The sequence below is a fragment of the Ursus maritimus genome, unplaced genomic scaffold (assembly GCF_017311325.1).
Source record: "Ursus maritimus isolate PB19 unplaced genomic scaffold, ASM1731132v1 scaffold_5, whole genome shotgun sequence".
Lineage (NCBI taxonomy): Eukaryota > Metazoa > Chordata > Mammalia > Carnivora > Ursidae > Ursus > Ursus maritimus.
Genome location: NW_024426663.1, coordinates 85137714 through 85260317, shown reverse-complemented (window position 1 = coordinate 85260317; position 122604 = coordinate 85137714). Strand labels below are relative to the sequence as shown.

At 36.3% G+C, this 122604-nt stretch overlaps 1 protein-coding gene across 1 annotated transcript; it reads left to right on the top strand.

Annotated features, from left to right (window-relative positions):
* The first annotated feature begins 12626 nt into the window (after positions 1–12626).
* Positions 12627–76108, top strand: LOC121100815 (butyrophilin subfamily 1 member A1-like). The gene is made up of 6 exons (XM_040622728.1): positions 12627–13074; positions 17555–17836; positions 19964–20077; positions 72645–72710; positions 74814–74840; positions 75537–76108. Exons 1-6 carry the CDS (start codon positions 12627–12629, stop codon positions 76106–76108), a joined length of 1509 nt encoding a protein of 502 aa, XP_040478662.1.
* The last annotated feature ends 46496 nt before the right edge of the window (positions 76109–122604 follow it).

Below are 122604 nucleotides of genomic sequence, written 5' to 3'. Positions count from 1 at the left end.
TTTTATTTATTTATTTATCTGAGAGAGGGAGACAGTCAGCAAGAACGGGAACAGAAGCAGGGGAGTGGGAGAGGAAGAAGCAGGCTCCCAGTGGAGGAGCCCAATGAGGGACTCCTTTCTGGAACGCTGGGATCACACCCTAAGCCAGAGACAGGCGCTCAATGACTGCGCCACCCAGGCGCCCGGGTTGTGGGCTTCTTGATTTTTCAGCCTGCCTTCTGTGTTCTGGGGGAGGGGCCTGCCGCGCTGATACTCAGGCAACCCTGTTTGGGTAGAGTCTCCTCCGTGTCCCCTGCGAGGGGGGATGGGGATGGGCACTCTCTGAGCCGGTATTTCCAGGCTTTTGTTCTCTGGTGGCTTTCCCTGGTGGTCGGCTGTGCCTCTTCTGAGAGTCAGAGTAGCAGCGGCCGAATTTCAGTCTCTGTCACAGAACAGAGGGATTGCGGCCCGTTCTCCACTGATGTTCTGGCGTCTTTAATTCCGTTACTGTTGGTGCTGCTCAACCCTGCAGCGTTCCGGAATGTGCGCCCCCCACACCCGGCGTCCCTGCCCTCACTTCCAGGGCAAGCGCGTCTCTGTCCTTTGTGTTTCTAATGCCGCCAGCCAACGGCCGCCCCGAGCTCCGGGGTCTCCTGGTCTCAGTCTATGCCCGGTGAGCACACCGGGATTCCGGAGTTCCTTGAGAAGACTGGTGGCGCGCGCACCCGGTTCAGGGTCTCAGTGTGCTGTTTCGCGGGTGCCGACCGCGAGTCCGCCCGCTCCCCCGTGCAGGTGGCCGGCCAGCCGCCAGCCGCCCCGTGCACGCTCCGGGAGCTCCAGGTCTCAGTCTGGATCCCGTGAGCACACTGGGATTCCGGTGTTCTGGGAGATGCCTGGTGGTGCACGTTCATGGCTCACCAGTCTCAGTCCGCTCTCTCGAGGGTGCCCTCCGTGAGTCCGCCCGCTCCCCCGTGCAGGTGGCTGCCGCTTCCCAGCGCCCAAACGCGGCAGCTCCCTCCCCCTTCCGTTTATCTTCCGATATATGTGCGCGGTTTTAGGGCTCCCCTCTTGGTACCTCAATACTCAGCGCTGTAGATGTTCATTTGTAGAGATCCAGATGTATCTTCCTGCGTCTCAGGCTGATTCCATGGTTATTTAGGCTGGTCTGTTACCTATCCAGCTCGACTCAGGGGACCGGCTGAAAAAGGGGTCCCCTACTCCTCCGCCATCTTAACTCCTCTCCCCGCCATCTTAACTCCTCTCCACCAAACAGGTCTTAACCGATACCAAAAGACTGAGATTATTCCCTGCCTATTCTCAGACCACGATGATTTGAAATTGGAACTCAATCACAAGGAAAATTTTGAAATAAACTTGAACACTTGGAAACTAAGAACCATCCTGCCCAAGAATGATTGGGTAAACCAGGAAATTAAAAACCAGTTTAAACAATTTCTGGAGACCAATGAGAATGAAAACACATTGGTCCAAAACCTCAGGGACACTGCAAAGGCGGTCCTAAGCAGAAAATAGATAACCATCCAAGCCTCACTCAAAAGAGTAGAAAAATCTAAAGTGCAGTTTTTATATTCTCACCTCAAGAAGCTGGAGCTAGAACAGAAGAATGAGCCTAACCCATGCACAAAAAGGCAGATGATCAAGATTAGAGGAGAGATCAATGAATTGGAAACCAGGAGCTCAGTAGAGCAGATCAACCGAACTAGAAGCTGGTTCTTTGATAGAATAAATATGATCAATAAGCCACTAGCCAGACTTATTCAAAAGAATAGAGATAGGACCCAAATTAATAAAATTATGAAGGAAAGGGGAGAGATCACAACCAACACCAATGAAATAGGAATGATCATTAGAAACGTTTATCAACAGCTTTATGCCAATAAATTAAACAACGTGGAAGAAATGGATTCCTTCCTTGAAACCTACAAACTACCAAGACTGAAACAGGAAGAAATTGATTATTTAAACAGACCGATTAATTATGAAGAGATTGAAGCAGTGATCAAAAACCTCCCGAAAAACAAGAGTCCAGGACCTGAGGGATTCCCCAGGAATTCTACCAAACATTCAAAGAAGAAATAATACCTATTGTCCTGAAGCTGTTTCAAAAAATATAAACAGAAGGAATACTACCTAACACATTTTATGAGGCCAGAAATACCTTGATCCCCAAACCAGGCAAAGACCCTTCAAAAAGGAGAATTACAGACCAGTATCCCTGATGAATATGGACGCCAAAATCCTCAATAAAATCCTAGCTAATAGAATCCAACAATACATTAAAAGGATTACCCGTCTTCCCCAAGTGGGATTCATCCTTGGGATGCAAGGGTGGTTCAACATTCACAAATTGATCAGTGTGATAGATCGTATCAAGAAGAAAAGAGTCAAGAACTATATGACCCCTCAATAGATTCAGAAAAAGCATTTGACAAAATACAGCATCCTTTCCTGATTAAAACCCTTCAGAGTATAGGGATAGAGGGTACATTCCTCAATCTCATAAAAACCATCTATGAAAATATGGTATCATTCTTAATGGGGAAAAGCTGAAAGCCTTTCCCTTATGATCAGGAACACGACAAGGATGCCCACTCTTGCCATTATTATTCAACATAGTACTAGAAGTCCTTGCAACAGCAATCAGACAACAAAAATGGATAGAAGGTATCCAAATCAGCAAAGAAGAAGTCAAACTGTCTCTCTTCGCAGATGACATGATACTCTATATGGGAGACCCAAAAGACTCCACCGCAAAATACTAGAAGTTATAGAGCAATTCAGTAATGTGGCGAGACACAAAATCAATACTCAGAAATCAGTTGCATTTTTATACATGAAAAAAGAGACTGAAGAATGAGAAATTGGGGAATCCATTGCATTTACAATAGCACCAAAAAACATACGTTATCTTGGAATTAACTTAAACAGAGACGTAAAGGAACTATATTCAAGAAAGTACAAATCACTCTTGAAAGACATTGAAGAAGACACAAAAAGATGGAAAAATATTCCTTGCTCATAGACATGGATTGGAAGAATTAACATAGTTAAAATGTCCATGCTACCCAGAGTGATCTACACTTTCAATGCCATCCTGATTAAAATACCAATGATATTTTTCAAGGAACAAACTGCCCTTAAATTTGTGTGGAACCAGAAAAGACCCCATATCGCCAAGGAATTGTTGAAAAGGAAAAACAAAGCTGGGGGCATCATGTTACTGGATTTCAAGCTTGCTACAAAGCAGTGATCCCAAAGACAGCATGGTACTGGCACAAAAACAGATACATAGACCAATGGAACAGAATAGAGAACCCAGAAATGGACCCTCGGCTCTTTGGGCACCTAATCTTTGATAAAGCAGGAAAAAACATCCAGTGGAAAAAAGACAGTCTCTTCAATAAATGGTCTGGGAAAATTGGACAGCTGCATGCAAAAGAATGAACCTTGACCACTCTCTCACATCATACACAAAGATAAACTCCAGATAAATGAAAGACCTCAATGTGAGACAGGAATCTATCAAAATCCGAGAGAAGAACACAGGCAGCAACCTCTACAACATCGGCCACAGCAACGTTTTTCATGATACATCTCCAAAGGCAAATGAAACAAAAGAAAAAATGAACATGTGGGACATCATCAAGATAAAAGCTTCTGCACAGCCAAGGACACAGTAAAAAAAACTAAGAGGCACCCCCGGAATGGGAGAAGGTATTTGCAAATGACACTTCATATAAAAGAGTAGCATCCAAGATCTATAAGGAACTTCTCAAACTCAATACACAGGAAAAAAATAATCAGATGAACAAATGTGCAGAAGATATGAACAGACACTTTTCCAATGAAGCCATACAAATGGCTACAAGACATATAAAAAAATTTGCAAAATCATTACCCATCCAGGAAATTCAAATCAAAACCACCTTGAGATACCACCTTACACCAGTTAGAATGGTAAAAAATTGACAAGGCAAGAAACAACAAATTTTGGAGAGGATGTGGAGAAAGGGGTTCCCTCTTACATTGTTGGTGGGAATGGACGTTGCTACAGCCACGTTGGAAATCAGTGTGGAAGTCACTTAAAAAGTTAAAAATTGAGCTACCCTATGATCCAGCAATTGCACTGCTGGGTCTTTACCCCAAAGATACAGATGTAGTGAAGAGAACGGCCATATGCCCCCCAATGTTCATAGCAGCATTGTGCACAATAGGTAAATCGTGGAATGTACCGAGATGCCTTTCAAGAGATGACTGGATTAAGAAGATGTGTTCCATATATACAGTGGAATATTATTCAGCCGGTAGAAAGAACGATAACACAGCATTTGCACCAACATGGATGGGACTGGAAGAGATTATGCTAAGTGAAATAAGTCAAGCAGAGAAAGACCATTATCATATGGTTTCACTCATTTATGGAACATAAATAGGGAGATCGGTAGGAGAAGGCAGGGGAGAATGAAGGTGGGGTAAATAGAAGGGGTTATGATCCATGAGAGACTGTGGACTCTGGGAAACAAACTGAGTGCTTCGGAGGGGAGGGAGTGGGGAATTGGGATAGGCTGCTGATGGGTATTAAGGAGGCACATATTGCATGTGCACTGGGTGTTATAGGGAAATAATGAATCATGGAACATTGCATCAAAAACTGGTGATGTACTGTGTGGTGACTAATATAATAGAATAAAAATTATTTTTAAAATAAAGTGGCCAAATAAAAAAAGAAGGCAGAACTCAGAAAAATAAAAATAAAACTGTGCCTCATTCCTCTATTTCAGAACATAATGTCTACAAAAACATGAGAAATTGATTGAGTAGAAATTTGTAAATTGAAAAAGAATGTAACAAAATTTTAAAAATAACATATGAAAAGTAAGTTTTTAATAGAAAGTTCAATTAAAATGTTTTTAAAGAATTAGACATAATTTTCCATAAAAATGAAGCATTCAAGTAGCATCAGAAGAATGAAAATATTCGTCTTCATTAGTCAAATGTATGTTTTCAAATTGTTTGTCTGTTTCTGTCAGAGAACTTGGTAAAAAGGCCTTAGTGTTAAAAAGAGACAAGCAAACAGAAAGCAAAATATTTCCAGATACATTGGTCTGGTAATTCTTCTTTTTTTTAACATTATTTTAAAAAGATTAACTTTATTTATTTGACAGAGAGAGAGAGACAGAGACAGAGAGAGCATGACCAGGGGGAGGGGCAGAGGGAGAAGAAGAAGCTGACTCCCCATCGAGCAGGGAGCCTGATGCAGGACTTGATCCCATGACCCCAGGATCATGACCTGAGTTGAAGTCAGATGCTTCACTGAGCCACCCAGGCATCCTGGCCTAGTAATTTGTTTTTGATAAAGTTTTTCTGAGAAAATATTCAGAAAGACATAGATAAAATCAATTTTAAAATTTACCAAAAGATAAATTTAAAAGATAAGTAAAAGCAATCAATGAAAGAAACAAATTATCAATGTTTCCTACTGTAATAAATAGCTAAGTCTGAATAATTTCTCAGTGTTGTAAAAACTGAATTAGTGAATATAAAATCTGAGTCCACTAAGTATTTATTATTAGTTTATTAATTCTTCTAAAAATGTTAATTCCAAAATACTATGCCTTCAATTAATTTTTATCTACATCTACTAGATGGTGGTCCCAGGATCCATAATCATTTCTGACATCCTAACAATATGGAAAGTGTTATAATTTCATTTAATTTCCCTTTTATTTATTATTTTTAATAACTAAATTTTTAAAATCATTATTATTTTCTTTTTTGAGAGAGAGAGACCACAAGCAAAGGGGAAGGGGTGGAAAGAGAGAGAGAGAGAGAGAGTCTTAAGTGGGCTCCATGCTCACCTTCAAGCTAAATTCAGGGCTCAATCTCAGGACCTTGAGATCATGACCTGAGCCAAAACCAAGAGTTGGACAATTAACTAACTGAGCCACCAAGGCACCCCAAGTTCCCCTTTCTGCCTAAATTCTGGAACTAATCACTGTCAACTTTTCTGGATTGTTACCTCCGATGTTACTGTGTTCTTAAATATGTAATCTCTTGTTTTGTAATTTATCATTTTCCAGGTTGATCTTTTGAGCATGAAAGATAAATACTTAATTATCCCACACTGTGCTCTTCTCACCTCATTTCTTCACAGTGTTAATAGAGTCATATTAAATTTTTAGAGGTCAAACCCAAATTAAGTTATTGTGTCACCTTGACAATGCAAGTGTGCTTTACTGCTAATTCAGTAGTACATCCTGTCATGCATGTATTATCTTTCATTTTTCCTGAAGTTGGCATTAACCTCCATTTACTCTTGTCTATGTTTTTAATCATCTGTTCTTCTAGAAGTCTCCTCTATGTTACATTTTTACATAATGTGTTTTCCATATACTTAAAATCAATAATTTTGTTGTATTCAAAGAGGTCTGCTTCGGTTATATCTTCATCCCAGGCATGAACCTGGAAGTTCTGTTTCTTGGTCTTTGTGTTTAATTCCCTATACTCTATGTCTTTCTCTTGGTTTTCTATGGTGTTTTAGTCAATCACATCTCCTTATAACTTTCAAAAATGCATATAGCTGAGTAATATTCCATTGTATCTATGAACAGAGATGTCCTTGAACAGATGAATGGATAAAGATGTTGTGGTTCATATATGCAGTGGAGGATCAGTCAGCCATCGGAGAGGATGAATACCCACCATTTGCATCAACGTGGATGGCACTGGAGGAGATAATGCTAAGTGAAATAAGTCAAGCAGATAAAGACAATTATCATATGGTTTTTCTCATCTATGGAATATAAGAAAAGCCCAGAGGACCATAGGGGAAAGGAGGGAAAACAGAATGGGAAGAAATCAGAGATGGAGACAAACTACAAGAGGCTCTGGATTCCAGAAAACAAACTGAGGGTTGTGGAAGAGGGTTTGTGGGGCAATGGGGTAACTCTGTGATGGGTATTAAGGAGGGCATGTGATTTGATGAGCACTGGGTGCTATACACAACTAGTGAATCATTGAACCTGCATCAAAAACTAATGTTGTACTACATATTGGCTAATTGAACTTAAAAATAATAAACATAAAAAATGCATATGCAATGGCCCATTTTTTTCTAATTTTTTGATTGAGGCTTGGATTGCTATGGACTTCCCTCTTGGATCACCTTTGCAGTATGCCAGATGCTTGTACTGATGTGTTTTCATTTTCATTAGTCTGCATAAAATTTTAAGTTCATCTTTAACTTGCTGGTTGACCAATTCATTTTTAGCAGGATGCTCTTTAACCGCAAAGTGTTTGAGCTCCTTCCAATTTTTTTCTTGTGATTGAGTTCCAGGTTCAAAACATCATGGTCTGAAAATATGCAGGGAATAATCTCAATCTTTGGGTATAGGTTGAGACCTGATTTGTGACCCAGTATGTGATCTATTCTGGAGGAAGTTCCACATGCACTCAAGAAGAATGAGTATTCTGTTGTTTTATGGTGGAATGTTCTGTAGATATCTGTGAAGTCCATCTGGTCCAGTGTATCATTCAAAGCACTTGTTTCTTCATTGATGTGCTTAGATGATCTGTCCATTGCTGTGAGGGTGCTGTTAAAATCCCCTACTATTCATGTATAATTATCAATATGTTTCTTCACTTTACTTCTTAATTGGTTTATATAATTGGCTGCTCCGACGCTGGGGGCATAGATATTTACAATTGTTAGATCTTCTTGTTGGATATACCCTTTAAGTATAATACAGTGTCCTTCTACATCTTTGACTACAATCTTTGGTTTAAAATCTAGTATCTCTGATATGAGGATGGCTCCCCTACCTATTTTGAGCTCCATTAGAATGGTAAATGATTTTCCACCCCTTCACTTTCAGTTTGGAGGTGTCTTCAGGTCTAAAATAAGTCTCAATTAGACAACATATGAGTGTTTCTTGCTTTTTTAAAAGATATCATTTATTTATTTGTGAGAGAGAGCACAAGTAGCAGAGCAGCAGGCAAAGGGATAGGGAGAAGCAGGCTCCCTTCTGAGGAGAGAGCCCAATGCCTACATTCAATCCCAGGACCCCTGGATCATGACCTGAGCTGAAGGGAGATGGTTAACTCACTGAGCCACCCAGGTGCCCCTGGTTCTTGCTTTTTTATCCAATCCGATACACTGTGTCTTTGGTTGGAGCATTCAGTCCATTTACTCTCAGAATAACTATTGAAAGATATGAATTTAGTGTGAATGTATTGCCTGTTAAATCCGTGTTTCTGTAGATTGTCTCTGTTTCTTCCTGTCTATGTCATTCTTGTGGTCTCTCTTCACTTACAGAATCCCGTTTAATATTTCTTGCAGGGCTGGCTTAGAGGTCACATATTCTCTCAGTTTCCATCTGTCCTGTAAGCTCTTTTTCTTTCCATTCATTCTGAATGACAACCTTGCTAGATAAAGTATTTTTGGCTGCATGTTATTCTCATTTAGTATCCTGAATATATCTTGCCAGCCCTTTCTGGCCTTCTGGGTTTCTGTGGATAGGTCTGACATTATTCTGATGTTCCTCCCTCCATACATAAGGAATCCCCTCTCCCTAGCTTCTCTCAGGATCATTTCTTTGGCTCTAAGCTTTGCATGCTTCACTATTATGTCAGTGTGTTGATCTTTTTTTATCAATTTTGGGAGGGATCCTCTCTTCCTCTTAGATATGAATGACTGTTTCCTTCCCCAGATTAGGGACATTCTCAGCCATGATTAACTGAAATATACCTCACAGCCCTCTCTCTTCATCCCCTTGGGAATTCCAATAATTCTGACTTTGGTTCGTTTCAAGGCATTGTTAAATTATCAAAGCCTTCTTCAGGGGCTAGTAGTTGTCTTTCTCCTTTTTCCTCAAGTTCCTTTCCATCAGCCTGTCCTCTAGATCACTTATTCTTTGTTCTGCCTCATTGACCCTAGTGTTAGAGCATCCAAGTTAGACTGCATCTCATTCCTAGCATTTTTAATTTGGATCTGATTAGATTTCTTTTCCTCCCTTAGTGATTCTGTACTGTCATTTAGGCTTTTTAAAGCCTTGCTATAAACTTTATAATTGCTATCCTGAATTCCAACTCTGACAACTTACGTATATCCATACCTATTAGCTCTGTGGCAGAGAATATTGCCTCTGGTTCTTTTCTTTGTTGTGAGTTCCTTCTTCCAGTCATTCAGCCTATGGAAGAATGGGTAAGTGAATGAACACAATCCAAAATATCAACCACAACCCAAGCAAAATACAGCCTTCAAAAAATCCAAAGTGGTTAGAAGCCACCTCATAGAAGCACACAAAGTCCAAATACAAGAAAACTACAACAAAAATATGAAAAGTTTGGGTAAGAGAGACTATAATCTCACATGGTGGACAAAACAGGGTGGTCCACTTGTTCTTGATTGAATTTTGGTCTCTGTGTTAGAAGACACTACATCCCAAAATTGCAAAGAAAATATTTATATTTATGTAAAACATAAATGAAATAAGAGAGAAAAAAAGACTAGACTGAAGCATGTATCTTTAAAATGTAGATGTGAAAAAATAAAATTTAAAAAATGATTTAAACATAAGCTTGTAAAATAAGAATCTAATTGAAATGGGTATCATACCAGGGTATGATAAACGGCCCACACATTCCAGTCTCTTTCTGGGTCCTCAGGCAAAGAGCAGTGTCCCTCCCAGTATGGCACAGTTTGTGGTAATCCAAGCTGAGAGTCCCTCCTCGGAACACTAACTGTAACCAGATTCAACACTCCACCATTTGTGCACTTTATCAGTTCAGGCACCTCAGTTCTTTCTGTGTGACCCACCTACAATTCTGCCTTTTCCATCCTCTGAGCCCTTTTCAGAAAGGGACGTCTCTCGCTGGAGCATATTTCTAAGGGTTCTGATTTAGCTATCCAGTGTTATATCACTTGTCAGTACCCAGCTTATGAAAGCTCCCTCATCCCTCCATTTATCTTCCGATATTCTCCTGCAGATTCATGAATCCACACCTCCCAACTTGCAAAAGGCAGTTATTTTTCTGCTTGTAGATATCTACATATATTTTCTTACATCTCGGTCTAAATTTGTGGGTTTTCAGAATGGTTTCATAGCTATTCAGCTAAATTCCAGGGACCTGATGAAGTGAGGTCCCTTACTCTTCTGCTTTCTTGCCCCCCTCCCCGGTGATATCATTCTTAATCACATATTTGGATGCATCTACTTTACCTAGCATAACAAATCAGAAATAAATAAATAAATAAACAAATAAATAAATAAATAAATAGCACTGGGTGCTATACTCAACTAATTAATGTTGAACACTACATCAAAAACTAATGTTGTATTATATGGTGGCTAAATGAACATAATAAAATAAATAAATAAATAAATAAATAAATAAATAAATAAGACCACACTATATTAAAAAGTTTTTGCACAGTAAAAGAAACATCTAATACTACAAAGAGGCAACCTATTGAACTGGAGAAGATATCCTCAAATGATAGATCTAATGATGGACTCAAACACATACAAATATATGAGAAACTCATACTACTCAAAACATAGAAAATATATGAATCAAAAAATGTGCTGAGAACCTAGATAGACATTTTCCAAAAAAGACATACAGATGTCCCACAGGCACATGAAAAGATGTTAAGTTTCACTAAGTATCAGGGAAATGCAAATCAAAACCATAATGACACACCACCTCATACCTGTCAGAATAGGTAGTATCAAAAAGACAAGTAATAACTAGTGTTGGTGAGGATATGGAGTAAAGGAAATCCATATGCACTGTAGTTAGAAATGCAAATTGCTGCATATTATATGGAAAATAGTATGGATGTTTCTCATAAAAAAAAAAAGAAATAGAACTACCATATATATGATTCAGGGTCTACTTTTAAGTATTTGAAAAACAAAAACACTAATTTGAAAAGACACACGCATACCTAATTAATTGCAGTATTTTTTTTTAATTGCCAGGATATGGAGAAAACCTAATCTGTGAATAGGTTAATAGGTAAAGAAAGAAGTTATACACACACTCACACACACACAATGGTATGATACTCATTCATAAGAAAGAATAAAATCTTGCCATTTGTGAAACCATGAATAGACTTAGATGGTAGTGTGTTAAAAGATATAAGTGGGACAGTAAAACACAAATACCATATAATTTCACTTATATGTGGAATCTAAAATCTGAACAAATCAAATGAACAAATGACCCAGAAGAAGAATCATAGATACAGAGAACAAACTGATGGTTGGCAGAGGTCAGGAGATGGGTGGATGGATGACAAATGAAGGCGATTAGGAGGTACCATCTTCCAGTTATAAAATAGAACATGGGGATGTAATATACAGCATAGGGAATATAGTCAAAAATATTTTAACAACTTTGCATGGTGATGGTAACTATAGATCTTGATGAACATTTTTAAATGTATCACTATAGTGTACATCTGGAATTAATACAATATGATATGTCTATTATTCTTCAATAAAAAAATTAATTGTATCATGAATAATAAGCACAGGCCAGACTGCAATGCCCATTGTAAGCAATCTGCTAATGAAATTGATCAAGTAACACTCAATCAGTGAGATTACAAGAGAGAAAGAAATCTCACCCACTTCTCCAGACAAGCTGATTCAACCCATTCCATGCATGTCTCAAAATATACAACAAAAAAATGTGTCCTTAAATAAAACAATTTGACAGTACTTTTTGCTACACATGATTTTAAGTTCATCTAGTAATTGAGGGGTTATCTGTGTTAATTATTTGCTTCTATCCGAAAGAAAAATAGAACTTTCCTGACATGCATGACAAGCAAGCAGTTAGAACGTGGAGTCATGTGAGTCTAGGTTAAATATGTACAGTGACAGAGACAGAATGCTACCATTCTTGTTGTTTACATTTCAAACTGATATCCCTAGATCCTTAAGAAAGAAATAGTTGAATGTCAATACTGGAACAAAAGATTATGTAGCCCTTTAAAAGTTATAAACCAAGCAGAATTTATTTATTTATTTTTAAAGATTTGTATTTAACCAATGGTTACTCATTACACGTATACTATTTTAATACTCTAGAAAATTTATGTGGTATACAGGATCTTACACTTATTTTCTAAAATGGGAAATATATAAATAGTGTTGTATTTTTTCTTAACACAAAAACTTTATTTTTAAAACTTTACATTATATTTCATAATAAGTTATATAATATTAGGTAATATATATTTTAAAACAAGGAAATATTTGGTTGCTGCTATTAGAATTCTCCATTTGTGCCTTTGTCATTAAGTATTTAGGGGGAATTTATCATTCACTGAATTCATTAATCACTGACCCCATAATTAGTTATTGACTGACTCAATATTCCCATATCTTAAATGATAATATTTTATAACAAATAGAATGCATATACAGCATAAAGAATGAGATTTATATAATTTGAATTCCAATTGTAGGCAAAGGGAAAATCCAATTAAATTTTTGTTAAGACCATATGACTTTTGCACATTGGCATCATATCTTCTACTATCTCTTTCATCAACAGTGTATTTGTGTATTCGTTCTTTAGATCTGTTCATTAATTGACCACATGTCACTATGCCAGTTAGCCTGGTCTACTTATTTACTGATCAGATGGTCACAGTCATGCCTGTCACAGTCTCAGTGATGATTCCCTTGATTTCAAAATTACTTCCAGGACAATTCCATGTGATAGGACCTAGAGAACCGGTCATTGCCTTGGTTGGGGAAGAGGCTGTGTTGTCCTGCCAGCTCAGCCCATCAATGGATGCTCAGAACATGGAAGTTAGATGGTACCGGAATGTTCCTTTGGACCTGGTGCATCGTTATAGTACTTCCCAGGATGATACGGAGGAGCAGATGCTAGAGTACCAAGGGAGGACAGAGTTCCTGAAAGATAATATTACCAAAGGGCATGTTGCCCTAAGGATCCATCAAATCCAACTTTCAGATGGAGGGGAGTATGCATGCTACTTTGAAAGCTCCACATACTACAATGAGGCAAAATTCCAAGTGTTGGTCACAGGTGAGTCTCTGCAATGAAAACTCCTAAAAACAAATTGTATTAGTTTTACTTTTTCTTTTGTTTGTCTGTTTATTTGTTTGCTTTTTTTTTTTTAATCAGGAGTCTAAAGTACCCCTGCAGATGGATTAAGGTGGCTAAATCTATACAAACAACATGATGGAATGCCAAGAAAAGTAAATATGTAAAATTAATCTAATCAGTCTTTCCCAACATTCTCTGGCTGTAGTAAAAATAAATTTGCATCTGTTTTATGCCAACATTACTTTGAAGGAAAGAAAGAACAGGGGTTATAGTAGGTATTACTCAGAAAAGTCCCAGAAATGTATCTTAGTCTCTATTTAGAAACACAGAAGGAACTAAGCAGAGGCAGAAAGAATCTACCAGTCTGCTATCAGGCTGAGTTTTCTACACCTTGCTGCTGCCCATTCTGGCAATAGTCCAGTCAGATGTGGCATTGCTGACTCTTGGTATGACATCCTTGTTTATTCAGATCCCTGCATAATTTGTCCCCTTAAATCTCACTCCCTGTTAGATATTTTCCACAAAAACAAAAAACAAACAAAACAAAACAACACAACTGTACTGCCAGGATGTTAGGTAAGAATTCTAATTCAACCATCCACTGAACCATAATCAGCATTTTCTCTATAAACACTGTAGGGCCTTATATTGAGCCCAGAGATGAGTTTCTCTATCACAGCCTTTATAATGGACATTACGAGAAACTAACCCAGTTCATCAGATGGGGCCAACAATATTGACCTTCCTCCCAAGGGCAGGAAAATCTTCTCCTCCAGAACTCCCTGACATGTCTGCAAATGCTCCTGCCTCCTATTTAGTGATAATTCTGCATATGCCCTAAGTAATTCTTAGTCCACAATTACATAATAAAGGGCGGGTACTTATATAATTCTTCATAAATTAAAGGGGGCTATTGCAAAGGGACTTGCATGCAAATTTTAAATACGTTTGTGAGTCAATGTTTTTGTTACCAGACACTTTGATCCATACATCCCCTAATAGTTCTGCAGCATCAGGGAGAGAATAGTTGCCTCCTTCTGAGATTCCTTCCTGGGTTTAAAGAAAATCTGCATCTTTAGGCAAGTATACTGGGATTCCTCGCTGCATGCTGCATGTCTCCATTGTATGCAAACGAGTGTCACTCCTATGGAGGCATTTAACCAGGCACTAACAGGGATGAATGAGAAATTATGTCCATCTATTCACTGAGTTTTGCCTTTAGAGCAGGGATCATTCACTTCACTGTGGTAACTTCTGAATCAATCCAGGTGTTAGACATCCACTTCTAGAAGTCCTACAGCCATTTCCTACACCTTAGGTAAACCCTTATCAAGGCTTTGAATTTTAGATCCAGTTGCTAGGGTTGCTTCTTCAATGAATAATATGTCTTTATCAGGGTCATCTCAATTTTCTTTATCTTAGACTTACTTGTGCTTTGTACAATTATCCTATCACTAAATAGAAAATAACTTTCCACTATTCTTCCATTTTACCCCAGTTTCTTTAGAAGAATGCATTTCCTATCTTGAAGTTATTGCCACTTAACTCTAACACTGTGTTTCAGCATGAGTTTGTTATCAGCTCCAACAATGGTTACTTGACACACTTTCTAGAATCTATTTTACAATCTCCTGTATCTTGTAGATGAGGTTATTTGATACATCACTTCATTGATTTTTCCAAATCATATGTGCAAGGGAAGTTGTATTTGCTACCAAAGCATAATGTTTTAAAATAAAACTAAGATAAAGCCTGTGGTGATCTTAATTTGCACTGTGGACATACATTACAAATAATAGTGATAAATTCCACCCAACTTTTTACTAGGCCCAGAATGTTCAAAGAAATTTTAACCAAACTTAACCAAAATATTTTCTAAGAGATAAATTGAAGGTTCTGATATTAGGTGACATAATTTTATAAGAATGGACAATATAGTTTTTCTCTCCTTGCCATGGTCATAAGACAATGAAAATCCCAGAGTTTCAAAATGGATGAAGAATGCATTTAACTCAGCCTGAGCTATGTCAGAAACCACCCAGGCCTCAAGTATGCTAATTAGAAACCCACAGTAGTAGGAGAATCATGGTGACCTGGTTTCTTCTCCTGCTAGCTATCTTTTCTCCACTTTGACCCCTCAGTCTTGATTCGATAATTCAAGTTACATAATTAATGACTAAGGCAACATTTGGACTACATGTTTCAATCCTTTAAAAATATCCATACCCACCCCTAATTCCCACTCCTATTTTTAATTGATGCTGGACCCACACAATGTATTTTACCCTTAGCCAAAACATTTAATAAGGTAAAGAGAATGGCATAACTTGAAGTGCCACATTACATTTCTCTCTCCAGAAAATCAGACAATAATGAAACATTTATTGTGTTTCTACAAAAACTGACTTATACAATTTTGTCTCAGAAAATACCCACTCCTAATTGCATGTCCCTTCAACTCTTAGAAAATAGTTTGGATACATGGAATGTAACGGGATGGCCTTTCAAATTGAAAGATCCCATAAAATGCAAATCATCTTTTCTTTGTATTCTTAATTGATCAACTCTTTAAGGTGAATAATATTTATTTATTATAACCCAATAAGCAGGTTATATAGAGTAATTTTTACACCCATGATATGGGTTGGGGCAATTTTCATCCTCATTTTATAAAAAGGGAATAGAGGTATAGAGAGACTGGGTCATTAGTTACACCGGGACACTGGTGCCAGGACAAATGCAACCATTGACTCTAGAGCTTATCCTCGTAACCATGATGCTCTACTGATTCTCAAAGGTATTGTATTCTGAGAGTAACATTTGTCAGTACCTGCACTGGAGGGCACGACTGTGCCAGCGAGGTCATAACTGGTGCAGTAAGCTATTGACTAGTCACCTCCTCCTGCTGTTTGTCAGAGTCTGGCCATCAGTGCAACATCATATGACGTTAGATAATTTTTCTTCATCAAGTTAATAGGACTGCCATAACAAATTACTACAAATGGGATGGCCTGAAAACAACAGAAATGTATCTTCTGACAGTTCTGGAGGCCACTGTCTACAATAAAGGTGTCATCAGAGTTATGGTCCAAGGGAAGCATCTGAGGAGAATGCCTCTCTGGCTTCTGGTAGCTCCAGGCATGCCGTGGTTTATGCTGGGATCTCTCCATTCTCTGCTTCCATCTTCACAGGGCCACTTTCCTGTGTATCTGTGTCCAAATTTCTTTTGGTTTATATAGACCACATTCACTTGGGATTAGGACCCACCTTAAACTAGTATAATTTCCTCTTTACTAATTACATGTACAAAATTGTATCCAAATAAGGGGACAGCTATTAAAGGTTAGGACTTGAACATATCTTTTCAGATAATTTGATCCCAGTAAATTTGATCTTTTTTGTTGTTGTTGTTGTTGTTATCGACTTTTTAGTTACTCTGCATAATACTGTGTGGAATGCTGCATTTCTCTCCACTGAACATCAAAAGACAGTGCCTTAAACCAAAGCTTTTTTTTTTTTTCTCTGAGTTAAAGGGAGAAGGAACCCAGAACTGGAAGAGTGGCTGCACACTGTGTGGTTCCACATTTCTTAATTTGATGTTTTGCCACATCCACATAATCCACTTTTGAAGATGACTCACAGACACTCTGTGTGCTCCAGACCTTGAGAAGGCAGAAAGAGTGAAGGGAAAGGTGTATCTCTTCACTTTGAGGGAAATACTCTAGAAGGCACCACACCATTTTCATTTCAAACACTACCATCAGCATATCAAAGCTACTCCTAATTATAAGTGGGAGAGTGGTGGAACATGAATTCTTAACCTGGGCTGACATATCCACAGTTAAAATACATATTGTTCCCCAAAGTGATCTATCCAAAATGGTAGTTACTAGCCACATGTTGCATTGAAATTTAAGTGTACTCGATATACAGTTAATTGATAAAAATATGAAATTCAGTTCCTAACAATATTTCAGGTGCTCAGTAGCAACCTGTACCTAGTTCATTTGGACCACATTGATATTGGTAGCATTCCCAATATCATAAGTTCTTATTAAAAATATCTCTAGAATTAGGCATTAAAAGATATTTGGAAAATGACTAGAAATGTGCCACAGAAAACCACCAATTGATGTGTGCCTTTAGCTTTAAAGGTTGCAAGTGGTTTTATGAATGTTTTTCTACCCAACTTCAAGAATCATCAGATAAAATAATCAGTAATGTTTCAAAGGGAAGAGAGGTAAAAAGAAAAAAATACAGATATTTTTGGCATTTGGGTACTTATTAAATGTTGATACAGCTGGTTTGCTTTCTCCAAAGTTCTTTTTAACTAGTTAATTTTCTAACCTCCACTTTTATAAATAAGAAAATTGAGTTTCACAGAAGTTAATTAAAATGTAAAACGGCAACCAAACACTTGGAGAAGTATAATTTCTCTGTCTCTCTTTGGTTATTGTAGTCTCAGGTATGGCTCCTCATATTTGCATTGAGACTGGTAATAGGAGAGAAATTAAGTTGACCTGCACATCCACGGGGTGGTATCCAAAGCCTGAGCTGCAATGGAGGGACCATCAAGGACTGCACTTGACGCCAGTCTCTGAGACAAAGACAATGGAAGAAAATGGACTGTTTCATGTGGAATCATCTGTCACAGTGGACAAAAGTTCAAGAGAAAAAGTGTCCTGTATTGTAAGGAACCTAATACTCAATGTGGAGAAAGATGTGCATGTTTCCATTGCAGGTAAGTTACCTTCACAGTCCGTATCTTGAGATATCCCTGCTAATTGAGAAGATCTTACTGACAAAGACCTATGACTGTTCTAGTTTACCCAGTTTTAATTCTTAATGTGGAGAACATGTAAAAATTCATATTTGGTCTTGTTTTGTATTTCTTTTTCTGATAGAAATGTCATTGTCCTACTTTATAAAAATGAATATATGAATGCACAAAAGCATTGAAAGGGCACTAAATAACTTTGAGAAATCTTTCAAAGTTCCTCCTAAACTTCTCCTGATCCCACTGCCTAGGGAAAGCGACTTTTCATAACTTGGTGTTTTCTCCCATCTAATTGAATTTGAATCCTGGCAGTGCTATTTCCCAGCTTCATGATTTTGGGTAACTATTGAGCTCTCTGTGCTCAGTTTCCCATCTGTTGCATATGGGTAATATTAGTGTCTATCTCACAAAATTGTTATGATTATTAACTAATGTAATTAATACACGCAGAGAAGAGTTTGACACTCCAATATACTCCTTATGCCTACCCAAAGTGATCTTTCAAAGAAAGTTTGCCCAAATTATCTCCTCCAACTCCATGTACATGCAAATGTCTTTATTTGAAGTATTTCACCCTGTCAACAAGATTCTCATTTCCTTTTTATCCAACTTCATTTTTTATCCCTCTATTCCTTGTCTCCAAATCCTCCTACACCACATTAATTCTCTAAACATATTCAACCATGCAATACCCCTTGTATGCTGTTATTGACACACTTGTTCTATTTTCCTGACATTAAGAGTTTCCTACTGGTCCCTTAATACTTCATCTTATCTTCGCAGGAAGCTGTCTTCAACCCATTCTGTGTTAAGTGCCCTCTTTACTCATGCATTACTGTGATTATATGTTTCACTATTTCCCCAGATAGAATAAACTTCTGAGGATACTATGTCTTATTTCTTAGCAATAAGATGTCCTTATTTCTTAGAAAAATACGGAGCCAAAAAATGCTTTCCTACAGTAGGTAAATATTTCTGTGACCTTTTATCAACAAGTAAAGTGTCACTTCTCTAATACTTTAGTTTGGAAAGTCACATTGTTTTAAGATAATTAGAAAGAGAACTTGAGTTTGGGAAATGTGACGGAAGCAGACACATACACCAGAATAGAGGATTTTTGTTTAATAACCTTAGTAAAACAAAGAATAGAGGAAATTAGCAGTCTCTTAATTGATATTTTTATACTGAAGAAATGAGTTGAAACATATAATAGGGTATCATGAGTTGGGGCAATATTATAAAGCTCTTGAAAATCTGAATGTAAGAGATAAAATACTTTTTTATATTTATGTATTTCAGATCACCAGTTAAAAATTCCATAGACATCTTGTTGAGATCTTAAATGAAGGTAGTCTTTGAATAAAAGTGTCCTTGATACCTCTTTTAAAATAGCAATATTAATCAGAAAGATATCAAAACAATAGTTAACTTTACTGATTTCAGTTTCTAGCTGACAGATATCTCATAAGAAACTTTGAATTGAAATAAAAGTTTGTCTCTAGAACCTAGAACATGAATCCCATTTGGCTTATTATCTAAGATGTCATAGTTTCTCCTTTAATCTTTAGAGAGGCTCCACATGTCTCTCACTCATTGGCATATTGTCAAGCTCACATATATGTTTATGTAGAAAATAATTGGATAGAAAGGACGCATGGCAAAGTCAGTTTGGGGAACCAAAGGTGAAACATTAGAAAAAAATATGAAAATAAATACTTTATTGCATTGTAGATTTTTATTTATTATGAGAGAATTATTTGTCACAAATATAGTAATATTAATGTTTGCTAAATCTTGATTGTGGGTACATGGATGTCTGATGCATTATTTGTATGTTTTCAGCATATTAAAGCATTGTGATAGTTTATAAAATAAACCTTGTGAGTCTCCATGCATTAGGAACAAGAAAGGAAACAGAAGCTTCTTTAGCATTCCTGAATTCCTTAGGATTGCAGGGAGGGGTGGGTGAGGCTTACAATCCATGCCAATCCTGGCAATGTCTCCTAAGAGAAAACATCTTGGGATTTGTTCCCAGCAGCCAAGTCACTGATGCCAAGCTGGATACTAAGTGAGATAATCTCTATTTTTCAGATGTCTTTCTCCTCGAGGACTTTACTTGGATAGTGTGGTTGATCATTATCCTATGTCTCCTGGCCATCGGAGCAACCATCTCTGTTCTACTTGTGCGTGCTAGAAAATCCAAAGGTAAATGAAAACAACAACAACAACAACAACAACAACAACAACAAAACACACCTGGGGGGTTGTTTTCATTTGTGGAAAAATTAGAGAATGATAGTAACACAAAATTAATAACTGGTTTGTAAGAGGTCTTTAGCTTTTAGTATTGGGAACAAGAAAAATTGAACAAAAAATAATTCTAAGTACAAACTCATGGCTCTGCATGTTTGTCAGAAAATAGAGGTTGTCTGGTCAAGGTCAATTATTTCTCAAGAAAAAAATACACTTGGTTTGTGATCTGGCACTTAAATTTGAGGGTTTAGAAACTAGCTTATTTCTCTGTTTATATGCTTGTTTCTGCACCCAGGGATAACCAAATTCTCTGTGGCATCATTTGTTAACTGAAGTCTTAGTTTAGCATTAGAATGGCATTTTCTGGTATCAGAATGCTGGTATTTGGTTTTTTGGGAGGAGGAGGGGATGCAGGCTAGAGCAATATTCAGAACATTTCTTCATGAGCATAAGCAAGAAGATATTAACAAATTAAGGTTTTTACCCAGGCCATGACTACCTTTGACTGCCTTTCTTCAGTCCATAGGGGGGAAAAATATCTCATAAGAGAGCCTGTTTCTCTGTTCTTTAACTTGATTACTTTTCTCTAAGCAGGACTGGCTACCCACAGCCTGTGGCACTTCTGTGCCTCACTTTTCAATGTGTCCAAGATCTTTAAGCAAATGCTCTCCTCAGAATCAATGTCAGTGCTGTAGACAGCCTTACGTAGCTATTCCTGTAGAACTAAGATGTATTTCTGGTTACTTTTGTTCTCCATTAATTGAGTTTCCACTTTCTTAAGGTCTACTTTCCTGCAACATGACTTATCTCAACTTATTTTGAAAAGAATCACTACAGTAATCAAAGGTAAAACTAAACAAGGAAATAAACAACAACTACTACTACAAAAAATCCCAGAGAGTGAGAGATGCATAGCATTGTGTTGAAGTTCTAGTCTCATCACCTACGAGTTCATGCGAATGATACACTTCATACCCCTAAATTCATGTACAACATAGACATTTCTCAAAATGCCCAATACTGTCTACTTGATCAATAGGAAAAAGATAGTTTTTCTAAAACTGTGGGAAATATGTTTTTCAAGGCAGAAAATTTATTTATCAGCTAGAGCATAGTATATCAAAACATAAGGACCTTATTGGGTATTGTTTAAAAAAATGGACTAGGTGGCTAATTATTTGGAAAATTTACCTAAATTTTCAACTCTGATGTCATTGCTTATTATCAATTCACCAGTTCAACCAATAATAGTTTACTTTAATTGAAAGATTAAAACAAGTAAATTTCAATTAAAAAAACGACTGTTGATTATACTGGCATTAAAATGAAAAACTTAATAAAAAGTATAGCTGGCAAACAATATTACATTACTTTCAGGTGTACAACATAGAGATTCAACAAACTCCATACATTATGCTTTTTTTCCAAAATGTAGCTACCACAATTCACTACACAAGTATTCTAATAGCAGAGACTATATTCCCTATTTTGTGCCTTTCATCCACATGATTTATTCATTTCATGACTGGAAATCTGTACTTCCCTCTCCCTTACACCTCTTTACCCCCACTCCTGCAACCACCAGTGTGTTCTCTGTGTTTATGGATCGGATTCTGTTTTATTTGTTTTCTTTTTGACATTCCATATACAAGTGCAACCATATGGTTTTTGTTTTTGTCTGACATCTCACTTACCATAATACCCTCCAGGTTCATCCATGTTGTTGCCAAAACCACGATCTCATTCTTTCTTTGGCTGAATAACAGTCCATTGTTTATCTGTGTATATATGCCACATATTATTTAGTCATCCATCCATGCAAGGACACTTAGGTTCCTTCCATATCTTGGATATTGTAAATAATACTGCAATAAACATAATGGAATACATATGTTTTTGAATTAATGTTTCCGTTTTTGGAGGGTAAACACCCAGTAGTGGAATTACTGGATTGTACAGTATTTCTCTTTTTAATTTCCTAAATAAATCCCTTGCTATTTTCCATAGTGGCTGCACTAATTTAGATTCCCACCACAGTTTGTGAGAGTTCTCTTTTCTCCACATCCTTGCTAACACTTAGTGTTTTTTGTCTTTCTGATACTAGCCATTGTGACAGGTGTCAGATGACACCTCTTGGTTTTGATTTGCGTTTCACTGGCGATAAACTATGTTGACCATCTGGCATGCTTCTGTTGGCCATCTGGATAACTTTTTTGAGAATTGTCTAATCAGGTCCTCTGCCCATTTTTAAATGAATTACTGTTTTGTTTTTCTTTTGGTTTTGGTTTTGAGTTGTATGTTGTATATATATTGGATATTAAGGTCTTACCAGATATCACTTACAGATATCTTCTCCCAGTAAGTAGTTCACTTTTTTGTTCTGTTGATAATTTCCTTTATTGTGCAAAGGCTTTTAAAAAAATATTTTTTAAAGATTTTATTTATTTATTTATTTATTTATTTATTTATTTATTTGAGAGAGAGAAAGAGACAGTGAGCAGGAGGCAGAGGGAGAGAATCTGAAGCAGACCCTGTGCTGAACACAGAGCCTCTCACAGGGATCAATCTCACTACTGTGAGATCATGAACTGAGCCCAAATCAAGAGCCTGATGCTTAACCGACTGAGCCTCCTAGCTACCCCAGGGCAAAGGTTTTTTATTTGGTGCAGTCTATAGTTCAGTTTTTGTATGTTTTTTTCCCCCTTGCCTCCACAGATAAACACATGAGTATGTTGTTGAGAATAATGTCAAAGAGGGGAACCTGGGTGGCTCAGTTGGTTTAGTGTCATACTCTATTTCACCTCAGGTCATAATATCAGGGTCAGGGATTGAGCCTTATGTCAGGCTCTGCGTTTAGCACAGAATCTGCTTGACATTCTCTCCATTTCTCTCCCTCTACTTCTTCCCTGTTCATGCTCTCTCCCTCTTTTTCTCTCTCTCAATGAACAAATAAAAATAACATTTATTATGAAGAAGAAGAAGAAGAAGAAGAAGAAGAAGAAGAAGAAGAAGAAGACGAAAAAAGAATGTCACAGAGATTGTTGCCTGTGTTTTCTTCCAGTAGCTTTACGGGTTCAGATCTCAGATTTAGGTCTTTAAACCATTTTTATTTCTGTGTATGATGTAAGGTAGTGGGTCAGTTTCATTCTTGTGCATGTAGTTATCTAGTTTACCAGGGACCTTTTACTGAAGAGGATTTATTCTCCCACTGTATATGCTTGCCTCCTTTGTCATTGATTAATTGACCATATAAGCATGGGTTTATATCTGGTGTATCTATTTAATTCCATTTTCTGTATGTCTATTTTCTGTGCCAGTAACATACTGTTTTAATTATTATGCCATTGTGGTATATTTTGAAACGTGGGATTGTGACATATCCAGCGTTATTTTTCTTTCTCAACATTGCTTTCGATATTCAAGGCCTTTTGTGGTTCCATATACATTTTGCAATTATTTGTTTTAGTTATGAGAAAACTGCTATTGGTATTTTGATAAGGTTTACATTGAATTTGTAGCTTGATTTGGGTAGTATGGATATTTTAACAGTATAAATTCTTCCAATCTAGCAGCATGGAGTAACTTTCTATTTGTTTTTGTCATCTAAATTCCTTTAATTGATATTTTATAATTTTCAGATTAGAGGTCATCTACTTCCTTGGTGAAGTTTAATCCCAGATATTTTATTTTTTGGTGCAATTTAAAAGGGATTTTTTATATCCTCCAGTCCCGCCCATGTATCATAATATAATAAAAAATATTATTATTTAAAAAAATAAATGTGATTTTTAATTTTATTTATTATTATTTTTAACTAATTTTTATTTTGTTATATTAGTCATCATACGTACATCTCCAGTTTTTGATGCCATGTTCCATGATTCATTATTTGTGTATAACACCCAGTGCACCATGCAATATGTGCCCTCCTTAGTACACATCACCAGCCATCCCAATCCCCCACTAAATGGGATTTTTTAAACTTAATTTTCTGCTACTTCATTATTAGTGTATAGAAAAGCAAATTATTCTTTATATTAATTTTGTATCATGCACCTTTACTGAATTCATTTATTACTTCTAAGAGTTTCTCACTGGGGTCTTTAGGGTTTTCTATGTATAGTATTACGTCTTCTGCAAAAAGTTAGTTTTATTTTGTCCTTACTGATTTGGATGCATTTGTTTCTTTGCATTGTCTGATTGGTATGGTTAGGATCTCCAGTACTATTTTGAATGAAAGTGACAGAGTGGACATCTTTCTCCTGTTCCTGTTCTTAGAGGAAAAGCTCTCAATTTTTCCCCATTAAGTATGATGTTAACTGCGGATTTGTCATATGACATTTATTACATTGGGGTATGTTCCCTCTAAATCGTTTTGTTGTGAGTTTTTATCATGAAAAATATAAAATTATGTCAACTGGTATTTTCTGCATCTATGGAGATGATTATATATTTTTTATCCTTTATTCTATTATTGTGGTGCATCATGTTGATTGATTTGTGGATCCCGAGCCATCCTTGCGTTCCCCAAAGAAACACACTTGATCATGATGAACGATCTTTTTAAAGTAGTGTTGAATGTGGTGTGCTAATATTTTCTTGCAAATTTGCATCTATGTTCATCAGGAATATTGACCTGTTTTTGTTTGGTTTGGTTTTGCTTTAGTGCCTGGTTTTAGTATCAAGGAAAAGCTGGCCTCAAGGAATGTATTTGGAAGGTTTCCTCCCTCATACTTTTTGGAATAGTTTGAGGAGAATCAGTATTAACTTAAAGTTTTGGTGGAATTCGTCAAGAGATTTTTGGTTACCAATTCACTATTGTTACCTGGAATTGGACTGGTCAGACTTCCTATTTCTGATTCAGTTTTGGAAAATTGCATATATCTAGGAATTTCACCATGTCTTCTAATTTGTTCAAATTGTTGATGTCTGTTTTTTCATCAGGGCCTATTAATCCCTTTTATTTCTGTGGCATTGGTTTCTACTTTTCCTCTTTCAATTTAGGTATCATTTATTTGGGTCCTCTTTCATATTATTTATGTGCCTAAAGTTTTATTCATATTGTTTAGATGTTCAAAGACACAGATTTCATTGGTTTCATTGATCTTTTCTATTTATCTGTCTCTATTTTATTTATTTCTACACTGAATTTTATTATTTTCTTCTTTCTAATAACTTTGGGCTTTGTTTATTCTCTTTCTAGTTCTTTAGGTGAAAGTTGGGTTTTTTTTGTTTTTTTAAGATTTTATTTATTTGAGAGAGAGAGAGATGGCCAGCAAGAGAGGGAACACAAGCAGGGGGAGCGGAAGAGGAAGAAGTAAGCTCCCAGCAGAGCAGGGAGCCCAATGCGGAGCTCGATCCCAGGACCCTGGGATCATGCCCTGAGCTGAAGGCAGACACTTAACAACTAAGCCACCCAGGTGCCCGTAGGTGAAAGTTTAGATTGTTTATTAGAGATTTCTTGATTCTTCATGCAGACATCTGTAACTATATATATACATTTTTTTTTTCTTAAAACTCCGTTTGCTGCATCCCAAATATTTTGGAGAGCTGTATTTTTATTTTCACTTGCCTCCGTCTATGTTCTTATTTCCTGTTTGATTTCTTTGGTGGCCCATTTGTTATATAGTAGCATGTTGATTAGCCTCCTCATGCTTGTGTTTTCTTCCAGTTTTTCTTACAATTGATTTTTAATTTCATACTGTTTTTGTGGGAAAAGATGCTTAATATAATCACAATATTCTGAAATTTATTGAGAGTTTGTTGTTTTGTTTTGCTTTGGTTTGGTTTGGTTAATTTTGTCTTTAAATGTAATCTATCCTGGAGAATGTTCTTTGTGCATTTGTAAAGAATATTTGCTCCATTATTTTGGGATAGAATGCCATGCATAAATCTCGTATCTGGTTTAAAGTGTCATTGAAAGACATTTATTCCTTATGGATTTTCTGTCTGGCTGGTCTACCCATTAAGGTAGGTGGAGTACTAATATTCCATACTATTATTGTATTACTATCAATGTCTTCTTTTACATTTGGTAGTATTTGGTTTATGTATTTAGGTGCTCCAATATTGAATGCATAGATATATATAATTCTTTTAATAATAATTCTTATTATGTTATGTTAGTCACCATACAGTATATCCCTAGTTTCTAATGCAGTGTTACATGATTCATGATTTGCGTATAACACCCAGTGCTCCATGCAATATGTGCCCTCCTTAATACCCATCCCTGGCTTATCCCATTCCTCCACCCACCTCCCCTCTGAAGCCTTCACTTTGTTTCCCAGAGTCCACAGTCTCTCATGGTTCATTCCGCCTACTGTTTAGCCCCCCTCTATTCTTCCCTTCCTTCTCCTACCAATCTTCCTATTTCTTATGTTCCATCAATGAGTGAAAGCATATGATGATTGTTTTTCTCTGCTTGACGTATTTCACTTAGCATAATCTCCTCCAGTCCCGTCCAAGTTGCTGCAAATGTTGAGAAATCGTTCTTTCTGATGGCTGAGTAACATTCCATTGTATAAATGGTCCACATCTTCTTAATCCAGTCATCTGTTGAAGGGCATCTTGTCTCCTTCCACAGTTGAGCTATTGTGGACAATGCTGCTATGAACATTGGGGTGCATATGACCCTTCTCTTCACTACGTCTGTCTCTTTGGGGTAGATACCCAAGAGTGCAATGGCTGGATCATAGGGTAGCTCAATTTTTAACTTTTTAAGGGACCTCCACACTGTTTTCCAAAGTGGCTGTACTAACTTGCATTCCCACCAACAGTGTAAGAGGGATCCCCTTTCTCCACATCCTCTCCAACATTGTTTTTTTTCTGCCTTATCTATTTTTGCTATTCTAACTGGCATAAGGTAGTATCTCAATGTGGTTTTGATTTGAATTTCCCTGATGGCTAATGATTTTGCACATTTTTTCATCTGTCTGTTAGCCATTTGTATGTCTTCATTGGAAAAGTGTCTGTTCTTATTTTCTGCCCACTTTTTGATTTGAATACTCGTGTATTGAGTTTAAGAAATTCTTTGTAGATCTTGGATACCAGTCTTATATCCTCTTGTTGGATTCATCCCTTTATCATTATGTAGTGCCCTTCTTTGGTTCTTACTTCTTTGTTTTAAAGTTCATTTTGTATGATATCAGTATTGCAACCCCATTTTTTCTCTTACTTCCATTTGCATGGTAAATTATTCTTCATTCCCTCACTTTTAATCTTTACCTGCCTTTAGGTCTAAAGTAAGTCTCGTGTAGCAGTATATAAAAGGTCTTTTTTTTAATCCATTCTATCATCTTACAACTTATGACTGAAACATTTTGAACATTTACATTTAAAATTTTTATTGATTGGGTACAAAATTATTGTAGTTTTTTTAATTTGTTTTCTGTTTGATTTATAATCCTTAGTTTCTTCTCTTGCTCTCTTTCTTCATTATTGACTACTTTCTTTAATGTTATTTTTGGCTATTTCTTTATATTTTTGTGTTTCTATCATAAGTTTTCAGTTATGGTTACCATGAGGTTAAAACATAGCATATTAAGTATATAGCAGTTTAAAATAAGTGGTGATCATTTAATTTCAAATACATTTTAAAATAACTTCATTTTTCTTTCATCTTCTACTTCTTATATCTATATGTTGTCATATTCTACATCTTTTTATTCTGTGATTCCCCTTATCAAATTTTCTTATTTAGATCTAAGAAATCAGAGTGGGAGACAAACCATGGGAGACTCTGGACTCCAATTACTAATGAGTTCCTTTATGTTTGTTTTTACTTATTTTATCTATTTGGGTGCTCCCATGTTATATGCATAAATAATTAAAATTATTAGATGTTGTTGCTGGATTATCCCATTCATTATGATATACATATAGATGGGTCTTCCTTTTTATCCTTTCTGACACCCTATGTCTTTTGATTGGAGCATTTGGTCTATTTACATTCAAAATAATTTTTGATAGATATGTATTTATTGCCATTTTATTATTTGATTTATCATTATTTCGAGTGATTTTCTCTGCTCCTTTTTGCCTTCGTCATGTTGATCTTTCCTTTCCACTCAAAGAGTCCTCTGTGGTATTTCTTTCAGGGCAGTTTTGTGTCATGAACTCCTTTAGTGTTTGTTTGTATGGGAAACTATTTACTTGTCTTTCTATTCTTAATGATAGCCTTGCTGGATAGAGTATTCTGGGCTTCAGATTTTTCCCATTCAGCATTTTGATTGTATCATACCCTATCTTCTGGTTTGCCAAGTTTCTGTGGAGAGATCTACAGCTAGCATACGGGTCTTCCCTTGTATATTAAGGTCTTTTTTGTCACTATACATGGCCAATTTAATTATAATATGTCTTGGTTTTGGCTTGACTTTGTTGATTTTGTTGAGAGTTGTCTGTGCCTCCTGGGTATGGATGTCTGTTTCCTTCCTCAGATTAGGGAATTTTACAGCTATTATTTTTTCAAATAAAATTTCTGCTCCTTTATCTCTCTCTTCATCTCTGGGATTTCTATAATACAAAGATTATTACATTTGATGAAGTCCCTGAGCTCCCTAATTCTGTTCTTGTGTTCCATATTTCTTCTCTCACTCCTTTTTTAAACTTCATTATTTTCCATAATTTTGTCTTCTTGGTCACTAATTCATTTCTCTGTTTCTTGCAGACTTTTCTTCTTTGCATCAAGCCTGTTTCCAATCTCATTTATTGCATTCATTTCTTTTTTTTTTCTTGATTATAAATTTACTTTATTAGGTTTTTTTTAATGTCTTTTTATTATATTATGTTAGTCACCATACAGTACATCCCTGGTTTCTGATGCAAAGTTCGATGATTCATTAGTTCTGTATAACATCCAGTTCACCAAAAACGTGCCCTCCTTACTACCCATCACCAGTCTATCCCATTCATTTCTGATTGATTCCTTTTTAACTCTTTTATCTCTGTGGTAAGGGTCTCTCAGATGTCTTCCATTCTTTTCTCAGGCTAAGTGAGTAGCCTTATGAATATTGCTTTAAATTTTGCTATTGACCATGTTATTTATATGTGTTTGGCTTATATCTCTGATCATGGCCTTATGTGTTCTTAATTTAGTATAATTCTTCCATCCTTGCATATTGTATAATTACCTGCCTTCTCCTTTGTGTTAGAAAACTCAGATATGTCTCCTGCTCTTGAAACTAATAGCGTTATGAAGAATTATTGGTGTACTGTTCTGGGCCTGGCATTTTAGGCAGTGTCTCTGATGTGTGTGCATGTGTTCTGCCATTGTGTTGTAGCTGGATTATCCTTCAGACCAATTATCTAAAGAGGCTCCCCTTGCCTGCTGGTAGCAGTATTTGCTTCCTGGCCTACATGGGGTGAGTTTTAACCAGATGTTCTCTGGACTGCTTGTGAAATGAGACCTGACATCACTTACATGAGAACTGAGGCCCTGCAGAACCCTGTGCTTGGGAGATATAGCAAAGGCAAGGATTTGTGCTTGTCTTCTGAGGGTGGGGACAACCACAGTGGGAATGAGGCAAGTTTGACTGAGAAAGGTAATCCCACCATAGTGCAGGGGTGTGGGGCTTGGTGTAAACAAGTTAGTAGCCAGTGCTGGCGCTGAGTTGCTTCCTGTAGGTGGTTCCGTGTTTATGATGAGGCATGGGTGAGGGAAATGGCATCAGCCAGCTCCTTGGTTCCTGGAGAGGGTCTCTGTGAATGCTACCTTTCAGGGATGCAGACTGAGGTGAGTGAATAATGTCCCCACTATGTGCTCCAGTTGTTCTTCAAGTCGTGTTTCCAACCTTCAGCCCCCAGGATTTTTGCTTGGCTTCTGTCAAGGAGTAAGGCAGTGCCCTTAGGCTTCCATCCCAACTAAGCTTGCTGACCTTTAAAACTCCAGAGTTTCAGCTACAGTTGTTGCAAGAACTCAGACAATTCAGCTGCTTTCATTTTCTAATCCAATTGCTTTGGGGGAAATGTTCTCCTTGTGCATTCCCCTGTGTGTCTATGTGCTCCTCTCTCTCTTATCCTTCACCATGACCACAGTTTATCTCTTTTGTAGCATCCATGATCTGTTGCTCCCCTAATTCACGTCTTTGCACTTTCTAGCTTCTTGATGTGGTCTTTTCTCTCCCTCTAATCATGGGTTTTTAATTCTGGTAGATTTCAGATTGGTTTCTGGGGTATTTACGATGATTTGATGTTTATCTAGTTGTGTTCAAGGATGCAAGAAGCCTAGGGTCCTCCTACTCTGCCACTATCTTCCCTCCTCTCCAATTCCTAATTGCTCTTTTCAACAATAGAGTTGTTGTTGTTGTTGTTTTTATTATTATTTTGTGTGTGTGTGTGTTTCTGCCCAAGAGCATTTGGTATTTTTGTATGCTTAAGCCCAGTGATCACAGAGGCAGCAGGTAGTGTGTGGTGCTCAAACCCTGCTCCCATCTGTGCTGTCAGAGTGGAGGATAGCATATATCACAGTGTTTACCAGCCCCTATAACATAGAGAGAGTCGGAGAAATTCCTGTGTTTTGGTGGAGTTGCAGTCCTGGATATTCTCTATTCTAGTTGGCCTGTTAAACTGTGGCACGTTTATGTGCCCCAGAATGTCTGGGGCTGGCATGGGTTAGGGGTCTGTGGGCTGCAGGACCAAGCCACCTGTTTTCTAGCCCATGTTCCTATATGCAGTATTAAGATGACGGGTGGGTGACAAACACTGCTGCTCACCAGCCCCTCCAACCTGGAGGGAGTTCCAGTAGCTCCTCCATTATTTTTTTAGGATTGTAGGGCTGGTTCCATTAGTTACCTTTCAAACTACAGCAAAATCTGCTCAAAACCCTCAATACTATCATTCCCCATGGTGATTTACAGCATTGTGTTCAAGATTCCCTCTATATATGTCTTCATCTTTCTTGCCATTCTCTATGTGTTTTCTGTCTTTTCTTGTGTAGAAGCTTTTCAGTCAGCCATCAGTTCTTTTTCAACAAGACTTGTTCTATGAATTTGGTGTATAGATTTGATGTGTCCATGGCAAAATTGAGTTCAGGGTCCTCCTGCACCACCATTTTCGACAAGACTAATATAAAATATTTTTTGGTATTTTCCTTTTATATTATTTTCATTATATTTAATTCAGTTGTTAGACTGAGCTATCTCTAGGGGGGAAATTATTCAAATAGCTACACAGTTTATTATTAGTAATGTATATTTAAACTTGTTCAAAGCATCATTTTTCTTAAAACAGATTGCTCTGGGTCTACTTTTATATTTCTTAACCCTAAAACTAAATTAAACCTGTAACTGTACAATATGTTGTAAGACTGATTAACCAATGAACCTGTACACTCTTACTAATGGATACACAATATTTCATTTATTTGGTATGTATTTATTGAGAAAATGTCATGCATCAAGATACCTATATATTAAAAACATGGCAGTTGCAATGCAGGTATGACTTCAGTGTATTTGAGAAAATAAAATGAGTTTTATTAATTTTTATTAATAATTACCTATCTTCTAGGGGCTCAGTGCATATATATACCTCTCAATCAAGGTATTGACATTTAAAGATAATGTGAATCAGGGTAGATGGGTGGCTCAGTCTGTAGAGCATCTGACTCTTGGATTCAGCTCATGTCGTGATCTCAGGGATGTGGAATTGAGCCCTGAGTCGGGCTCCATGGTCAGCAAGAAGTTTGACTGAGATTCCCTCCATCTTCCTCTGTCCCTCCTCTGCTCATGTTCTCTTTCTCTGTCTCTCTGTCTCTAAAATAAATAAATCAACCCTTTAAAAATTAAATAAATGTAATGTGAAGCAACAGACTTAGAATTACTGTGTTTGATCAATGTTAATCTTTATTTCACATTGTATCCTACCCTCTAAAAAATTAGCATTAACCCTTGTGAAAGCAAATATATTATTTGAAAGCTATTTTCCAGAGTAACTACAGCAAAATGACAGAGAGGCAACCCTAAGCTTTCATTTCCATACAGAAATATCAAAACAAAAATGTAGAAGTGATGAGATCCACTTTATCAGACCTCTGAATGATAACAAAAAGTTACAGCAAGTAAGCAGACTGAATCAAGCAAAAGACTCTTCCAATGGTAGGAGGATTTTGTGGCAATTTTAGTTGCCCTTGACTTACTCTGTCTCTGCTGTTGGAAGTGTCTTGGTTTTGAAGAAGCAGCAGTGTGTATTAGAAGTGTGGAGCCCATTTCCCTGAATTTGAAGGGAGTGGAGCAGACATAATTAATACATTATTGTGTATATCTATTCTAAGTTGTGTATCAGTTACATGACAGACTGATGTAAGATGTTGTCTTGGTTTTGCTTGATTTAGAACTAAGAATAAAAGAGCAGCTAGCATTGCTCAAAAGCACTACAACCTGAACTAACAACTCTTAGAGGACTGGGAAAAGCTTGATAGAGAAAGCAAACAATAGACTTCTCAAAGTAAAATCTGGGGACAGTTTTTTGGGGAAACTAAGACATTCCAAAACAGCTATATGCACGTCAAAAACAAGACTCATTCAGGAAAAACTCAAGGAAACCCTAGTGTTTCATCTTCAGCTATTCTCTAGGCTCAGTGAAAGCCTGCCTAAGTGTTAATAGAGAGTTATGACACAAAACCAATCAGCAAATATTAGGAAAGATGTTTGCCTTTCTTTTTTGTTTCTTTGCTCTTTTTTTCTGTTTTGTTTTTATTATATGTTTAGTTCCCAGTATGCAAGTAAATCTCTGTCTAAATGACAAGGTGAACACAAGTTAAGGAACAGGGACTTCATCAACCATACATGACAAAGGACAATCTTTGTAAAGATAATTTTGGAAATTAACTAGACAAATGGACTACTACAGCCCTCCGTATTAACAACAAAACAACAACATCAACAAACAGCAAAAAACACCATCTGGGGAAATGAAAGAAGATGGTATACAGAATTACAACATTATATAATTTAAATGTTCAGTTTTCAAACATGACCAAAGCAACTACAAGCCCTATAAAGAAAGAGAAACATATGGCCCATTTGAGGAAACACAGTAAGTTAAAAAAAATCCTGGAAAAAAGCCGTCCTTTGACTTACCAAAACAAAACAAAAAAACAAAAACAAACAAACAAGCAAAACAAGCAAAGAAACCGGGAAAGTTGTATGAACAAAATGACAAGGTTAATAAAAAATACTAAAATTATAAAAATAATGAAACAAAACTTGTGGAGCAGTAAAATACAATAACTAAACTTTGACAGTACTAGAGTACTGTTAAAAACTTAAAAATATTGAGTTTCTGAGTACTCAAAAACATTGTGAGTACTTGGAAGAAATAGTGAACTTGAATGTATGACCATTGTAACTATTAAATCTCAAGAGCAGAAATAACAGAGAAAAGTGAAAAGAATGTAAGGGATTTTTTGAACACTGTATTGGTAAATTTTATGTCTGAACTTGAATAAGCTAAATTATGCACAGATATCTGGTAAAATATTTCTTGGGGTGTCTGTGGAAGTGTTTCTGAAAGTTTTTTGCATTTAAATTAATGGAATAAGTAAAGAAAATAACCCTTACCAATATAGGCAGGCATCATTCAACCCATTGATGCCAACAACAACAAAAACAGCAACAGCAACAACAGCAAAACAAAAAACAAGAGTGAATTTACTCTCCATCTGACCTGGGTCGTTAAACTCCTACACTTAGATATTGATGTTCTTCATTTTCAGTCCTTTGAAGTCAGACCAGGATTTACACCATTGGCCTACCCACTTATCTGCCCTTCACACTAAGACTAATATTGAATGACTGGCTGTCATTGTTCTTAGGCCTTTAGATTTTGAGTGGAACGAACTACACAATGGTCTTTTCTGGGTCTCCAACTTAAAAATGGCCTATTTGATGTTCTCAGGATCCATAACTACATAAGCCAATCCCTCAGTATTAACTTTCTCTTTCTCTCCCTCCCCCTCTCTCTTTACAGATAGATATAGATATAGATACATATATAATCTATCATCTATCAATCTATAACCTATTGGTTCTGTTTCCCAGGAGAACCTGAAGTAATACAGATTTTGTCACTAAGAGCGGATCTATAGAGGAAGAATTTTAAGAATGTGTTGGTTCTGATTAGATTTAAAGATTAATGGCTTTACTTCAAGTATTAAAGATAGCACTGATAGTTCATGGTTTAAACTGTTTATAGAAATATGCAAAATATCTGTCTTGGATATTCCTAATCAAGCACTTATTAGAAACAAGTATTTGGATGACTGTATATGATGTTTTTCAAAACAATGTAATGATGTTGCTGGTTGTTCACTGTTGCTGGAAAAGTGATGAAGGAAAAGGACAACCTAAGGGACTAGAATTCCCAGTCAAGTGCCACATAAATGACCTAAGAATGTGTATATGTGCCTTGAAGGAGTCCCTTATTTCCTGTAGCTGCAGAAAAAAATCAAACCCAGAACCTTGTCTTGTGACAGGGAGAATTACAGCAGAAGTTGAATTCCCCAAATTCAAGGACATTTACTGTTAAAGTGACAACAATGGTAAGGGGAAAATAGGATTCTATAAGTTGGAAGGAGGTGTGTGGGGAGAACTTGGTGAATCTAGGAACATTTGACTCCTAAATTCTGATTAAACATTTTACCAGTAGAAAAAATTTCCTCATCCCCAGCGTACTTGCCCTTCTCACTTCCAGTAGACTTGCACTGCCTAACCACAACAGAAATGTCCTTCACAACCCCAGGGGCAGTAGCTTCCCCACCCTCAGTGGCACCTACCTTCCACCTCCATCTGAGGGGGATAACTGTATTGCTTAAGGGTATAATAATGGCATCATCTGAGTACATTGCTTTGCAAGATAATGCTGATTCTCCTCAAGACGTATCATGCTTCTTTGCTTTTTGACCTCTAATTTAATTTAAGTCCCACCAGAGCCCTAAAGGTGATGTACAAACTGTACCCCATGGGAAGTCATGATACTCTCCCAAGGAACCCCTTGAATTTTCTAATTCATACAAGCAAAATTTTGTGTAATGTGAGTGGGAAAAGATATTTAGAGGATGTGGAATAATTGATGAAGGAACATAAAATTGGATCAGGTCAAATTTGTTGATATGAACAAACCAAATTTATTGATATGAGAGTCTGCATTTAATGTTGCAACTTAAAAGGGCAGAAAGCACTTTGTTCAGTTGGATGAAACATAGACCAAAAAAATGTGAGTGAATTGGATATGCCAGACATGCCTCTCTTTGATATGAAGGAAGGAGTTCAATAGTTCAGGGAGATTAAAATGTTAGAATGAACTTGTCATCACCCATACTAAGGGGGTCAAGAAGACATAGCTTACACCACAACTGTGAATAGTAAGTGTGTAAGAAGAGCCACTTTATGGGCATGTTTGAAGAGTTTTGTGATCACTCTTCTTTGTACGTCACAATTCATAGTGGTAATTGCAGTCATTTACTTGAAAATGTTAAATGCAGTGGGAGCATTTAGACCCCAGGGTGGCAAGGGTCAAGCGAAGGCAAAGTAGGTGTGGCTACTATAATGGAGCAAGTAGAACAGTCTGACTCCTGCAGACCTATGGTGTTGGCAATTTTAATCATGATGTTCCTATAAGTAAAATCAATAGTAACTTTACTGAATTCTTCCTTGCTTTATGTAAGCAGAAAAGTTCCAGGTCAAGTAAACAAAAATCTAAGTTAAATCATAAAAAGATAGTGCCATAGTCACTCAGTCAATTTCTGAATTTGAGAAAGTTTACAGACCAGAAGTCCTTAAATAAGGACAATTTGGGTTCCCTTGAGAATGAACCCCAGTATAATACTGAAAATTGATACTGTCAAACTTTCCCACAGCCTTTCCCAAAGTGATCTAAGACTTTTGCCATAAATGTACATTGCAGAAAAGGAAAGAATCAGACCTTTTAGGGCTATCACACAGAGGTTCTAAGCCTACACTAAATCCAGGAGAGCAAAAGTGTCACTGTGTCCCACCAGAGTACTGGCAAAGCACCTTGCATAACAACCAGAATATAGTTCTGGGTCCCACACAAAACAAGCAGATTTTTTAATATGTAAATAAGAGGAAATACACACTCAAATGGGGAATGTATTATCTACCAAGTTTAAAAGGGCCCACTGTGTGTTGTGCTTCTTTCTTGGTTGTAGGAGGGTCCAGATACAACAACTCACCATTTACTTTAGAAGAAATATCAGTCCCCGCCCACTGAACACTGAGAAATTTCCAGAAAGATCCTGAATTTTACTCAAAAATTTTCCAACTCCTTGTCTTATCCATAACTATAGAATAATTTTTATGTCTTTCTCATTATGTCTAGTTACCACGTCATCAATGTTATGGACCAGTGTGATATTGCACAGAAGGGAAATGTGACAATCTTTATTTTGTTTAAGTTTATTTATTTAAGTAATCTCTACACCTAATGTGGGGACTGAACTCATGACCACAAGATCAAGAGTTGCACGCTCTTCTGACTGAGTCAGCCAGGCACCCCTAAGTAACATTTAGATAATTGGATACAGTACCAAGAAGGTGGCAATACTCACAGGAGTGGAACAAAATTTTTCTGAAGACTTTGTAGGCTCTGATTTAGCAATGCACAGAGCTGTTTTTCTGATATGATTCATAAATCCATGAACCAAAGTGGTGGAAATTGGAGTGGCAGCATGCATGTTAACCTATGGTGAACCATAAGCAAACTTTCACTTTTCATTCTCATGACTTTGTGCTTTGTTGACCTAGAGATCTTTGTACCAGAGGGAGGAACATTTCTATTGGGGATACAATAATAATTCCACTAAGCTGGAAGTTAAGAATGTCTCCTGCTGGGGCACCTGGGTGGCTCAGTCAGTTAAGCATCTGCCTTCAGTTCAGGTCATGATCTTGGGGTCCTGGGATTGAGCCCTTTTGTTGGGCTTCCTGCTCAGCAGGGAGCCTGCTTCTCCCTCTGCCCCTCCCCCTGTTTGACCTCTCTCTCTCTCAAATGGATACCTGTCTCTCTCTCTCTCTCTCAAATGGATAAATAAAATCTTTAAAAGAAATGCCACCTGACAACTTGAGACTCCTTATGTGTCTGAGTCAACAAGAAAAAACAAAACAATCAAAAGATGAAACAAAACAAAACAAAAATAAAACAGTGTTGGCTGGGGTGATTGATCTTGACTATCAGGGTAAATTGGACTGTGATGCTACAATGGAGGTAAAGAATACGTTTGGAAAACAGTAAATCCCTTTGGTTGTCACTTAGTATTACTGAGCCTTTTGATTAAGGTCAATGGAAAACTAAAAGAGCCGAATTTAAGCAGGACTACTATTCAAGCAGGACTACTTATGGCCCAGACCCATCAGAAATGAGGTTTTGGGTCACCCAATAGGCAAGGAATGACGATCAGCTGAGACCCTTGTTGAAAACAAAGGGAATACAGAATATGTAGTAGAAGAAGGTAATTGTAAGTACCAGCTACAAAAATGTTACATAAACATTACACAAATGAAGATGGTTATTGCCATGAATATTTCCTCCTTATTTTGTCATTAATATGTTTTTGTGCATATATGCATGTATTTAAGAAAATACATTTTTTCTTTCTTTGCTATTTCCTCATCATGTGACATAAGATGTATTGAATCTATATCAGTATTTAAGTATTGTTAATATTACATATTAATATTACATAGGATTTAAATTACAGGATATTAGGAGAAGAGCAAACATCATTCATGAACTTTGCATCTTGTTATGGGGAAGGGATTCATTTGTTTTGGGTTGTATACATGATAGTTGTATAATGTTAGGTTGAATTATGACCTTATTGTTAGCTTTATTTGGGGATTCAGTTTGCTTTAAGGAGATGAGTACAGATGCCAAGTTGACCATGGGTTGAGTTCTGATGGCTAATCTTATGTATCCCGGCTAGGGTTAAAAAATGCCCTGGTAGTTCATAGAGTATTATTTTTGGGTGAGTCTATGGGAGTGTCTCTGGAAGAGATGAACATTTGAATGGATAATCTGAGTGAAGACAATCACCTTCATCAATGTGGGTGAACATTATCCAACCCATAATGGCCTGCATAGAACAAATGGCCAGGGACAAATAAGCTTACTTTCTAAGCTTGAATATCCATCTTCTCCTGCTCTTGTATGTAGAAGCCCCTGATTCTTGGGCCTTTGTACTCTCAAATGGATAAATAAAATCTTTATTTTATTTATCATTTACATCATAGTTCCTTCTGTTCTCAGGCATTTGGGCTTGAACAGAGACTTACATCATTGGCTCCCATGGTTGTCAACCCTTTGAGTTTGGAGTGGAGCTAAACAACTGTCTTTTTGTGACATTAATCTTCCAGATAGCAGATTGTGGAACTTTTCAATTTTCATAATCTTATTAGCCAATTCTTTATCTATGTATCTATCTATTCATCTATGTATCAATATATTTAAAAGATTGAACAGTTATTTAGAGAAATAATGACAAACTTCTCAATCTGATGAAAGACATGAACCTAATTCAAGGAGTGTAAAAACTCCAAATAAACATGAAGAAACCCAACTCAAGCACATTTAATCAAACGTTTGAAAGCCCAAGAAAGAGAAAATTTTGAAAGCTGCAAGGGAAGATTTACTTTGTACTTACAAGCTATATTCAGAAAGATTATACTGATCTTTTCCTTGTAAATCATTGAGGTCAGAAAGATGATAGTATACTGGATGATATGTCTAAAGAGCTGAAAGATTTCTTTTAACTGCCACCGAAGAATTATATGTCTAGCAAAAATATCCTTCAGATTGAAGGAGAAACTGAGCCATTCCCACTTAAGCAAAAGTGGAGGGAACTCATTATGCCTAGACCTACTTTAGAAGAAATATTAAAAGTAGTTTTTAAAGTGAAAGTGAAAGAACAATGGGTAGTAGTTGAAAGAAATAGCAATTTCTGATAGATATAAATGTATTGGGAAATAAAAAGAAAACATTACTATTGTGTATTTTATTGGTAGATCCACTTTTTATTTTTTATGGGACTTAGACAAATGCAAAAAATATATAAATCTAGGTTATTGGGCACAATATGATAATTATATTTTAAGGAAAGCATATTATTATAAAAATGATAAAGAGGTAATTTATGAAAGCAACAACATAAAGTTTGGAAGAATGGAGCTGGATAGGAAGAAAGTTTTATATCTTATTAAAGTTAGGTTGCTACAAATTTAAGATATTTGATAAATTTCAGGTGTCAAATGTAGTGTCTATGGAAAGCACTATGAAAATATTTTTAAAATGTATGGACGGAAGAAAATGAGAAAAACAACAAAAAATAGGAATCCTACAAAAATCAAATAAACACTAAACAGGCAGAAAAGGAGGAAAGGAGAAACAGAAAATATGTAAGACATAGAGAAAACACATAGCAAAATGGCAAAAGTCTTTATCACTAATTACTTTAAATGGATTAAATCCTCCAATCCAAAGACAGACTGACAGAAGGGCTTTAATAAAACATAATGCCACGAACAGTGCAAGAAAGTTCCTTTTTCTTCACATCCTAGCCAACACTTGCTCTTTCTTGTCTTTTTGATTTTAACAATTCTGATAGGTGTGAGGTGATAACTCACTGAAGTTTTGTTATTCATTCCATTGATTTTGAGTTAAGTGGATCATCTTTTCATGTGTTTTTTGGCCATTGTGATGTCTTCTTTGGAGAAATGTCTGCTCCTATCTTCTGCCCATTTTCCAAATTGAACTATTTGCTTTTTGGGTGTTGAGTTGTGTAAGTTTTATATATGTATCAGATAGTAATGCTTCATCAGATATGTCATTTGCAAATATCTTTTCCTATTCATTAGGTTACCTTTTTGTTTTCTTGATTGTTTGCTTCACTGTGCAGAAGCTTTTCATTTTGATATAGTCTGAATAGTTTATTTTTGTTTTTATTTCCCTTGCTTGAGGAGACATATCTAAAACACGTAACTAGAGCTGATAGAGAAATTCCTGCCTGTGTTCTCTTCTAGGGCTTTTATAGTTTCAGTTCTCACATTTAGGTCTTTAATCCATTTTGAATTTATTTTTTGTATATTGTATTTGTATATTGTAAGAAAGTGGTCTAATTTCATTGTTTTACACGTAGCTATCCAGTTTTCCCAACACCATTTTTTGAAGATACTTTCTTTTTCCCATTGTATATTCTTTCCTCTTTGGTTAAAATTTAATTGACTGTATATTTATAGGTTGTTATATGACCTTTATTTATTGCAACATTACTAACAATGGTCAAATATAGAAGCAACCCTAGTGTCCATCAATAGATGGATAGATAAAGAAGAAAATGTAATATGTATCTGTATCTATCTATCATCTATCTATCTGTCATCTATCTATATATATATATTATAAAAAAGAATGAAATCTTGCCATTTACAAAAACATGGATAGAACTAGAAAGGATTATACTAAATGATACAAGTCAGTCAGAAAAAAAATACTATATGATCTCACTCATATCTGGAAATTAAGAAACAAAACAAATGATCATATGTGGGGGAGAGAGAGAAACCAAGAAACTTATTCTTAACTATAGAGAATAAATTGATGGCTACCAAAGGAGAGGTGGTTGCAAGGATGGGTTAAATAGGTTATCAGGATTAAGGAGTACACGAATCATGATGAGCACTGCTCAATGTATAGAATTATTGAATCCCAATATTGTACACCTAAAACTAATGTAACACTGTATGTTAACTACTCTAGAATAAAAACTGAATAGTAAACATAATTCAGCTATCCACTGTCTGGAAGATATTTACTTTAGGTATGATACACAAATAGTTTGAGAGGGAGAAGGTGGAAAAAGACATTCCATGCAAATAGTGTCCCCCAGAAAAGCTGGGGTGGGTATACTGATTTCACACAAAATAGACTTTAAGTCAGAAAGTGTTTAAAGATACAAAGAAGGGCATTATATAGTGAGAAAAGAATTAATTCAATAAGAGGTATAGAAATACATATATTATAAATATAAATATATATATTTATATTATATAAACTACTATATATATATATAGTAAAACAGAGCCCCAAAATATAAAAAAAAAAAAAAAAAATTAAAGGGAGAAACAGGCAATTCTGCAATAACAATTGGAGACTTCAATATACTAGTTTCAATAGTAGATGAAACAGATAGAATATAAATAAGGAAATAGAGCATTTGAACAATAGTATACAGTAATTAAAGCCAGCAAACATATATTAAAGACTTCACTGCCAATAATAGGATTAACACTTTTTTTAAGTGCACATGGAAAATTGTCCAGGATAATCTATATGTTAGGTCACAAAACGAGTTCTAATTTTAAAGGGTTGAAGTCATAGTATGACTTTTCAAATATCAATTGGGAAATTTAGAAAATAAAAATTAAACAACAAACACAGAATTGAAAAAAAAATATGATGGAATTTATAAAACAGAGATGGATGAAAAACAAACAAAGAAACAAAAAACCCACAACATAACAGGTTTATGGGATACCATGACATAGTGGTCAGAGAAAAATTTATAGTTGTAAACACCTTCATTAAAAAAAGAAGAAAAACCTCAGATAAATAAAATTATACCTTAAGTGTAAGAAAATTAAAAAAAAAACTAAATGAAAAGCTAAGGGAAGAAAGGAAATAATAAAGAATAGAAAAACAACAGTATTTTAAATATTGGTATATTAAAAAGATAAAAAATATTTAGAAGCATTGGTTAGACTGAGAAGAAAAAAAGAAGAAACAAGTATCTTAAATCATAAATGAAAAATTTGAATATATTGAACAAATTTCTAGAAAGAAAAATTATCTAAACTAACTCAAAATAAACTATAAAATCACAACAGACCAATAAAATGTAAACATAAACCTTCCCAAACTGGGAATGTTCAGGGCCACGGGGCTTTAGTGGTGAATTCTTCCAAATATTTAAATAATTAACAACCATACTTCATGAATCTTCGAAAAAGTAGAAGAGGTCAGAACATTTCATGACTCATTTTATGAGGTAAAAATTACCCTGATACCAAAGCCTGACACACACTAGGATCCTTAAGAATATTAAGGCAAATACTTTTTGACCAAATACAACCAAACTAAATCCAACAGCATATTAAACAGCATATCAAAATAACTCTGTACCATGACCAAGTAGTGGGCTTTTCCCAGGAATACAAGAGTGTTTCAGCATAAGAAAATCAACCAATGTAATAGTGGAATAAAGGTAGAAACCTACACGATCATCTCAAATGACAGAAAAGACATTTAAAAAAATCTATCACTCTTTCATGTTAAAACCATTAAAAAAGGAGTATAAGGAAATGACCTCAACATAAGAAAGGGAACTTATGAAAAATCCAAATCTTACACTATACCCAATGGGAAAACTAAAAGCTTTCTCTGTAAAGTCAGGAGCAAGACAAGTTTGCTTATTTCACCACTGTTATCCAACATTGTCCTAAAAGTTCTATCCAGGGCAATTAGACAAGAAAAAGAAACAAAAGACATCCAAACAGGAAAAGAAAAAGTAAAACCAACTCTATTCACAGATGAAATGATCCCCTATGTAGGAAAAAAAATCCACAAGAAAATTAATAGAAATAACAAATGACCAAATTCAGAAGCCTGATCAAAACACAAATATTAGTTTTATATCAATACGGCTGCAGTAAACAACCTAAACAAAAAGTAGACACATAAAGAGATCAGTACAACAGAATAGAAAGCCTACAAACAACTCCACACTTACATGTTGGATTATTCTATGACACAAAGACACAAGAATATACAATGGGGAAAATGTTCCTTCAGTAAATGGTGTTGAGAAAACTAAGTGGATACTTGCAAAAGAGTAATATTTGATTAAATGTAAGATCCAAACCATAAAACTCTTAGAGGAAATATAGTAAGTTCTTTGATATCAGTCTTAGCAATATTTACTTGAATCTGTTAAATGAGGCAAAGACAAGAAAAGCAAAATTAAACTAATAGGACTACTTCAAACTAAAAAGCTTTTGCACAGCAAAGGAAACCATGAACAAAATGAAAAGGCAACCTACTGAATGAGAATAGATATTTACATACGACATCTAATAAGGGAATTAACCAACTCATACAATTCAGTACCAAAACTTCAACCAACCTAATTTAAAAAATGGGCATAACCAGACTAGACATATCAAAAAAAAAAAAAAAAGGCATACAGATGGCCAAAATTCACAGGAAAAGATGTTAGATATCACTAGCAATTAAAGGGACATATATCAAAATCATAATAAGCTATCATCTCACACCTATCACAAAGACAATTATCAAATAGACAGGATATAACAAATGTTGTTGAAAATGTGGAAAGGGAGCACTGTGAACTGTTGGTGGGAATATAAATTGGTGCAGCCGTTATTGAAAACAGTTTGGAGTTTCCTCAAAAAAATAAAAATAGAATTACCATATTATCCAGTCATTCCAGTACTAGATATTTATCTGAAGAAATTGAAAACACTAAATCAAAAAGGCATATGCCTTCTTCTGTTTATCATATCACTATACACATAGCCAATACATGGAAGTAACATAAATATCCAATGTATGTATGTGTGTGTATATATGTATCGTATACATGCACATATATATAATGGGATGTTACTTAGCCATTAAAAAAAAGATCTTGCCATTTGAGACAAAATAGGTATAGCTAGATGTTACTATGCTACGTGAAATAAGTCAGATGAAGAAAGCCAACTACCATATAATTTCACTTACATGTGGAGTCTAAAAATCAAAACTGAAAAACAAAACAAAACAAAACAGAAACTCTTTATAGATACAGAGAACAAACTGATGGTTGTTAGTGGGTGTGTGGTTGGGAAATAGATGAAATAGGTAAAGGGGATTAAAAGGTACAATCTTCCAGTTACAAAATAAATAAGACATGTGTATGTAATGTGCAGCATAGGTATATAATTGCTAGCACCGTATCAACTTTGTATGGTGATAGAAAATAACTAGATGTATTTTGCTGATGATTTCATAAAATATATAAATATTGAATCACTATGTTGTATACCTGAAGCTAATACAACTTATCAAGTCAATAATTCTTCAATTAAGAAAATGAAATTCTTGTGGGGTGAATGACGGTTTAAGATATTAAAATTTCATACTCCCATTCACATAAATATCTGATTTTGGAAATATATGCTTTATTTTCATTATCTTTGAATAACTTTCTCCAATTACTATATCTGTAATTAATAATTTTTAGAGTGATTATTATTCAAGCAGTTTGAACTCATTTAAAAGAATATGGCTAACACTTGTTAGTGTTGTCCTTTGGGGATATTTTAATGTAGGGCAGCTCAGAACTACTAAGTACTCTCCCAACAAGCCATGCTGTGCTCTAGAGCAGTGTGGAGGGTCACAGTCATGCTACTAGATCTCAAAGTCTGTCAAGAATCTCTGTGTGGGTGGAACTTCTATTTGTTTTCCAGCTGCACAACACTCGGCTCACACGCACAAAATAATTTCCAACTCACATCTATTATAAGGAATAAACTGTCAGAATTTTTAGTTTCACTCTCTAACTTCCTTGTATATTTCTCTTAAAGGTAAACTCAAGGAAGAATATGGTAAGTCATCCATTACTTCCCTGTGTTTTTAATGCATTGATAACAATATAAAAGGTCAGGTATTTGTGAAGGAACGATTTAAGAGAAAAAAAAAGTCTATAAAGATATGAAGAAATAAATGCCAATTTGGGATTTGGGATTGTGTATTTCTTTCCTTATCTTACTTAGGTTGTTCAAGTGTCCAGGAATTCTGTTGAATCAATATGTCTATAATCCCTTTAAGTTTGCAAATATTGCTTTGATCCTACAGAGAGGAGAAGCTGGTTAAAACCTGGAAAAAGTACTAAATGAAGGTCTATATTAAATCCACCAGAAATCCTGAAAAGGCACATGGTGCTACACTTCAGTGCAGAGCACAGCCTGGGCCACTATCAAAATATGTACAAATGTTAGCTATTCTTACTCATTGTTTGTTAGTTCCCGTGTGGGTTTAACTGGCTAACCTACTTATATTGGGAGTGAGAAAACGAAGCTTGTGTGAAATGCACTTGGAGAGTCCTTTTTTCTCTTCTGCATTTTTGAAGCTTCTCCATGTCTGGAGGATTCTTTTGCACTTACTCTGCTTCCTTCAAATTTTAAAATTTTTCATCACATGCTGCATAGCAGTTTCAAAGATATGAATTCGTATTTGTATTATCATCAGAGTATGCCCCTTATCAAGTGTCCAGGAAAAAATTTTGTCTTTCAATGCCCAGAATTTCTTGGGATGAGCAATGAAGGCTGACTGGCTGTTTCAGTTCATTTCTGACTCTTGATGCCTCCCCCTTCCAAAGGTTCACTGATTCGGAGCAAAATTCTTGAAGCTCAGACTCCATGTGTAATCTGGATGAATTTTGGGGAATAAATATGATGAGTTCCACATAATTATCACATGGATCTGTATGGACTGACTTAGTTCTTGAAGAAAAGAGACAGTAGATGATGGAATTGTGGGCATGTTTCATGATATCTGAAATCTCTTTGAAATCATCTATTTCCTTTTCTCTCTTCTCTCTTATTTTCTCCTGGTTGGCTAACATTTTACCAAGTCAGAGCTGGAAAGATTTCAGTTAAGCGTGCTTCTCTAGAAATTCTTCCAAACATAGTTTGTTGAATTCTTTATTATATCTTTTGTTTTTACACAGAACTCCTAACTACAGAGAAAGGTGAGTAGTATTTGTGTGTATTTTGGAGGGGAAGTTATAGAAAAATATATCTGATGTATGAAAATCATATTAGCAATTGATTTCTACATCATGAACTATCAAATCTTTTAAATGATCTCCCTATATATGATTACTTATCCATTGAAACTATGTTGTCCTTTTGTAACATTATAAAATATAGGTTGTTTAACCAAGTATACAATAGTCTGTTACATTTAATTGTTAAAATGTAATATGCATAAGCTTTGATATACTGTATCCATATGCTTTTGTTTGTTTGTTTTGATTGATTTTTAACTCTTGACCTTGTTACTTAGAAGAATATTTTTAGAGTAATTTTATCTCTATGTATTTGCACTTGCTTTTCTCTATCCCTGAAATATTTCATTTCTGTGATCATTGCCTAATTAACTCTGCTTTCCCTGTGGGGACCTGGTGAAACCTCACTGAGTATTATTTATGAATTTTTCATTATCTGTTTTGCTCCTTATTTTTCTAGATTATGTGGGAAAACAGAATATGAGCTCTGTTTTCTTCCCGGGTCTAGCTTTTAATGATCACATAACAACTAATTCTCACAGAGTCACTTATGTCATAATTAATCTCTTATACTGACTTCATCTTATATTATTCTGAGCCTTATGTCGTTGGCTATACTGCTCTGAGGCACAAGTAAGGTATGCAGAAGAATCTTGGTCTGGAGCTGCCTAGACATGAACTTTGGACTGGGCTCTATGAGACCTCAGGAGAATCACAGGGAAGGAGGAGTTCCTAAGAGACTTACCAGTATTCGTACTCCATGAAAGGGTATAAATAGTTTGGGAATTGGGAGGGAGGACCTTGAGGAATCTCCCAAAATCCCCCCCAAAGGAAAGTGTGAGCATTACAGCATCAAAACACACAGATGACCCTCATCTGAGACACCTTTTTCTTCCTGTCCACAAACACACACTCTGCTCCACCTCAGCTCTTTTCCCTTGAAGAACTAGAAGCTTCATGGGACGTGAGAGAAGGAGGGACAAGGGACATTGCTTGGCCTGGACAGTTTAATATTCAAAACCTGTACAGAAAAAAAAAATCTGAGAAGTTTATCGGAAAGGCTTATAGTGAGATGGAATGAGGTTGCTTCTTGCATGAACATAATGATTTTCAAGTTATTCTATAAACCAGTCACAAAAGCATGTATAACTCTGAGTCTTATATTCACGTTTGGTCAAATGAATAATAAGTAGCTATTTTGAAAATGTACTTATTTCAATGAAACATACCATAGTATTATCTTCTTAAGAAACATCTCAAGTAAGTCCTTTCAAGGACATTTGCTGACTCTTATCGAAATACTGAAAACAGTGAGTTATTATGATGTGGGTAAAAACCATGGAAATTCTAATTGAGTCTAAGTCTGCAACCGTGGAGGTTCATTCTGCAGGACAAATCTGCAATAGTTTCAGATTAATATCAGATATGTGTGGGAGGTCTCCAAGACTGAAGGACTAAACAATGTGTGGTTTGGAGCATTTTATGCTGTGGATCAGGAAACTACTTCTCTATCACTAAAACTCCAAGAGACACATCTTAAGAGTTTATGTTTGTTCAAAGAAAGGATCTATTGCTTGAGTTGGATATACTAAAGACACCACCTTAGTAATGGAAGTTGAGTCAAAGCAAACCCTCCCTCTGAGGAAATGCTTGCTTCCTCAGTAGATTTATTTATTTTTATTTTTATTTTTTTATTTTTTACCAGTTTCTTTTTATCAGCTTCCAGGTATTGCAAATAATCTTGTGATACTATAAAGATAGCACCGTATCATTTGGGGCGCCTGGGTAGCGCAGTCGTTAAAGCGTCTGCCTTTGGCTCAGGGCGTGATCCTGGCATTTCGGGATCGAGTCCCACATCGGGCTCCTCCGTTGGGAGCCTGCTTCTTCCTCTCCCACTCCCCCTGCTTGTGTTCCCTCTCTCGCTGGCTGTCTCTCTGTCACATAAATAAATAAAAATCTAAAAAAAAAAAAAAAAAAAAAGAAGGATGGCCTGTTTCAGTCTTTCCCATATCCTGAGGAGAATGGGTATAATTTATAGGTCCCATATCCTGAGGAGAATGGGTATAATTTATAGGTCTATTTTCTCAACTTTTGATCCTCATTAAAAGAGACCTTTTTAATATACTGTTATATTTCCATATAAACACATTCACACATCAAATTGTATTTTTTCATGTTGAGTTATATTTTATTATTATCATTAATCGGAAAGTAAGTGCCTCTCTCTGTGTCAGAGACATATACTAGATTATCAAGTCTTTGGTCTCAGGGTCTCTTTTGTCAAATGGTAATAAGTTCTGGGACAGGATGCCCATGAACAGGGATAAGAGGACACATTCTAACATACTCTTGCTTTGTTTATTTCTTTATTTAGAGAAAACAGAAAAAGAGAATTGTAAGTGATGTTTCTCTTTGACTGAAGCAGTGTTTGAACATGCCACATGTGATGTTGTTTCATTATTATAAACAAGCCCAAATCCACACACCCCATTTATGACCTAACATTATTTAGAAACAACTAAAATATATTTCTGCTACTTTTTAAAATGTAAATATAAGTAGTCATATGACAGGTAAAATTGTAGCCGTAAATGAAGAAGAACCAGATGTGTCAGCTAGTGCTTGTGAGGGCTGGAACTCAGGAATGATATTTGCTACAGGCAGTGAGGGCAGTCATTCTTTGTGTGTATAATAAATAACTGCCTAGCCCATAGTCTGTGCTTAGGAAACAATGTCCATGCTACCCAGAGCAATCTACACTTTCAATGCTATCCCGATCAAAATACCAAAGACATTTTTCAAAGAACTGGTACAAATAGTCCTTAAATTTGTATGGAACCAGAAAAAGCCCGAATCTCCAAGGAACTGTTGAAAAGGAAAAACAAAGCTGGGGGCAACACAAAGCCGGATTTCGAGCTGTATTACAAAGCTGTGATCACAAAGACAGCATGGTACTGGCACAAAAACAGACACATAGACCAATGGAACAGAATAGAGAACCCAGAAATGGACCCTCGGCTCTTTGGGCAGCCAATCTTTGATAAAGCAGGAAAAAACATCCGGTGGGAAAAAGACAGTCTCTTCAATAAATGGTGCTGGGAAAATTGGACAGCTACATGCAAAAGAATGAAACTTGACCACCACTCTCTCACACCATACACAAAGATAAACTCCAAATGGATGAAAGACCTCGATGTGAGACAGGAATCCATCAAAATCCTAGAGGAGAACATAGGCAGCAACCTCTACAACATCGGCCACAGCAACCTTTTCCATGACACATCTCCAAAGGCAAGAGAAACAGAAGATGAAATGAAGTTGTGGGACTTCATCAAGATAAAAAGCTTCTGCACAGCCAAGGAAACAGTCAAAAACACTAAGAAGCAGCCCATGGGATGGGAGAATATATTTGCAAATGACACTACAGATAAAAGACTGGTATCCAAGATCTACAAAAAAACTTCTCAAACTCAATACCCAAGAAACAAATAAACAAATAAAAAAATGGGCAGAAGATATGTACAGACACTTTTCCAATGAAGACATACAAATGGCTAACAGACACATGAAAAAATATTCAAAATCATTAGCCATCAGGGAAATTCAAATCAAAAGCACACTAAGATACCACCTTATGCCAGTTAAAATGGCAAAAATAGACAAGGCAAGAAACAACAATTGTTGGAGAGGATGTGGAGAAAGAGGATCCCTCCTACATTGTTGGTGGGAATGCAAGTTGGTACAGCCACTCTGGAAAACAGTGTGGAGGTCCCTTAAAAAGTTAAAAATTGAGCTACCCTATGATCCATCCATTGCACTACTGGGTATTTACCCCAAAGATACAGATGTAGTGAAGAGAAGGACCATATGCACCCTGATGTTCATAGCAGCATTGTCCACAATAGCTAAATCGTGGAAGGAGCTGAGATGCCCTTCAACAGATGACTGGATTAAGAAGTTGTGGTCCATATATACAATGGAATATTACTCAGCTATCAGAAAGAATGAGTTCTCAACATTTGCTGCAACATGGATGGCACTAGAGGAGATAATGCTAAGTGAAATAAGTCAAGCAGAGAAAGACAATTATCATATGATTTCTCTCATCTATGGAACATAAGAACAAGGAAGATCAGTAGGTGAAGAAAGGGATAAAGAAAGGGGGGTAATCAGAAGGGGGAATGAACCATGACAGACTAGGGACTATGAGAAACAAACTGAGGGCTTCAGAGGGGAGGGGGTTGCGGGAATGGGATAGACTGGTGATGGGTAGTAAGGATGGCACATATTGCATGGTGCACTGGGTGTTATACGCAACTAATGAATCATCGAACTTTACATCGGAAACCGGGGATGTACTGTATGGTGACTAACATAATATAATAAAAAAACATGAAATAAAAAATAAAGGAAACAATGAGGAAAAAAAAGACTCTCTTTCACTTTGGAAGTTGTTCTCTCAGAACAGGTGCACATTCCACATTTAAATTGTAAATAGAAACAAATATTCTCATAAGTGTTATGGAAGAGGGTTCACGATGCCAGGAAGACATACAGCAGTGATGATGGCCTTAGTCCCGGGTTGTGGATTTGCTGAAGAAGCAGCCACAGAGATGAGACTAGTGGTAGTGAAGAGGACAGGTGGGTCAAAGAGAGCACTAGCATGTGGAAAGCAGGAAGCACAAGAGACACTAAAATCTTGGTGGAGGTGAGCCCATGATTCCATCAGAGGAGACATCATATTCAGCTGACTCTGTTCCAGGAAATCCCATCAGGGCTGTAAGGCAGGCAAAGGCTAGGAAATGCAGTATCTTCTTACCATTCTAGGAATTTTGAATGTGATCCAGGAAACAGACTTTTGAATATTATCCAAAACAATGAGGAAATCATAGCAATGTTGTGTAAAAAGAGGTTCAGTGACAAGATTTTCTTTTAAAAAATGTCATTCTCTTGAAGGTAGAGAACAGATTATATGGTTAGCAGGGAAAAAATAAGAAAAAGAAAAAGAAAAAGAAAAAAAAAAAGAAAATCTAGGCAGAATTTGTTCTGAGCTATACACTCAGCTCAAAATAAACAAGTCTAATACGTCTATACATGCTTACTTGTTTACTATTTCATGGTTAGTCTTCAATGCCACCAATTACACATATTATTTAGTTATTATATAAGCCTAATGGTTTCATTAATTAGAAAGAAAAATGCCGTGTAGATCTGTGGTTTCTTTTGGACTCTGCGGTTCTAGGCCTAGAGACCCACAGGACAGTGTTTGCAATGCTGTCCCTGCTTCATTTCATTTTGGAATCATATTTGGATTTAGATTTTCTTTGTGACAAACTTTCCCATATAAGGAAAGCTATTTATCCAAGGTGAAAGTACTCTGAGTGGGTCCATATAACATAAACTTATTCTGATTGAAGTCAGAATTTACCCCAGATTAACCCAAACCTGAAAGACCCTGCACATAAAGTTATTTTATTTCTAATAATTCTTCTCAACCAATTTTCCCAGAATTGAATTAATACTTCTTTGGAGTAAAGAAAAACTTGAATTCATCTAACAAAGAATGCCAACAAACAACATTTCCCTTACTAAAAAAATAAAAATAAAAACATTTACCCATGAAAGAAGGAAAGTGTTTATCTATATTTTAAGGAAGGTGGGTTAGTCATGTGGGACATATCCTGACAGGAAAATGTGTCATTTATCATCATTATCATCATCACCAACAACTACATTTATTTATCAAACTGTTTTATAAAAAAAGGAAATTGTGCTTTAAAATGACAACACATCGGTAAATACAAAGCACTTATAGCTTCCCTAAAGCCCCTAACATTGAAACAAGAATAACAGAAGTAAAGAAACGTGATGTAAAGAGTGAGGAGAAAATAAGACTGAGGATGTAGACAGAAGGCAGATCATAGACAACCTGTAACCTTTAGGATTTAGCATAGGTCCTATGAGTGGTGGAAGGAATTGAGGAATTTTGAGTGAAAGGGAATTTCCCCTAATAAGATGATAAGATAAGCATTTTAAAAAGACTGCATTGGTGAATACACTGATGTGTGCAAGAGTGGGCACTGGGACACCTAAGGGACTTCCACCGTAGTTGAGAAAGACCCAAGAAGGAATGAAGATGGTGGGGAACTATGATGCAGCTAGAATCAAGAAGCCTCAATGAGGAACTGAAGTTGGAGGGTGAAGTGGGAGGTGAATGGGAAGGAAGTATAAAGAAAACGTCCCTTTTTCTGGCCTGTGTAATGGGATGCATTGACTTTGTTCACTGAGATGGTAATAAAATTCCATCCTCTAGTACCAGGAATTCCTCAACTCTCTTAGCGTTAGTGATCTCTTCAATTGCCTAAACTTTTGATAATTAGTAGCAAGGCCTCAGTGACTCTTGACCAAAACAAACATGCAAACAAACAAAAACCAGAGTGAAAGATTTAAACTTCAATCTCTATTTTTAAATTATTGCTTTGTCTTTGGTTTTATAGTCACAATTGTAGTTTTACATAAAATGTTTTTGACTCAGTTGTTTTCCTGTGTGTCCTTTTTCTTCTTTCCCTTTCTCTGAGATTATCTCAGGGGTTACATTTTTAAATGACCAATAGATATATAAGCATTTCTTTTTTAATCTGTCTGAAAGAGAGCTCAAACAATCCCTAGAGGAATCTTACTAATAAATTCATTTTCATCTATTTTGTTCTTTTTTTTTTTAGAATCATTCAGGAAGAAGTATGGTGAGTTGTTTTAGTCTTTCCTAAATATTATTTATTTATCTATCTATTATCTATCTATCATCTATCTATCATCTATTATCTATCTATTTATTTATTTTGGACAGGGACAGACAGCAAGACATAGAGAGAGATAGAGAATATGAGTGGGGGAGGAATAGAGGCAGAGGAAGATGGAGACTCCCCAACTAGGTCCCCTTAGTTGGTTTACTTCTAACTCAGAGCATATTATTTTCTCATTTAGAGGATAAGGTCACAGATTCAAGGTGTGCCTGCACAAATATGGATCAGAAAGACAAGACTGCAGGAATTGTGTATATGGGGATAGTTCCCACAGAACTCAACTTACCCATTTGAAAATAGAGAGACTTAGGTGAGAGCTTAACTAAAGGTTAGGGAAATATTCTGTACATATGAGCACTGGTCTAGCCACATCCAGAGGGAGAAGCTGTGTTTTGTCAGTTTCAGAGATATAGGGCAGAAACACTGTTCCATTCTGTTCATTATGTTCTTTCTACGGACCAGACAGAGCAAATACTCTCAAACCCAAGCATGCATTGAATCACATGGAGGGCACATATTGCTGGCACACTCAAGAATTTCTGATTCCACACTTCTGAGTTGGGCTCCTGTATTGGCATTTCAACAAGGTTGCCCATTAGAAATGCTGATGCTGCTGTGCCAGGAGCCACACCATGAACAATGCTGCTCTGTCACATTTGAACTGATGATTTGGAAACATTAAGAATGACTAGGCCCCTTCTAAACGTTCAAATTTACATTTCTTAGGATGAGCAATAAAGCCCGACTGGCTATTTCAGGTTACTGCGGACTCTGGATGCCTCCACCTTTCCAAAGGCTCAGAGATCCTGTGCCAGTCTCTTGAAGCTCAGACACATGCAATATGCAATCTGGGTGAACTTGGGGGAGGTTCCTAGGATGAGCTCCACACAATCATCAGAAGCATCTGCATGGACTGACTTAGTTCTTGAAGTGAGGAGACCGTAGACGATGGAATTATGGGCGTATTTCATGATACTCTGGAGTCTCTTAGAAATCATCCATCTGAGATGATGTCCACCAGACCTGCTTCCTTGTCTCTCTTCTTTTTTATTTTCCTCTATTTGGCTAATATTTTACCAAGTCAGAGCTTGAAAGATTTGAGTAAATTTTCCTTCTTTAGAAATTCTTCCACACATACTTTGTTGAATTCTTTATTCTCTATTTTATTTTTACACAGAAATCCTAACTACAGAGAAAGGTAAGTGGTAAATGTTTATATTTTAGACTACAATTATCAATGAAAATTATACTTGATCTACTAAAATTATATGATCAATTGATTTCTGGTCATAAATTATCAATTCTTAAAATCTCCCTCTATATGAGTAGTTATCAGTTGAACCTATGTTGTACTTTTGTAATATTATAGATAGGAAATCTAATTTTCATTTTAAAATAATCACACCATTGCAGCATTTTTTAAAATTATTTTTGATTAGCCAACTTAGAATCCATTTTTACTTTTTATATAGTGTTCAATGATTTATTACTTGTGTATAATACCCCACTGTTCATCACAATTGCCCTCCTTAATGCCTATCACCCGGTTATCCCATCCCCCCACCCACCTCCCTCTTGTAGCCCTCAGTTTGGTGAATCAGAAGAAATCAGAGAGGGAAACAAAACATTGCAGCTTTGTAAAATATTTCCCTTCTTTATTAGATGATTTAATTTTTAAAGCTCAAATAATCAAATATTTATTTAGGATTTTATCTGCTCTTAGTTTCAGAATATGAATTAATTTCTGAATTTCTCTCTTCATTTTTTTCTAAGTCCTATATTCTCTATTACTTAATAATAATTAATGTTAATTTGTATTTTAGATTATAAGATGCTAAACAAATATATCAACATCAATATCTGGCTAGGTTTTAAAATATATATATTTATTTATTTTAGAGAATGGGTGTGAGAGAGAGTGGTGGGAGGGACAGGTGGAGAGACAATCACCAGGAAACACAAAACCTGACATGAGGTTTGATCTCCTGACGTTGAGATCATGACCTGAACCAAAACCCCGAGTTCCTTGCTTAATTGGCTGCACCACCCAGGTGTCCCAAAACCTGGCTCTTTTAAGGCTTTACATGTTTCTCTATGATATGTTTAATTGTTAAAATATAATATGCATAAGCTTTGATATACTGTATCCATATGCTTTTGTTTATTTGTTTTGATTTTGGTTTTTAACTCTTGACCTTGTTACTTAGAAGAATATTTTTAGAGTAATTTGATCTCTATGCATTTGCACTTGCTTTTCTCTCTCTCTGAAATATTTCATTTCTGTGATCATTGACTAATTAACTCTGCTTTCCCTGTGGGGACCTGGTGAAACCTCACTGAGTAGTCTATGGGAACCCACACCCATGCATCCCCTCATTATTGCTTTGCATGGCGCTCAGCACATGTGACTGGCCAGGGCTCTGTGTCCTTCTTTGCTGAGAGTCACTATCCTGATTAGAGGGGAGCTAAGAGTGGCCAGTACACAAATACCCGTTGGGTGGAAAAATGATTTTTATTTATGAATTTTTCATTGTCTGTTTGTTTTGCTCCTTATTTTTCTAAATTATGTGGGAAAACAGAATATGAGCTCTGTTTTCTTCCCGGGTCTAGCTTTTAATGATCACATAACAACTAATTCTCACAGAGTCACTTATGTCATAATTAATCTCTTATGTCATAATCTCTTATATTGGCTTCATCTTATATTCTTCTGAGCCTCGTGTCTTTGGCTATACTGCTCTGAGGCACGAGTAAGGCATGGTGAAGAATCTTGGTCTGGAGCTGCTTAGAAATGGACTTGCTGGAGACCTCGGACTAGGCTCTATGAGACCTCAGGAGAACCATGGGGAGGGAGGAGTTCCTAAGAGAGTTACTAAGTACTCGTACCCCATGAAAGGGTATAAATAGGTTGGGAATTGGGAGGGAGGACCTTGAGGAATCTCCCAAAATCCTCCCCAAAAGAAAGTGTGAGCATTATAGCATCGAAACAGACAGATGACCCTCATGTGGGACAAGTTTTTCTCTTTCCTGTCCACAAGCACACACAATGCTCCACTTCAGCTCTTTTCCCTTGAGGAACTAGAAGCTTCATGGGAGGTGAGAGAAGGAGGGGAAAGGGGCATTGTATGGCCTGGGACAATTTAATACTCAAAATCTGAATGGAAAGAAAAAATTCTGGGAAGTTTATTGAAAAGGATAATAGTGAGATTGAATGAGGTTGCTTCTTGTGTAAACTTAATGATTTCCAGATTATTCTTTAAACCAGTCATAAAGGCACATATAACGGTGTGTCTTATAGTCTCATTTGGTAAAAAGTTTAATAAACAGATGTTTTGAAAATGTACTTATTAAATGAATTTGGCACTGTCTATGAAACATACTACATTATTATCTACTTAAAAACTTCTCAGGAAAGACCTTGTGAGGACATTTGCTGACTCTTATCTGAAGTACTCAAAACAGTGAATTATTATGATACGGTTGGGTAAAAACCATGGGCCTTCTCATTGACTCTAATTAATGCAAGGTCAGGTAAAGCAAATCCTTCATCTGAGGAAATCTTCCCTTTGTCAGTAGTGTGTTTTCTTCTCTTTTCTTTCCTTTCCTTCTTTCCCTTTCCTTTCGTTTTGTTTCCCTTCCTTTTCTTCTTTCTTTTCTTTTCTTTCTTTCTTTCTTTCTTTCTTTCTTTCTTTCTTTCTTTCTATTTATTTATTTATTTATTTATTTATTTATTTTTTACCAGTTTCTTATCAGCTTCCAGGTACTGTAAATAATCTTGTGATAAAATGAGGATCTGAAGGAAGAAAAATTTCAGACTTTCCCGTACCCCGTGGGGAATGGATAGCATTTGTAAGTCATTGGCATCTACTTTCTTAATTTTCAGCCCTCATCCAAAAGATACCCTTTTTAAATATCCTATTATGTTTCCAAATAAACACATTTATAAGTCAAATTGTATTTTTTAGATTGAGTTATGTTTCACTCTTATTATTAATCAGAAAATAAGTGTCTCTCTCTGTGTCAGAGATATAGACTAGATCATCAAGTCTCTGGTCTCAGGGTTTCTGTTGTCAAATGGGACCCAGTTCTGTGAGTAGGGATAAGAGGACACATTCTAACATACTGTGGTTTTGTTTATTTCTTTATATAGACTATAAAGAAAAAGAGAATGGTAAATGATATTTATTTATATTTTTCAGACAAAATATAAGTTTTTATGAGACAACATTTTGAAATACATTACTCTTATAGCACAAACACATTATTTACATTACAAGTCCTTTTTACAAAATGTGTGTTGAAAGAATACTGTGAAGATCATGATCTTAAAATATCTGTTAGAGTTCAAAAAGGACTTACAGAATCTGATCTCCAGTAATCAACCATATTATGATATAAATAAAACATAGCTGAACATCAGGGCTTACTCATACATAAAAATATGAATTCACTATCCCAGTGCTCAGCAAACAATGGCCTGTTGACCGAATGCAACTGGTGGCTTTTTGTACAGCTTCAAACTAAACATGGTTTTTGAACATTTTTGAAGTTGCATTGGGTGTTATGCGCAGCTAATGAATCATTGAACTTTAGATAAAAAACCAGGGATGTACTGTATGGTGACTAACATAATATAATAAAAGAAATACAAAAAAAAAACTAATCAAAAAAGAATATGCAGCAGAGACACATGTGGCCTGCAAATATTTACTATGTGGTTTTTACAGAAAATCTGATGACCCCTGCATTATATGAAACCAGTTGAAAGAGCTAGCTACTAGAATATACCGAGTATTTAAAAAAGACACCAGTGTAATGTGCCAGTACAATAAGCACTACTTATTTCTAAAATGAGGCACTTCTGTTTGAATATGTATATTTCCAAAATGTAACTACATCTGAAAGGTAGGTCTGTTACTTAACTCTACCCCTTTGTAATTTGGCCTCTGCATGAAATCACATTTTTAGGTGTTGAAGTAAACAAGCTCAAAGTACTTCAGATGTCAGTCATTGATTTCATCAGTAGTGTGACCACCTATGGTCTTAAATGTTAATAAAATCCATAATTTAGGTATTGCTAATAGATAATATTGTTGCATTATTTAAATAACATGGATAAATATGTGTGTAGATATCTCAATTCATTTCCAGAAGTAAGGGTAACTAGTTAACTTAGTAGCTACTTATTTTAAACATGGGAAATGGAAAAAAAAAAAAGTAAGACACAGCAAAAGGATCTGGAATGCAAAGACTTTAAAAAGGTTATACTTATTTCTGACTGAAATTTCCCACACTTGTTTCTGTCAACATTATAAAAAAGCCAAAATCCTGACACCCCGCTTATGATCTAAAAACAATTATCATACGATTTCACTCATTTATGGAACATAAGAAATAGCAGGGAGATCGGTAGGAGAAGAAAGGGAAGAATGAAGTGGGGGGTAAACAGAAGGGGGAATGAAGCATGACAGACTATGGACTCTGGGAAACAAACTGAGGGCTTCAGAGGGGAGGGGGTTGGGGGATTGGGATAGGCCAGTGATGGGTAGTAAGGAAGGCACATATTGCATGGAGCACTGGGTGTTATACGCAAGCAATGAGTCATGGAACTTTACATAAAAAACCAGGGATGTACTGTATGGTGACTAACATCATATAATAAAAATTATTATAAAAAAAGAAAAAAAAGAAACAACTAAAATATCTTACTGCCACTTTTTAAAAAGTAAAGTAGTCATAACACAGGGAAAGTTTTAGCCATAAATGAAGAAGAACCAGATGCATCAGCTAGGGCAGATGAGGGCTGGAAGTCAGGTGTGACATGTGCTCCATGCAGTGAGGGCCCTCATTCTTTGTGTCTATGGTAAGTAACTGCCTAGTACATAGTCAGTGCTTAGGAAACATAGAGGAAAAAAAAAAAAAGAACTCTCTTTCACTTTGGAAGTTGCTCTCTCAGGACAGGTGCACATTCCACATTGAAATGATAAATGGAAACAAATATTCTCATATGTGTTATGGAAGAGGGTTCACGATGCCAGGAACAGATACAACAGTGAGACTGGCCTTAGTCCTGGGTTGTGGATTTGCTGAAGAAGCGGCAACAGAGATGAGACTAGTGGTAGTGAAGAGGACAGTTCGGTCAAAGAGAGCAGTAGCATGTGGAAAGGAGGAATCATAAAAGGCACTCCAGTCTGAGGGGATTTGAGCCATGATTCCATCAGAGGAGACATAAAATTCAGCTGCCTCTTGTCTAGAAAATCCCATCGGGACTGTAAGGCAGGCAAAGGCTGGGAAGTGCAGTGTCTCCTTAACATTCTAGGAATTTTGCATGTGACCCAGGAAACAGGATTTTGAATATTATCCATGAAAATGAAGAAATCTTGGAAATGTTGCACAAAAAAAGAGGTACAGTGACAAGATTTTCATTTCAAAAACATCATTTTCTTGAAGATAGAAAATAGATTATATGGTTAGCGGGGGGAAAAAAGAAAAAGAAAAGCTAGGTGGAATCTGTTCTGAACTATACACTCATCTCAATAAACAAGTCTAAGAAGTCTATACATGCTTACTTACTATTCATGGTTAGTCTTCAATGCCACCAATCGTACATATTATTTAGTTCTAATATAAGCCTAATGGTTTCATTAATTAGAAAGAAAACTGCTGTGTAGAATCTGTGGTATCATTCTGACTGCGGTTCTTGGCCTGGAGACATACAGGATAGTGTTTGAAATGCTGTCCTTGCTTCATCTCATTTTGAAATCATATTTGGATTTAGATTTTCTTTGTGATAAACTTTCTTATATAAGGAAAGCTGTTGATCCAAGGTGAAAGTACTCCGAGTGGGTCCATATAACACAAACCTCTTGTGATTGACATCAGAATTTACCTCAGATTAATCCAAACCTGAAAACCACTGCACATAAAATTATTATGTTTCAAATCATTCTTCTCAACTCATTTTTCTAGAATTGAATTAATACTTCCTTGGAGTAAAGAAAAACTTGAATTCATCTGACAAAGAATGCCAACAAACAACATTTCTCTTACTCAAAAAATTAAAAATTATTACCTGTGGAAGAAGGAAAGCATTTATCTATATTTTAAGGAAGGTGGGTTAGTCATGTGGGACATACCCTGACAGGAAAATATGTCATTATCATCATTATCATCATCACCAACAACCAAGATTTATTTATGAAACTGTTTTATAGAAAAGAAATTGTGCTTTAAAATGACAATATGTAGGTAAATAAAAAGCACCTATAGTTTCCCTAACGTCCCTCACCCTGAAACAAGAAAAACAAAATTAACGAAACACGTTGTAAAGAGTGAGGAGAAAATATGACTGAGGATGTAGACAGAAGGCAGACCATAAACAACCTGTCGCTTTTAGAATTTAGTATCAGTCCTAGGAGTGGTGGGAGTACTGAGGAATTTTGAATGAGGAGGAAATTAAACCTAATGAGATGATATGATTAGCATTTTAAAAAGACTGCATTAGAGAATCCATTTACGTGTGCAAGAGTGGGCATTGGGAGAGCAGTAAGCAGACTTCCCCAATAGTTGAGAAAGACTCAGGAGGGTGATGAGGTGGTGGGAAACTATGATGGAGCGAGAATCAAGAAGTCTCCATGAGGAGGTAAGGGAGAAGGAAGTACAAGCAGAAGGTCTCTCTTTCTGGCCTATGGAGCTGGATACATTGACTTTGTTCACTGAGATGGTAATGAAATTCCATCCTCTAGTACCAGGAGCTCCTCAACTCTCTTACCATTAGTGATCTCTTCAATTGCCTAAACATTGATAATTAGTACAAGGCCCTCAGTGACACTTGGCCAGAAAAAAAAAAAAATAAAGTTTAAGTTTCATTCTCTGCTTTTTATTTATTGCTTTGTCTTTGGTTTTATAGTCACAAACTGTAGTCATTTAATATATTTTTTATTCAGTCGTTTTTCTGTGTGTCATTTCTCTTTCATTCTCTTTCACTCAGATTATCTCAGGGATGAGATTTATAACTGACCCATACATTTTTTTGTTTTGTGTTTTCTGTCTGAAAACCTGACCTTGTCAAATTGGATTAATAGACCATTCTCTCATGAGCCAAAACAGCTCAAACACACTCTAGTGAGTCCATTAATGAATTCATTTTCATTTGTTTTTGTTCTGTTTTGTTTATTTTTTAGAATCATTGAGGAAGAAGTATGGTGAGTTGATTTATTTCTTTTCTTTAAAGTTTATTTATTTATTTATTTATTTATTTATTTATTTATTTATGAAAGAGGGAGAGTGAGGAAGAGAGAGAGAGAGAACATGAAGGGGATGTGCAGAGGAAGAGGGGGAAGCCGACTCCCCACTGCACAGGCAGCTTGACTTAGGGCTTCATCCCAGGACTCCAGGATCATGAACTGAGCTGAAGGCAGATGCTTAACCAACTAGGCTAACCAAGTTCCCCAAGTTGGTTGACTTCTACCTCGGACAAGCTCATGCTTCCATTTAGAGGAGAATGTCACAGATTCAAGGAGTGCCTGCACAAACATGGATCAAAAAGAGAAGTTTGCTGGGTCTGCATACTTGGAGCATTCCTGTAGAACTGACCATATCCATGTCTAAAAGTGAGAGACTTGGGTGAGAACTTAAGGAAAAGCTAGTGTACTGTTTTTGATATATGAGCACCTCTCTAGCCACATTCTGGGGGACTAGCTGTGTCTGGTCGTTTTCAGCGATCTAGGGCAGAAACCCTGTTCCATTCTGCTCATTAAGTGATTTGCCAGAGTCACTTAGAGGAAATGATCCCAAAACTAAGCATGCCTCAGAATCACATGGAGGGCACATACTGCTGGCACACACTGCAGAATTTCTGATTCCACACTTCTGAGTGGGGCTCCAGTATTGGCACTTTTCACAAAGCCCCCCATTAGAAATGCTGAGGCTGCTGTGCCTGGACCCACACCATGAACAATGCTGCTCTGTCACATTGGAACAGATGATTTGGAAACATATGAAGAGTGAGTAAACTTGCAACTTGACATTTCTTGGGATGAGCAGTGAAGCCTGATTGGCTGCTTCAGGTAATTCCTCACTCTGGATGCCTCTAGCTTGCAAAGGCTCAGTGATCCTGCCCCAGTGTCTTGCAGCTCAGATGCACACAACATGGAATCTGGGTGAACTCGGGGGAGGTTCCTAGGATGAGTTCCACACAATCATCAGATGGATCTGCAGCATCTGACTTAGTTCTTGAGGAAAGGAGACTGTAGATGATGGAGTTGTGGGCATATTTCATGATACTCTGGAATCCCTTCAACATCATCCATTTGAGATGATGTGCACCAGGCCTGTGTCCTTGTCTCTCCTCTCTGTCTCTAATTTTCCCAAACTCGCGTAATATTACACCAAGTCAGAGCTTGAAAGATTTGAGTAAAGTCTGCTTCTCAAGACATTCATCCACACAGGCTTTGTTGATTTCTTCACAATATATATTTTGTTTTTATACAGAAGTCCCAGCTGCAGAGAAAGGTAAGTGGTAATTGTTTATACTTTAGAGGGGAAAGTTACCATAGTAAAGTATATTTGATCTATGAAAACCTTATAACCAATGGACTTCCACATCTTAAACCACCAATTCTTTTAAATGGTCTCCCTATATATGATTAGCTAAGAATTGAAACAATGATGTCCTTTTGAAACATTACAAATTATAGTTGTGTAACCAAAACGCGTTTTGGATTTCCCACAGGTTGGCAGCATTATTCAATTATTTTCTTGATTATTAGTTGCTTTCTCTTTTTAAAAAGAATTTCTTTATTTAACTGAGAGAGCGAGAGCTTGAGTGGGGTGATGAGCAGAGGGAGAGGGACAAGTAGACTCCACAATGAGCATGGAGCCCAATGAGAGGCTGTGACCCATGACTCTGACAGGAAGACCTGAGCCAAAAAAAAAAAAAAGAATCCAGAACGTTAATTGACTGAGCCACCCAGGCACCCTGAGATATTGTAATCTGTAAGGCTGAAATAAAATATTCAGAGATTCCTTTATGATTTTTTTCGACTCTTGTACAATACAAAGAAACACCTGAAGTGCAATCTTTCTCTTGGTTTTCTTCTAATTCCTAAATTCGTTCTTATTAAATGATAGTAAATGATAAGTTGTAGTTTCTATATGAAGATGCCACCTGAAGGTATCAACATCAATATTTGGCTATTTTTATGACATTTATGTATTTCTATTAGAGAGAGAGTATGAGGAGAGAGACTGGGGGTGGGGTAGAGGGAGAGGCAGAAGCTGACTATCCTCTGAACAGGGAGCCTGACTCAGGGCTGATTTCCAGGACCCCAGGATCATGAAATGAGCTGACAAAGATATTTAACCAACCTAGTCAACCAGGCCCCCGAGTTGGTTGACTTCTAACACCCAGAAGCTAATGCTTCCATTTAGAGGAGAACATAAAACATTCAAGGAGTGCCTGCACAAAGATGGATCAAAAAGAGAACTTTGCTGGGTCCGCATACTTGGAACGTTCCAATAGAACTAACCTTATCGATGTCTAAAAGTGAGAGACTAGGGTGAGAACCTAAGGAAAGGCTAGAGAAGTGTTTTTATATATGGGCACTGCTCTAGCTGCAACCTGAGGAAGTAGCTGTGTCTTGTCATTTTCAGAGATCTAGGGCAGAAACCCTGTTCCATTCTGTTCATGAAGTGATTTATCCAGGCCACCTAGAGCAAATGATCTCAAACCCAAGGAAGCATCAGAATCACATGGAGGGCACAGAATGCCGGCACACACCGCAGAATTTGACTCCACACTTCTCAGTCGGGCTCTAGTGTTGGCATTTCTCACAAGGTCCCCGTTCGTAATGCTGATGCTGCTGTGCCAGGAGCCATACCATGAAGAATGCCACTATACCAAACTTCAGCTAATGAAGTGGAAACATATTAAGAACGACGAAACTTTCAAATTTACCTTTCTTGGGTTGAGCAATGAAGCCTAACTGGCTGCTTCGGGTTCTTCCTCATTCCGGATGCCTCTCCCTTCCAAAGGCTCAGAGATCCTGTGCCAGTCTCTTGCATTTCAGACACACACAACATGTAATCGGGGTAAACTGAGGGGAATTTCCTAGGATGATCTCCACACAATCATCAGATGGATCTGCAGGAACTGACTTAGCTCCTGAGGAAAGGTGACTGCAGATGATGGAATTATGGGCATTTTTCATGACACTCTGGAAGCTCTTTAGAAATCATTCATTTGAGATGCTGACCACCAGATCTCCGTCCCCGTCTCTCCTCTCTGTCTCTATTTTTTGCCAAGTAGCTATCTATTACACCAAGTCAGAGCCTGAAAGAACAGAGTAAAATCTGCTTCTCAAGACATTTAATCACGCAGGCATTGTCGAAGTCTTCATAATATCCATTTTGTTTTTATACAGAAGTCCCAACTGCAGAGAAAGGTAAGTGGTATTTGTTGTATATATCTTAGAGGGGAAATTTTTTTTAGAATAGTATCTTGGATCTATGAAAATCATATAAGCAATAGATTGCCACAACTTAAACCAGCAATTCTTTAAAATTGCCTCCCTCTATATGAATAGTTAGCAGTTTCAACTCCGTGTTGTCCTTTTGTAACACTATGTATTGTAGATTGTATAAACTATATGAATTTTAAATTAGTCACAGCATCACATCGTTATTCGATTATTTCTTGAATTATTAGTTGCTTTATATTCTTTACAAGAATTCTTTTATTGTATTGAGAGAGAGAGAGAGAGAGAGAGAGAGAGAAGAGAGAGCTTGAGGGGGGCGATAAGCAGAGGGAGAGGGAAAAGTAGACTCCACACTGAGCATGGAGACCCATGAGGGCCTGGAGCCCATGACTCTGAGATGAAGACCTGACCCAAAAGAGGAATCCAAAACTTTAACTCACTGAGCCACCCAGGCCCCCTCAGGTATTTGAATATTTAAGGGCCCAATGAAGTATTTAGATATTCCTTTAAGAGTTTTCCTAATATTACTTGTAAACTGCAAAGGAAGGCCTGAAGTGCAGTCTTCCTCTTGCTGTTCTTCTTTTTTCCAAAATTTGTGATTTGGAAACATGCTAAGAACTACTCCAGAATTTCTGATTCCACACCCGTGAGTTGGGCTCACCCATTTACATTTGGGCAAGGTCCCCTGGTATCAAAGCTGATGCTGCGGTGCCAGGAGCCACACCATGAAGTATGCCGCTCTATCACATTTGAATTAATGATTTGGACACCTACTAAGAACTACTAAGCACTAGAATGTTCATATCTTGGGATAAGGAATGAAGCCTGAGGAAATTCTTCAGGCTCTTCATCACACAGGATGCCTCCTCAATCCAAAGGCTCAGTGATCCCCTCCTAATCTCTTGGAGCTCACTCCCCATGTATAATCTGAGAGAAAATAGGGAATATCCGAGGATGATATCCACACTATCCTCAGATGGATCTGCATGGTGTGACTTGGGCTTTGAAAACAGGCGAATGTAGATTTTGGATTGATGAGCATATTTCATGGGACTCTGGAATCTCTTAAAAATCATCCGTTGGAGATGATTACTCCAGACCTGCATTCTTGTCTCTGTTTTCTATCCCTTCCTTTCTCCTACTGGGGTAATATTTTACCGAGTTAGAGCTTGAAAGCGTTGAGTGAAGTCTGCTACTCAAGTCTTTGCTCCACTGTTGCTTTGCTCAAATTTTTTTTTCATATTTTCTTTTTACACAGATGTCCCACCTGCAAAGAAAGGTGAGTAGTATTTGTTTAAGATTTCATTGGGAATTTATCACAAAAAGTGTATTTGGTCTAGGAGAATCTTATGAGCACTTGATTTCCACATCATAATGTTTCAATGCTTTCTCATGGTCTCAAGACCTATGATTAGTCAAGGGAGAGGGAGAAGTTGATGCTCCCCTGAACAGGCTGGCTGACTCAGGGCTTGGTCTCAGGACTCCCAGATCATGACCTGAGCTGAAGGCAGATACCTCACCAACTGAGTCAACCAGGTTCCTCGAGTTGGTTGACCTCTACCTCGTAGAAACTCATGCTTCCATTTGGAGGAGAAAGTCACGGAGTCAAGGTGTGCCTGAACAAACAGGGATCTGAAAGAGAAGATTGCAGGAATCGTGCATGCCCTTAAAGTTCCCGTAGAACTAACCCTCTCCATGTTTAACAGTGAGAGACATAGGTGAGAACTCAAGTAAAGAACTGTTTTTCCTTAGGAGCACTGTTTTAGCCACATCCTGAGGGAGTAGCTGTGTCTTGTCACTTTCAGAGATCTAGGGCAGAAACCCTGTTCCATTCTGTTCATGATGTGATTTATCCAGGCCACTTACTGCAAATGATCTCAAACCCAAGGACGCATCAGAATCACAAGGAGGGCACAGAATGCCGGCACACACCGCAGAATTTGACTCCACGCTTCCCAGTCGGGCTCTAGTGTTGGCATTTCTCACAAGGTCCCCGTTCGTAATGCTGCAGCTGCTGTGCCAGGGGCCATACCATGAAGAATGCCACTATACCACACTTCAGCTAATGAAGTGGAAACATATTAAGAACGACGAAACTTTCAAATTTACCTTTCTTGGGTGAGCAATGAAGCCAGACTGGCTGCATCGGGTTCTTCCTCGCTCTGGAAGCCTCTCCCTTCCAAAGGCTGAAAGATCCTGTGCCAGTCTCTTGCATTTCAGACACACACAAAATGTAATCAGTGTAAACTCAGGGGATTTTCCTGGGATGATCTCCACACAATCATCATATGGATCTGCAGGGACTGACTTAGCTCCTGAGGAATGGAGACTGTAGATGATGGAATTATGGGCATTTTTCATGACACGTGCTTCCCTGTGTCTCTTATCGATCACTTCTGTTCACCTAGTTTGGCAAATATTTTACCAAGTCAGAGCTTGAAAGAACAGAGTAGACTGGGCTTCTCTAGACATTCCTCCTCAGGTACTTTGTTGAATAATTATTCTTCCTTTTTTTTTACACAGAAGACTTAACTGCAGATACACATAATAGGTTTTAGTGTGTATTTTAGAGGTGAAGATACCCTAGAAAAATACATTAGACCTTTGAAAATTATATAGGCATTTGATTTCCACATCAGAAACTATCAATTCTTGTAAATGGTCTCCCTATATATGATTATTTGTCAGTTTACTTTTGGCACATTATGCTTACAGTAGTACAACCAATTTACCTTTTAAAACAGTCTCGTTATGGCATCTTTTTGAAAAACATTTCCTTTGTTCAGTAGATGATTTAATTTTAAACAGTAAAATAAAGAGATATTCTTTATGATTTTATCTGCTATTACTTTTAAAATGCAAATCAAGGTTTTCTCCTAGTTTTTTTTTTCCCCTAATTCGTATATTCTTCATTATTAAAGAATAATTGATGTTCATTTATATTATATATGCCAGCCAAATATATCAACAAAAGATTTTGGTTCTTTGAAGGTTTTACATTTTGTCATATGGTATGTTTAATTGTTGAAATATACCATAGGTATGCTTTCATAAGCTGTATCCATGTATGTTTCTTTTTATTTTATTTTTTAACTCTTGACATTGTTACTGAGGGGAATATTTTTATAGTAATTTGATTTCTGTTCATTTGCATGAGTCTCTCTCTATTCCTGAAATATATCCTTTCTGTGGCCCTTTCCTAATTTGTCCACTTTCCCTGTGAGAACCTGGTGAACCCTCACTAGTTCAGACAGGGATCTGAGTACCCTATGGGAACCCACAGACATGCATCCCCTCATTATTGCTTTGCATGGTGTTCTGTGCATGGAACTGCTCAGGGCAATGTGTCCCTCTTTCCTCAGAGTCGGTAGCCTGATCAGTACAGAGCTAAGTGTGGCCAGTCCACCAGTACCTGTTGGGTGGAAAAACTGGTGCTTATTTTTGCATTCTTCTTTGTCTGTTTGTTTTGCTCATTATTTTTCTAGATTATGTAGGAAAAAAGAACATGAGATCTGTTTTCTGTCCTGGTCTAGATTTAAAGATCACATAACACCTAATTGTCACAGAATTCCTTCTGTCATAATTAATCTCTTCTACTCACTGCTTTTGTTATTGTTCGGAATCTTATGTCTTTTTCCGTATTTCTCTGAGCCATGAGTAAGGCAAGGTGATGATTGCTTAGAACTGGACTTTTCTGAGACTTGGGGGATGCTCTATGAGACCTCAGGAATATCATGGGGAGGAAGGAGTTCCTAAGAGACTTACCAAGTACTCATTCCCCATGAAAGGATATAAGTAGGTTGGGAATTGGGAGGGAGGACCTTGAGGAATCTCCCAAAATCCTCCCCAGAAGAAAGAGTGAACATTACAGCATCTGAACACACAGAGGATGCTCATGGGAGACAAGTTTTTCTCGTTGCTGTCCACAACGTACACTCTGCTCCATCTTCAGCTCTTTTCCCTTGAGGAACTAGAAGCTTCACGGGAGGTGAGATAAGGAGGGGCGAGGGTCGTTGTTTGGCCTGGACAATTTCATTCTCAAAACCTATATGGAAAAAACAATTCTGGGAATTTCATTTGAAAGGCTAATAGTGAGATTAAATGTGGTTGCTTCCTGCATACACGTGATGATTCCCAGGTTATTCTATAAATCAGTGATGGAGGCACATAGAGCTGTGTGTTGTATAGTTTCTCAGATCAAATGTTTAATAAATAGCTATTTAGAAAATGTCCTTATTTAAATGAATTTGGTCCAGTTCATGAACCATACTATACTATCTACTTAAGAAACTTCTCAAGAAAGGCCCTGTGAGGCCACTTCTGACTCTTACCTGAATTACTCAACACAGTGAGTTATGCTGATGTGCTGGAGGGTAAAAACCATGGGCCTTCTCATGGACTCTACGTCTGCAGCCATGGAGATTTCAATCTGCAGGACAAATCAGCAATAGGTTCAGATGATGTGTGATGTCTCCAGGACTGTCGGACTAAACAACCTGTGGTTTGGAGCATTTTATGTTGTGGATGAGGAAACTACCACTCTGTTTCTAACACTCAAGAGACACATTGTATGTGTTTATGGTTGTTCACAGAAAGGCTCTATTGCTTGAGGTGAACAGGTTAAAGAAACCACCTCACTAATGCAAGGTTAGCTAAAGCAAACCCTCCCTCTGAGGAAATCCTTAGGAAGTATATTTTTCTTTGTTTGTGTTTCATTTCGTTTCATCATCTTCCAGGAATTGTGAATGTTCTTGTGATAAAATAGGGATCTGAAGGAAGGCCAGTTTCAGGCTACCTCCTATTCTAAGAAAACTGAATGGAATTGGCAGGTCTTTGGCACCTGTTTTTTCAACTTGCAGACATCATCCAAAAGATTCCCTTTTAAATATCCTGTTTTATTTCTATAAACACATTTACAAGTCAATGTGTGCATTTTTAGATTGTTATTTTGTTATTGATTATTATTAATTATTCAGAAAATAAGTGTCTCTCTCTGTGTCAGAGATATACACTGGATCATCAAGTCTTTGGTCTCAGGGTCTTTGTTGTGAAATGGGACCCAGTTCTGGGACAGATTTTCTGTGAGTAGGGATAATCAGAAGGGGGAATGAACCATGAAAGACTATGGACTCTGGGAAACAAACTGAGGGCTTTAGAGGGGAGGGGTGGGGGAACGGGATAGGCTGGTGATGGGTAGTAAGGAGGGCACATATTGCATGGTGCCCTGGGTGTTATACGCAAACAATGAGTCATGGAACTTTACATAAAAAACTTGGGATGTACTGTATGGTGACTAACATAACATAATAAAAAATCATTATTAAAGAAAGAGGTCACATTCTAACTTACTGTTGTTTTGTTTACTTCTTGATTAGAGAAAACTGAAAAAGAGAATGGTAAGTGATATTTATTTTTGACTGAAACAGTGTTTGAATGTGCCACACTTGATGCTCTTTCAGTATTATAAAAAAGCCAAAATTCAGACCCACTACTTATGATCTAAAAACGTTAAGAAACAACTAAAATATCTTCCTGCTACTTTTCAAAAAGTAAAGTAGTCATAACACAAGGAAAGTTTTAGCCGTAAATGCAGAAGAACCAGACATGTCAGGTAGTGCTGGTGAGGGCTGCAACTCAAGTCTGACATGTGCTCCATGCAGTGAGGGCCCTCATTCTTTGTGTCTATGGTTATTAACTGCCTAGTCCATAGTCAGTGCTTAGGAAACAATGAGGGAAAAAATGACTCTCTTTCACTTTGGAAGTTGCTCTCTCAGGACAGGTGCACATTCCACATTTAAATAATAAATGGAAATAAATATTCTCACAAACATTGTGGAAGAGGGTTAGTGTTACCAGGAACACATACAACAGTGAGATTGGCCTTAGTCCTGGGTTGTGGATTTGCTGAAGAAGAGGCAACAGAGAAGAGACTCATGGTAGTGAAGAGGACATTTCAGTCAAAGAGAGCAGTAGCATGTGGAAAGCAGGAAGCACAGGAGACTCTAAAGACTGGGCAGATGTGAGCCCATGATTCCATCAGATTAGAGATAATATCCAGCTGATTCCCTTCCAGAAAATCCCGTCAGGACTGTAGGGTAGACAAAGGTTATGAAATGCAGTGTTTACCATTCTATGAATTTTGAATGTTGCCCAGGAAACAGAAATTTGGATATTATGCAAGAAATTCAGGGAATCATACAAATATTTTTGACTGCCGTGAATCTCTTGCTTATAGTTGTATTATCTATTGACATAAATGTTATTTCTTTAGCTGCATGACAATTTCAGTTTCATAAATCTTAAAAAAAATTAAAAATTAAGTAATATCTTAAAACTCTGCCATATCTTTCAATATAAATGTCTTCTTCATTTTACATAACTGATTTCTCTTATAGTACCTATATTCTTGTCCTAATGTATGTAGCTCATACAGAAACAGCTAGAGAAGATTAAATGATATATCTTGATTGCATTATACAATTAAATGTGTTGAAATGATAAACAATTATGCTTAGAACTTTCTTAGAACAGTATTTTGTTGTTTTCATTTTAAAATAAAATCACCATTTTGATGAAGGTTAATTCATGATGTATGTGCATATTTATAGTAGACTTTCTTTAAAATTCATTAACTTTAGGGGCATTTGGTTGTCTCAGTCAGTTAGTCATCTACCTTGGCTCAGATTGTGATCCTGGAGTCCTGGGATTGAGGCGAGCATCCAGCTTCCTGCTCAGAGTGGAGATTGCTTCTCCGTCTGCCTCTGTTGCAGAGTCCTGTTTGTGCTCTCTTGCTCTCTGTCTGTCAAATAAATACAAAAACCTATAAATAAAATCAAATAACTTTATTTTCTAGTAAATACAAAACTTTCACAAAGGAAAAAAAAGAGCTCTGTTGATAACTGGATGCTAAATATTCTTAAGTCATGTATGATTATAAGTACATTTTGAACACTATATTGAACACATATTAAACGTAATATGCAAAGTAATGTATCTGGCAAAATTCATGTACATAAGAATTCTATTTTTCTTTAAATTTTTAATTTTTATTTGGGATGTTTCTATATTCCAGTATGTTGGCTCTACCAGCATTAGCTAATACCTCTGATATCTGTATCACTTCTTATAATTATAATTTCTTTTTTGTGGTGAGGACATATTTTTTAAAGATTTATTTATTTATTTATTTATTTATTTATTTATATGAGAGAGAGAGACTGGCAGAGTGTGGGAAGGGCAGAGGGAGATAATCACAAGCAAACTCCCCACTGAGCTTGGACACCAGCTCAGAGCTCCATCTCAGGACCCTGAGATCACGACATCAGCCAAAATCAAGAGTTGGACACTACCAACTGAGCCATCCAGGCAGCCCTGAAGTGAGGACATTAAAAATCTAATCTCTTAGCAACTTTGAAATAGTTCTTTATAACATAAATAAAAGCAAATAAGTGCTTATTTGCCTTACGTTTTTTATTGATATATAAATGACATATTTCGTTGTGTAAGTTTAAGGCGTACATGTTGATTTGATACATTTACATATTGTAATATAATAACCACCTTATTAGCTAACACCTCCTTAAAATTGCATGATTATAATTCATTTGTTGAGTGAGAACAATTAAGGTCTAGCCTCTGAGCCACTTTGAAGTTGATAATGCTTTAGTGTTGACTACAATCACAATGCTGTACAAAAATCTCCAGAACTTATTCATATCCTAGCTGTAAGTTTTCACTCTTTGGCTACCATCTTCCCAGTTCTCCCCATCCCAACCTTCCAGTAATAACCATTCTATTCTGTTTCTATTACTTCAGTTTTTTTTTAATTCACATATATGTGATACCATACATTATTTTTCTTTCTCTTTTTGACTTCACATATCATAATGCATTCACATATCATCTCCATTCATGAGGTCACAAGAGCCATTTCCATTTTTTTAGTGCCTGAATAATAATAAAATTATATATACAAATATATATAATTATAAACTTATATATAAAAATATATAAGTATAAATAATATATACATAATATATAATTATATAATACACACAATTAATTATAATTATATATATATAATTGTGCACATTATATATAATTCTTTATAATGTATGTACAGATATACACACACACACACCACACATGAATATATAATGTTGGTTCTTTTCATGTGCCTGTTGTTCTTTTGGGTATTTGTACATCCTCTGTGCAAGTGTACTCATTTCCTCTGCCCATCTTTTTAATCAGACTGTTTGCTTCTTGCTATTGAGTTGAATATGTTTTTTATATATTTTGGATATTAACTCTTTTATCATGACTTTCAAATATTTCCTGCCATTCTGTATGATGTCATTTCATTTTGTTGTTTTTCCTCACAGTTCTGGAAGTTCGGAAATCCAAGGTCGAGGCACCAGCAGGTCTGGTATCTGAGAATCCACTTTCTGGTTTGCAGATGGTCATATTCTCACTGTGTTCTCACATGGCAGAAAGCTGAGAAAAAGAACAAGTGTTCATGTCTCTCCTTATAAGAACACTAATCCTCTTCATGAGGACACCAATATTTTATGACCAAATCACTTTCCAAAGCCCACACTTCCTAATATGATTACACCAGGTGTTAGGCTTTTAAAGTAATAATTTACTAGAAGGAAATTCAGTCCATAACATAACATTACAGGCAAGGTAGTCAAACACTTTCTTGGTGAAAGGTTAAAAAAAGAAACACTGGCAAAATGGTTATAGAATTTTATACTTGTTAAATTATTAGGAAATACCTACACACTACAGTAATATGGGACTTTGCTAGGAAAGAGACCTGAAGTTTATATGTGGGTCCATGTACCTCCCCTACCTCCACCTCCATGCCCAGCATCTTGTGCAAAGGAAGAGAATAAAATAAATAGATAATAATGAGAGAAACTAGAAACAAAGAGAGAAAAAGAGCAGCAAAGAAATATAGAAAAAAACCAAAGACAGGAAAGGCATGGAGTTGTGCACCAGTGTGGTGAGGGTCGTGGCTTATAGTCACAGTGAAGTGACCATGAGGAAAATTGCAATACCAGTTGTGGTTGGGTGTATGTCATTGTCCTTCTGAGGTGTGTGCCTATATGTGTTTATTTGTGTGTGCGTGTGTTTGTATATTTTATGTATTTCTACACCTCTAGATTCAGTGGGGTAAAGATTTTCATAATATAAAATGACACATAATTGCAAAATTCACCATGTACTCAAATTCTTTCTTAATATGTTAATCATATTGGGGCAAATTTGCGTTTTTAAAACAAACATTATAGCAAAAGTCACTGTGTTTAGTTATTTTCTTAAATTTTTAAAAGATTTTTAAATTTATTTTAGAAGGGTTGGGGCAGAGGGAGAGGGAGAGAGAGATGCAAGCAGACTCCACACTCAGTGTGGAGCCAGATGTGGGGCTTGATCTCAAGACCCTGAGATCAGGGCCCTGAGGTCCTGATCTGAGGCAAAACCAAGAGTTGGATGCTTAACTGTGCAGGAGCCCCTCCATTTAGTCTTTAATTCTTCAGGTGTTAGAGAAACAAAAAATTATATCCAAACCTCACTGATGCTTTCAGTGCTACCTTCTTAAATATGTACTTTTTTTGTTAGTGCAGTCTGCAGGATTCCATGTGCTTAATGAAAACACCTGGGAGTGGGTATTTCTGGGCAAAAAAAATGTGCATTATGATCCTTTGAATTATGCTAAAGCAATGGCAACCAAAAGGCTTTAAACCGTTATTTTCCAAACCTGTAACTTTAATCCACCCATTGTCTTTTTCTTAACACAAATGATTTACATGTGCAAATATTAGAAAAAGAGTCTAGTTAATAGCTCCTAGCCACATTCTCACAAGGATTTCTCCCTGTTTTGCTTTTTGGGAAAGCTTCATGAAGAATTTGATAAGTAATATTTCTCTCTGAGAATAGAAATGTAAATATATTTCAAAGCAAACTCTCACTACATCCCATTCATTCAAAAACAAACTGAGGGCTTCAGAGGGGATGGGGGTGGGGGAATGGGATAGGCTGGTGTTGGGTAGTAAGGAGGGCACGTATTGCATGGTGCACTGGGTGTTATACGCAGCTAATGAATCATTGAACTTTACATCAAAAACCAAGGATGTACTGTATGGTGAATAACATAATATAATACAAATATTATGATAAAAAAATGCAGCCTGAGTTCCAAGAGCTTTACAATAAAAATTGATGGTTTCCAACTTACTTGTATTACAGAACCTCAACAACCAAGAAATGCAAGCTGCAATATCTGTAGACTGAATAACGTATTTTATAAATTAAATGTATAATTATTTTTTAAATGTTGTGAGATAACTCTTATGACTAACAAAATAAAAAATAAAAGTTCATGAATGTAAAAAAAAAGGATAAAAATCCTGGGAGAAGATGAGCAACGGAAATGGCCACCTCTAGCCCTGACTCCTGTACCTGCCTTTTGACCACTCATCTCTTTCCTGTTTTACTCACTGCTAAGTCTTGGTTTCAAAACTATAATTTTTTTCTTTTAATTTTAGGGTTGGAATTTGCTCGGAGATTTGCAGGTAACTAGAGACTGAAGTACTTGGATATGGATTCTTACTTTTAGCCAGCATACTGGGTCACTATAGAAGGAGACTATAACACACTCACAAACTCACATAGAATACACACACACACACACACACACACACCTTTTATTTTTCCTCTGAAACTTCCATTTTATCATGAATATTGTCAAAAACATTCAGATTTGAAGTAAATATATGCAATTTTTTCATCAGTTCATAAATCAAATCAGGTCTGTACCTGAATCCAAACATTAATGGATATTAATAATTATAGTTGGACAAACATCTCTAAATCTTGTTGTCTCAACTACAAAATAAAAATACTTCTCCATTTGACTATTTGTTATTAAAATTAAAAATGTATAAATGTATTTCAAACAGCACTAGGGACATAATAAGTGTTCAGTGTAACATTGGTCATATTCAAAAAAATATTTTGACTAGAAAAAAATCTAGATGTTTAGATACCCATTTTTTTTCCATTCTGAACAAATGCTCATTATCAAGTTATCAAGTGTGTATGTTGATAAATAGAGGTGATATAAAAAGCATGACATGAGGGAAAGGAGCAGCTTCATTTGAGGAAAGCTGTAGAAAGATCCAAGACAAAGGAGGGTCACTTGTATAATGTGTTAAATGTTGTGGATTATTAGTGATCACAGCCAAGACTGACAACATGTTCTTCCGTAGAAAATGTTACCTTGGATCCAGACACAGCTCATCCATATCTCCAAATTGCTGAAGACAACAAAAGTGTGAAAGGAGGTGTTATCTTGCAGGATCTACCCAAAAGTACACAGCGGTTTGATAACCTAGTCTGTGTATTAGGTCAGCAAATGTTTTCTGAAGGTAAACACTCCTGGGAAGTGAGTGTGAATAATAAAATGGAATGGACTTTAGGCATTTGTAAAGATTCTGTCTGCAGACAAGGAGAAATCACAGTGTCCCCAGAGACCGGGTTCTGGACACTGTGCTTGAATAAAAGTAATGACTACCAAGCTGTTGCAAATCCACCAGTAGTACTCCACGTTGAGAAACCTCCTAAGATTATTGGAATCTTCTTGGACTATGAGGCTGGGAAGGTCTCCTTTTATAATGTGACCACCAGGTCTCACATCTACACCTACAAAGAGTGCTTCACAGAGGCCTTGAGACCATACTTTTATCCTGGTCCCCTCTACAATGGTCAAAATGGAAACCCTCTGACCATCCTGCCCTTCAGTCATTTAGACAAGCCAGGAAGAAGATTTCTTTGTGACTGAGGAAAAACTGATCTATTGTGAATCTGCTGAGACTTTATATATATATAAAGACTATATATACATATATATATATATATATATATATATATCTTTTATTTTTGAATGATCAGGATGCTGGACTTCATCCTTCAAATAAATCTAAAAATCATTTTGATGCCATAAGTTATATGTTTTTACCATTTTAGTCCTCATTATGTCTATATGTTAATGAATAAGAATTATTTGATTTGAATTACATGCTATAAAATTTATTTGACAATTCCAGGCCAAAAGACATACATATAATAGCCAAAGGAAATATCTACTTTTACAAGTGGTAAAGGAAAGCTAATTCTCAGTTGATCCCTGATAGGTGTGACTTCTCCTTCATTCATGTTTTGAAATGAAAGAGGGTGTGGGTTCTACTCTGTAACATCAGGAAATTGACTGGGTCCCAATTGATAGTGCCTAAACCTAGAGGAGCATGATTGCTTTGACAATAGAGCTCTATACCTGGACTTACTTACTGTTCAGTCTAAAAAAAATCTTCAAGTGAATATCTCTTCCAGACATTCATTTCCTTACCTTTTCACCTCAGTGCTGTTTTGCAGTTATAATGACCATAATCTCCAACTTAATTTAATAGAACACTGCCATTTATTGATCTATTCAACAAATGATTATTTGGCACTGTATAGATGTGTTCTAGATATCCATTATCTACAATACTGTAGATTGTGTATTTGTAACTGGAACTGTGTATCTGGCACTGGCAATAAACTGGTAAAAGCTGACAATTTCTAGTTTCAAAATGTTGAGTGGGAAATGATCAAGGTATCGAGATAGAGAATGATAATGAGTGGGTTCTCTTAAATCTAGCTATCAGAAAAACTCTCGCTGAGAAAGTGATGCATAAAGATGGAATTTACCACATGCATAGTTGGAAATAATTTGATTAAAGACAACATGTGAAATGCAGAAAGAGTGGTCCTGGGTGATAAAGTAGAGGAACACCTACAGGGCTCAGATGAGTTTGGGTCAGAATGGTTTTAAAGTAGTTTGCAAAGGTAAGTAGCTGAAGCAACATGACAGGCTGAGTTGAAATGGATTTTCTTTGTGCCACCAACAGACCATTTGGGTGTATTATAATAAAATAATTAAAATATAAGTAAAGAAAGGTTCAAATGAAATCCTTGAGCAATAATAATAATAGTAATAGTAATGATGATGATAATAATAATAGGTGAACTATTCCAAATGAATACCAACCCCATCGTCATAGGTTATTTTAAAGGAGGTGGCCTAATCGGATTACATGAATCTACCTGCTTACGGGCATGGTATATGTAATAAGTCAAGAGAGAACATGGAGGCTTCAGGAAAGATCTGTAGGTGCATTCCAAGATACCGTACCGGAAAATTGGGGCATGGTATGTTTGCCTGTTCCTCACTTTAAACTTATGGGGGAAAAAATAAAGCTTAGTTAACCTATCCCATGAAATCTAAAGAACACAGTGGACCTATGTTCACCTTCTGCCTGGGATGTTGAGAGTGAGAGAAGGGCCAGCAGCTACTCTGTAGTGTGATGCAGGAGTGCTGCATTGCATGACTGGTGTACTTAGTTTTTCAGAGTGAAGATCTCATGTTTTCTGAAGACTAGAATATGGTCCATGGGAAAGGACTCTTCTGGAATGCTGCCTGCAAAAGAGAATACATATTAGTGGAAATTAGATTATGTCTATCGGATGCCTGTTGGCTGAGAAAGGAATCTTGAGAAACCAAAATACAGACATATTTCACCCTCCTCAAAGTAACAGCAAGAAAAAGTTCCTCAGCAATTTGGGGGCCTTTGAAGAACTAATGAGGGAAAAGTGATCTTGAAATGTTTTCTATCATAGTTCATCACAATGACCAACTAAAAACTCTCACTCCATTACAAAAATAACAATAAAAATAAATAGTAATAATGAAAAATAAATGTAGCCATTACAACAATAATTAAGTAAAAATGTTCTCACTCTAGTCACCTCTGATACCCCCTCACTCAGACACTCCAAAGTTCCCTAAAATGTGTTTTTTCCTTTATCACAGTTAGAAATATATCAATCCATTTAATTATTGATTTTTTTTACTGGTGGATTTTAGCTAGAGGACATAGGTAAATGCTAAGGAAAAAATCCATGTAGCATAGTGAGGCATCTTTCCACTAACATTATACTGTACTGTAGAATAAGATTTAGAAAATGTGGAAAAATTCAGCCAAAGGAGAAATTCATGACAAAAATAATTTGCAAAAATTAACTATTCCAGATGTATCCTCCAGATACACAGACAATACAATCTCACTATGCTGAAATTCCTGAAATTCTGCTATAATTAAAAATTAGAAGATCAGGGAGGATTTAAGATGGCAGAGAATAGGGGAACCCTAAGCTTGCCTTGTCCTTGGAACACAGCTAGATATATATCATATCATTCTGAACACCAAGAAATCAATCTGAGAACTGAGAGAAAAAAACTGTACATCAAAAATAGAGAAATGACCACCTCATGGAAGGTAGGATTTATGAAGGGTTGATTTTGCGGAGAAAAGAACTGCAGGTAATGCAGAGGGAGGCACCCTGAGTACGGAGAGAAAAGTGAGAGGAAGGGAGAGAGAGAAGCAACAGATGCACAAGAAAAAATCTTCCCCAAAACAATTGACTGGGAAAAGGATAGGGGATGACTACCACAAGTTATTATGAGCAGTGGAGAGCAGAGTCTGAAGTGTTAAAAGTCTTTGCTACGGATCATGCCTGGTGGGCCTAGCAGTGGACCTGTGGGGAGGAGGGCAGAGACCTGAGATTGGGCAGTATGGTGGGAGGATCTACAGGGTTGCTTGGGGGAGAAGCAATTTCCCTTGTTGTAGTGTATATGGGAGTGGTGGCATGGCCTGACTCAGGACAAAAGAACTGGTGATGCCAATGTGCTGCCCTGTTCATTAGCACAAGGACAGGGACATGGGCTGAGGACAGCAAAACGTGGTTCTGGCTTTTTGTTGTGCTTTACCATAAACCCCAAAGTGCTGTGTGGTCATACAACCACTTTTCTGGGAGAAACTGCAAATGGCAAAAGCATGATGAGACCCTCCCACAGAGGAGCAGAACAGGTCCATGCCACATGGGCAGGTCTTTAAATCTGGAGTTTTGAATCTCAGTTATGTGTCTGAGATAAAACATGGGAGTGCTGCACCATATGACAGACAGATAGCTCAGACACAGACAGTGGAAAGGCAGGGGACTGACAGAAGTTGGAGACACAAGAGGGATGATTCTTTGCTCTTCTGTCAGCATTTTCTGAAGAGTGTTGGGAGTGAACTCCCCGTGGGGATGAGAGAGCAGGGTACTGCAATTTCTTTCCTCTCCCTGCCCATCAGCACGGATCAACATCAGTGAGTAACACAGCGTGCCCGCCCCCCAGTGCAGACCTGAACTGCTTGCACCAAGGCCCACCTCCCAAAGTCCTTCAGGTGCATCTCCCCCAGGGCAAGTACACCTAAAAATCAGTGTGGCAGGCCCTGCCTCCAGAAGATTAGCAGATACCACCCAGAATTACCAAGTCTGCTGATCACAGAGTACTGAAAAGCTTCAGCTCTAGGGGAAACAGGATCTAGTTTCTTTCTTTTCTTTCTTCTTTCTTTCTTTCTTTCTTTCTTTCTTTCTTTCTTTCTCTCTCTTTCCTTCCTTCCTTCCTTCCTTCCTTCCTTCCTTCCTTCCTTCCTTCTCTTACTTTCTTTATGATTTGCCTTCCTTTAACAAGCAGACCAAAACACACCCAGTTAAAACTTGTCACAGTGTACAAGATAGAGACACCCACTGAGGCAGGCAAGGAGAAACTCCACAGAAGATTGATCTGAAGGTAGCAGCAGCCAAAAAATAACAGTAGAATGCATATAGAACCCCTCTGCTTTTATTTATGGACCTCTTCTATAGCCATTACTCTCAGGAGCTGAAATATAATAGTCTTTCCTAATAATCATATACACACAAAACAGCTGCTTAGATGAAATGACAAGAAACAGAAATTCATTCCCAAAAAAGAATAGGAAGAAATAGCACACAGAGATTTACCAATACAGACATAAGTAAGATGCCTGAAACAGATTTTAAAACACAATTCTAAGTGAAATAAGTCAAACAGAGAAAAACAATTATCATATGGTTTCACTCATTTATGGAACATAAGAAGTAGGAGAAAAAGGGAAGAAGAAAGGGGGGGTAAACAGAAGAGAGAATGAACCATGACAGACTATGGACTCTGAGAAAAAAACTGAGGGCTTCAGAGGAGACGGGGGGTGGGGGAATGGGATAGGCTGATGATGGGTATTAAGGAGGGCACGTATTGCATGGTGCACTGGGTGTTATACGCAAGTAATGAATCATGGAACTTTACATCAAAAACTAGGGATGTACTGTATGGTGACTAACATAGTATAGTAAAAAGTATTACATTAAAAAAAACCACAATTATAAGAATATGAGCTGGACTTGTAAAAAGGCATAGAAAACACTAGAGAATCCCTTATTACAGAGAGAAAAAAATCCTAAAAATTAGTCAGGCCAAATTCAAAAATGCTATAACTGAGATGCAAACTAACCAGATGGCATATAGCAAGGATGACTGAAGCAGAAGAACAAACCAATGATATAGAAGACAAAATTATGAAAAATAATGAACCTGAGTAAAGGAGAATAAGAAAGGTATTGGATCATGAATGTGGACGTAGGGAACTCATCGACCCCTTCAAAATGTAATAACATTCATGTCATACGAGTCCTAGAAGAATATGAGAGAGAAAGAATGGCAAGAGGTTTACTTCAGCTAATTATAGCTTAAAATCTGCCTAATTTGGAGAAAGAAAAGCGTACCAAAATCTGAGAAGGACAGAAAATTACCATCCAACTGAAAAAAAGCTGGCCATAACCAAGACAGTCAAATTCACAAAATAAAAAGATAAGGAAAGAATCATGAAAGCAGCAAGGAAAAGAAAAAAAAAAAAGTCCTTAACCTACGAGGGAAGACAGATCTGGCTCACAGCATATCAGTCCATAGAATCTGGGATAGCCAGTAAAGAGTGGCATGATATATTCAATGTGTTGAATGGGAACAAAATATGCAGCCAAGAATACTTTATTCAACAAGTCTGTCATTCATAATAGAAGGAGAGATAGTTTCCCAGACAAGCTAAAACTAAAAGAACTCATGGCCCCTAAACCAGCCTTGGAAGAAATTTTAAGGGGGCCCTTTGAGGAGGAAATAAATGACCAAAAGCAACAAAGAATAGAAAGTAACAGAGAATATCACAGGAAACATCAACTGTACAGGAACCTCAATAGCACTAAATTCATATCTATCAGTAATCACTCCAAATGTAAATGGACTAAATATTTTAATCATAGGGCATAGGCTACCAGAATGGATAAAAAACAAGGTCCCGCTGTATGCTGCAGCCTATGAGACTCACTTTAGACCCAAAGACTCATGCAGATTGAAAGGGAGGGATTTGTTATGATGAGCACTGGGTTCTATATGTAGGTGTTGAGTCATTATATACTACTCCTTAGGCCAATATTACACTATATGTGAACTGACTAGAATTTAAATAAAAATTTGAAAAAAAAAGTAAATCATAGACACTCATATTTAGTCAGAACGTGAAGCTGCAGAATTTCAGACTCAGGGGAACTGTGATAACACCTTTTTCCTGAAGTCTGTAGAGATTCAGAAGTCATTGAAAAGGGAAATGAATAAAATTTAGATCCCCAGATATGACTGTCTACATTTCTGTTGCTACAGTTGGTAGAAGAAATGCTGTGGAATAGGTCTCGGCTTCCTTGAAACAGTTTCATTAAGAAAAATGCAAAAATTTATTTTGACCATATCATTAAATCTAGATTGTCAAAATGGCACAATAATTCCTGAAAAGCAGATTATTTTGTCCTATAGTAAATGTGATCTCTAGTTACCTTAGCATGGGGGTAAATTGACAATTGGAGAAGCAATCTTAATATAAGGGGGTGTTATACGCAACTAATGAATCACTGAAATTTACATAAAAAACCAGGGATGTACTGTATGGTGACTAACATAATATAATAAAAAAACATTAAAAAAAGAATAAAGATGTGGATTTGGAAGTGGATTTTGTTGAGTGGAAGTCCTGATGTCATCAGTGTTAAGTCTTAGTCCTGGCCAATGGCTTTGCTTTTATAGCATAAATAGAACTCTGGAAAGCAAAGCTAGTAGATCACTGTGGGTTTCTGAACTATTAGCCAACTCAAGGCCATTGTCAATACTGGTAACAGAAGGGTTATCAGAGCAATTTATCAATTGTGGACTCCGGGATAAATTCCTTGGATTTTTTTCCCCAGAAATATGCGGGAGGCCATTTTTCATGTTCCTGTTACAGACAAATAGCACAAAATATTTTATTGGAGCTGAGAGCCCCAAAGACAGAAAGTCAGTGCTTGAACATTAGTCACTGAGCCTGACTCCTGACACTGAACCCTGGAAGTTGTTTTCCCCAGGAATGTGCCAGTGTTCACTTCTCTGGAAAGTAAAGAACTTTCTGGATATTGAAGACTGCTGAAGGTGATGGGCTGGAGCATATATACATGTTGTGATTCAAAATACAGCCTGAGAAAGATTCTATAATATGAAGGAAAGGAAAAAAAATAGTGGGATGAAAGCTATAACCAGCTGTCAAGGACTGAGAGTCAACAACAGGAGAAACGAGGAAGAAGGGAAATGTCAGGTGGTTGTCATGTGGAGAGACCTTGGAGAAGGGGTTGCCACCCTTTTTAAAGGCCTTAATGGCTCATCCTGTCATTCTGCCCAATAAATCTGCTAAAGGGAAGTAAATCTGTCACTTCCCAATGGAAAGGAGATTTGCAAAGTTCTGTCAGTCTCTGACTGAAGGATCCCTCTGCCCTTCTGTGGACCCATCTCACCTCCTGTCCCAGAGAAGAAACTACAATGAACAGTTGTGGAACACAAACATTTTGAGACTTCAGGGCATTGGGACACAGGCAGCCCTACATCTGGTTTATTTGTCTGAATGGAAAATACAGTTCTTTGGGGTATAGCACAAAATGCAGCCCACGCTAAGAGGGCTTGCTCAGTGTGACTTCTGCTAATGGCTTTCATGAGGATATATAATGTTCACTACAGGACAGATGTTGCCTGGAGCTCAATGAGGATGAAGTACTGGCTCTCATCCCCTCTGCCATAGAAATGCCTACAGATACCCAGGGACCAATGAAGGAGTGCAACACAGCAGGTGAAATAGAACATATTTTAATAATTGATGATCAGGGAAGTAGGTATGGAATGATTATTAATGCAGTCTTACTTCATATCATAGATAAGTTTCAAATTTAACTGGATTTCCATTCTAAATATAAGCAATAGAATACACAGATTTTAGTAAATAGCATAGGTCACTTTCTTTATACTCGAAGAGGAATTTTTCAATTAAGACACGAAATGTACTGACACTAAAACAAGTGGATGATTTTGAGTGTATTAAAATAAGCAAGATCTATTAATGAAAAAAAGACATAAACAGGATGAAAAGAAACCCCAGATGGAGAAATGGTCTTTTTTAACATGTCTTATGAAAAAATATTTTTTGAAAAAGCAGGCAAAACCAAAAAATACTTTGAGAATGAGTTAATCCAGATGGCTAATAAATGAACAAATACTGAACACACTGTCAAATAGGAAATTTGTATTAAAACCACAGTGGAATATCTTCCTATAACTAACATGTTACCACATATTAAATATTCATAAGATACAAACTACTGGTGAGTAAATAAAATTGAAAATTTCATAAAGTACTGATGGAGTATAACTTGCTATGGTAATTTTCGGAAATGTTTTGTCATTATTCAAATTGGGAAGCATTCTATGGCCCAAAAATGACAGTCTTAAACAGAGAGGGTAAATAATTTTATTCCTAAAGGCAATAAGAAACATGTATATAAATGTTTATAAAAATTCTGTGTATAAATAGTCCCAACTGATGATATTCCTAGTGTTCATCAAAATACAGACTGAATGAATAAATAATGGTATACTTATAAAGTAGAATATTTATCTGCAATGAAATTGGACATCATAATCACATAAAATGCTTGGATTTTTCAACAGATAGAATGTTTACATAAAAGAGTAAGAAGATAAAAGCAAAAATCTGAGTCCATTGATAAAAATGTTTCAAATGTGAAACCTAAATTATATAGTATAGGAGTTGAGGCATAATTGTTTACATAAGGAGGCATTAAAAAGTGGCCAATATATCACTATCCACTGATTCAGAACAGTGGGTTATAGAGAAGGGTTTCATAACTTCACCACTATTGTCATTTTTGATCAATTGATTATTTGTTGTGGGGACCATTCTGTGCATTGTAGAATGCTTAATGGCATCCCTATCCATTCCCCATTGAATGGTCAGTAGCAAAGCGACTCCTTGCCCTGTAACGACCATATAACTGAGTCTATACACTGATGCATCCTGGAAAGGTTACATTTTTTTTTACCTGGTTACTATTATAAGAGTTTGACTTTGTAAGTTTTCATGGATTTTACATACACGTCTTCAAACACATTTCTTTGTGTACTGTACAACTCATAACACACACAAAAATAAATGCACCAACTCCCATATTTAAAATAAAATTTTATATTTTGACTGATATTCTCAATTTGTTCTTCTTACCATATCATAGATCCTGTTCTAATCCTTGGAATAGCTCCAAAAAGCCAGGCCACAGAAATGTTCCTCATGATCATTGTCACCTTTTATATCTCCTGCCTCCTTCTCCTCCACCTGCCAGTGAAGTACTCATAGGTGTAGTTTAGTTGCTTCTTGGATACAGAAATTTGAAGCACACTGTTAGTGGTGGAACATTGCTTGAACTCTAAGAAAAGTTATAGCAATTGTAAATACCAATATTTAACTGTGCATCTCATAAAGGCAAATATTCTTGGGCCTAAAAAAAAAAGTGGTATTATTTTTAGAAGTGTCCACCTACACTCCAAGGAAGGATGCAATTTGAGCATTATACATGCCTAACATGTTCTGAATCCAGTTTTAAATTACCATCAAGTACTATAGATTTAGGACTTAAAAGGTTTTTTTTTTTCTTTCTGGAAAATGGACATGATTTAACCCATAACAGATTTTTCTCTCCTTTGCTTATTCTCCTCTATAACCATATGATACAATGAGGACAATATATATATATCAGTGTCTTTTCCCATGTTTTATCTTGGCTGAATACCAGCTCATTCAATGTTCAGTTCAAAAGTCACTCACTACCAGACACATGTCTTAGCCATGCCATTTAAATTAGTGATACAGCTACATATTTTGCTTATCTGAATTTATATTGTTATTATATTATCTGTGAGTTTAATATTTGTCTTCAACTAAAACCCAAGTTCCTCTTATGCTGCCTCTTGTCCATATTGTTAAATGCTGCCTATCCATATTTTTTAACTCAAAATGTATTAAAGGCTCTGTTTTCTGGCTGACTGACGAATGTGTGTGTTAGTTATGGTTGCATAAACACGCAAAAATGTATGTCATAAGTAAATAAATAAGTAAAAATTAATTGAAATAATACACATTATGTATAAGATATTGATAGCCTTTGACAAAAAAGAAAGGGAAAATAGATGATAGCCAATCAAAACAACTTTTAAGAGATATTTTAATCCTGTAATGCTAATATTGCAGCTATCATTTCTGTGTAGTAAATACATAAGACTTCATAATATTGTCTTTGTCTTGTTATGTACTATTGTATTTTTTGTTATTTTTTTTCAGACAAATCTACATTTTTTTTCTTATAATTTTTATTTTGTTATGTTAGTCACCATACAGTATATCCTTAGTTTTTGATGTAATGTTCCATGATTCATTATTTGCATATAACACCCAGTGCACCATGCAATATGTGCCCTCTTAAGACCCATCACCAGCCTATCCCAATCCCCTACCCCCCTTCCCTCTGAATCCCTCAGTTTGTTTCACAGAGTCCACAGTCTCTCATGGTTCATTCACCCTTCTGTTTACCTCCCTTCATTCTTCCCTTCCTTCTCCTACTGATCTTCCTATTTCTTATGATCCATAAATGATCCATATGATAATTGGCTTTCTCTCCTTGACTTAGTCACTTAGCATAATCTCCTCCAGTCCCATCCATATTGCTACAAATGTTGGGTAATTGTTCTTTCTGATGGCTGAGTAATATTCCATTGCATATATGGAACACATCTTCTTAATCCAGTCATCTGTTGAGGGCATCTTGGCTCCTTCCACAATTTAGTATTGTGAAAAATGCTGCTATGAACATTGGGGTGCATATGGCCCTTCTATTCACTAAATCTATAACTTTGGGGTAAATACCCAGTAGTGCAACTCCTGGATCACAGGGTAGCTCTATTTTTAACTTTTTGAGGGACCTCCACACTGTTTTCCAAAGTGGCTGTACCAACTTGCATTCCCACCAACAGTGAAAGAGGGATCCCCTTTCTACACATCCTCTCCAACATTTGTTATTTCCTGCCTTATCAATTTCTGCCATTCTAACTGGCATAAGGTGTTATCTCAATGTGGTTTTGATTTGAATTTCCCTGGTGGCTAACGATTTTGGACAAAAACTCAAAAGATTCCACCCCCAAACTACTAGAACTTATAGAAGAATTCAGTAATGTGGAGGGATATAAAATCAATGGTCAGAATTCAGTTGCATTTCTATACACGAACAACGAGACTGAAGAAAGAGAAATTAGGGAATCCATTCCATTTAAAATAGCACCAAAAATCATACATTATCTCAGAATTAACTTAACCAGAGACATAAAGGATCTGTATTCTAGAAACTACAATCTCTCTTGAAAGACATTGAAGAAGACACAAAAAGATGGAAAAATATTCCACGCTCATGGATTGGAAGAATAAACATAGTTCAAATGTCTACACTACCCAGAGCAATTTACACTTTCAATGCCATCCCGATCAAAATACGAATGACATTTTTCAAAGAACTGGAACAAACAGCCCTTAAATTTGTGTGGAACCAGAAAAGGCCCCGAATCACCAAGGAATTGTTGAAAAGGAAAAACAAAGCTGGGGGCATCACGTTGCCGGATTTCAAGTTGTACTACAAAGCTATGATCACCAAGACAACATGGTACTGGCACAAAAACAGACACATAGACCAATGGAACAGAATAGAGAACCCAGAAATGGATCCTCGGCTCTTTGGGCAACTAATCTTTGACAAAGCAGGAAAAAACATCCGGTGTAAAAAAGACAGTCTTTTCAATAAATGGTGCTGGGAAAATTGGACAGCTACATGCAAAAGAATGAAACTTGACCACTATCTCACACCATACACAAAGACAAACTCCAAATGGATGAAAGACCTCGATGTGAAACAGGAATCCATCAAAATCCTAGAGGAGAACATAGGCTGCAACCTCTTTGACATCAGCCACAACAACTTTTTTCATGACACATCTCCAAAGACAAGAGAAACAAAAGATAAAATGAACTTGTGGGACTTCATCAAGATAAAAGTCTTCTGGACAGCCAAGGAAACAGTCAAAAAACTAAGAGGCAGCCCATGGAATGGGAGAAGATATTTCCATTGACACTACAGGAAAAAGACTGCTATCCAAGTTCTACAAAGAACTTCTCAAACTCAGTACATGTGAAACAAATAATCAAATCAAAACATGGGCAGAAGATATGAACAGACACTTTTCCAATGAAGACATACAAATGGCTAACAGACACATGTATTATTGTATTTTTAAATAAAATTTTATAAGGACTAACCTCACTGAGAACAACAACAAAGAAGAGTGTAGAAAGTTTTAGGATATCTAGGTCAGCAAGTTTGGGAAGATAGCTGAGTAGGAGGATCCTAAGCTTACCTCATTCCATGGACACACTGAGATAACAGACACATCATTGCAACTTAACTCAGTAATGATGCAAAGCCTGGCAGATCAGACATCCCACAGTTAATCATAGAGAAGTCACATTGAAAAGAATAGGGGATATGGAGATATGGCTGGGAACCCTTGACTAGACTAACCGTGAATTGGAGAGATACCACAAGCATGGAGAATTGAGAGGATCAGAACCACATCACACACCCCAGTCACTGGGGACCCACAGTGGGAAAATGAGTCATCTTCACACTTGGCTTTGAAAACCAGTGGAGCCTAACACTGTGAGTTTTTACAATCAGCAGAGCTTAACTCTGAGTACTTTAAAAATCAGTAGATCGAGTTCTGGATGAGCTGGAAGGCAATAGAAAACTGCACTTAAGGAGATGGTATAACATACAACCCTGCCAAGATACAGCATAGAAGCAGTAGGTGCATAAAAGTCTGGGGTATTCATAAAGGGATTCATTTACAAATCTCAGAATGTGTGCTAGAGGTGCAGGGACTTTGAGAACACTCCTCTGTTAATAAAAGACCTGGTAGGTTCCATTTCTCTTACTCTTTCCCCAGCTTAAATAGCCAGACACTTGTAGGGATCAGCATAAACATCGTCTACCTATTTTTTTTAAAGGGGAAAGGCATCTTTATTTTCATTCACTTCCAACTGAAATTTAGCATTCACATGAATGATCAATGAAATATTAGTAGAACCTGTGTCTTTAACATTAATAAAAATAAAAGATATTTTTATATCACATTAGAATCACTACAGATATCCAGAAAGGTTATTTATACTCATCATTACTTGTGTGTGTGTGTGCGTGTGTGTTCAATAATTTGTTACATATAACACCTAGTGCTCATCACAGCATGTGCTCTCCTTAATACCCATCACCCTTTTACCCCGTCCCCCCACTCCCCTACCTTCTAAAACCACCCATCTTTCTGACAACATATGTCCCATGCCCTTATTCTTCTGTGGATCAACTCCATTCCAACTGGCCCACTGAATGGGCTTCCATTCAAAATAACTCCTGCCTGACACACCCTGCAAGCAACACTGACAGGGACCAGTGTCATTCTAAAGTGACTCCTGCCCTTGAGAGAAAGAAAATAACATTCACACACCAGTGTATTTGAAGTCCCAGTAGCCAAACCTTATAGGTTGCAGGGTAGAGAATACCCTGGTACTCAGGGCCTCTGGATTTCCAGAGACAGATGAAGGACAGGCATCTAGTCTGGCTGCTGGTTCTGTGCAACAGCAGAAACCTCTCAGATGGCAGCCCTATGGAGAGAGCCCTGAATGAAGTTCAGTGAGACTGCAGCTTCAACAGACAGACTAGGGGTAGATATCTATCTGCTGACAGGCCCAGGCCACTAATGAAGATTTCCCAGGGGGAGCACAGGGAGAGAAAACTGCAGGCCAGTGTGACTGCAGTGCTGGCAGATGGATTGAGGACATTCATTTGGTCTGACTGCTGAAACCACCCTACTATAAGCCTACAATAGCCCCAAACTGTCCCCTTAATACAACAGAGACTAAATCTGGCTTGGTGCACCATAGAAGACAAAGTGGGCTATTGCAGAAAATGGACTGAAAACACAGGCAGCTCAGTTGCAACAGCGAGGTGCAAAACACACATAAGTGACACCCCTGAAACACCTGATTCTGGTAAACTAAAAGGCAGCACAAGAACTTTTCATCATAAGGCCACACATTGCAAGATCAGGACAGATAGCTGCCTTTCCTAAGACACAGAAATAAACACAGAATCAGACAAAATGAGGAGACAGAGTAACATGACCAAATAAATACCAGGACAAAAAGAGTGAACAAGCTACATAAAACAGAGATAAATTATATGCGTGATAAAGAATTCAAAGTCATAGACAAAATATACTCAATGAACTTCAGAAAACAGTGGATGATCTTAGTGAGACATTCAGGAAGCAATTATAATTCATATAAATATATTGCAGATATAAATATATCTCCAATTATATATGGAGACCTCAAGAACTGAGGTAAAAAAAAAAAAAAGTACACCAGAGGGAATCAATAGCAGTTTAGAGGAGGTAGAGGATATGGTCATGGAAAGCATCCAAGCTCAACAGCAAAAGGAATAAAAGAATAATAAAAATGAGAACATATTAAGGGAATTCAGTGACATCATCAAGCATAATAACATTCACCTTATAGGAATCCCAGAGAGAGAAAAGAGAGAGAAGGGGACATAGAATGTATTTGAAGAAATAATAGCTAAAAATTTTCTAATTTGATGAAGGTAGCACATATCCAGACAAAGGAAGCTCAGAGATCTTCCAACGAAATTAACCCAAGGAGGTCCAATCCAAGAGCCAGAGTATTAAAATGGCAAAATGTAGTAATGAGAGAATTTTAAAGGGAGTGAGAGCACAGAAAATAGTGACATACAAAAGAAACCCCATAAGGTTATCAGCTAATTCTTTAACAGAAACTTTACAAGTCAGAAGAGAATGGCATGATATATTCAAAGCAGGGAAAGGGAAAATAAAACAAACAAACATAAAAACCCAACTTGCAACCAAGAATACTTGACCCAGCAAAGTGTTTATTCAGTATAGACGGAGAGATAATGAGTTTATGAGACAAACAAAAGCTAAAGGAGTTTACCACAACTAAGCCAGCCATATAAGAAACATTAGTAGGAATTCATTGGGTGGTAAAGAAATGCCATAATCAGGAGTAAGAAAAAGATGAAAGAACGTTTCCCTGGTAAATGCTATATAACATAAACACATTAAGATCAATTATATTTATAAAAATTGGTCAAAGATTCAAAAAATCAAAGGATGTAAATTATGAGATCATATTCACAAAATGTAGGAGGAACAATAAAAATTTAGTGCTTTTAGAATGGTTTCAAATTTAAGTGACATTCAGCTTTATATTAACTGCTGTATGCATAAAGTGTTTTATATGAGCTAATGGAAACCAAATAAAAAACCTATATAAATATACGCACACAAAGGAAAAGGAATCCAAACATGACACTAAAGAATCCATCAAACTGTAAAGGAAGAGAGAAAGAGAAGAAAGGAACATAGAAGAACCACAAAACAACCAAAAACTACTGACAAAATGGAAAAAGTACATACCTATCAACAATTAACTTAAAGGGAAATAGATTAAGTGCTACAACTAAGAGACATAGGGTGGCAAAATGGATTAAAAAAAAAGTAAGACCCATTCATGTGCTCTCTAAAGTAGACTCATTTCAAACATAGACACTTGCAGATTGAAGGTTAAGAGTTGGAAAAACAGGTACCATGCAAATGGAAGCAAAAAGAAAGCTAGTGTAAGAATACACATATTGTACAAGATAGATCTTAAAACAAAGACTATAACAGGAGACAAATTAGAATACTACATAGTAATCAAAGGAACAACCAAACAGGGCATTGTGGTTGTAAATATTTATGCACCTAACATTGGTGTACATAAAAAAAACCTGTCATATATATATATATAAAGCAGCTATGAATAGACATAAGTGAATTGACAGTAATCCAATAATAGCAGGGTACTTTAACACCCACTTCCATAAATGAAAAGATTATTCAAAGAGAAAATCAAGAAGGAAAGAGAGTCTTTAAATGACACATTGGATCAGATGAACTTAAAAGAGATATTGAGAACATTCCATTCAAAAACAGCAGAATATACATTGTTTTCAAATGAACATGGAACATTCTTTAAAACAGAGCATATTTTAGGCCACAAATCAGGTCTCAGGTCAAAAAAAGACTGAAATCACATCATGCATTTTTTTCTACCACAACAATATGAAACTGGAAATCAAATTAAAAAAAATCAGGAAAGAACACGTACATGCAGGATAAGTAACATGCTACCAAATAATCAATGGGTCAACCAAAAAGTCAAAGAGTAAATTTAAAAAAATACATGGATAAACATGAAAATGAAAACACAACTGTCCAAAATCTTTAACAGCAAAAATTGTTATAAGAGGGAAGATTATAGCAATAGTCTTCCCTCAAGGACCAAGAAAAACTTCAAATAAACAGTGTAACCTTACAGGTAAAGGAGCTAGAAAACAAAGAATAAACAAAGCTACAAACCAACACAGAGAGGAAATAATCAAGATTAGAGTAGAAAGAAGTGAAATAGAGCTTAACAATAATAGTAAAACAGAACAATGAAGGCATGAACTCATTCTATGAAAACATAAATGAAGTTGATAATCCTTTAATCTTATTCATTGAAAGAAAGAGAAAGAGAGTTTAGGGTAGAGAAGAGAGAGAGAGATAAGGACTTGAATAAATAAAAACAGAAATAAAGTAGGAGAAATAACAACCAACACCAGAGAAATAAAAAAGATTATATGAGAATACTATAAAAAGTATATGCCAGTACTATGTTGAATAATAGTGGCGAGAGTGGGCATCCTCGTCGTGTTCCTGATCTTAAGGGAAAGGCTTCCAGTGGTAGGGGAAGAAGGGATAAAGAAAGGGGGGGTAATCAGAAGGGGTAATGAAGCATGAGAGACTATGGACTCTGAGAAACAAACTGAGGGCTTCAGAGGGGAGGGGGTGGGGGAATGGGATAGACTGGTGATGGGTAGTAAGGAGGGCACATATTGCATGGTGCACTGGGTGTTATACGCAACTAATGACTCATCGAACCTTGCATCAGAAACCAGGGATGTACTGTATGGTGACTAACAAAATGTAATAAAAAAACATTAAAAAAAAGTATATGCCAAAAATTGACAACCTAGAAGAAATGGAAAATACTTAAAACATACAACCTTCCAATACCAAATTATAAAGAAATAGAAATATGAATACACTGATTAATAACAATGAAATTGAATCAATAATCCAAAAGTGCCCAATAAACAAAATTCCAGGACCAAATAGCTTTACAAGTACATTCTACCAAACATTTCAAGATGGAATAATTGTATTCTTCTCAAACTATTCCACAAAAAGAAGAGGGAGGAGAGCTTCCAAACTCATTGTACAAAGCCAGCTATATCCTGTCTAAAAACCAGATAAAACACTAAAGAAAAAAAAATTGCTGGAGGATATCCCTGATGAACATAGATGTAAAAATCTTCAACAAAATATTAGCAGACCAAATCTAAAAATATGTTTCAAAAATCGTTAACTATGATCAAGTGAGATTTATTCCAGGTACTCAAAGATGGTTCAATATTTGCAAATCAATCAACATGATATATCACATTAGCAATAAAAAAAAGAAGGAAACATATATGATTATCTCAACAGATGCAGAAAAATGTTTTAACAGTGTACAACATCCATTTGTGTTAAAAAAAAACTCTCAACAAAGGAGGTTTAGACAAAACACACCTCAGCATAATAAAGGACATATGTGAAAAACCCAGAGCTGACATCATCTCAATGATGGAAAATTTAGAGCTTTTCCTCTAAGATAAGGGAAAAATCAAGGATGTCCACTCTCACCACTTTTATTCAGCATAATACTGGAACTCCTAGCCACAGAAGGCAGACAAGAGAGAGAAAAGATGGCATCCAAATTCATAAGGAAGTAATACTGTCACTATGTGCAGATGACAGGATGCTACATATTGAAATTCCTTGAGATGTCACCAAATAAACTACTGTAACCAATACACACATTTAGTAAAGTCACAGGATACCAAATTAGGACACAGAAATCTTGCATTTCTGTACACGAAAAATGATTTAACAGAAAGAGAAATGAAGAAAATTATATTTATCCATGCACCAACCAGAATTAACTACCTAGAAATAAACTCAACCAAAGTGATGAAAGACCTGTTCTCTGAAACCTATAAAATACTGATGATAAATTGAAGGTGACATAAATTAATGGAAAGATATTCCATGCTCATGGAGTGGGAGAATCAATATTGTTAAAATGTCCATACTACCCAAAGCAATCTACAGATTTAATTTAACCCCTATCAAAACACCAAAACTTTCCACAAAATTAGAGCAAATAACACCATTTTCATGAAACCAGAAAAGAACTTGAATAGCCACAACCATCCTGAGAAAGAACAAAGTTGAGGTATCACAATTAAAGGTTTCTAGATACAATAAAATGCTGTAATAATCAAAACAGTATGGTACTGGGGTGCCTGGGTGGCACAGCGGTTAAGCGTCTGCCTTCGGCTCAGGGCGTGATCCCGGCGTTATGGGATCGAGCCCCACATCAGGCTCCTCCGCTATGAGCCTGCTTCTTCCTCTCCCACTCCCCCTGCTTGTGTTCCCTCTCTCGCTGGCTGTCTCTATCCTGTCAAATAAATAAATAAAATCTTAAAAAAAAAAACAGTATGGTACTGCCACAAATGTAGAGCCATAGGTCAATAGAACAAAATGGAGAGTCCAGAAATGAACCATCTTGATATGGTCAATTAATCTATGATAAAGGAAGCAATAATATACAATGGAAAACAGTCTCTTCAACAAATGGTGCTAGGAAAACTGGGCAGCACCACCCAAAAGAATGAAGCTGGACCACATTCTTACACCATACACAAAAATAGACTCAAATTGGATTAAAGATCTTCATGTGAGAATGGAAGCAGAAAACCTGTAGAAGAACACAGGCCTGGTGATTTCTTTGGCATTGAAAATAGAAACATTTTTCTAGATATGTGTCCTCAGGCAAGATAAACAAAACAAAATTAAACTATTGGGACTACATCAAAATAAAAAGCTCTGCACAGCAAAGAAAGCCATCAACAAAACATAAAGGCAACCTACTAAACAGGAGAAGATATTTGCAAATATATATCTGAGAAGGAGTTAATATCAAAATACATAAAGAAATTATACAACCCAAAAGCTCCAATAAAAAATGGGAAGAGGTACTGAATAGACATTTTGACAAAGAAGACATACAGATGGCTAAGAGACATATGAAAAGATGCTTAACAACCTTAATCACCAGGAAAATGCAAGTCAAAGTCACAATATCGCATTACACCCGCTAGAATGGCGAAAGTAAAAACCCAAGAAATAGTGTTGGTGAGGATGTGGAAACAAGGGAACCCTTATTTACAATTAATATGAATACAAATATGAGGGAAGAGTATGGAGGTTGCTCAAAAAAATAAAAATAGAATTACCACATGATCCAGTAATTTCATTACTGGCTATTTACACCAAAAAACCAGAAACACAAATTTGAAAAGATATAAGCACCCCTTTGTTTATTACAGCATTATTACAATGGCCAAGGTCTGGAAGCAGGCCAACTGTCATTCAATAAATGTATGGATAAATTTGTGGTGTATATGCATACACACAATGGGATGTTACTTAAACATAAAATAAATGAGATCTTTACATTTGCGACAACATGGATGGCTTTAGAGGGTATAATGCAAAAGGAAATAAATCAGTCAGAACAAAAGACAAATACCATATGATTTCACTCCTCTGTGGAATTTAAGTAACCGAACAAATAAACAAATAAAAAGAGACAAACAATAAACCGGACTCTTAAATACAGGAAAAACAACAACTTTTATTGGTGTTTGAGGGGAGATGGATGGGCTGATAAGTAAAATAGATAAAAGGGATTAAGAGTACACCTATCTTTCTGAGCACGGAGTAATGTATAGACTTGTTGAATCATTGTAAAATATATCTGCAATGAATATAACATTGTCTGTTATTTATACTTCAATAAAAAATAATTGAGAGACACAGGCTATGAAATTATAACTTCAAGGCATGTTTACTTTAATTTGTGTATGATTGGATATGTGTGATTCAAAAATATTTGCTGATATGATTTTTTTAAGTTTATTAATTTTTTGGTTATCTCTATATACAACACGGGGCTCAATCTCCTGCCCCAAGAGTTGCATGTTCTTCTGACTGAGTCATGTAGGCAAGTCAATATGAAATCTTAATGATCAGATTATTTTAGTCTTACTGAACCTAAATGCTCTATTTAGCTGGATAAATCACTACCTAAACTGAGCTAGATGCACCTTTCCACATGATTCCAAAATCTTAAACCCATGGTGCCAGTGAGGAAGGAGGCTGATTTTTCTGTCTTCTATGTTGGTGCTATCAATGCAGCTCCAAAATTCAGGGCAGATTGTGGAAATAGCCTCACAACTGAACACCTGGCAGCCTTTGAATATACACACTTTTCAAGACTGGACATCAGAAACAACACCGGAATTTTGAGAGCACTGAGTCCTAGCTCAAAGATGTGATTATATTCAAGGCTATTCCTCTTGGAAATAGAAGATGAAAACCCAGTATCACTGGACATACAAGTACTTATTTCTTTTCTTGTATTTGGAAAGAATGTGTATAGCTGTTCTCTGGGTTTGATGAAAGCCTCTTACCTCTGACAGAGTCCCTGAAGCTTAGACACCCAATCTAGGGTTCACTATCCAAGTATTGTAAACACTGACAGACATTGTTATTAGGAATTTTAAAAGCCTTGAAAACTGAAATTCCAGGAACAGGTGAGCAAGACGGGGAATTATAGATGAAACATGCTACTTAAATGTTTCAATGACATCACCTTTATAAGAGAAGTGAAGGCAACTTATAGACTGTAACCATAACCTTGAAGCCAAGTTACTTTTAATAACCTGAATTTCCCAAGGATCTGCTAATAAGCAGAAGTAAATCATCCACCCATCGTTTCTGTTCGAGAACAGAGGGCATTCAAATAAATATGGTTCTATGGATATAATTACTCATGGTGCTTCTGAAAATCTGCCAGAATATTTTCTGTCCTGTGCTCCAGATAGACACCTAAGTAATGTAAGGCCAGTTTCACTTCCTCTAGTAAGTTCAACTCTGAGGACACTGCTAGTTTAGTAAGATGATGCAGATTTCCATACAGTTTTGGCTGAGAAAAAATGTTACCATTATCTGTACTTTCTTGTGAAAGCTATAAGGTATATATATTTAAAATCTCCAAGTTAGCAGTTCAGGTTAGAGTGTAACTGCTTTTTTAATAATATAAGACCTAGATAACCCCTTGGCAAATTTCTGTGTTGACAAATGAGTAAAACATTAGTCAGAAAAGCTATTTGATGTTGATATAACAACCTTTATTTCTCAGTGGCATGTTATAAAGATTATTTTACTTTTATAGGCAAATCCATTATGAACCATCTGAGGGTTTTGTTACCACTGGAATTTCATCCTCATTCTGACTGAGTAGCACCTACCTGGACCTTCCTGGTTGATATGGCTGAGAGAAGAGAATTTGGTCCAATAAACACGCTGATTATTTGCCAATCATTGATCTTTGCTCCCATTTTATTGGCCAAAACAAACTTCATGGCCAAACCTGACATAGTCTGTTAGTGAATTCTAATAATCTCCCAGGGAAGGAGATGAATACTAAGGAGGAAGCCATCAGTCTCACAAGCTCCATGGACTGACTCCTCACTATAATTTTCCAGTGTTCCACTTTGAACACAGAAATGTTCAAATTCAGTTCCTTTGAATACTCTGAAAGATAACATCTTTTCATGTTATCAGTTACAAGTAGCCAGCTCCAATGGAGAAACAATAATATAGACCTGAATATTAGCAGTCTAATGCCAAGAGCCTGGTAAACAGGTTATTTTATTTCATTCGTTTTCTAATTTTACATTTAAGGTTATCAGCATTATTATAGCAATATTCCCCCAAAGCACTGGAGTGAATAGTGAAAATGCCTTCCATACAATATTTAATTAACATTAAGTTGGAGACAATTAATCAACTACCTCCACATCTTTATACTATGGATATAAAGAATTAAAGAAAAATAATGAACAGCTATTATAAATAGATTTTATAGATTTTATTATTTTTTTAAATTATAATATAGTTTACATAGTGTTATTTTAGTTTCACGTGTACAAATTAGTGATTATTTTCCTATTTTTGAAGTTTATATTTATTTTTGTCTTCACTGCCATATAATTTTGAAAACTCTTCCTGTAAGTGCGGCTTCTCAGCACATTTGTCTATGCCTCTCCAAGAGGGAATCAAGAGCCTATTTTTTCCCAGTTTCTCTTGCAGTTATCCTGCTCATGTATTAGCCATGTTCTCCAATCATTCACATTCGTGTGAGAATGCATTGTCACAGTTAGTGACAGGGAACTCTCCTTTACAATTACCTTGGAAAAGGTGTTTTGCTTTGTATTTGGTGGACAACAGTTATATTTCTAGGGCATTGCAACAGGAGGGCATGCAAAGGGAACTCTGGAAGGTGGGTAAGGTCTGTTTCTTGATATGGCTGGTGCTTATAAGATTGTTTCCCCTTTTTGAAAAACTCATTGAACTGTTATTTATGATTTATGTATTTGCAATGTGCCCCTACATTAAAATAACAACAACAAAAACACCTTATTTAGAAAGAAAAACAAAACAAAATAAAGCAAAACTGGCAATGTGAAGATGAAGCCTGGAATGAAATTCTTTCTGAAGACTGTGGTAAGAGAGTAACATGCACATACCACATTGACAGAGAATGTAGCTCCAGCTTCTGTGCCAGAATGAGCAGTACCAGCTTCACTACTGCAACCAGTTGGAGCAGCCATGTCCCACTGGGACAGCTTAGGCTAAAATGTCTATGTTGGCCTCCAAGTGTGGCATTTCCTAAGGTTCTATAATGAATTAAATATGTCTCATCAACTTTTGTTTCCTCTTAAACTGGTGCTATCTTTCTCTAACTCATATATAATTCTTTCCTATTTCTAATTGGAGAGTGAGAAGACTATCATGTGTGAGTAGCATATGTATAAATACAGGGACTATGGAAAGTTACAAGGTGGTTATAAAATATGTCACAAATTCTGAGATACCTCATGTTAGTGTAGGATACAATTGCTTCCAAAATGGTAACTCAATATAAGAACAATGATTAAGCTAGTGTCCAAGAACAGCAAAATACCCTGCCACATTTTTTAAACCTGTAGTCTCACCACTGTATAGAATAGAAACCAGAAATGCTGTGCAGTTCTGGATAATTTTTTGTTTTTCAGGAAAAAAAAAGACAAGGTCAGAATTAAGTTTTTCTATGAGGGTTCTATGGGGTTTCCTCCCATTTTTCTCTTGAATCATTTCCCATTAGAGACATAACTCTCATATCCCAGAACTTTCAGAAACCACAAAATGGTAGTTTTACGTTTCACAAAAAAAGGCTGTTTTATTTGTGGAACTCATATTTATAGAAATCTTTGTCTTGGTGAGTACATCTTCATCGTGTTTGGCCTCTGCCAAAATATCTTGATATTTTCAATAATTGTTCACCCATGGACTCCTGGGTCATTTATTTGCCTTCAGGGAGGAATTCCAGCAGAGTATACAGGATGGCACATCTATTTCTCTTCCAACTGAGGTCCTGGGGATGTATCTATACAAAAGCTGGCCCATATTGTATACTAAATAAATGCAAAAATTAGAAACTAATAGTATAATCAGAATAAGTACCATTGAGATTGCTGAATCAATAAAAAATGTGGTCCATTGGAAATTGTTTATACAATAAACCAAAATTCAGGAGGGATTTTCTTGATGAGGTAGAAGTGTGGTAGCAAAATAAAGGAATGAACTTAACCAAAGAGATGAAGGACATGTACAATGGAAACAATAAAACATTGGGAAAATAAATTGAAAAATGCACAAACAAATGGAAAGACATTTCATGCTCATAAATTGAAATAACAAATATTATTCAAATGTCCACACTACCCAAAACAATCTACAGATTCAATGGAATCCCCATCAATATGCCAATATCAATTAAAGAACTAGAACAAACAATTCTAATATTTGTATGGAACCACAAAATACCCTGAATAGCCAAAGCAATTTTGAAAAAGATAAATAATGTTGGAGGCATCACAATTGGAGATGTCAAGTTACATTAGAAAACTGTAGTAATCAACATAGTATGATACTGGCAGGCATGCACACACACACACACACACACACACACACACACACAACACAGACATCAATAGAACAGTACAGAAAGCCCATAAACAAACCCATGATTACATATGGTGGATTAATCTTCAATGAAGGAAGGAAAATATGCATTGGGAAAAAGAGAGTTCCTTCAACAAATGGTCTTGGGAAAACTGGACAGGTACCGCAAAGGAATGAAACCGGATATTTTCTTAAACCATAAATAGAAATAAACTTAAAATGTACCAAGGACCTAAATATGATGACTGAAACCATAGAAGTCCTGAATGGGAGCACAGGAGCACAGGAGGTAATGTCTTTATCGTTGGCTGTAACAACACCTTTCTAGATATGTCTTCTGAGGCAAGGGAAACAAAAGTGAAAATAAACTTTTGGGAATATATCAAAACAAAATGTTTCTGTACAGCAAAGGAAACAACCAACAACACTAAAGGGAGTTTACTGACTAGGAGGAGATATTTGCAAATGTCATTTCTGATAAAGGATAATTATCTAAAATATATATATCTAAAATATATAAAGAACTTACACAACTCAACAACATCAATATATTATATTATATTATATTATTTATATTATATATATTATATATTATATTATATTATATATATTATATTATAATTATAATATTTATATAATGTATATATATATATCCAATTTAAGAAACAGGCAGAAGACATGAGAAGACATTTCTCCATAGAAGACATCCAGATGGCCAACAGACACATGAAAAGATGCTCAACATCACTCATCATCAGGGAAATACAAATCAAAACTACAATGAAATATCACCTCACACTTGTCAGAATGGCTAAAATGGAAAACAAAAGCAAAAAGTGTTGGTGAGGATGTGGAGAAAGTGGAACCCCATGATAGTGCTGGTGGGGATGCAAAATGGTGCAGCCACTGTGGAAGACAGTATGGATGTTCTTCAAAAAATGAAAAGCAATCCAGTAATTGCACTAATGGGTATTTACACAAAAGTACAAAATGACTGATTCAGAAGGATATAGGCACTCCTGTGTTTATTTCAGAATTACTTATAATAGCTAAATTATGGAAGCCACCCAAAGTCCATTGATAGATGAATGGATAATGAAGAAATGGTGTGTATATTCAATGGAATATCATTCAGTCATGAAAAGAACAAAAGTTAGTCTCTTATAACTTGGTTGGATGTAGAAAGCAAAAGGCTAGGTGAAATAAGTTAGCCAGGAAAAGACAAATACCATATGATTTCCCTCATATGTTGAATTTCAGAAACAAATAAATACAGGGGAAAGCAAGGGACATATCATAGACCCTTGGCTATAGAGAAGAAACTGGTAGTGACCAGAAGGGAAATTGTTGGGGGGAAGGAAGAAATAGGTGAAGGGAATTAAGAATACACTTATCCTGATGAGCGCTGGCTAATATATTGAATTGTTGAATCACTATATCCTACACCTGAAAGTAATATAACATTGTATGTTAGCTACATGCAATTAACCAAAAATGAAATAAAAAATAAATTTAAAAACTGGGGACACAATACAATCAGCTAAAAGTACCACTTCATTTATCTCTTGTTTCCAATAATTATATGGTTTGTTACTATGTCTTGAGTTTGGGAATTTACCTGAGAAGAATATTAAATACATCAAAAGCCTGGAAAGTAGTAATATTATGTTGCTCCTGATTTTAGTGGGAAAGCTGTATTTACACATTACATATTGTTATTACCTGCTTACAGAGTACTTCTCAGAGAGTTGCTTATTCTTACAACAACTGCATTAGATACAGATTATCAATCTTACCTAACACACGGGGACATTGAAAACAATTAATTCTCCTTTGTCATGTGGGTTCCAAATATCTGACAGATTTTGACTCATGTTCTGACTCTATATTCCATGTTAATTTACTGCAGAGTACTATAGGCTAGACTTTTTTATTTTCTTGCAGAACAAAGAATCATTCTTGGTGATGTCCACATGCATTGTTTCCATTCACCTTTTTCTTTTGAGTATTATTCCATTAAATTACTTCTTAATAGACTTTATACTCACAAATAGTGATTCTTAGTACCAAGCTCAATGTACCTTCTGATCAGAACATGCTGATCAAGTTTTCCATGTATGAGTGTGGACAAGTACAAGTGGGTATTGACCCCATTCTTGTCTATTAATCATTATAAAGAACCTTTACAGCCTTAACTGCAATATTGATTGCATGGGGCAAATTCCACTGAATATCTTGATTAGGGCAATTTAGTTTCATTTCCATGCAATTTCTTTCATTTTCATTATCAGGGGTCTCAGAGAAACTTTGCAGAGACAGATATATTCAAATGAGATTCAGTCCCTATCCAATGAGAACTCACAAGACACCAAATATTATCTCCACCTTCTGGTTTTCTTTTTTGATATTATTAGGGATTGATTTATTCAAAATAATCTTCATTTATTATTATTTTTTATTATGTTCAGTTAGCCAACATACAGTATATCATAAGTTTTTGTTCTAGTGTTCAACCATTCATTAGTTGTGTATAACACCAAATGGTCATCCCAACACATGCCCTCCTTAATACCCATCACCTGGTCACCACATCCCCCTACTGTCTTCCCTTCTATAACTCTCAGTTTGTTTCCCAAGTCCAGAGTCTTTCATGGTTTGTCTCCCTCTCTGATTTCTTCCCATTCAGTTTTCCCTCCCTTCCCCTATGGTTCTCTGCTCTATTCCTTATGTTCCACATATAAGTGGAACCATATGGTAATTGTCTTTCTCGGCTTCACTTACTTCACTTAGCATAATCACCTCCAGTTCCATCCATGTCGATGCAAATGGTGGGTATTCATCTTTTCTGGTGGCTGAGTAATATTCCATTGTATATGTGTACCACGTCTTCTTTATCTATTAGTCTGTTGAAGGACATCTCAGTTCCTTCCACATTTTGGCTATTGTGAACATTGCTGCTATGAACATTGGGGGGCCTGTGCCCCTTCTTTTTACTACATCTGTATCTTTTGGTTAAATACCTAGTAGTGCAGTTACTGGGTCATAGGGTAGCTCTATTTTTAAAGTCTTGGGGAACCTCCATACTGTTTTCCAGAGCAGAGTGGTTATCCCAGATTGCATTCCCACCAACAGTGTAAGAGGGATCCTCATTCTCCACATCCTCAGCAATACTTATTTTTTCCTGTCTTGTTAGTTTTGGTCATTCTAACTGGCATAAGGTAGTATCTCATTTTGGTTTTGATTTGTATTTCCCTGTTAGCTAGTGATTTTTTTTAAGATTTTATTTATTTGAGAGACAGTGAGCATGTGCACAGAAGCAAGGAGAGAGGCAGAAGAAGGGGGAGAAGCAGACTCCCCACTGAGCAGGGAACCCGATATTGGGCTTGATCCCAGGACCCTGAGATCATGACCTGGGCCAAAGGTAGATGCTTAACTGACTGAGCCACCCAGGCACCTCTGAAGATTTTATTTTATTTTTTAAAGTAATTTCTACACCCAACATTGGGTTTGAACTCACAACCCTGAGTCACATGCTCCACTGACAGAGCCACCTAGGCGCCCATGTATATATTTTTTAAAAGTGTACTCTTTAATCCCAATCACCTATTTCAGTCACTCTCCACCCACCTCTTCTCTGATAACCATCTGTTTGTTCTCTATAGTTAAGAGTCTGTTTCTTGGTTTGTCTTTTTTTCCCCTTTGCTCATTTGTTTTGTTTCTTAAATTCCACATGTAAGGGAGATCATATGGTATTTATCTTTCTCTGACTTACTTCTCTTTGTCTGTGTTTTCTATTTGATGAATCACTGTCATCATACTTTTCTTTAATTCTTTGAGTTGTTTTAAAACCAACACACTCTTTGGACTCTGAGAAACAAACTAAGGTCTTCAGAGGGGAGGGGAGTGGGGGAATGGGATAGGCTGGTGATGGGTAATAAGGAGGGCATGTATTGCATGGTGCACTGGGTGTTATACACAACTAATGAATCATTACACAACTAATGAATCATTGAACTTTATATCAAAAACCAGGGATGTACTGTATGGTGACTAATATAATAAAAAAATTATTATAAAAAATAAAAAAATAAAAACAACACACTCTTAGGTCAGTGATTGATCAGAGGTTGTGTTTAAATACCTTGAATCAATAAGGATTCCATCTTTTGCTGAGTCTGTGTGTGCAGTTTGGGGAATATTTTCCAAATCCAAGCAGATGGACAGTGATGTTGAACATTTTTTTCATGTGTCTGTTAGCCATTTGTATGTCTTCTTTGGAGAAGTGTCTGTTCATGTCTTCTCATTTATTTACTGGATTATTTGTTTTGGGAGGCTGAGTTTGAGAAGTTCTTTGTAGATCTTGGATACCAGCCTTTTATCTGTTATGTCCTTTGTAAATATATTCTCCCATTCTGCAGGTTGCCTTTTAGTTTTGTTGACTGTTTCCTTTGCTGTGCAAAAGCTTTTCATCTTGATGAAGTCCCAATAGTTAATATTTGGTTTTGTTTCCCTTGCCTTTGGAGATATATCTATTGAGAAGTTACTGTGGTCAAAGTCAAATAGGTTGCTGCCTCTGTTCTCCTCTAAGATTTTGATGGATTCCTGTCTCACATTTAGGTCTTTCATCCATTTCGGTTTATTTTTGTGTATGGTGTAAGAAAATGGTCCAGTTTCCTTCTTCTGCATGTGGCTGTCCAGATTTCCCAATACCACATGTTAAAGAATTGTCTTTTTTTCCATTGGATATTCTTTCTTGCTTTGTCAAAGACTAGTTGACCATAGAGTTGAGGGTCCATTTCTGAGCTCTCTATTCTATTCCATTGATCTATGTGTCTGTATTTGTGCCAGTACTATGATGTCTTGATAATCACAGCTTTGTAATACATCTTGAAGTCAGGCATTTTGATGCCCCCAGCTTTCATTTTCTTTTTCATCATTCCCTTGGCTATTCGGGGTCTTTTCTGGTTCCATACAAATTTTAGATTATTTGTTTCAACTCTGTGAAAAATGTTATGCTGAGCAAAATAAGTCAATCAGAGAAAAACAATCATTATATGGTTTCAGTTATATGAGGAATATAAGAAACAGCTCAGAGGATAATAGGGGAATGGATGGAAAAAGAAATGGGAAGAAATCATAGAGAGTGACAAAACATAAGAGACTCAACTATGGGAAAGAAATTGAGGTTGCTGGAGGGGAGGTGGATGGGGGGTTAGTGTAACTGGGTGATGGGCATTAAGGAGAACACATGATATGTTGAGCACTGGGTGTTATATGCAACTGATGAATTACTGAAGTCTATATCTGAAACTAATGATGTACTATGTGTTGGCTAATTATAGTGAAATAAAAAAATAGAGAAATAACAGGTTATGAGACTGGATTTAATAAAATATTTTCCATACCAAGAAAAAAACATATGACTTCACTGGGGAGTTCTACCTAATATGTATAGAAGGAATAATGCTCATCTTTCTTAATCTGTTCAAAGAATTTCATGAGAGGAAAGACTTCCAGTCATATTTTATTAGGCCAGCATTAGCCCTATAACAAAGCAAGATAAAACTCTACAAGAAAAAAAAATTACAGGCCAATATCCCAGATGAATATATGCAATAATTCTCAATAAAATATAAGCAAGCTTAATTCAACATACAGCACATTAAAAGGATTATAAATTATGATCAAGTAGGCTTTATCCCTCTGATGTAAAGATGATACAACACAGTCAAATAACTGAATGTGATACAGAACATTAACAGAATAAAGGATAAATATTATATAAATATCTCAACTGATGCAGAAACATCATTTAACAAAATTCAATATCCTTTCATGATAAAAACTCTAATCTAACTGGGAAAGGAGGGGACATATTGCAACATAATAAAGGCTATACATTACAATCATGCAAATGATATATATCTGTTGATGAAATATTGAATTTTTTTCTCATAAGTTCAGGAACAAGACAAGAGTGTCCACATCCAACACTCTTATAAAGAAATAGAGAAAGTCCTAGCTGGAGCCATCAGGAAAGAAAAAAATGGAAAGGAGGAATTATAATTGTCTCTTTGTAAATAATCATACTAGAACATCCTATAGACTTTTTTAAAATAATAATATTTTTATTATATTATGTTAGTTACCATACAGTACATCCCTAGTTTTTGATGTAAAGTTCCATGGTTCATTACATGCATATAACACCCAGTGCACCATGCAATATGCACCCTCCTTAATACCCATCACTAGCCTATCCCATCCCCCCCCTCGAAGCCCTTAGTTTGTTTCCCAGAGTCCATAGTCTCTCGTGGTTCATCCTATAGACTTTGAAAAAAAAGTGGTAGAAAAAATCTTTGAAGTGAAAATGTTTTTCAAGAGAAAAAATCAACATATAGAAATAACGTACATATATATCAACAATGAACTATCTGAATATAAGTAACACAATGCTATTAGCAAAAACATAAAAAAATAACATATGCAGGAATAAATTTAACAAAATAAATGAAGATCTACACACCATAAGGCATTAATGAAAGAAATTGAAGAACTAAATAAATGGAACAATATCCCATGTTCATGGACAGGAGAAGTTACTATTGTTAAAATGTCCATAATATTCAAAGCCATCTAGAGATTCAGTGCAATCCCTATCTACATTATCTAAATTTCTTCCTGGGGAAAAAAAAGATTTTATTTAGTTATTTGAGAGAAAGAGAGAGCATGAGCGGGGGGAGGGGAAGAGGGAGAAGAAGTTTCCCCCAGTGCAGGAAGCTCAATGTAGGGCTTGATCCCAGACCCCAGGACCATGACCTGAGCCAAAGGCAGATGCTTGACAGAATGAGCCACCCAGGCACCCCACATCTAAATTTCAATACCGGTTTTCAAAATTCTAAAATTCATATGGATCCATAGAAGACCCTGTAAGGCCAAAGCAATCTTGAGAAAATATAAAGACACTAGTAATATACTTTCTGATTTAAAACTATAAATTACTAGTTTTACTGTTCCTATAGTAATCAAATAGTATGGCACTATCCTAAAAGCGGACACAGACCAATGGAACAGAATTGTGAGGACAGAGTCAAGAACACACAGTTTGCAAAAAAATAGTCTCTCTGATAAATGGTGATAGGAAAACTTAGTATTCACATGCGAAATAATAAAATTGGGTCTTTGTATTACACTAATCATAAAAATCCATTAGACTTAAATATGACTAAGAACCATTTAATTTCCAGAATAAAAAAATAGGGAAACTACTTGGCATCTAGATAGATAGATAGATATAGATAGATAGATAGATAGATAGATAGATAGATAGATAGATAGATAGGTAGACAGAAGATAGATATAATCTTTAAGAAAATGTGAGGTGACAGATGTGTTAAGTAGATAGAAGGAATCATTTCATGAGGTATATGTATATAAAATCATCATAATGGACACTTTAAATATCTTTCAATTGTACTTGTCAGTTATACCCTAATAAAGCTGAAAATAAAAATAAATATGAATGATGTGTAAATACTTGGAATAAAGATACATCAGAAAGTATTTTTGTGATTTGGAGAAGCCAGTCTCAAACTCTGACATGCTGTGTGATCCCATTTTTAAGACAGCCTATAAAAGGCAAATCAAGATCAGTAGAGAAGACATCAAAGGTTCACAGAGGGCAGAGATGGGAGGAAGTTTGATTAAAATGGAAATGACAAGGGAGGTTTTTTAATTTTTTTTTTTTTTTTTGGTAATGGGACTCTGCATCTTGATTCTGATGGTTGTATTAAAGGGAAAAAAACATATTCAAAGACAATTTTTTCTTTCTTTTTTTTTCTGATACTTTTTCTTTCAATGACACTTTGTTAAAAACAGTAAAGCAGATTTCATTTCTGACCATTGTGATAAGTATATGGACCTATCACTTAAATGGATGTTCACAGTGCAGGAGAGGGAAGTGGTGCAACTCTGAATACAGCATGAGTAAGTTGGAATTTACAGCCAAGGAGCAGGGTGGGAGTCAGTGGACAGAAAATGTCTAATAGGAAAGCTCACAGATAAGGAATGATCTAACAAACCAACTTAATAGGATTCTTCCCAAAGATAAGACATGGAGATTGAGGAAACTGACCAAATATTGAGCGTAGGGGAGTCTGGGTCTTAGCAAGGTTCTTGCTAAAACAGAATTTTACAGCTAAGTACATAGATGGGACTAGGAGAAGGTTCAGGTGCCTGACTAGATTTTGATCAGACAATCTTTGTTGGTGATTATATGAATCTGCATATGTATCAAAACTCAGAATTGCACACACTGATCATATTTAAATTTATAAGACTGCAAAATAAGATGACAAAATTAAAGAAGTTAAAAATGGATCATTCAGCAATGTGAATAAATGAATCTAGCTTTCCTAATTGCCCTAGGACCCTCAGAAGCCAAAATTCTAAAGGCCTGGTTCCCAGCACAATTAAGGTTGCTAGCAAGGTGTTTTTTGGATTTAAAGAGCAGTACAAAACACAATGTCACTCAGATAGAAAAAAGGATGGAATTCTTTCTTAGTTATAGCCCCATTGGAGAAAAGACTTCCAGGACCACACACAGGGTTGTACCAAGGAGTAGAGTAACAACAAGTTGGAACTGTAAGGGGAATTTATATATGGGAAGTGGGTGGGTCTGGCAAAGCTTCTTATAGACTAGCTAATTTGAAAATTTTACTGGAGCTGTTAATCAGAGACTCAAGAAAGGAAATGACCAGTTACTACCAAGGACCTCAAAATTGGATCAAGACAGAATTTTTTAAAGCTATATTACATAAGGAAAGCAAGAATGGATTTTTCATAGTCAACTAGAAATCTCTCTCACTATCCCCTATATTTCTCAGTTGTGTAGTTCTAAATTAGGAGTATTTGTGGAATTTTTCCTCTGTGTGGGAAGGAGATATAGTAACACAATAGATTTGGTATTATGAAATAGCTCATACTTGCTAAATATTATATAAAACATATATGTATGAGTGAAAGAAAAATTCATTATTCTATCCAAACTAAGATGCCTTTATTTCTAGGACACTTCATTTTTTATCAGTAAGACAGAAACAAAAACAGAAACAACAACAACAAAAACAAAACAAAAAAAGCCAACCCTGACAATTAGACTGAAACTTTAAACTTTGTTTTGTATTTTCTAAAAAATGTCTTCCAGACTTTAATTATTGACATTTATCTCTCAATGCATAAACATTAAAATTATAATAAAACCAATGTTTAAGATATTTCTATGATGATGGAAACTGAATTACTTAAGACCATCTTGATTTCACAAATGTTAAAATACTAAAAAATAAATTCCTGTGTACCTACCACATTTCTCACAAAATAGAACACTTCCCAATACTGTATAGTCTCCTGTATAGTCCTGTGAAGTCCTTAATGACATCTCCTTCCTTCTCAACCTGGAGATAACTGCTTCTGTCAAATTAGGCAAACTACTAAATATGTGGGTTAAAATATTTAGTGACACTGTTTTTCAATTATTTGTCCTTTTTAGTTTTTCAATTATTTGCCCTGCCCACATGTACAGTTGCCAGTGATGTTGATTGTTTCCTTTGCTGTGCAGAACCTTTTTATCTTGATGAAGTCCCAATGATTCACTTATGCTTTTGTTTCCTTTGCCTCCAGAGACATGTCCAGTAAAAATTTGTTATGGCTGAGGTTGAAGAATTCCTGACTGTGTTCTCCTCTAGGATTTTGATGGTTTCCTGTGTCACTTCTAAGTTTTTCACACATTTTGAATTTTTTTTTTTGGTATGATATGAGGGTGGTCCACTATCATTCTCTGCATGTGGCTTTCCAGTTTTCCCAACACTATTTGTTGAAGACACTGTCCTTTTGCCATTGGATATTCTTTCCTGGTTTGTGGATGGTTAATTGACCATGTAGTTGTGGGTTAATTCCTGGGTGTTCTTTTCTGTTCCACTGATCTGTGTGTGTGTATATATATATATATATATATATATATATGCCAGTACCATACTGTTTTGATCACTACAGCTTTGTAATCTAACATGAAGCCTGGAATTGTGATGCTTGCAGGCTTGTTTTTCCTTTTAAAGATTGGTTTTTCTATTCCAGTTCTTCTATAGTTCCATACAAATCTTAGGATTGCTTATTCTACCTCTGTGAAAAAATGTTATTTGTATTTTGATAGGGATTGCATTAAATGTGTAAATAGCTTTCAGTAGTATAAGCATTTTAACAATATTTTATCTTCCAATTCATAAGCAAGGAACATTTTTCCATTTCTTTGTGTCTTCCTCAATTTCTTTCATGAGTATTCTATAGTTTTCTGAGTACAGATCCTTTGCCTCTTTAGTTAGGTTTATTGCTAGGTATCTTATGGTTTTGGGTGAAATTTTAAATGGGGTCGACTCCTAATTTCTCTTTCTTCTGTCTCATTGTTAGTGTATTGAAATGCAACTAATTTCTGTGCATTGAGTTTATATCATGCCTCTTTGCTGAATTTCTGCATGATTTCTAGCAATTTTGGGGGTGGAGTCTTTTGGGTTTCCAACATAGAATACCATGTCATCAGCAAAGAGTGAGAATTTGACATTTTTGGTTCTCTCATTCATCTGTTCTTCTCTGCAGAGAAGGCCAAGATGGAAAAACTCACCTCAAAAAAGGAAATAAGAGGAAGTACTGACTGCCAGGGAACAAATCAGCATGGACATAAGTAAGATGTTGGAACTGGAGTTCAGAATAACAATTATAAAGATATTAGCTGGGCTTGAGAAAAGCATAGAAGACACTAGAGAATCCCTTTCTGGAGAAATAAAAGAACTAAAATCTAATCAAGTCAAAATCAAAAAGGCAATTAATGGGATGAAAAAACACAAATGGAGGCTCTAATGGATAGGATAAATAAGCAGAAGAGAGAATTAGTGATATGGAAGACAAAGTGATGGAAAATAAAGAAGCTGAGGAAGAAGAGAGATAAGCAATTACTGGATCATGAGGGAAGAATTTGAGACATAAGTGATACCATTAAGCAAAACAATATTAGAATAATTGGGATCCCAGAAGAAGAAGAAAGAGAGAGAGGGACAGAATAGATATTAGAGCAAATTATAGCAGAGAACTTCCCTAATCTGAGAAAGAAAACAGGCATCCAAATGCAGGAGGCACAGAGAACCCCCATCAATACCAATAAAAATAGGTCAACACCCTGACATATAATAGTGAAACTTGCAAATCTCAGAAACAAAGATAATCCTGAAAGCAGCTCAGGAAAAGAGATCTGTAACCTATAAGAATAGAAACATTAGCCTGGAAGCAGACCTATCCACAGGGACCTGGCAGAACAAAAAGTAATAGCATGATGATATATTCAGGGTGCTAAATGAAAAAAAAAAAAAAACATGCAGCCGAGAATGCTTTATCCAACTACGATGTCGTTCAAAATAGCAGGAGAGATAAAACCTTCCAGGACAAACATAAAACAAAATAATTTGTGATCTCCAAACCACCCCCACAAGAAATATTAAAAGGGATACTTTAAGGAACCAGAGAGCCCAAAAAATAATATATAGATGAGAAAATAAGAGAGAATATACAGAAACAATGACTTTACAGGTAGTACAATGGCACTAAATTTATTCAGTTACTCTGAATGTAAATGGGCTAAATGCCCCAATCAAAAGACACTGGTATCAGATGAGATAAAAAAAAAAGTCAGACCCATCTATATGCTGTCTGCAAGAAACTCATTTTAGACCCAAAGACACCTCCAGATTTAAAGTGAGGGTGTGGAAAACCATTTATCATGCTAATGGACATAAAAAGAAAGCTGGGGGGGCAATCCTTATATCAGGCAAATTAGATTTTAAACCAAACACTGTAATAAGAGATGAGGAAGGACACTATATCATAATTAAAGTGTCTACCAACAAGAAGATCTAAAAGTTGTAAATAGTTATGCCCCTAACTTGGGAGCAGTCAAATTATAAGCCAATTAATAACAAAATCAAAGAAACACATTGATAATAATACAATAATAATAGGGGACGTTAACACCCTACTCACTGCAATGGACAGATCATCTAAGCAGAAAATCAACAAGAAACAAGGGTTTTGAATGACACACAGGACCAGATGTACTTCACCAATATATTCAGAACATTCCATCCTAAGCAACAGACTACACATCTTTCTTGAGTGCACATGGCACATTCTCCAGAAAAGATCTCATACCAGGTCAAAATAAGCTCTCAACCAGTACAAAAAGATTGGGATCATTCCTGCATATTTTCAGAGCATAGTGCTTTGAAACTGGGACCCAACCACAAGAGGGAATTTGGAAAAAAAATTCAAATACATGTAGGTTAAAGAGCATCCTACTAAAGAATGAATGAGTCAATCAGGAAATTAAAGAGGAATTAAAAAATCATGGAAACAAATGAAAATGAAAACACAAGTGTTCAAAAACTTTGGGATGCAGCAAAGGCCATCTTAAGAGGGACGTATATAGCAATACAAGCCTTTCTCATGAAACAAGAAAGGTCTCAAAACACAACCTAACCTTACACCTAAAGTAGTTGAAGAACAGCAAATAAATCGTAAACTCAGAAGGAAAAGAGAATTAATAAAGATTAGAGCAGAAATCAATGAAATAGAAATCAAAAGAACAGTAGAAATGATCAATGAAACTACTTCTTTGAAAGAATTGATAAAATTGATTCTGACATTGGAATGTTTCATTGAGTCAGTAACCTCCCATAATCTACATTCTTGACATTGGATTTTTTTTGAGTCAAGTTTCCGTTTTAACTTTTTCTTCTACCATCCCATCCTCCAATTCACTAATTCATTCTTCTGCCTCATTTACCCTGGCCATCAGAGCATCTAGGTTTGACTGCATTTGATTCATAGCATTTTTAATTTCTGCCAGATTCGCTCTCATTTCCGCCCTTAGAGATTCTATATTCTCGTTAATATTTTCATTAATTTTTTTTCAAGTCTACACATCATCTTGATCATTGTTACTCTGAATTCCATTTCTTATAACTTGGTTATATCCATATCCATCAATTCTGTGGCAGAGGCCACAGAGTCATTATCTTTTCTCTGTGGGGGGGGGGATTTCTCCTCCTCGTCATTCTGATGAGGAGAGGTTGCGGGGTTGTGCAGAGCCCAAATTATTGACCAGGACCCAGGCAGTGTGCACTTGTTTTATAGGGTCCTTAGGGATGTGAGCTTCTTGATTTTTCAGCTTGCCTTCTGGGGGAGGGGCCTGCCGCGCTGATATTCAGGCAACCCTGTTTGGGTAGAGTTTTCCCATCCCCTGTGAGGGGCGATGGGGATTGGCACAATGTGAGCTGGTATTTCCAGGCTTTTGTTCTCTGGCAGCTTTCCCTGGTGGTTTTCTGTGGCTCTTCTGAGAGTCAGAGCAGCAGTGGCCGAATCCTAGCCTCTGTCTCAGAACAGAGAGATCACAGTCCGCTCTCCACTGAGCTCTCTTGGCCTCTTTAATTCTGTTTCTGTTGGTGCTGCCAAAAACCTTGCAGTGTCCCGGGTTGTGCACCCCACAGCTGTTGTCTCATCCCTCACTTCCAGGGCCGGCACATCTCTGTCCTTTGTGTTTCTAACACTGCCATCCGTCCCTGGTTCCCACACATGCTCCTGAGCTCTCTGTTGCAGTGTGGTTCGCATGCACTCTGGAGTACCAGTTTTCAGTCTGGTCACCTGCGTGCTCCCGAGCTCCCAGTATCAGTCCAGTTCCAATGAGAGCTCCAGAGCTCCAGTTTTTGGTCTGGTCGCACGAGCACTCCCGAGTTCCCGGTGTCAGCCTAGTTGGAGTGTGTGCTTCAGAGCTCCAGTTTTCAGTTTGGTTACGCACGTTTCCAGGCTCATGGTCCCCCCCCCAAAAAAAAATTGATAAACCCCTGTTCAGACTGATCAAAAAGAAAAGAGAAAGGACCCAAATAAATAAAATCATGAATGAAAGAGGAGAGATCAGAACCAACACTGAAGAAATAACAACAATCATAAGAACATATTAAGAGCAACTATATGCCAACAAATTAGGCAACCTGGGAGAAATGGATGTATTCCTAGAGATGTACGAACTACAAAAACCAAAACAGTATGAAACAGAAAACCTTGACAGACCCATAACTAGCAAGGAAATTGAAGCAGTAATAAAAAATCTCCCCAAAAACAAGAGCCCAGGGCCAGATGGTTTCCCAGGGGAATTTTACCAAACATTTACAGAAGAATTAATACCTACTCTTCTGAAGCTGTTTCAAAAAATTGAAATGGACGGGAAACTTCCAAACTCTTCTTTTGAGGCCAGCATTACCTTGATCCCAAAACCAGACAAAGACCCCACCAAAAAGAGTTACAGACCAATATCCCTGATGAACATGGATGCAAAAATCCTCACCAAAATACTAGCCAATAATATTTAACAATATGTTAAAAAGATTATTCACTGCAACTAAGTGGGATTTCTTCCTGGGCTGCAATGGTGATTCAACATCTGCAAATGAATCAATGTGATACACTACATAAATAAAAGAAAGGACAAGAATCATATGATCCTCTCAATAGATGCAGAACAGTCATATGACAAAGTACAACATCCTTTCATAATTAAAACTTTTCACAGTGTAGGGGGAGTGGGAACATACCTCATTATCATAAAAGCCATCTACACAAAAACCACAGTGAATATCATTCTTACTTTTCCCCTAAGGTCAGGAACAAGGCAGGGATGTCCGTTATCACCACCGCTATTCAACTTAGTACTAGAAGTCCTAGCCTCAGTGCTCAGACAAGAAAAAAGGAATATAAGATTTCTGAATCCGCAATGAAGACAAAATAGATTTTAAAGCAAAGATTAAAACAAGAGACAAAGAAGGACACTACCTAATGATAAATAAAACACTCAACAAAAGGATATAACAATTAAAAATATGTATGCAAACAACATGACAGCAACCGAATATATAAAGCAACTATTAACAGACATGAAGGAAGAAATCAACAGAAATAGGAATGTAGGAGACTTAACACCCCACTTACAACATGGCTAGATTATCCAGAGAGATTTTCAGAAAGGAAACAGTGGCTTTGAATGACACCCTGGACCAGATTTACTTAACATATATATTTAGAATATTCCATCAAAAATGAGTAAGACACATTTCTTTCAAATGCACATTGGACATTCTCCAGAACAGATCAGAAATTATGTCATAAATCAGGCCTCAACAAATACAAAAAGATAGAGACACATACCATGCAGTTTTTCTGACTGCAAGTCTATGAAACTTGAAATAAAACACGAGAAAATATTTGAAACAAGCACTAATACATGGAGGTTAAACAACAAGCAACTAAACAATGATGGGGTCAACCAGGAAATCAAAGGAGAAATCTAAAAATACATGGAAACAAATGAAAATAAAATCACCCAAACTCTTTGGGAAGCAGCAAAAGTGGACCTAAATGGAAGTATATAGCAATACAGGCCTATCATAAGAAGCAAGACAAATCTCAATAAAATAACCTAACCTCACACCAAAGGAGCCAGAAAAAGAACAACATATGAAGCTAAAGCCAGCAAAAGGAGGGTAATAATAAAGATTATATCAGACATAAATTATACAGAAACAAACAGACAAAAAGCAATATGACAGATCAATGAAATCAGGGGCTGGTTCACTGAAAAAAATAAATAAAATTTATAAACCTCCAGTCAGACTTACCAAAAAGAAAAGAGAAGTGATCCCAATAAATAAAATTACAAATGAGAGAGAAGAAATAAATACCAACCCACAGAAATACAATTATAAGAGAATATTATAAAAAATTATATACCAACAAATTAGACTACCTGAAAGAAATGGATAAATTCATAGACACATATAAACTACCAAAACTGAAACAGGAAGAAATAGAAAACTTGAGAAGACAGATAACCACCAAAGAAATTGAATCAGTAATAAAAATATCTCCCAACAGGGGCACCTGGGTGGCTTAGTCAGTTAAGCATCTGATTTCAGCTTGGGTCATACTGGGGTCTTGGGATCGAACCCTGCATCAGGCTCTGCCTTCAACAGGATCTCTTGTTTGTCCCTCTGTCCCTCCCCCACTCATACTCTCTTTGCTCTCAGAAACAAACAAACAAACAAATAAATAAATAATTTTTAAAAATCTCCTAACAAATAAAAGTCCAGGACCAGATGGCTTCACGATGGATTCTACAAAACATTTAATGAAGAGTTAATACCTGTTCTTTTCAATCTATTCCCCCCCAAAAAAAAGAATAGGAAGGAAGACTTCTGAATTCATCCAAGGAGTCCAGCATTACTCTGATACCAAAATCAGATAAAAACTACAGGAAGGAAAAACTGAAGGTGAATATCCATGATGAAAATGGACCAAGAAATCCTCAATAAAACACTATTAAACTGAATCCAACCATATGTTTAAAAAAATCACTCACCATGATCAAGTGGGATTCATTCCTGAGTTGCAAGGGTGGTTCAATATGCACAAATCAATCAACATGATACATCACATTAATCAAGAAAGGATGAGAAACATATGATCCCCTCAATAGATGCAGAAAGCATTTGACAAAGTACAACAGCCACACATGATAAAAAACCTCAACAAAGTAGGTTGAGAGGGAACCTACCTCAACATAATAAAGGCCATATATATATTTAAAAAACCCTCAGCTAATATCCACAATGGGGAGAAAACATGAGATTTTCCTCTACAGTCAGGAACAAGACAGGGATGTCCACTCTCACCATTGTTATTTCACACAGTAGTGGAAGTCCTAGCCACAGCCAACCACACAAAGAAAGAAAAGTCATCCAAATTGGCAAATAAGTCAAACTTTCATTATTTGTAGATGACATGATATTCTATGTAGAAAGCCTGAAAGACACCACCAAAAAATTGTTAGAACTGATACAGGAATTCAGTAAAGTTGCAGGATACAAAATCAATGTACACAAATCTGTTGCATTTCTATACACCAGTAATAAAGCAGCATAGAGAAAAATAAGGAATTGATCCCATTCATAATTGCATCAAAAACAGTAAGATATCTAGGCATCACCTTAGTCAAAGATTTAAAAGACATGTACTCTTAAAACTATACAACACTGATTAAATAAACTGAAGAGATCACAATGAAATGGAAAGACATTCCATGCTCATGGACTGGAAAAACAAATATTAAAATGGCTATTCTACACAAAGCAATCTATACACATAATGCAATCCCTATCAAAATAAAACCAGCATTTTCCAGAGAGGTATAACAAACAATCCTAAAATGTGTATGGAACCACAGAAGACCCCGAACACCCAAACACAGTCTTGCAAAAGAAAAGCAAAAGTGGAGGGATCACAATTCTGGACTTCGGGTTATATTACAAAACTGTAGCAACCAAAACATAATGGTACTGGCACAAAAATAGACACAAAGATCAACAGAACAGAATTAAAAAGCCCAGAAATAAACACACAACTTTATGATCAATTAATCTTTGACAAAGTAAGAAAGGATATCCAATGGAAAAAAAGACATTCTCTTCAACAAATGGTGTTGGGAAAACTGGATATTGTCATGCAGAAGACTGAAACTGGACCACTTTCTTACACCATACACAAAAGTAAATTCAAAATAGGATAAAGACCTAGGACTAAATATGAGACATGAAACCACTGAAATCCTAAAAGAGAACATTAGAAATACCTCTTTGACATCAGCCATAGCAACTTCTTACTAGAAATGTCTCCTTGGACAAGGAAAATAAAATCAAAAATAAACTATCGGGACTTCATCAAATTAAAAATCTACTGCACTAGGGGTGCCTGGATGGCACAGCGGTTAAGCGTCTGCCTTCGGCTCAGGGCGTGATCCCGGTGTTCTGGGATCGAGCCCCACATCAGGCTCCTCTGCTATGAACCTGCTTCTTCCTCTCCCACTCCCCCTGCTTGTGTTCCCTCTCTCGCTGGCTGTCTCTATCTCTGTCAAATAAATAAATAAAATCTTTTTAAAAAAATCTACTGCACAGCAAAGGAAACAATCATCAAAATTAAAAGACAATATATGGATTGAGAGAAGATATTTCCAAATGACATTTCTGATCAAGGGTTAGTAACCAGAATATATAAGGAAGTTATAAAACTCAACACACAAGAAATGAATAATCAAATTAAAAAAATGGGCAGAAGATATGAATAGACATTTTTCCAAAGAATACATACAGATGACCAATAGACACACGAGAAGATGCTCAAAATCCCTCATCATCAGGGAAATACAAATCACCGTTAACATGAGGCATCACCCACATGTGTCAGAATGGCTAAAATAAACAACACATAAAGCAACAGGTCTTAGAAAGGATGTGGATAAAGGGTAACCCTCCTGTACATCTGATGAGAATGAAAACTGGGGCAGGCACACCAGAAAACCAATATGGAGGTTCCTCAAAAAGGAAAAATAGAAGTACCCTATGATCGAGCAATTGTACTACTAGGTATTTATGCAAAAGGATACAAAAATACTAATTCAAAGAATACATGCCAACCCATTGTTTGTATCAGGATTATCTAGATTTTCTACAGCCAAATTATGGAAAGGACCCAATGTCCATGGACTGATCAATGGAAAAGAAGATGTATACATATACAATGGAATATTGCTCAGCCATAAAAAGAAGGAAATATTACCATTTGCAATGATGTGGGTGGAGCTAGAGAATATAATGCTAAGTGAAATAAGTCCATCAGAGTAAGACAAATACCAAATGATTTCACTTATTTGTGAGATTTAAGAAACAAAACAAACAAGCATAAAGAGGGAAAAAAAGAGGGAGAGAGATAGAGAGAAAGAGGCAAAATAGGAAACAGACTCTTAACTATAGATAATAAGCTGATGGTTACCAGAGGTTAGGTGGGTTAGTGGATGGGTGAAATAGTTGATGGGGATTAAGGAGTGCAATTTTTGTAATGGACACTGGGTGTTGTATGGAAGTGCTGAATCACTGTATTGTAAACTTGAAACTAATATTACACTGTATGTTAGGTAACTGGAATTAAAATAAAAACTTAAAACAGTATATGCTTATTGTATTTGAAGAAAAAATGTTCATGTTCACCAACAGGTAATGATTGTAAAAAATTAATTATTAAATTAAATTAATTAATATAAAGCATATATGGAGCATACAGGCAAAATCATTAAAAATTTTAAGTTGCTGAAAGTGGAAACTAACCATTGGACATAAAATAACATATTTGGAGGAGTGATGTATTCTATAGATATACATTTGTAAGTAATCAGCATGCAAAATATTAAAATACTGCAAGATTGCTTATTTCTTTTGATATTATGAACAAATGCAGGGTTGAGAACACATTATCTAAAATATGGCACCTTGCCTTATTGAATATTTAATGCTGAAAGAATGTAGAAATGTCAGGTACATGAAGGACAGTCTTAACTTCCCCTGAAGAAGTCATAGTCCTTCCTGTGAGAGGTGCCCTCCCACCACATGAAAGAAAGGAACACCTTATCTACAAGACTGCAGGACAGTGAGAGCACTCTATAGCTGCTAGGTTTCCCCAAGTTTTCTACATCTGGTTTATACCCCTTTTTGTCCTTTCACATTTCCCATTACACACCACTCTTTACAAAATCTAATATAAAATCACTGAGGTCTAACAATATCTGTAGTTCTTCATTTCCTTATGAAAGCTCCTGTGTCCTGTAAAGTGCTTATTAAATGTTTGTATTATTTCTTTTGTCAGGTCATCTTTTGTTACAGAGGCCCTAGCTGACAATTTAGAAGAGTAAAAAACGATAGTCATCCTCTCCTACAGATTTATTTTTTTTCTGCTTTATACTGAGTGTAAATTAAATTTAAAAGGAAAATCAAGGGCTCCTGGGGGGCTCAGTTGATTCAGCGCCTGCCTTAACCTCATGTCATAATCCCAGGGTCCTGGGATAGAGTCCTGCATCAGGCTCCCTGCTCAGCGGGGAGCCTGCTTCTCCCTGTGACTGCTACTCCCCCTGCTGGTGCACTCTCTCTTTCTCATGCTCTCTCTCTCAAGTAAATAAAGAAAATCTTTAAAATAAAAAAAAAAAGCAAACTCAATGAACATTTAATATAAAACACAAGGAGTTCACATGCATAAGAAATTTCAAACAAGAGAAAAAAGAAATTAAGTAGTATCTAGATCCATTCAATTTTTAAGAATTAAAATGACCAATCCGAATTTTGGAGATGTTGACCACTGAGATAACATATATTTCTCTTACAGAAGTAAATTGTTACAACCACTTTAGAAACAACTTGGCATAATTCCAAACCCGTGACCTTTTTCTTGTTCTATAAACCAGCAATTCCAGTCATATACGTATACCCAATATAAGTTTTGTCCATGGGAAACAGAGGGTATATACATCAATTTTCATAAATGCACCATACGTAATAGCATAAAACTGAAAGTTGACTATCTTACATCAACCAAAATATAAACAGTTATTTGATAAAATTATAAAATAAAATTTAGCTAACAAAAATTTATTGTCTACAATTACATTCAAGTATATTAATATAGTAAAATAATGTCAAGTGAAGAGAAGTTCTAAAAAAGATGACCTATAGCATAAGACCTTTTTTATAGAGTTCAAAAGCCTGATTGTAAGCATTTTATAATTTTTGATGAATATATACTTGGTAATACTATAATATAGCAAGACAATGATAGTTTAGAAATTCAGTGTGCCTGGGTGACTCAGTTGGTTAAGCATCTGACTTCAGCTCAGGTCATGATCCTGGAGTCCCTAGATGGAGTCCCTGGATTGAGTCTCACAACAGGTTCTCTGCTCAGCAGGGAGTCTGCTTCTCCCTCTGCCCCTCACCTTACTTTCTCTCACTCTCTCTCTCTCTCAAATAAATAAATAAATAAAGTCTTAAAAAAAGAGATTCTAAAAAAAAAGAAAGAAAGAAAAGAGAAGAAATTCAGAACAATGGGGGAAGCACGAGGACAGAATAGAAGCTCTGAAGAGATCTAACAATTTTACTGTTTTAATTCTTGGATTGGTAGTGGGCTTGCAGATGCACCTTATACTGTAAACAAATAAGCTATATTAAGAAAAATATTTATGGACCAAAGAATGTAATTTATTTTGAACAAAGAATGAGTGGTCTTAACATCAAAATCAATATGAAATTTCTTGACAACAGACACACAATTGATATCAATGAGTCTCTAACATATTTCACAAAAATATGTATTCTAAAAATAACACCAAAACATTGCATTACTTATTCAAGCCCTAAATCACCAAGAAGTTTTAATATTTGATTAGAATATTTGATATTAATACTACAATTTAATTTGTATTAAAGTTGAAGATGTACCTTATCTATGACCAAACAATTTTATTCCTAGGGAAATACTAAAAGATCTGAGTGAATGTCCCCACAAGAAAAGTTTTGTGCAGGGAAGGTTATAACATTTCTATTCATAATACCTGAAAATATCAAATGATCCAATGAAGGCAATAATTATATATTTGTACAATGGAATTCAAATTAGCAATAGAAACAACAGCATTATTGCTTGTATTACTGAGGTATATTGCTTCTATTATCATTGAAAAAAATAAGGGCGTCCGGGTGGCTCAGTCAGTTAACCATCTGCCTTTGGGCAGATTTCTGGGATCAAGCCTGGCATCAGGCACCCTACTCAGTGGGGAATCCACTTCTCCCTCTGCCCTCACCCCACTTCTGCTCTCTCTTTCTCTTTCTCTCTCTCAGATAAATAAATAAAACCTTAAAAATTTGAGAAAAAGAAGCTGGAAACACTAGAGAAGTTATTGTTTGATTAAATAAAGAAGTGTTGCCATTTAATGTTGATGGGAGTCAGAATAATGACCACTGTACAGTTGAGGTGCTAATAGTGAAGGAACACTAAGGAAGTGTGTGATGGAAATGTTGTTCCTATGGTTTTCCTCAATGTAATAATGACTTCTACTTCCAATTGTTTATTCCAAGATCTTAACCCAATTCTCTGCTTTTCTTTTCTTTTAAGATTTTATCTGTAAGTAATCTCTACAAGCAACATGGGTTTAGAATTCACAACTCCGAGATGGGGGGTCCCATGCTCTGCTGACTGAACCAGGAAGATGCCCATCAATTCTCTGCTTTTCTAATTGCCTCACATTTCACATCATATCTTGCCATAAGTCTCAATTGTCTACTTTCCACTAATCTCCAGAGACTGGCCAGTTCTTGCTACTCTACCATTACCACTGGTATCCAAGGCAGTATCTGGTAACAACTGTGCTACTGTAATGGACACCTAATTATGAATTTCAGTTGTTTCAAGAAGCACAGCAATACTTGCCAATTTTCTCGAATTAAAACCCAAGTCCTTACCATAGTCAACCTAACATTTCAAATCCAGTCTCCATTATC

Excerpts from the sequence above, each read along its gene's own strand:
- LOC121100815 (XM_040622728.1), top strand. The coding sequence starts at position 12,627 with ATGCCAGTTAGCCTGGTCTACTTATTTACTGATCAGATGGTCACAGTC. Across the intron at positions 72,711-74,813 it reads ATCTGAGAATCCACTTTCTG|GGTTGGAATTTGCTCGGAGA; the intron begins GTTTGCAGATGG and ends TTTTAATTTTAG. Across the intron at positions 74,841-75,536 it reads ATTTGCTCGGAGATTTGCAG|AAAATGTTACCTTGGATCCA; the intron begins GTAACTAGAGAC and ends GTTCTTCCGTAG.